This window comes from Thunnus albacares, chromosome 14, assembly GCF_914725855.1.
Source record: "Thunnus albacares chromosome 14, fThuAlb1.1, whole genome shotgun sequence".
In the NCBI taxonomy this organism is placed as follows: domain Eukaryota; kingdom Metazoa; phylum Chordata; class Actinopteri; order Scombriformes; family Scombridae; genus Thunnus; species Thunnus albacares.
The window spans coordinates 25,901,287-26,045,135 of record NC_058119.1 but is presented as its reverse complement, the minus strand read 5'-3'; the positions used below and the strand labels follow the sequence as shown (position 1 = coordinate 26,045,135).

General features: G+C 39.1%; 9 protein-coding genes and 1 long non-coding RNA gene across 13 annotated transcripts; 5 read left to right on the top strand and 5 right to left on the bottom strand.

Annotated features, from left to right (window-relative positions):
* Positions 1–46,469: 46,469 nt before the first annotated feature.
* zc3h15 (zinc finger CCCH-type containing 15) lies at positions 46,470–55,667 on the top strand. Its single transcript, XM_044372543.1, has 11 exons — positions 46,470–46,688; positions 49,491–49,592; positions 49,905–50,007; positions 50,110–50,262; positions 51,755–51,846; positions 52,480–52,662; positions 53,291–53,371; positions 53,486–53,551; positions 53,633–53,743; positions 54,163–54,298; positions 54,503–55,667. The coding sequence occupies exons 1-11, from the start codon at positions 46,614–46,616 to the stop codon at positions 54,688–54,690; spliced, it is 1,290 nt and encodes a 429-aa protein (XP_044228478.1). The 5' UTR covers positions 46,470–46,613; the 3' UTR covers positions 54,691–55,667.
* rbm45 (RNA binding motif protein 45) lies at positions 52,689–64,254 on the bottom strand. 4 transcript variants are annotated; one of them, XM_044372540.1, is made up of 11 exons: positions 63,927–64,252; positions 62,834–62,956; positions 62,477–62,603; positions 62,169–62,294; positions 60,912–61,082; positions 60,355–60,484; positions 59,809–59,902; positions 59,409–59,566; positions 58,948–59,023; positions 58,580–58,718; positions 52,689–53,342 (listed from the first exon to the last, which is right to left on the bottom strand). In XM_044372540.1, exons 1-10 carry the CDS (start codon positions 64,200–64,202, stop codon positions 58,602–58,604), a joined length of 1,398 nt encoding a protein of 465 aa, XP_044228475.1. In that variant the 5' UTR covers positions 64,203–64,252; the 3' UTR covers positions 52,689–53,342; positions 58,580–58,601. The 4 variants fall into 4 exon arrangements, with proteins under 4 accessions (XP_044228475.1, XP_044228477.1, XP_044228476.1 ...); XM_044372542.1 differs by lacking the exon at positions 52,689–53,342 and adding an exon at positions 56,763–57,113 and having other exon boundaries at positions 62,220–62,294; positions 63,927–64,254; XM_044372541.1 differs by lacking the exon at positions 52,689–53,342 and adding an exon at positions 56,763–57,383.
* A 3,681-nt stretch (positions 64,255–67,935) lies between these two features.
* LOC122996766 (cytochrome c) lies at positions 67,936–72,470 on the top strand. Its single transcript, XM_044372433.1, has 3 exons — positions 67,936–68,065; positions 69,796–69,970; positions 71,022–72,470. Exons 2-3 carry the CDS (start codon positions 69,802–69,804, stop codon positions 71,165–71,167), a joined length of 315 nt encoding a protein of 104 aa, XP_044228368.1. The 5' UTR covers positions 67,936–68,065; positions 69,796–69,801; the 3' UTR covers positions 71,168–72,470.
* On the top strand, positions 69,595–84,946 carry LOC122996767. The gene is made up of 3 exons (XR_006407080.1): positions 69,595–69,607; positions 75,747–75,749; positions 84,799–84,946. It is a non-coding gene; the product is annotated as an uncharacterized LOC122996767 (long non-coding RNA).
* Positions 77,094–90,437, bottom strand: LOC122996765 (gap junction alpha-5 protein-like). The gene is made up of 7 exons (XM_044372432.1): positions 90,024–90,437; positions 86,573–86,710; positions 85,947–86,111; positions 84,415–84,705; positions 83,118–83,183; positions 82,869–83,017; positions 77,094–80,202 (listed from the first exon to the last, which is right to left on the bottom strand). Exons 2-7 carry the CDS (start codon positions 86,639–86,641, stop codon positions 79,743–79,745), a joined length of 1,200 nt encoding a protein of 399 aa, XP_044228367.1. The 5' UTR covers positions 86,642–86,710; positions 90,024–90,437; the 3' UTR covers positions 77,094–79,742.
* A 10,655-nt stretch (positions 90,438–101,092) lies between these two features.
* On the top strand, positions 101,093–109,408 carry LOC122997368 (follistatin-related protein 1-like; the record flags this gene model as incomplete). The annotated part of the gene is made up of 10 exons (XM_044373454.1): positions 101,093–101,131; positions 105,215–105,304; positions 106,210–106,339; positions 106,433–106,465; positions 106,598–106,728; positions 106,887–107,005; positions 107,118–107,230; positions 108,281–108,391; positions 108,500–108,637; positions 109,163–109,408. Coding segments are annotated over 9 exons (885 nt in total), but the record flags the coding sequence as incomplete, so codon positions are not given.
* A 639-nt stretch (positions 109,409–110,047) lies between these two features.
* On the bottom strand, positions 110,048–113,353 carry runx2a (RUNX family transcription factor 2a). The gene is made up of 6 exons (XM_044373453.1): positions 113,266–113,353; positions 112,070–112,245; positions 111,736–111,895; positions 110,954–111,058; positions 110,794–110,859; positions 110,048–110,612 (listed from the first exon to the last, which is right to left on the bottom strand). Exons 1-6 carry the CDS (start codon positions 113,351–113,353, stop codon positions 110,275–110,277), a joined length of 933 nt encoding a protein of 310 aa, XP_044229388.1. The 3' UTR covers positions 110,048–110,274.
* Positions 113,153–121,651, top strand: supt3h (SPT3 homolog, SAGA and STAGA complex component). Its single transcript, XM_044373831.1, has 12 exons — positions 113,153–113,251; positions 114,327–114,430; positions 117,179–117,263; positions 117,787–117,873; positions 118,071–118,167; positions 118,259–118,410; positions 118,526–118,601; positions 119,480–119,592; positions 119,686–119,790; positions 119,934–120,062; positions 120,650–120,739; positions 121,351–121,651. Exons 2-12 carry the CDS (start codon positions 114,339–114,341, stop codon positions 121,390–121,392), a joined length of 1,068 nt encoding a protein of 355 aa, XP_044229766.1. The 5' UTR covers positions 113,153–113,251; positions 114,327–114,338; the 3' UTR covers positions 121,393–121,651.
* A 967-nt stretch (positions 121,652–122,618) lies between these two features.
* cdc5l (CDC5 cell division cycle 5-like (S. pombe)) lies at positions 122,619–131,315 on the bottom strand. Its single transcript, XM_044373330.1, has 19 exons — positions 131,095–131,315; positions 130,006–130,109; positions 129,581–129,742; positions 129,094–129,221; positions 128,720–128,819; positions 128,241–128,367; positions 128,034–128,125; positions 127,623–127,767; positions 127,110–127,301; positions 126,856–127,004; positions 126,595–126,766; positions 126,285–126,449; positions 126,019–126,099; positions 125,033–125,284; positions 124,514–124,621; positions 124,300–124,389; positions 123,975–124,106; positions 123,263–123,343; positions 122,619–123,033 (listed from the first exon to the last, which is right to left on the bottom strand). Exons 1-19 carry the CDS (start codon positions 131,137–131,139, stop codon positions 122,920–122,922), a joined length of 2,439 nt encoding a protein of 812 aa, XP_044229265.1. The 5' UTR covers positions 131,140–131,315; the 3' UTR covers positions 122,619–122,919.
* Positions 131,316–132,747: 1,432 nt separating this feature from the next.
* napba (N-ethylmaleimide-sensitive factor attachment protein, beta a) lies at positions 132,748–143,391 on the bottom strand. The gene is made up of 10 exons (XM_044371917.1): positions 143,130–143,391; positions 140,021–140,100; positions 139,352–139,468; positions 136,193–136,239; positions 136,022–136,099; positions 135,826–135,881; positions 135,084–135,168; positions 134,514–134,618; positions 134,296–134,364; positions 132,748–133,899 (listed from the first exon to the last, which is right to left on the bottom strand). Exons 1-10 carry the CDS (start codon positions 143,225–143,227, stop codon positions 133,747–133,749), a joined length of 888 nt encoding a protein of 295 aa, XP_044227852.1. The 5' UTR covers positions 143,228–143,391; the 3' UTR covers positions 132,748–133,746.
* Positions 143,392–143,849: the final 458 nt, after the last annotated feature.

Below are 143,849 nucleotides of genomic sequence, written 5' to 3'. Positions count from 1 at the left end.
ACATAAGAAATTCTAAAATCTCTTTGATGTGGTGTTGTGACACGGCTGAAGGTTTTTTTTTCGGTGGCAGCAGGTAGCTCTGAGTCTGCAGCAGCAGCGTGACCAGTCAAATCCGCATTAATTAAATGAGCTGCTGGCTCTGCTGCTGCTGCTGCTGCTGCCCGCTCTGCCAGCAACAGAACAGCTGATGAGCAGAACCTGATCACGGATCAATGCTCAGGCCTCTGTAGTGAGGCAGGAACGGGACCAAGACTCCGGACTAAGCCGTGACTGACTTAATTCCAGTTACACGACTGATCAGTTTGACAGCCTTGCAGTGACAAGAAAGAGAAAGCCAAGGACAAGGCCGAATATACCCACTGCACTTAAGTAACTCTTGTACGGAGGTAAAGCTTTGCTGAACTCACCGCTCGCTATGGGTTGAACTTCTGACCACACACATGATCACAGCTAGTTGTGATCTGCACAGACGTGACCACATCCAGCTGTGACGCAGCACTATATTATAGTGCATCGCTACATGCAGAGAGTGTGCTGAGAGAGAGGAGTCAACTGTAGTTGGCAGCACAAGAGAAGACATTTGCCTCTTTGCTTTGATGACTCAGAACACCATGATTTCTTCACCTGAAGCAGCTATACTCTATATTTTTTTTATAATAACAATGTGTGAAATGACAGTGTGTAATGTCAGAGGGCTTTATGGTGAGTTTCAACTCATTGTTTAGCTGTCCAGCTGCAGCTTTATTGTTTTGGTTCACTCTCATAATGTCGTTTTTGGCCGCAGAAGGCAGCTGTTTTCAGAGAAAAACCTCTTAAAAACTCACTGTACACTACCTGCTCAGTACCAAATGGCAAACAGACACAGTTAGTGACTAGCTGGTGACCATAGTGGAGCATTTAGAGGCTAAAGAGCCTGATATTTCCCTCAGGAGTTAGTAGAGAGTATAAACAGAGCTAAAAGAGGGTGAATATTAGACTTAACATTCACCAGGTGGACAGAAACACGACTCCAAATGAATGATAATGTTGCTCCGTAACTGCTGGATGAAGAAATAAGCAACTGTTTGCTAACAAGATCAATATATTAACTTAACAGGCGATGATATGTCAGTGCTGTGCTCACAACATGTCTCTGATTGGGATAAAAAGCTGAATTTTTTTGCACCTTTTTGCAAATGCACCTTGCCTGCTGAATCATGAATCTAAAAGCACAAACGTGTATATTTAGTCTGTCTTACATTTCATCAGTTATCATCAGTTCTTGTATTCCTGGCACTTAATGTTCCTGTGTGTTAATTCATGGAGTGATAAAAATAACAGAAAATAACAAAAATAAATGGTTTAAAAGTTTCTGGACAACGATTTCAAATTCAAAAGTGAGAAGCCTAAAACCAGCTCTGGGAGGTCTTTTGGGGATCGAAAATAACCTGCTGAAGAAAAACAACTTTACAAAACAGTTTCAGAGGTTTATCCATAATTGCGATGGGTTCTGATGAACTAAAGCATAGCGGTTTGTTGATTTGTCTGTTGTAATCTCCCGGAACATGTCATGACCATTAGTAATAAATGCACCCTGTAATGGAAACCATTACTAACCACTGCTAAAAGATGTAGTGGAAACCATTAGATTAAACCCACTGAAACCACTATGCAAACGGGCCTAATGGGTAATGAAGGTTTTTAATGGTTTGTAATGTTTCAGTAACCGTGGAAATCACAAAGGTTCATGTGAGGGTTTTCTGATGTTTTCTTTTTTCAGGTTAAGTCTTTAAAAAGTTAATTACAGAGCTACAAAATAACTCCGGGAACACAGCGAACATTACAGATTGACATTTAACAGTCTATGGGATGCAGAGGTTGACTTTTTCCTTTAATTTGCTGCTGAGATGACTGGAAATAGGCTTACGTTCACCCACTCATGTACCATACCTGTCAACATTAGGCTTTGAACATAAGGGAGATTTTCCGGGACCCCACCTGACTATAATTTTTACATTATAAAGGGTTTCCTCTCTCGGCTCCAGAAGATCTTAATCACCAGGTGCCTTTTCTGCCTGCCCCGCTGTAATCGAACTGACGGTTGATGTGTTCTTTGTGGTTTCTTGGGCGCGCTTATGTTTAACAGACCTAACATGCTGGTTATGACTTTTGTCAGGAAAGGGAAAATAGTCTCCCAAGTACTTAAATATTAACACAGTCTCACCTGTTTCTTTAAGGTAAAGTCACTGATGTCGACAACCTTTTAACAGCTTAAGAAAACATGTTAATAGAGCCAAGATCTGTAAATCCTTTTATAGCAGGTCTTTGACTTTTGTTAGTGTGGATGCCCTTTAGTGTACATTTGGATCTGCATTTGGATATTTTGCAGACAGATTGTGCCTTCAAAGATATTTACTAGAACAGTTATTCATCTATATACAGGTGTAAGTCCTTTACCAGTTTTCCTGCGTTGGATTTGTTCATGTCTCTCCACCTGTTCTGCTTCTATGTGTTTCTGTTTGCTCCTTAAACTTTTGTCTTTCAATCTTGAATCTTCTTCTTTACTTTCTCCTTGTTTTTCTTTCAACATCATTACATCCCGCAATTCTTCCTCGCTTCTGTCTCCTCTCTCCTTTCTTCACTCGCTCTAAAAATGTAAAAAAAACAACCTTCCTTTTAAAAGTCTTGACAGCATGATGCAAAACTTAAACTTGTATGATGTTAATTACAGTAATTGTGGACAAATAATAAACAGTGGGAGTGCATCAGCAGTCAAGTTATCCAAACTATAAAGCTACATTAAAGTCCATGTAAAGCAACAATAAATATGTATTCTGAGTTTGTCACATCACAGAAAAATAGTGTAATTAACCACCCAGCCAGATTTGAATGATTAAAAAAGTATATAAAGTTAGGTTTCAAAATTATGGGAAAATGAGCAATATTCTCTGCTCTGAAACATTGGGGGCGTTTGTAGGTTTAAGGAAAGCAACATGGATGATATTTTAAAAATTAAGTAACGTTAGGAGCCACTGTTTAATTCGGCGCATATTTTGTAGGTAAATGTGGGCTTGTTTCAGTAAAAAGTTGACTTAAATGAGTCGTTAACAAGCGATCCATCACCAACCATCATTATGTTAAATTGTTGGTTTTTTCCCCAAAGGAGTTCAGAGCACTTAACGTTACTCATAGCTCTGCTGAAACGTCCTTTGCGGCTTCATTGTGGCCGTCGCACTTAGAGCAAAAGCCTCTAACGCTGTGCTTTCTGGTGAAGTGCTGCCCAGCGAATGCTCTCCTTGTGGCCGGGGACCTCCCAGCCGCAGAGTTGATGCTAAAGCCGAAAATAAAATCAGAAGATTATCATCGAAAAACATTTCAGAATTCAAAAAATATCTCCGTGAAATAAAATAATAAGATTCCAAGTGTATTGTCAAACATTCATACATTCATATTTTATTATAAGCTTGCTTTTTTTTAATGACTTTTCTATTTTTCAGTTTCAAAGTTTTAAAATACAAGTGTTTCTTTTTTCAGTCCAGGTTTTGTTTTGATGCCAAAACTTAAAGTCACTGTTTCGGCTCGATAAACCTCCTCTGAATGCAGACTTTGTCGCTATATATTGACATTATCTGATTTCCTTGCTTCCTCTCAGTTATTACAACCGCCAGTCACTTGAATGGAAATATAAGTCGTTTTGGGCCGATGGAAATTATGACCTATTGTGTTGTTTTTCTTAGGAGGGAAGATAGTTTGAGCCATTGTTGCTTCACTATCGGTATGAAACCTGAAGAGAGTCTGCAACCCAAATAATATTTTAGCACATAAATTCGCTTGCCAGGTATATAAAATCACTATTTCACCACAGGTGTGTCTCTGCCGGAGACTTTAGAGATGATTTAGGTTCCATCGGGCGCTGAGTGAGGTGACCGGCGGGCCAAACTAAAGTTGGTGTAGTCGTTTACATCACCCGGAGTCACGGGAGGTGCAGGCGGTGACGCCAGCGTATATCCAAACGACTGCAGAGGAATGTCTGTTTAACACACACACACACACACACACACACGTACAGTATGAACACACACGTGGACACACACTAACATGCACACACAGCTAATCTCTACCCCTCACACACACACACACACACACATAAAACTCCTCATTCTCTATTCCAGTAGCTTGCCGTCTGGAACTTATCGATGCCCAATCAATATTTCCTGATCGATTGACCCTATCACCATGGCAACCACCATTTAGCCCACTATCTTGGGCCATTCATTATAAAAGCCATTAAGCCCTGTGTGCATGTGTGTGTGTGTGTGTGTGTGTGTGTGTGTGAGTTATTGCTACCATTAGAGAAAGAAAGAGGCTCCTGCTGTCTGTAAACTATGCTTACAGAATCACAACACTGAATTTTAGCAGCAGCTACTTCACGCTGAACGCACCACAGAGGCATGTTTTATAGTGAATACAGAAAATCGGAGGCCTTGAAACTCTCACCTCTCACTGAGGGCGACGGGGCCCGACGTGAATTCACTATTATTTGACAAAGTTAAATCCACACTGTCAACGGAGGTTTCAACATTTGTGTGTGTCTTCATTTTTTTTCTGTGCTCCTCTCGCTGGTTTGAGGTGTTAGGGAGCGTGTTCTTCCATCTTCCAATCAGATTTTAATCATTTAGGAACGTTAATTTTAACAACACTTATTGAATTGTTCTCTTATGTTGCCAGGGAGACGCCGTTGTCAATCATGTCTGATCAGACCACACACACACACACACACACACACACACACACAGTCCTAAAGAAGCACATTAGCTGCATTTTTAACTGTTGCATGATTATAACAATCCTGTCACCTTGAAATTATGTTTATATATGACTAAACTGTGGCAGCAAATATGTTTTGCTAGAAATGTAATGCATGTTTATTTCTCAACATAATGAGAAAATGTTGTCAATTAACATATTTGGCAAGTTGCAGAAATGTTGATACTGAACATAGAAGTAAAAGGTTCAGAGACAACAGTTCTTTTTTTCTACCAAAATGTATGATCTTGCAGTATTACAGTATCTTTTCACTAGTAGTATCTACAGTAACATTAAACTTTATTAGGATATGTTTGGACACCGGCAGGACTCGGTTATGGCACAGATTGTGGTCTTGGTTTAATACAATGCACTGACTTGAATTACAACATATTTATTAACAATCTTTCGCTAAACCTTAACTAACCTTTGTTGCCTAAACCAAACCACACACAGGCCTCAGGATGTGAACCTGGGTCTCTGGTGTCAGAGTCCTGCGTCTTGTACACCGAACACCTTCCTCTGACTACAGTGTGATGTATAAATGTAGCGTTAAGATGCTGCCTGTGAACATAATTCAGGCAGCGATTAACTTTGCTAACACAACATAAATTGGGGAAACAATTAAGCTGTAAATAAACATAATTTCCAGGCGACAGGGCTGCTTGAAGTTATAACTAAGGAGTTAGAACTTGCTCTTTTAGTAACAAATATTTTATGTTAAAAGAAAAACTCTTGATATACTGATTATGTCAACGGTGTCATACCGTTTCTCTGACATAGCGTCAGAGAAATACTGAATTTTTAACGTGAAACTGCTTCATACAGTGTTTTTATCGGTTTTAATCACTGAGTCTGTTTGTTTTAGAGAGGAGTCGTTGTAACAATGAAGACAACAACTCCCATGATCTCACACTACTTCACGACATCATCAAACTCCGTCCTTTAATATTGTTTTGATTGAGAAACCCCATAGCGGCAGAAAACATATTGTGCATTTTAAGACAAATTTCAGTCAGTTCATTGCTTCTATAAAGTTTTTTAACTAGTTTTAAGGTTAAATTGTGTTTTATAGTCACTATATTTTTATGCTAGAAAACTTATGACAAGCCAAAAAAGGCTGATACCGCTTTAAGACAACATGTAAACTGATCCTCTTCTGTCTTTTACCCTCATGTTCACTGTGTTGCTTCAGGTACAAAAAATAAAGAGCCAGAAACATCAAACTGAGCCGTATATATCAAGCTTACTGTACACGCACAGCGAGACAGGAGTAATGAGGTCCACATGCCCATACGCATTGATTATCACATTGTTAATGCATGTGATTGATTCATTTCACTGTCACTCATGTTTGGCTTGTGGTTTTAACCTACAGTTTTTGTCAGTGCTTGCAGACCTTCAAAACAGGAAGTCTATTAACATAATTGATACGGCACTCTGACATTTTCACTATACTTTGAGTGTGCAATGTGCAGCGCTAATTGGCCTGCTAAACCCTTGTCAAATTCTGCCTGCCACTACAGATCAGTGAGTATCACACCGTGGAGAATACAGGATGGTCAAATAACTCACTATGCAACAGAACACACACTAAAATGCAGTGTTAGAAACGCTTCTCTTCCTCACTTCTTTCTGCCTTCTCCTCTTCCTTCAGTCTTTCTTTTTTTTTTATTTGCCAGTTCCACATGTGTTTTTTTGCCGCCCTGCTAGCAAACGGGTCTACAGATGTCACTGTCAGTTGTTCTGTCTGTCTGTCACACTTCAGTCCAGAGTGAGATGTCCCCAAAAAAAAACAAAAAAAACAGATTGCCATTAAATTTGCTCTGAGTATTCAGTCTCCAGAGAATGATTCCTAATGATATCGGTGCCCTCCTGACCGACGGAGCATCGGGCCAAAATTTCCACTTGTACACAAAAAAAAAAAATTTAAATCGAATGGCCAGATTGCCTTGACATTTACTCAGCTCATTCATGACTTATTTTCACACTCAGTGAGCTGTCCTGTAGTACCGACCTCAGGGAAAAAAACTACTTTTCTTACTTCTGTTAAGGCTCAAATAATAGCGAACTCATCATGTTAATGTTCATTTCCATTTCTTTTGCTGGCAGGTGAGATATGTCCGTCTGAATTCCACCTGAATGTGAGCCTGATTCCTTCCTCACTGCAATGATGTAAGTTACCACAACATGAAATGCTACAATTGGTCCAAATCACAAGCGGTCTGTTGATTTGGTCATTTTAATCTGGAAAAGTTGAGGTAATTTAGCAAAATTGCGTGCTCAATTACTTATTGTGATTGCAAAATTTCCTGGAGGGACTGAATGAAATAGGATCTTTCGTTAGGATCTTTTGCACAGTATTCTTCTGTATTGTATGTATGGTGACAACATATAGAAAGCAAGAGATTTTCTTTATTTGTGGCATTCATAAGTCATACAACATGCAAGATGGGTCTGACAACTTGAAAGGCAAAAAAAAAAAAAAAAGCTTCAGTAACCATTTAGATGAAGCTTTGGCTCGTAACATGAATCAAGCCTTATGAGCAAACAGAAGCGACGGGTGTAATTTGGTCAGAGCATGACATCTCCCAAAAATAGATACCAACTGGTGACAAAATAGTCCTTCGACCCCAAAATGATCCTGTAAGAACAGATTTTTAAATATCACTTCAAGGCAGAAGTGTGTGATTCAGAGGGGAGAGGGGGAGGTGAAGAATAAAAAAAAAAAAAAAAGAAAAAGCCTGGATTGGCCTGTTTTTCTCTCTCTAACACACTCCTTTACTCCTCCTAATATGCTTACTGAATAGAGAGCCACAGTCAAACCAGAACTTCTGGATTCGGTTCCAGAAGTATGAAAACCTCGTTAAAAATCCCTTTGACTTTTGTAACTCTGCTAATAACTAAAAATCCAGGCTTGGAGCAGAGCTTTTCTCAACAGTACATCATGCGGCTTCCTTCATATGTTTAGATAAGGACGAGACTTTCTGAAATTTAATATCGTAGTTTATTCAATATTTATGTTTCTTTTTTTATCTGCCTTTAAAGATCACTGTTTCCCATAAGTCCTGGACGTTTGCAGGCTAAAGCTCATAGCACGACAGAGCAGACGAGTCCATTAGCGAGTGGAAGGGTCGCGGCGAGTTCAGTCTGTAGTATATAAAAGATGGACGTAGCGAGGTGTGATGTCACCCGTTGGTTTGCATTGGAGCCGGTTTCTAAGTTGCAGCATCATCTTTTCCGTTTGGAGCCAGGACCTTCAAAATAAAAGAGTGCGGGGTGTTGCCGTTCATGCTCTGGAAACACGCCCCGCTACCTCGGACTGGAGCGAACGCTAGCTAGTGGCGTACGCTTGGGCGAACGTTGGCTGCTACCAGGTTTCTTATCAAGTAGCATTAAACTCACTAAAATATCGTGACCATAGACTGTATATAAAGATGGACGTCAAAAAGTGAAGCCAAAACATCTTGAACGCCCCCTGGTGGCTGGCTGCAGTATAGGTCATAAGTTGAAAAAAATGATTGACTGAGTATTTCTAGAGAGAAGTTGATGCTTTTTGAATGAGAGTCAGTTGGAGCATCTAGTGGTCGTCGATGGCATTGCACTTCGCAACCTCAAGCCGTGGTAGTCGCTGCTTAGTTCAGACATGTCTGTAATAACAACAGAGGAGCTAACGCTGTCTTTACACAGCACAAATTACTACAAGAAAGCTGAGAAATTATTTTAAAAATTACTTCTTTAACGAAAGCTGTAGTTTTTTGATGAAAACATGAACTTTGTTAAAATGACAAAGTGAACTTTGTTAAAATGATGCTGACAGCAACTGCTGTAGTGAAGCCGAGCTGTCTGAGAATATGGAAATAAATATAGTTTCATTATAATGAAGACTTCATGATACAAGTATTGTGTGTTTATGAAACCCTTGACATGTGGGGTGGGAGTGGGGGTGGGGGGGGAATTGTGTGTGTGTGTGTGTGTGTGTGTGTGTGTGAGAGAGAAAGAGATGGCATTTAGTCTCACCAGCAGATAAGGCCAACTGGACAAGTTGGCAGAGACAGAGGAGAGAGAGAGAGTGTATATGTGTGTGTGTGTGTGTGTGTGTGTGTGTGTATGGCTCAGTGGGAGCTTGTCATGCCCAGTTGTCTATGTCCGGCAGATTTCTACTCCCCATGGGAGACACACAAACACACACTCACACAGTCACACACACACACACACACACACACAGTGCCCTTCTTGCTGACACTGCTTTTTAATATTTCACTACATGCAGGGCTAGCCATATGCTGCCCTGTCATTCACCTACACACACACACACACACACACACACACACAGAAATATGAGCACTTGCACGTACACATGCAGCAGAATTTTTTGCATTACTGTATCTGTGAAGACACTTAATGTCATTGAAAACTTCTCCCAAAACTGTCACCTCTGTTGTCCTCAACACTAACTTCAAATAAAATCCTAAAATGCTTCAATTTAACTGCGTTTCAGCATCATTGTGAGGACACTCGGCAGTGACGGGAAACTACTCACACTCACAAAAACACACACACACACACACACACACTCCTACATTTTTTTTTTTTGCTCTGCAGATTTGCTGTTGCATTTTTTCCAGTTTGGTTCGTTTATGTTCACTTTGCCCAATTACCAGTAAACCAGAGCTTGTAAACAAGTGTAAAAAAAAAAAAAGCTCCTGTGCTCGGCAAAAAAAGAAAAACTGCTCATTTTAAGATTTTGGCAGTGGGGAGGAGGAACCTCTTGCCATAATATCCTGAAGAGGAAACAGCTCAATACGAGCATCAGTCCAGACTCAAGTGTTTGGGTTCCTCAAGCTGCTGTCTGTCAGACGCCAACATCACTTTATTTACATTCATGAACTGTGCGTTAAAGCTGTTTTCTGTTGTCGGTTTGCATTTTATTTCCGTTTTGGCCTTAAATGCACACAAAGCCGTTATTTTTAACGCCCTAAAATGAAGCTTTTTGAAAGAACACTAGAGATAGTGTGGGTAAATCCAAAAAAGCACTCTGGTTTTAGCGTGGGCGGGGAAACTGATGACGTATGCCTGCTAGGACATGGTTGGAGGCAGTGTGACAGTAAAGACGGCATAGTAATCACACTACATAGTCGTAATTAGCCTTAATTTATGTTTATTTTATCAGATGACTTTGTGATTATAAAGAAGTGATTTGATAGCAACATACAAACCCTGAATCCAGGTTTACATGTATATCAGTGACAGATGATTAATGATGCACAGCTGGATCAATTTGGAGCTAGAAATGTAATCCTCTATATCATCACTGTTGTATTTGTATTTTGTCTTTTTTTTCCCACAGGCTACATTTAAAACAGACAATGTTGGTCCCTTTACTCACTTCACTCCTCTTATTAACAACATTACCGTCCACTCCTTCTTCATTTTACTCTTGTGATTTATCCTTTTTTGTTTGTTTTTCTTTTGACTGTCCATTTTTTTTTGATATTACTCAGCAAGACTTTCTAGTGTGCCAGAACTTAATCGTAATTGTTACCTTTAAATAAATACTACAACCCAGGCAACTCTGACTCTGACTCTTTGAAATTATATTTACATACTACTACGTTCTTTCCTCAATTACACTGGATGAGAAAAAGTCCTGTGTGTGGTTGAAGTGGCTGTAAACATGATGTTTCATAATAACAATGTATGAAAAGACAATTTATAATGTCAGAGGCGTTTCAGCTTGTTGTTTAGCTGTCCGGCTGCAGCTTTACTGTTTTGGTTCACTCAGCGCTCTCATGGTGTCGTTTTTGGCTGCAGCAGACTCTAAAAAGCCACCGTATGCTACCTAGCTAGCTAAAGAGCCAGACATTTCCCCGATAGAGAGCAAAAACAGAGCTGAAAGAGAGTGAATATTAGGCTTAAATTCACCAGGTGGACAGAAACACGACTCCAAATGATTGATAATGTTGCTCCGTAACTGCTGGATGTGGAAACAAGCAACTGTTTGCTAACAAGTTCAACATATCAACTTAATAAACATGTCAGGTCTCGTGTTTAAAGTCACTTTTTATGTATTAAACCAAAATCATGATCTTTCCTTAACCTTCACTAAGTGCTGCCAGTGCTTAAACATAACCAAACATAAGTTAAATAATGCTACCAGCGGATATTATACTGTAAGATTGGATATTTTGACAAAAAAAAAAAAAAAAAGAAAAAGCCATATATGTTCATTAACATTTTCTATTTATGTGACAGAAAAACTTCAGGCAGCATTATGTTCCCTTCAAAATGTTGCTGTTGCAGTTTAATAGTAAATCACCATAATTTCTTGGAGAAACGGTTGATCTGAGTCATTTCAAATAAACAACTTCAGCTCTTTAGACGCTTTCAAACCGCTACTTAAAGAGGGTTCATAGTATCTACTAATGGCTAATGTGTCCTTTATAAGCAGAATGTTCCAATATTTGTTTTGATCACCTCCATCATGATGATGGTTTTAAAGTAAAACTGAAAGCTTGAAAGAGCAGAACTCTTTATTTCATTATTTGTAGAAATCTCTTAATGTCTTAATGCTTTTTTTAATAGTAGCTGAACTCCTGGTTTCTGAAAGCTCATTTACTCAAGTACTGTACTTAAGTACAATTTTGAGGTACTTGTACTTTATTTGAGTATTTCCATCTCATGCAGTTTTATATTTCCACTCTACACTACTATACATTTCTGTGGGGAATATTTTACTTTCTACTCCACTACAATTAGTTTTCTTTTCTTTTTAAAGTGTGTTATGTACTTTAAGCTGCATTTGTGAGAAAAAGGTGCTTTATATATATATATAATATATATATATATATAATACTTTGAATTCAGGACTTTAAGTTATAATGGAGCATTTTTAGACTGCAGTATTTTTAAAAGATCTGAATACTTCTTCTACTACTGCATGAATATACAGATAAATGATAAAAAGGAGGCGCATATATGAGTAATACGACCAGAGGGAGGCAAAGAAAGACTGAAAGAAAAAAGCAATAAAACAAGACGAGAGAAGCTGAACGTCAGGAGGAAATACCACTCATCCAAAGTCAAAGTTTGGTCTCACCAGAAGTGCTAACGCTGGAAGTAAATGTTTTAAGTTCCTGAGTGACTTCTGAGCTTTTTTTTTTTTTTTTTCTGGGTTGAATGAATTATTGATATAAGGTCAAGTCAGTATGAGATTATACTAAGAGATGGTGGGGAATCTGTGAGCTTAAAACAGAATACCAAAGCTTCGGTGTGTATGTTTGCGCTGATGGCAGGGTGCACCTTTTCCTCTCTTTTCCCTTCACTCCTGTAAAACAAATTAAACTGTAATAACCTTTAAACATTTCCACTGTTTGTACTTATGTGTAACAAGATAAATATGATCACTGAGGGGATTAAACTGGGGAGGGATTCTCTGTATATATATATATATATATATATATATATGTATGAGTGTGTGTGTGTTTGTTAGAGTAGAATAACTTGGTTGACAAGGTCAGAGCAGTGTGTGGTGTCAGTGCGAGAGGCTGACAGGTGCTTTAGATGGAAGAATATAAGCCTTTAGATCTTTATGGAGCAGTCAGTTAGTCGTGCCTATAGAGTCAGAACCAAAGACGGCAAAGCTGCATTAAGCTGCTATTTATTCAGGACACAGGCACAACTCAGGCCCCACTTACACTTGACATTTCAAGTGTCTCGTTTCCAGATGTACTCCACAAATATGCATCTATTGGTCAGATCCCAAATTTGACTGCAATACGTCTTGGTTTTACTGAGCAACATTGCAAAAAAGGAATCGGCTCTCTGAAGCTGTAACTGACAAAAAATCCAGAAGAAGAATAACTTGTGCACTTCAGCAGTTTGCTGCAACAATTCGTTATTAATCAGCAACTAATTTGATGCCAACACGTTCTCATTCCCAACTCGTCACATATCGACGCTTTGTCAGGACCTCCTGGCGTCACGTTTTAACGCACGGGGTACCCCTTTAGCATCATTTTTCAACGCGCAGTGTCACGGCAGTCAAAAATAGTTATATTTTATGATGTGACAACGCTGTGGTTCAGGTCTGGTTAGGTTCAGGCACAAAAACCACCCGGTTGGGGTTAGGAAAAGATCATAGTTTGGGTTAAAATAAAAAAGGCGAGGTGGTCTCGAACCGTGCTCTGTGCTGACTCTGACACAACATTACAACATGACAAGCCATCCACCGACACCTCCACCTCCTAATCAGAAAGTAAGTCAGCTTATCCAGATGTCATGTGAAGTAACTTACGTCACATCAGAAATGTTTATATGATACGTATTGTTGAAATGTTAATATGCTCCGTATTACAGATGTTGAAATGCACATATTCACGTATCTGTGGTTTGCAGAAATGTACAACGTCAGCGTTTTATTCTGGCGAGCAGGCTGAAATTTGTCACCTTATACAGACGTCATTGGTCTCATAGCGTCTATTTCAGATGTTGTGGGAGTTCAACAGTAGTCTACCCAGTGTGTTAAAAAGTGACGCCACGGGGCCCTGACCAAGCATCGATATGTGACGAGGTGGGAGTGAGAACAGACTGTATGTGCTGGTTTTAGCTTCTCAGATGTGAAGATTTGAAGCTTTATTGTGTCACACATGATAGTATTTGAATTTTGGACTGTTGAGCAAGACATGTGAAGACATATATTTGAAATTATTACAGGCATTTTTCACTATTTTCTGACATTATATTAAAAATAATGCATGGTGAAAATAATTGTTACTTGCAGCCTTATAGTTACAATAACAGTTTAGCTTAGCTAGCTACAGATCATTTAGTGGTTGCACTGATCAGATAAACGTTAACAGCTCGGTGCACCTTCTGTATGATCATATGTACTGAGATCACTGGAGACACTTTTATCTGTCTCAAGTAACGAAGAATGACGAATTTCAGTGTAACTTCAACTGCCATTATCACAGAGAACAGACTGTGAGTGCGTATTTACACAGTAAACAGTAAAAATACAGCGTTCATGTTACAAAGTAATCAACCAGGAACATGTGACCCCCTCGCTGGATGATGATGATGTTCTGTGGTCCTGCAAAAAGGTTAAACTTTTAAAAAACTTTTCAACTTTTCAACTTTGCTTTTCTTCTCAGTGACCTTATTCAGATGAACCGGGGGGGCTTCGTTCTTTCATGTAGTGTTATTGTCTGTTTGAACAAAGCCAAAGACTAAATGGGATCAAACTTCCTTATAATCACCAGTGTGCACCATCTTCATCCACTTTCAAATCTAAATTAATAACCTTTTTCTCTTTCTCATCACCTCTCGTGACTCTTTCTTCTTCACTTTTATTTCCTTTACCACATTTTCACAAATTTGTCCACTTTAATCGGTTTTATTATCCTCTGCTGGAAAACGTTGTTCTAATGACTTTAATGATTAATCAATTATGCTGATAAATTTTAAGATTAAATGACAAATCGTTTCAGCTCTGTAATGCATTTCCTTATTCTGCTTAACTTTGAGTCATCTCTGTTTGAAGATGCTCCCGTTAATGTTTTAGTTGTGGAACTTTGAAAAAGATGAAAACCCCTAAAATACACATATCTGCTGCAGGTATTCAAACCCAAACGGCAACCATGACAACTGAGCGGTGATATAACTTCTGCTTGTGCCTGTGGGTTAAATAAATATAATATGAACTAATATCTTCCCAGAACCATAAAATAAACTGCTCACGATGCAGATATTAAATCTTTGAGGTGCAACAGAACGTCTAAAATCGTCTCCGTTGCGTCTGTATTTCCTCGTCTTCGGTTGAACCTGAGAGGAAGGAGAATCAGTCACAAATACTGTAGTTTATGTTTTAGTGGAAGGAAACTTGTTATTTCTTCACGTCCGCACCTCCCACACAGTTCTGTTCACCTGCTGGGAAGTCCTAACAGGTGAGGACAGCTGAGCAGCACACTAAATCCTCAGAGGGAGGATTTAGTGTGCTGCTCAGGTGTGATTTAACCTACAAGGTTAAGAGAGTTTATAAAAGGCTTTTAGTTTCACTCCTAGAAGTAGAACTAAATATGTTTCACTTGGAGGATTTTGAGACAGTCAGGACTGACAAAGCTTGATAAATATGGACCCAAAATACATATTTTATACACAATATGATCAGTAATGCAACCTGAGTGATGTTCAGGTCTCCAATCTGTGTTTATTCTTGCTTTCTATTAGTTATAAACTGTTGTTTTTCTAGCATACATAATGTCCCCTCCATTCATTTGGATTTGTTATAGATTATCCCGCATTTTATTCAATGTATTCACAAGATTTTCTATGTGCAAGGTTAGGAAATTCATTTTGTTTGGGTTCTTTTCCCCCCTTCAGTCTCGCCTGCTTTGCTTTTTGTGAGGGACACTGAATTTCATGACCTCTAAGTGAGCACTTAGAGACATTCTGCTCTAAATTAGGGCTAGCTGAACCAACATTACATCCGAATAAGTCAGTATGGACTTATTGAATATTGATTCTGATCATTAAAAACACCATCTTTGAATAGATTTTCAATAAATGCCCAATAACCACAGTTTGCAGGTTGTCAAGAAAGTTTGGATTATAAGTAAATTTCACAGTGTCTCTAAATGGACAATACAAATAAACCTGAATTTACACAACTTGGTGGCGCTACTGTTCCCATGTTTTTACTATGTTAAGCATTTCCACATGGGACATCTGTCTGTGTAGTATGAATACTTTAGCACTTTTAGTTTTTGAGATACCACCTTGCAAACATTCCTCCCATAGACTTTCTGTTTTTGGACTTTGTATTTTGGGGTTTTTGGTTTTGTTTGTTGCAGATGAGAGATTGTAATGTTGTTTGGGTTGTGTTGATTCATGTTTATCCTGTGGCGGTTCTATGCAGGTTGGTTTATTATGAAGAGTTTTGTGTTTTCTGGGTTTTTTGCTGTGTTCTCTTCTATGTTCCTGTGCTTGCTTCACCCATCTATACACCTGCCCTGTATTATAAATAAACCTTTGAACATTTGAGCCGTATATATTATGAAAACCACGCGGTTTTCATGGCGTGCTGACACTTGTTGTTGTTGACAGTATTTACAACAGTGAATAAACAACAGATGAGACAAATTATACAACTTCAAAGTATTTCTTTTAGAACCACGTATCACTTTATTAACATTTTAAATGAATGGTGATAAACATTTCTGCACAATTAGAAAGTAATAGAGAAAAAACCCCAAAGCATGGAGCTCATTCAGGCAATTAAACATTCACAAGTCATTTAAAAGGTAAATAAACAAGAAGTGCAGTCTGTCTGAACGTTGTGCACAAATAAAGACTTAAAACAAAATATATCAACATGCTCCTCTAACTGTTGCATGTGAAAAGATGTTGGGAAGCTTGAACTGGAAAAATGATATGGTTTAAGAACAATGGGACAGCTTTAGTGGGTGCATATCTGTAGGGAGCAGCCTGACAAGAATCTGATGGTTTGGTGTATTATTATATTTTATTATTATTAGTAGTATTATCATTATTATATAGCACATCCATTCTTCAGTGTTGCATCCATCCAGGGATTACACGCTGCTACACAGACAGCAGTGGGACATTATCTAAATAAAAACAAGTCGTTTGGAGACGTTGGCATATAAAACAATGTAAAAATGAATTCGGTAATTTGGAAATCAGGAAAACAATTTGAGCAAAAACTCCAAATCATCAAGATTGGTCAATAAGTCAGAAAGAATCTCAAAGAATCGATCACAGGCTTAACGAATAAATATATACTAATCGGATGGCATGGTACCAAATCATTATTATGACAAAAGTCAGGGCATGTAGCACAATTCAAATTGATTGGAAAAGTAATGTATTTTGCCAATGCGACCAAGCAAAGCAAAAAGGACTCACCTACTGATTAACTGGATGAAGATGAATGAAAAATCATCCTCCGCGGTCCAGACACACAATGTGCCAACTACTTGTAGAGAGCTGCTGCCAGCTGCCGCAACAATAGTGTGATTGCTTGCAGTCACCACACTAATTATCAGTCTTGACCTACAGTATTACATACATATATATATATATATATATATATATATATATATATATATATATATATATATATATATATATATATATATATATATGCTGACACTCACACAGTTTAGACATGGGGATGAAAGGATTGTTTTTAGTACAGTCACAAAAGTTAAGAGACATTACAGCACCGTAATGTAAAACTGCCTTTACTCAGCATCTACTGATCATCACTGTCTGTCTCTCACCCCTCCTCTCCCTCATTTGTTGACCCCCCAGTGTTCTGTTCATTTTTGTTATATGAATAGATAAATGGGCAAAAACATTCAATTAAATCAAATCCTAAAGGATTTGGGGTCGAAAAGATGTTTGACAAGATAGGAAACAAGAAAAATGAGACATTTCTGAAACCCTTTCTGGCTGTCCTTTCCCTTAGACCAACAACTGGTGTATGACAATGTCACTTGTACCAGTTAACATCGTTTACACACAAATCAACCACAGCATTGTTCCTTACCATAAACCAAAATAAGTGCAAATAACATAAATACAAAACCAAACAGTTAACTAAATAAAATAACTATTTTGACATTTTAAAATAACATTTTTGACATTTTTACTTGGCCTTAAACTAATGAAAAGTTCACATTCATGTGTTTGGTGCACATCTAGGACTAAAGCACTTGACTCACCAGAAAGCAGCCATTGTATTGATATGTCAGATAAATAGTTACATTTTGTATTTTAAAAAATCACTTAAACATTTCATTGTGAAGTCCTTGTTAACTCAGCTCACAATGTTCACAGTGTAGTAATTAATACCCTATTTTCAGGAGCTTGGGGACCCTCCCACAGACAAAGGGGTTAGAGGATGGTAGTGAGACTGCTGCAGCTTGGCAGTGGGACAGTCTAATGGATGCTGCACTCCAGGGGCAGACTAATCGAGCGCTGCCCCGTTGTTGCAGTAAACCTGACTGCCACTATAGGTGGCACAGTCTGCACGCCGGCCTCTGCCCCTTCTGCAGAAGAATCCAGGGTGAACCGGCCACGCAGGAAGAGGCCCTGGGAGAGTCTGGATTTCATGAGGGAACAAGCTGAGAAGGAGAGAGAGGCGATAGCAAGAGGAGAGGGAAAGGGCAGCAACAGAAAAAGTGCAGCGTTATTTGTCCCTGTTTGAGAAACTGGTTGATAAATTCCAAATAAATGAACATATACAACACATGTGCACACACACACACACACATATATATATGTATGTATTTCTGGTGAACATGACGATTTACTGTCTAGATGTAATCATGTTCACCCAGACATGCAGGCAGTTCTGCAGGAGCAGTAAGCCGGGCAGCAAGCCTTCCTCGGAGACCGTTCCTCAACAGCTCCCTCTCATTGGCTTCTGCGTTGTCTGTGTCATCCTCGCTGTCACCTGGGCCTTCCTCCTCCTCCTCCTCCTCCTCCTCCTCCTCCAGGATATCACCTGCTGCCACACAAATGTTGTAGAGGATGCAGCAGGCAGCAATTTCCTTCGGGGCAAACAGAGGCCGGATCTCCAGGGCCCTCAAGAGGATGGAGCGCCAGCGTGTTTTCAAGACCCCAAAGGTGTGCTCAATAATGTTTCTTGCTCTTGCCTGGTGCCTGTTACACCGGGCTTCAACTTAGCCTGTTAATCAAAGTTCATGTAGAAAATATATGGTGTATTTCAAAATGACCAAAGTAAGAATTTGCTGTGTGTGTGTTAATGTTCTTACTTGCCACAGGCTGGCGGTATGGTGTCATAATAGCAACAGGACGCTGCGGGCATGGGTATCCTCCATCTATTAGTGGAAAGTACCCAGCTGGTGCATACATGGGGGATCTGCATAGGACATGCGCATCATGTGCAGATCCTGGTTTTCCAATGTACACATCTATAAATGCGCCCTTGGCATCACAGATGCCCTGCAGTATCACAGAGGGAAAAAGTTTTCTGTTTCAGTAAAACTTCTTCTGTGGCTCTGCGGGAGGAAGAATCCTGATGTGGTACCCATCGATGGCACCGGCAGCACAGCAGAATACCTCATGGCCAGCAAGGCGCACAAAGCCGGCCCCCACCTCCTCTATCTCCTCTGGTTTGGGGGAAACGAATAGCCTTGTGGAGGATGGTCAACGTTTCCTCCACGACGTAGCGGACGGTCCTGCAAACTGCGGCTAGTGGCACGGCAAAGATGTCTGCAGTTACTCTGTACGAGGCTCCATAGGCAAGCTAGTAGACGGTGGCCAGCACCTTAATGTCATGGCTCCGTCCATGGGCTTTTTGCTGTGGGGTTTGTTGGAAAAAATAGGCAATAAATGAAAAGTGCAAAGCAAAAGAAACATCTTTCAAGTTCCGCCCTTCATGTTACACGCTGTGCTGTATAAATAGGAAAAGGTCTGTCTGCAATGAGGCGAGGAGTAAAGTTTTAGCTCAGTATTCAGCGCAGTCGTCTATGATCTGGGAGACTCTAGTCGAGACCCCGTGTGGGGACCTCCTTCATAAGGTAGTTTATTCATTAACGCTTATTGTAACAATTTAATTTTCTAAAATTAAAAACAGGATTTTTGAACCTCTTTCCACTTTTATTCAAATACAAACACAAATAATTTTGCTGCCTCAACAAATATAGATACAAATATAAATACTGGGCCCTCTACACATCCCTAATGTCTATGCTGTTCCTGGATAGCCTGAAGACTGGTTTCAGGATAGGGCTCATGGGTATTCATTGTGCATACCTTTGTTAGGGATTTTGGTCATGTTAAAAAGAGAGAAATCTCTTTTTAAAGATTGCTTATTAATTGTTATATTTATTATGCATTTATTGCTTATTTATGTGTTTTTACTATTTAATATTTATTCACCTGCATTCCTTATATGAATTGTCTGTGTGAAAGGTAGGCTTTCAACCTAATAATGCCACCATCTCAGTTTTCCCTTCCTCTGCCTCTCTCTGGCAGACACACACTAGCCTGGAGACTATTGTCTTTTTAAGAGCAGATATATAGAGGCAGCACACAGATCTCACTCTTGATGCATTTTGTCCCATGTGGTTAGGGGAACAGGCTAGTCTCCTGGAAGGTATGTTTTAAAGTTGACTTTGTTAAACCTTGATGGAACATTTTTTGAAGACTTTTACTGATCAGTTTTACCTCTTCCCTACAGGCACTTTAAACAACCTGTTGCCCAGGCCCTGCAGGCTGGATAACCTGCTTTGAAGGTATGACTAGCGGCTTGTCTTAACGCTAGATGACACATGGCAGTAGGTGATTTTAACACTTGTAACACATTTTTTTATATATAGGTAGCTGTTGTACCGGAGCTCATCACAGTGAAGGCATTGGAGGTTGATAATGCCACTGAGGTAAGAGTTACCTTGTAGTTTTAGTCATTCAGTGTGTATATATTGGCTGTGATGAATAATTTTGGTTTATATTATACTACAGTTGCCTGTAGTTGCTTGAGATAGCACTGACCCTGGATCCAGATCTGGGTTGCCAGATACTATGTAGTTTGTAGGTAGGTCTAGATAAAGCTAATTTAGTCTAATAAAATAACCTTGCAATAAATGTTAACCTCAGCAAGGTTAATAAGTTGTTATGTAATCTGTTTTTGAGAGGTGTTTGTCCATCTCATATATATATAAATGAGGACTTAATATTAGAAACACCTCATTAAAACCCAGTACAGTTCAACAGCACCACAAACTACAGCTGACACAAAAAAAAAATAAATGAACACCTCTCTAATAAAGACTTTATATAATATTAAACTGCATTAGTTTTTATCTAGATGTACCAAGTGAACTGTCACGTCTACATGTAAATGGGTAGACTGGTTAACAAAAAAGCATAATAATTAGACAAAGGTACAAAGTTATAGAGACATGCTAGATTGGCCTCTCCATCCTCCGCTGCATCCTCGCTCTCCTTTGATGGATTCACCTCCTCAGTCGAGCAGCCTCCTCTTCAGCGTCTTTGTAAAGTGTACCGATGAGAACGGCAAACCAGCCGCTGATCCATTTCGATATGATCTGTCTAATTTTCCACAAACTTTTTCCCGCCACTGGCTGCTTTTATATGTAGGCTACAGATCTTGGAACACAAAATATATACATATTCATATTTTTTAAAATGAAAACAATAAGAGGCAGGGTTGTGTTTTATATCATATTTCGTTTTATTATAACATACATTACAGTGAAAATAACCGGAGTAGACACGTACACCTATTGCCAAGACAAGCTGAGATGGTGACGTCCATCACCCACGAGTTTGTACTCCTGAGTCGGTACGAACGACTTCTAGTCACATTAAAATAATTTCTTCAGTTTGAGCGACCCGAGTCTTCAGTGGCGATACTCATGTAGGATATGTGTCTGTATGATTTAAGATAAAGGAGCTGTGATAATTTATATATGACCATCATCTCTGTTTTTGACAGAATTTCATGAGACTGTTAGATAGCACTCTCTGTGCTTTTGGGCAATTTATTCAAAAACCATGAGTCCTATGTTAATGGAAGTAACATTGGATGAGAGAGGAATGGTTTGTCTACATTTCTTTGTATAAATTGTCCTTGTTGAGTGTAAGATGTGGGAGTAAGATCATAATATGTTAAGCTTTTTGATAAAATCTGAAGTGCATGTCACTCATGACATCACGCACTCTGACTCTGAACATTCCGCGCAATACACACTAATGTAAAAAATCTGACAAGGGTGGAAAATTTCATGAAACTTGAACTGTGATTGTGTAAAAACCATAAAAGATATGAAAAAGCTGAACACAAGGTTAATAGCTGAAAGTCTTGTGACCAGTTTAAAGGTGAAATGAAGTCTCTAGCTGAAAGTATGTGGAGGTAGAATTAAAGTGGAGTGGGTTGAAGAGGATTTGAACTGTCCATTTATTTCAATGGTAGAAATTTTTTGAAAAAAAAGCTTAATATTTTAAAAAGTATAAAAGGTAAAAAAAAAAAAAAAAAAAGGTTTTTAAACTATTTATATAAAAACTGACATTCTTAATTTCCAATATTGAAAAAACCTTCACACTGACTGTCTATTCAAAAACTGTGCAATGTGTCAGTATATAAAAACTAAAACTCCACTGACCGTTGAAGTTCCTTCTTGACTTTGGACAGAGACGTTTGACCAAAAAAAAAAAAAAAAAAAAAAAAGGATTCAAGGTCCACTTGACCTTGTAGTTCGACGCTTTGGTCATATGACAGCTCCATCCACTGATGAAGACCTCGAGATGCACTTGAAAGCTTTGGAAAAGCTGGTGAGTGGACCTCGAGTTAAGATTTTTGTCCGATCACATACAGATCTTGTGGATGGTGAAGTGGATCATTGGTTAGCACTTTTCCTGGGTGTGCATGTGTGTTTTCTCTCCCAGCAGTTTCATCCCACAGCTTAAAGACATGCAGGTCAGGTGAACTGGGGAATCTCAATTGCCCTCCCAATTAAGCCCCTTTTCGACCAAAAATTCTAGGTACTTTGAACCAGAGGAACCAATCTCAAGAACTGAACTTGGAACTAAAAGTCCTGTTTGTGTTTCTACCGCATCTCAGGAACCAGGTAGATCATACAAATTAGACCCAAAAAATGAGCGGCACTTGAAAGGCAGCATTCACACATTAGAGAAAAAAAAACACAGATTGGCCCTGTTGTTCTTTGTATTTACTGCTGCATGAGTTGGATGTAACGAAAGAATGAAACACCAGCTAACGTCACACACCGACACGCCGACCCAGCTCTTCATTTTAATAATAGAAAACTATAAACAATACATTATTTTTGACTGCAGTAGGACTTTAAAGGTTAGAGAACACATGCTGCGCCCCACACAGGATCAACTGGGATGGATAGACGAATGTAGTTTTTGTTTCCTATTATTCCAACCATATTTACAGCAGTCTGAACCGCTAAATAACCTCTGGCACGACCCAGCGTGTGCTACTACAGAGTGGGAGAACTGCAAAACTCAAACAAGGCCTGAAATAAAGACTGGAAATGTAACGTGGCAGTTTCAACAGCTTATTTATTGAGCTTTCACTTTTAGCCTATTTACTGAGCCTTCACTTCTAGCCTCTGCTCTCTCTGCAGCTTTGACTGATGGCTGTAGAAATGATGGAGAAAGGAATTAGAAAACTCCCAGCTTGCCTCCTCCACTCCTAGTGAGGCCAAATAAATCAGGCAGTCACGGTAAATGACACAAGCTTGTCATAAAACTTGACTCCAGTTGGAGACTTTGCCTCCTGTCATGTGCATTTAATCTGATTTTATTTTTATGTTCTTCTCTAATAGCAATGCAACATTGCAAGCGAGTAACCACCAAGGGAGACAATAACAATAATGCCTCCCTCTGGCTCTTGCTGTCACAGTATTGCCTCCCGTCGGGTTGCGCTGTATTCACTCTGCTTAAAATTCAAACATTCTGTCTTGACATACCAGACTCTTTTATTGAAGTGTTAATAAAATTCTAATCAATTTTTTTGTTATTAGAGGAGACCTGCCAGAGAAAAAAAAAAACACACAGAGAATGTATACAGTTGTTTCAAAGAGAGAGAGAGAGCTGAAATATTTGGTCGACATTCAGAAATGGAAATATATTTTTGTTAGTTTGAAGGACTAGTTTGACATTTGGGGAAATATGCTTATTTGTTTTGTTGCAGAGTTCAGTTCAGAGGATCAATACCACCATCGTATCTGTCAGCGACTTAGCTTAGCTTAGCATAAATACTGAAAACACTGTCAAAAGTTAACAAAGTTCACATGCCAACAGCCTTAAAGTTGGGCTGCAACTGTTATTTTCATTATTGATTAATCTGCAGATTATTTTCACGATTAATCATTTTGTCTATAAAATGTCAGAAAATAGTAAAAATGTCTGTGATCAACAGTCCAAACTCCAAAGATATTCAGTTTACTATCTTGTTTGACACACAAAAGGTTCAAATTCTCACGTTGAAGAAGCTGCAACCACCAAATATTTGTCATTTTTTTTAAGGATAAATGGCTACAATGATTATTCAATTACCAAAATAGTTGCAGGTTAATTTTCTGTCGATTGATTAATAGACTGATCTTTGCTGCTCTACTCTAAAGCTCACTAATTAATTTTAAAAAAAAGAAAGGTTGACCATGAAAACGATGACCGGACTGTTAATGGAAGTGTTAATTTGGCCTGAGGGAAGTACGATACCTACAGTATGTGTTTGATTTACAATAAAATAGTTGTCATAGTGAAGAGTGGTGATGTTAAATGCTACTACAACACCAAAAATGCCCATTTTGAACAAAACTACCCCAAAAACACAGATGTAAGAACCACAAAACTAAACCAGTTGAAGTCGGCAGAATAATTGCAGATAAGAACTCATTAATGAACACTTGCACCAGTGTCTCCACCTGGACATCACACCTTTTAAGGACTTGGTTACACAATTCAGGTGTCACTTCTTACAATAATGCTGTTAATTTACACTGAAATATTATGTAATGCAGCCTTACTGGACCTTTGACATGAAGGGAATTTGGTAAGTGGCATTAGTATGTTTGTCTAAACTGTTGCATTGATGTGTAATAAAATCAGTTGTTGTATGTAAGGAGATGTAATTCTGTCACTTCATGACCACATTTTTAAAAATCTGCCTCTGAAAAAGCTTCTGTTTTCTCTTGACATCTCTCAGTTGTTTTAGGACCTTTGGGTCTGCCTTCACAAGACGTTTAGAAATTCCAGACGTGATACAGTTTCATGGTTCCCACTGGTATGTAAGTCAAAATTCACCACTGTCGTCACAAGATGTGTGTACTGTACCTCTGTGTGTGTGTGTGTGTGTGTGTGTGTGTGTGTGTGTGTGTATGTGTGCATGGGCACCTGGTTATGTTTTAAATGGGGCAGCAAACTTGGAAAGATACATATTTGGCAGCGAGGTCTGGGGGTCCTCCAGAAAAAAAAAATTGTAATTTAAAACAAATTTCCTGAATTTCCACACCACCTAACCTCTTGGATTAACCTAAAAACCTATTATTGGCAATCGAAAAAAGTTTCAGAGCGTTATAGCAATGGTCTGAATAACTCACTGCTGCTCTGTCTTGTCTGTCTGTGCGCTGTCGGTGTCCTCTTTTCACCCCATGACGTTATAAGTTATGTTTCAGTTTTCACGTGACATGTGGCATGAAAGCATGTGCCAATTGCTTGAGTCTCACGGTTAATGTGTGAGAGCTGATAGAGCTGTTTATAGCCAAGTTACGACTCTGATTCGGCTCCCTCGCGATCATCCCATCTGCACAGACGAATCCTGTCCAATCAGTGAGCTGACGGTAGATTGGCAGGCTGGCAAATGTTTTTTTTTTTTTTTTTGTAAACAGTCAGACTCCTGTTTGGACTGACAAATTGTGATTGACAGCCAAAGCATGCTGTGGCAACGATCGGTGATGGATTTGATTGAACCAACTCAAAGGGTGGTCCAAAAAAATGTTTTTATTACTTGTTTTTGTCAGTTGAGGAAAATAGTAAAATGATACAGGCTGTTTAAATATAATCACCTGATTGTGGGGATTATGTGATAAGCTTATTTTTAAAAAGACAAAGCAAAACCATAACTTTACTACTCCTAATTGAATAATGGGGATGCATTTGCTCCACTTGCTCCTTTGCTCAGTCACCTATGTATGTGTGTGTGTGTGTGTGTGTGTGTGTTTCCTGTGTCAGTGAGCCTGTCCTCCCTCTATATGAGCTGAATTTATGGTCCATATTTTATCATATTTATCACACTCATAACACTACAACTAACCTCGACTGACTTTGATAACTCCACATAGTACTTATGACTTGTGTGTGTGTGTGTGTGTGTGTGTCAGTGTGTCTGTGTGTGTGTGTGTGTGTGTGCATAAGACAGAGTTTGACTTTCAGAGCATCTGCTGGGTGCGGACATGGCAGGGGGGCACAGGTGGTATATTGTTTGTACCCACACACACTGATGAAGCTCACAGATGCTGACCTTGTAAGAGGCCAGACTCCTGGACTGTCAGCACTTGTCACACACACACACACACACACACACATGAAGACGAGGTGCCCATTTACTCAGGGCTTGTCAGAGGCTGCCATCTTTCCCAATGGGGGTATGTGTGCTGCCGGTGAGGGAGAAAGGGGGGGGGAGGGGGTCGAGGTGGGAGTATTGATGAATAATGCTGCAGGTAATGAGATGGGTGATGATGGGGACAGAAACCCGAGCAGCCAGGAACTTGTTTATATGTTCTTTGCTGTCTTATAACTTCTTGAATTATTTGTGAAATTGGTGCAGAGATAAAACCTCGCACACAGAGGCGGGAGTGAAAGCCACGATGCAGGAAGAGTATTCACACCAACCCAGCAGGGTTACGATCCTTAAGGTGCTCTCAAGATAAGCGCTGCATCACACTGTGCACTGCGAGAAAGCTGAGATCCCAGCATTTACCGTGATTTCTCACCAAAATCCTCTCCTGAAACAAATATCTCCTGATTATCAACTTCTCAGCCTGCAGGTGTTTGTTTAATTTATTTATTTATTTTGCTAAAATATCAGCTTACAGCTCTTCTGTGTAAAAAACAACAACTCAGTAATCATCAGTAATTCATCAGGTGGAGCATCCGGAGAAGACAGATGTAATGTCACAACGACATCCTCGTTTGATGCTATTGTGTGTCTGTAGCTGAAATAATCGTTTAAATTGTCCGTCCATCAACGGAAAACCAATGTTTTCTGTTTTGATAAAAGATTTCAAGTCATTTTACGAGCAAAAACATTCAGTGGTTCCTTTTGTGATAGTAAACTGAATATTTTGGGGGGTTTTGGACTGTTGTTCAGACAAAATCAATTTGAAGATGTCACATTGTGCTTTAAGGAAATTGCTCTTGAGAGAAATTTTGTCTGTTTTATGAAAGAAAAAACTAAAGAACACGTTAAATAAACACATCAGTTGTTAAATTTTAGCAAACTGATTTTGTGGCTGCTTGGGCAAGATGTGTTTTTTTTTTTCATGCTGTGTCTCGGGCCACACCAACAGTAGACGGGCAACATGGCAGTGAAGAATTGCAGCATTAACTTTTTTTTTTGCGTAAAAGTACGACAATAAAAAATGAGAATATGAACCATTTATAAACCATTTCTTGATGAATTGACCACAATGTCTCCTTTTTTAAAATTGAACTAGCAGGTTTCTCAGGAGAGAAATATGCAACAAGTCCTCCGAATTAAATGACCCAATACATCGTTTGACCACACGACTCCAGAATGAGACATTTTCTAATCTGGTGCCTCTATCGGCAGTAAACAGCAGGACGACGTAATTTATCTGTGCTTTCCGAAACCGTTACAAATCACTGTTAAAAACAAAGATGTTTTATGATGTGACAGCGCTGTGGTTAAAGTCTAAAGGTTGGTTAGGTTAAGGGAAAGGTCATGGTTTCAGATTAAAACAATCACTTTGTTAAGGTTAGAGAAACGTGGTGACCACTTCCTTAAAGTTCGGTGACCTTCGTCATCATGGCTACAAGGTTAGATGATGATTGTAGTTGCATTTTATAGTTGCAAACAGGAAACAAACAGTTAATGCTTCCATCCACCCTCCTTCCTCCTCCGAATGTGGTAATTTGTTGACATATACAGACAACTGCACCACTGCTCCAGGTCATAATTATGGCATCTGTCACTCAATTGTAACTATAGGTCGTTTTTTGGGAGAGTGACATTGCGACTTATTGTGTTGTTTTTCTTGGGGAGGACAGTCTCGAAAAGTAATATATACCCAGAAAGTAATCATTTAAAAACCACTAGAAAACAGTCAAATCTCGCATCCAACCAACCGGAATGGAAGGCGAGTGAATTACTGCTGTGTTACAAATGATGAAATATTCATTAGGTATTCAGTTGCACTTTGACTTTGGGAGAAAATCTCTCGTCTTAAGAAGTTTCCAACATATCAGGTGTACCTTGTGTGCATGGAGATCCTGTCATGTACCTGAACGTCTGTACTTCTCTTGCAGTGACAAGCTCAAAGACGGACCATGTACACTGCCTGTCATGAGCAGCAGAGTAGAAATTACACTGAATCCCAGTTGTGGATTGAGACTTTTAAATGTGTTTTTGTATATTTCCCTTAACTTTATTACAATTTCAAACTTATGTGCATAATGTGACTTCTGCCTGCCCTCTCTTTTGTACCCCGTAGCTACACGTCAATCTTACTGGGAACTGCCTCCTATCTGAAAGCACCTTTTATACCACAAGAGCAACTGAAATAATTTTTATTATGCTCGATATAAACCAGACATGTTAATTACACTCTTGGTTACAGTCGAGGTTCAAAATTACAGCCCATCAAGAGGAAAATGGCAGTAAAGTTTGTCTTTGGCAGATAAATCAGTCAGGGTCAGCCGGAGCACTGACTGACTGTAAAAGTCTCTGTTATATTCAGTCTTTGTCAAACGTTGCAGACTATTAGATATCTCTCAGTGTGTAATTAAAGTAAAACAACGACCCTGTATTAAACTTCTGTTTCCCTCCTGTATGGATGTTATCTAATGTTGGTAATGTTGATTCCCCTTAAAGTAATGTTTTGCAGAGTGCTTACATCAGTGGTGTGGGTTACAGTGGGTTAGCTGTTAAGTCCAGTTAAACCTGCATTTACTTATTTTTAGCCACTAGGGGGCAGCAGAAAGAAGCTGTGAACACAACACTGACATATCATCACCTTTTAAGTTGATATGTTGAACTTATTAGCAAACAGTTGCTCATTTCCACATCCAGCAGTTACCGAGCAACATTATCATTCATTTGGAGTCATGTTTTCTGTCCACCTGGTGAGTGTAAGTCCAATATTCACTCTCTTTTAGCTCTGTTTTTGCTCTCTAACATCTCCTGAGGGAAATATCTGGCTCTTTAGCTGAAGCGTTTGACAGCTGGGATACCCGGAGCGCAATGGGTTACAATAAACAAATGAGTGGAAATGGATTTGGCAAGCTTCCCTTAGCCAATAGCGATCATTAAAAAATGCAGAGATCGACTCTGATATAGATCCCACAGATCGGCTCTGGATGTAAAGCTCTGGGAGCTGCCCAGTCCAACCCCTGCTGGCTACTGAGCTGCTCTGATGGAGCAGCTGGAGGTTAAATATCTCAGTCAAAGCAATCTAAAACAATTGGTTTTATGAAGAACACATAAACAAGTGGAGATTAAAAAAAAAAACAACATAATGGATTTAATGTTCTGTCTACCTCTGGCTGGACATTTTAACGTTTCCCTGCAGGAGAGTAGGAATAATCAGCCACTGTATTAGCTCCTCTGGGGACCCACAGTTGCTTACATTTATTTTAAAAACATAGAAAAATAACATTTCTAGGACATACTGTATACAAACGCAGGAGAACCATGTAATATTATTTCTCTCGGTGCCCAGGGTCATACTTTTCAAAAGGCATGTTCCCCTGTCTGCACATATTGATACTGAGAGCTACAGAAAAAGCCACAGCACACCAACTTTGAGTTTCTGTAGGAAAAAAAAAACACACTCAGAATAGGCTGAAAGAGATAGAAATTGATTTTATGTACTATTATGACTGCTTGCCCCCTCACTGCGAAACTTCTGCTGCTGTCATAAGCTCAGCTGGTGACTGAGAATGAGAATGAAGCTCAGAAACAACAAAGGAAGAGTCAATGGCCAATTAGTTAACTGCAATTATGTGGCTCAGTGGTTCAGTGAAACCTGTTTCCTGAGAGTCAGTCTTCATGTCATAATCTAGACCAAGGAAAACCATTTTATATTCTATGATTCAGCATTTATGTCTTTCAGCTGTCATAATATAGGAATATTGATAATAAATTTGTATTTATTAACTCTAAGGCCTATAAACACTGCTATGCAAATGCTAACATGACTCAAGAGTATGTCTCTATATTTCCTTACAGTCAACAAATCTCATGTGCAGAGCCAAACCAACAATGAATTGATCTACTCACAAGTATTGTATGTCTATCCAAAGCCTGATATATCTTATTCCTCTGTGTCGTAGTCCTCCGTTGTTGTCTAAAAACTATTAAAAACACGTCAGTGAGCCACATCGCTGCTCTGGGTGACATGTTTCTCTGCACAAAAGATTATAGTCACACACGGCTCCAAAGACTAATAACAGCGATCATGTTTTCAGTCTCCCGAGAGTAGTTCTGTGTAAGGTGGACGTCAGTACACATGCGCAGGAACGCGGTTCCGTGCACAGAGCTCCACAAGCATGTTGTGCTACATTTCACAACTTCTGGGCTTTGATGTTGCTCTTTTGTTTTGTCCTCGCGGAGCTCCACAGAAGAAAAGCATTTCAAATGTCTTCAGATATCAGCATGAAATTTCGACAGTCTCTTTCTTTATATTGCTCCTCTGATTACCCGCGACAAGAGCGGCTGTCACACTGAGGTAGTCAGCGACTGTGATCACTCAGCAGTCATTAGCAGCTGCGGCAGGTACACTCGCGGAAGTGACTTCTTCTCTTTTTGTGGCAGTTCAATTTGCAGCATTTGCATATCGCACCTACACTACACTGGATAAATTTAATATCAAGATGCGTTCGCTATAAATTACATCATTTCAGTGCTCCTGTTTTTGTGTTGGCGTGTACGGTCATGTTTCATTATGTAACTGATTAATGTGTGTTCAGACAAATCAGACAGGTGATCTAAAAAAAAAAAAAAAAAAGTATAAAGTGAAACACTGTGTTGTTTTACCATCATGATCTTCTGTTGTTTTCATACTGTTATAATGTTGGGTGTCTGTGTTAAACATGGTCAAAGGTCCAAAACTTGAGTTGAATGTATATAAAAATGCTCCCTGAAAGTCAGCCTGCACTGAACATTTGCAAAGTTATCTCCACTGTACTTCCCCATCGAAACTGACATCAGATCATCACACATGCAAACAAACGGCCAACCGCTCTGTAGCCTTTGTTGCTATCTTGATTTGTTGTTAAGGTTGTTCTACGGGTTTTGGATCAGATTTTGACACAAACATGTACAGATACATTTGAGAAGTAAACATTTCGAGGAGGAACGAGAAAAAGAAGTGAAATCCTACTACTATTTTTTTGTTTATGTAGGCTCTTGAGCCGCTGGAAGTCTGCCGAGGGGCAGCTTCTGGAGACAAACTAATCTGAACAGAGTGGGTTCATCAGGAGGGGTCTTAAAGAGACAGGAGCTAAAACAGCCTGTTTCAGACAGAGGCTGAACTGAGAGGCTGCATAAAGCACCAGTATAAGATAAACAAGCAGGTTTTTTTAAACTATAAATCATGCAAAGATATTCCAGTAGAGCCCCAGAATATAAATATGGACCTGGAAATGTGCAGAATATGTCACCTTCAGCAAATTCAGTTCCAATCAAAGCATGTATCAAATACATGACTAGCAAACTCCTCCTATCTAGAATCTTAATACACTAAAAGACCTTCAATATTCCATTATTTATTATAACTAATCCCACATCATACAGCTCAGCATAACAACAAACCAGGGAGGACAGGATTCTCACAAGCAATTATCAGACATTTTGCACAGACAATCATTCACAAATCACACACAGTCAACAGGTGACTGAACAAGCAATAAAGGCAAAATTGGGGAAATTCCAAATTCATTCACAGCCCAGCAGTCTCTGTCACTGCTTACTGCGTGTGTGTGGACAGCAGCTAGAACACAACAGCTTCATTGTCCAGACAAACAAAGCACAGTGTGTAAATTAAACTCCATAAATTCAAGTTCAAGTTTAGTTTATTGTCATTCCTCTCCTTACAGGTTATGCAAAAAGCAGGAACAAAATATAATGCACCCGGGGACCATAATGCAATACATCAAAACAACATCTCATCAACACCCCGACCGATCAGCAACTACACAGCGAGGAGGTAAATGAACACAATGACGGCAGGACGTTTAAACATCAGTAAAGACACCAGCAAACAAAGACAGACAGACAGTGTATCTGACTTAAGTTATTTGAAGATGACGTCTGATATTTTTATTTCCTTCATGGAGGCCAAATGGTAAATATCCATTTACAATAATAGTTTCCTCCTGCATTTGTTGCTGCAATACTAAATTTGTGCACTTTGACAGAAGTCCGCATTTACATCATCGCTAGCAAACTCAGTAACTGATGTTAGCAAATGCTGTAAAACTAGCTAACTTAAACTGCCAACTGTCTATTTTCTTTCCCGACCAGTCATCTGACAGTGGACGCATCTGAATGTTTGATACTACTTTGTCTCGACTTTAGCGGCGTAATATCACTTTTCACCACACAGGCTGACTTACATTTACCAGCCATTACAACCAGAGGGGGGCGCTGTTTCACTACTTTAGAAAACTCAATAAAAACTAGAGAAGAATGGAGGCCCATTAGATGAAAATAAAAATACACGGAAAAAGAGTAACACCTGCACCTTTACTCCGAAGCCACTGTTTTAGTTTCACTTCACATGGACAACATTTCGATCCAAGTCGGATCAAAACGATCCATTTTTAAGTCAACTGTGGCTTTGGAGTAAGTCGACGGGCGTTACTCTTTTCCCATTGATGCTGTCTTTCAATAGTCCTGCACCTACATGATGTGAGTATAATTACACCCCTTGAGATACTAAATCAGAATTTCAGCTTTTTAAGTTCGTCCAAAAAAAAAAGTTTTGATAATGTCGAGGTCAGGGAATAATTATTTTGTAATCAGAAGAAAAGTGCACATAAAAAATTTATATATATTGGCCTCTGTGGCAGAGATCTTTGGGTCCACTCAGTTTCTAGTATTTTATATTAAATCTAATTGGCTCTGATAGGGTCTTGTTGCATTGATGTGGGCCTCAGATCTGCAGAATGTAACTCAGTACATTTACTCAGGTATTGAACTTATGTCCTATTTTGAGGTAGTTGTACTTTGCTTGAGTATTACCATTTTACGATACTTTCTACTTATAATAAATGCAGTAAAATAGACTTTAACCCCACACATACACCCCACACAGGGGTTTTCAATTACTCTTGCTGATTAGACCTCTAGTCAGGTATAAGTTGTGTGGAGCTTCACTGGGAATTTGTGTGTTTTCACTAAATCTATGTACTAATAAGAATGATAACAAGGTAAACTATCCCAACGGGTGCAACACAATCTGCAGGGGGTTGAAGGAGATGCCCACAGAGTCATGAGAAGAACTCTAATTTCACAAGTGAAAAACACCTGAGTCCGACGAATATATATGATCATCTTAAAGAATATGATGCATTATTATTGATTAAACTACCAAACCGTATAATAGGTTGTTAGAATTTGCTCTATCTCAACCAGCTACAACATCAAAATGCTGCAGTGATATATAAACACTGACAGGGTCTGCTCTGCATAATGAGTACTTTAACTTTTGATACTTAGAGAATATATATATTTTTTAATAATCATTCAAGTAATATTTGTAATGCAAGACTTTAACTTGTGATTGAGTATTTTTTAACACTGTGGTATTTCTATACTTTTACTGAAGTAATCATCTAAATATATCTTCCACCACTGCAGGTTTATGTGTCAATATGTCATATATAAATTATGCTATTTCCCTACTGGATCCAGGTTGACATTCTATCAGCATTGATCCTGCGGTGGATTGTAATCATCACGGGAGAAAAACATGTTTTTTTTGAGGTGAGAGAGAGAGAGAGTGCTTGAAGAGTGAAGTAAAATGACATGTATTGCTGCTTTTTCCGACTGCGGCTGCTAATTATTTTGGTGGCTCATCGTGCTGCTGTTGCTGCCAGCAGAGGTGAGACAAAGTAATTTTTTTTGTAAGTAACAAGTCTCGAGTCTTGGTTCAACACAGACAAGTCCAAGTTGTTGTTTCAAGTCCTGAACAAGTCATTATGTTCCCCTTAGAGTTGATTCTCTGCACATCATTTTTGGGGAGTTTGGGGAGGATATCAAGTCAAAAGGGTGAAGTCCAAGTGAAAGTCTATATTTTTATCATGTCAAACCTGCTCGTAGGCCATGACATGACATGGCAAATAAAAGAGCGAGACACTAAAACTGTGCTGAACTCATCTATTTACAAAAAATGTAAGTAAAATTTCAAAAGAGGTGAGATTTGGAAGTCAGTGAGGTCAGTTGTGTAATGTGGATGTTAGTGGGAGAGAGTCTCTCTGACAGGAGTGAGGTAATGGTTTTTATAGTGGCTGGGAGCGTTGGTGTGACCAGCTCTGCCCACCAGTTACCTGCAAGTCATTAGATGCATGACTCAAGGTCTGACATGAGTCCACACCCAGGCGGCAACTACCACGACTTGGGGCTGTAGCCAAATCGGAAGTACCTTAAAGTGCAATGCCACCGACAGCCACTAGATGCAACGGGTCCTCTAATGGGTGGTGGTTGTTTTGGGAATTATTGCTCCATTAATAAGATTTGAAGACTTGTAGTAGCTTTGATGTCTGCCCTGTGGTCGTTGATTGACAGCTTTGATTGACAGTCGGGTCACCTGCTGCTGTCCCTCGGCTCCAAGACTTACACACTGAGTCGTATTGTCACAATATTTCAGTAAGTTTAATGTTACCTGATTACGATCCTTGCCCTGTTAGCACAATTTAGCTAAAGTCGCTAACGTTAATCCAAGTGTGCAGCGCTCGGTGTTCCCAGTAAACTAGCGTTCAGTCAGCTTCAGTCCGAGGTAGCGGGACGTGTTTCCAGAGCGTGAAAGACAACACCCTGGACTCCTTATTTGGAAGGTCCTGGCTTCAAACCAGTGCAAACCAGTAGGTGACGTCACACCTCGCTACACCCATTTTTTTAATGTACAGTCTGTGGTCCACACCTCTGGCTGCCTGTGTTGGCGTTCTCTCTCTATAAAGGTCTGCTCAGGTCAACAACATTTAGAATCTTTGGTCTAATTATCAAAATTTGAAACATTAAAACTTCTACTCTGCTGGACTCCACAGTAAAAACATATAGGAAGAGCGAAGGTAGCAGTCGGTGATAACACACACGTCTGTATGCTGCGGTTAGATAGACGCTCAGCAGGTTTATCAGTCTGCGTTTAATCTCGACCTCATCGGGGAGCTCGGACAGAAAATGTCTTTTTATCACCTGTTGTGATGCAACACGTGACGTTCCACTAAAAGAAGAAGCATGTCATCCAATAACACACACACACACACACACACACACACACACACACACACACACATGAATGCTCACACAGATATAAATGCAAAGAGTGCCTCCCACACATCCATTACACACACACACACAATCAATGAAGAAGTACATTCACATCACACAAGGGAAGAGATGGGAGACACTGAACTGAAACACACACTTTCTCTCTCTCTCTCTCTCTCTCTCTTCCTCTCTCACTCTCTCACACACACACACACACACACACCATTGGGAGTTTGATCGCCTCTCTATGTCAAATCAGTGCATTCCTTATTAACGGCCTTTTTCTTCTCTTTCCTCCTGCTTTCTCTCCTCTCTTTTTTCCTCTCTTTTCTTCCTCCCTTTTTCCTCTTTCCTCGCCTCCCCTTCCTTCCCCGTTCCTCTCCTCTCCTCTCCTCTCCCTCCTCTCCCTCCCTCCCTCCCACTCCTCTGTCAGAGAGCAGATCTGCCTGAATAATTTCTTCCCCCTGGACCAGCTCTGCTCTTTAATTCATGAGCCAGAGTGCGAGAGAGAGAGAGAGAGAGAGAGAGAGAGAGAGAGAGAGAGAGAGTGTGTGTGTGAGGGAGTGGGATTGTGTCAGAGAATATGTGTGTGTGTGTGTGTGTGTGTGTATTTGTGTGTCAGCAAGTGAGAGAACAAAAAAGAGCTAGTGACAGAAAGTGTGACACTGTCTGTGTGTGTGTAAGCAGAGTTTTGTGTGTGTGTGTGTGTGTGTGTGTGTGTGTGTGTGTGTGTGGAAAATCTAGAAAATGTAATTGCGGTGTTTTGAGGTTCCTGCATCCGTGTGTGTGTGTGTTTGTACGTGCGTGTGCGTGCGTTGTGACACCATGTATACCGACATACATGCACAAAGCCTCTGCGTGTGTGTGTGTGTGTGTGTGTGTGTGTGTGTGTGTGTGATCTTCTTCAACCACAGAAAGTCTATTTTTAACTTCAGGATGAAACTGGCTCAGAGTCATTTAGAACTGACTCCCCTGAATGAATCACTTGCTTCCATTCAACATTAAGCTGCTTCCACTTCTGCTTAGATGAATCATTTACTTCTTTGCCACTTTCAAAATTAATCTTTTAGCGCTTTTTTTCTTTTTTTTTTTTTTGAACGCTTCCAAATTAATTATTTGGTTTATTTCAGTTGTTCTAAATTGGGCCATTTAGCTGATTGCAAATCTTAACTGAAACGCTCAGATCATTAAAGCAAGAGTTCATTTCAACTCTAATCAAAATAGTTTTAAGTTGAGCTGAGCGCCGTTCGCACGAGACGTGACTGGACTTCAGAAAAGGATGATTCCCTTTATTTATTCAAAGTTTCAGAAACAGTTTATGTATGTTAATTATCAACGCTTCCATGTTGCTTTAATAAAAAACAAAAGCATATTAAAATGCAGGCATGCCTGCGAGGCTCCGACAAGCTGTGAATGACAGCAGGTGAAATGTTCATCTGTATTGTTTTATTGGCAATAACAAGAGCCTCAGTCATGGATGTGAACCTGATTTACAGGTTTCATTTCAAGCCGCAATAAATTTGTCTCCACTGTCTGAAATTCCTCTGTTAATATTTCAGAAACACAGTTTATTAAGTCCTTAAATCGTAACAATTTGTCGAGCAAACGTGACATGACTCTTAACTCTAATAGTGCTGAGTTTTACTGCCAGCAATCATCTGCTGGTAGATGTAGAAATTTTTTTTTTTTTTTTTTTTCCTCTTTTTTCTCCAAGTGGTAGATGTCTAATTTTGGAATGAACATCTTCATTTCTTATTTAAGAGAAGAATTCTAATTATTTCTGGCATTTTATAATCTGCGAACACCCGACAATCATAATCTGGAGCAAGTGGACTGAGAATTGAATCAAACAAAAACATGATTTTCTTGTAGAGACTGTTACAATATTTATTCCATGTAATACTTTTTTTTCCCTCTTACTGTTGCATCTCATAAACATTTCCTCTCTCGAATCCATCCGCAAAGGTGCTGAGCGGTTTTTGGTGCATTATCCTCGACTGTGTCTTTTGGTATCAATAATGAAGGAGGGCTGAATTCAACAGTGAGACAACATATACATTTTTAATGTGAAGACATTTAGTTATCTGTCAAACATAATCTAATCTAGAGGAGATCTCTTACAGTCTTGACTTGTGGCTGATGTGGGGGGGATACCCCCCCTTTAATGAAATTAATCACAAATTAGTTGTTTAAACGTATGCATACTGTAATACTTTGTCGCCTGACGGTCAGAATGAATCGCCTTCTTTCGCTTCATTATTCAGTCTGACATCATGTTCGTTTTTAGCCGTACATGTCCAGTCATTTCTAATTAACACAAACACTGCTGGAGCTATTAGTGGGAGCAGTTAATATGTCGTTGTTCGTGTCAATAGCAGAATGATTGATAGATTTCACTATAGTTTAAGAATATTTTTTCTGAAATGTGTCCTGCATGCAAAGGTTTCACACAACTATCACTATAACTATCAAAACACAACATTTAACAAGCTCCTTTCGATAGCTGTTCTGGAGCTTTTGATCATATCACATGATCTTAATCAGCAGATGTTTTCCCAGTTGTCATAGAATTGTAGACTTTCAAATTGAATTTTTTGAGCACTTGACATGCGTTTTGTGATTTTATGTCATTTATTTAGTGATATAATGTTGGATGTCTGTGTTAAACATGGTCAAAGTTCCAAAACTTGAGGTGAATGTATGTAAAAATGTCACCTTCAAGTCAAAAGTCAGGGCTTCAGCCTGCTCTGAACGCTTCATTTGCAAAGTTACCTCTACTTCCCCGTCAAACTGACGTCTGGTTGTTCACACATGCCCACAAACGGCCGTCTGTTCTGTAGTCTTTGTTGCTAAGGTTGTTCCATGTGTCGTTCACATTGTCCACTTGCATATTTCAGATCGGATTTCAGCTCGAACATGTACGGATGTATTTGAGAAGTTTCCATTTCAAGTAAAGAACGAGAAAAAGAGGTGAAATCTGACTATTCTTGTTTGTTTACAGAGCTGGAGGAAGACTGTAAAGGGACAGCTTCCAAAAGCTAACCAAACAGAACTGAGTGGGCTCATGGGGGCCTTAGAGTAGACAGGAGCTAAAACGGCCTGTTTCAGACAGAGGCTGAACTGAGGGGCTGCATAAAGGATAAAGGATAAGATAAATAAGGAGTTTTTTAAACTCTAAATCATGTAAAGATATTCCAGTTGAGCCCCAGAATATAAATATAGACCTGCAAATGTACATGTTATGTCCTCTTTAAGGACTTCTTGTCCATGTTAGCTTAAAATTGACGTGCTAAATTCACCTCCATGACCTTGGGAAACCGCAGCTAAGAAAACATTTAAGTGGCTGTTTTGGGGTTTTTGATTATGTCACATGATCTTTCAGAGCTGTCATCTCAATTAGTCAACTTACAACAACCTGGAGGCTACAGCTGCATCTTATCCACACTTGATGCTATTTTCATGACAATCTGTAAGTCACTATTTTTCTGGCTCTGGTGCAGGAAGATGAAGTCCAAATTCTTAATCCCATCTACTGGGGTGTGCTCCAACACCCGACGGTGCTGCAGCACGGATGTGATTTCAAAACTCTATTTCAATTCAGCACACAAAAACGCTTATGCTGACTTCAATCAATGGCTTCTGCTGCAATTAAACAAAATACCACATGTACCGACAACACTGTGAGCGACACAAGGTAATTAACACTTCATCACATGGTTTGTGATAGCTGAATCCAAATAGAGAAAGGTAGCGTGCTGTCTGTGCAAACACTTAAAAGCTGTCAGAGGATGAAGTTAAAGTTTACCACAGCATCTCCACCACCTGCTGCTGTTTGAATATCAGCTGAGATGAGATTTAACATCATACCCGCCACCTCGCATGCTGCCCGCACTCCATTTAAGTGGGTTTTTCTTACACTTGCCAGTCGGTAATAATAAGAACACCAGACTTATTTGAATCAGGCAAAACATTTCGATTTTTTTCCCCAATGCAATATCACTAATTCAGCTTTTTGTAGCTTCTTATATAAAACCTTACACAAATATTCAGCATTAGAAGCATCTCTTATGCTATTACCCTCCACTTTAATGCTCTCATTGTCTCCAGTTATAAGCCAGTGTACCACCAATCCCCATTTTTCTGTGAGTGACTCAGTGCAGTTCTCTTCAATCTTTATTGTCCCCTGAGATGAATATGGTTAGCAGACGGAGTTAACAATAAAATGATGAAATAGAAAGGCACAATAAATTAAAAAAAAAAAAAAAAAAAAAAAAAAAAAAGCTTTGTAGGAATGCAACAAGTAAAAATCACAAAAACCCAACCAGCAGTTTTATACCACACAGACAAGCATGAGCTGATAAAACCCTGCAGGGAGTCAATAGCTGAATATACTGCAATAAAATAACTCAGTCATCAATGCTGCTGGTGCCTCCACCAAAATGAATTGGTGGTAGCACTTATGACTGACAGTAATAAGGTTTACAAACAGTTTTATTCAATTGTGAGAAGGCGTCTACACTTGTTTTTTTGTAGAGATTGAATAATTGGACAGCTAGTTAAAGAAAAAACATCATGCATTGCTGGGTCCGTCCTGTTGTTTGGTGCTTAGTTTTTCCTGTGATAACTGTAGATATTATGAGATAATTCCTTTGCAGCTACAATGGAATAAAAAAAAGAAAAAACTACAAATGCAGCAGCAAATGTTTTCACTTATCTGAAACATCAACAGTGGGCTAAACATCCCGTTTTTGGTGTCAGGATTATCGAGCAAAACGCTCCTTTCTAGACTCCTCGTTTTGCAAAGACTTTCAACCGTCACACAGGGAGAAAGAAATCCACCAAGAGATGAGGAATACACAACAATCTCTCCACCGACAGTAGCCTCAAGGGACCGGAGTACAATGCAGCCAGCAGACGAGTTGTGTTATCAGTAAAGGCATACGATTCTCCCTTTTTCTCGGATGAAAAAAACCTGTTCTCTTGCTGTCAGTATCACTCCTGCTGCTGCTATTGCTCATTACCTGAACATAAAACACAAAGCTAAATACAACAAGTTCACACCTGTTCTCTCGGGGTTATAGAAGTCATTGTGGGAAATGCAGGAAATCATCTAAAGTAAATGTAGAAAAGGCAGGCTGAGGGATTCTCTGAAAAGGAAGAAAAAAAAAAAAGGAAATTACAACAACTACAGCACAAAATAACTCCTGAATTGGAAGAAGCATCACAGACTGATGAGATCTCAGCGGTGTGCAGGTAAAAAGCCGGTGAGGTGACGGGAGGTCTGGGTCTTTATACAGCAATACACTCTGTTTCCATCCAGAGTGAAGTTTTATTATTTTCTTTTAGAGCAGGTAGTTACCTGGGTGGGCCTGGTTGGAGGCAATCTTTCCTGCCCTTTTTTGCGCCCCTGGTGTCGTGCAGCTCCTTGATGGGAAGCAGCTGACAGCCGATGACCTGCTCAGCAGTCAGCAGTGCAGACAAGGTGCTGCAGTTTGTCCTTGGAAGCAGGAGGAGGCCGAGCCAGACAGAATACCAGGATGCTTTTGATTATTGCCTCAGAAAAATTGGACTGGAGAAGGTTGTGTGGTGTCAAGTTTTCTCAGATGCCACGGGAAGATCGACTGTTGTGCTTTGCTAATTAGGCAGGAGATGTTTTCTTTCCATCTGCAGGCGTTAGTGGATTCAAGTGCATTCATGTGTGTGCTTGTGTTTCTCTCTCTGTGTGTGTGTGTACATGACATGCATGCCCTCTGCAGAAAAGATCGATGTTTCTATGAATATGAAGAAGGTGGTTATAGGGAAAAATGGTCTTGCAGCAGATATAGTGATTTATTAGACTGCTCTCACACAGACAAAGATCCTCTCAGAGAGGGAAAAAGAGGGAGTGGGAGCAAGAAAAAGAGAGAAACACTGAGAGAAAGTTTGCTCGAGGCAATATTACCCGCCTCTGTTGTCTTAAAATCTAGCCTTCAGCCATGCAGTCAGGAGTTGTGTCAATATAGGTTATTATATACGCACGCACGCATTCGCCGGCTAACTGAGCTGCACGGTGGAAGGTGCCATGCATGACAAACATGTCATAAATAAGTATCCTTCACATCAGATGAAATAAAACGAAGCAACATCAGAGAATGTGAGCAGAGAAGATGCGAACACAAGGCTTGATAACAGGTTTGCAGCCAAGGATCCGATTACTAGAGTAAATTCATTGTCTCACTCTGGGACTCATTAAAGCACACTACTAGTACTGTCATTATATGGGCACCCAAACTGAGTAAATGTTGTCCCTTACCCTCGAAAAACCAAGCCTCATTAAAACACATGAGAGCAAATGAGAGCCCAAAAGGAGCAGGCGTGTGTGACCCATTTTGGCTCGTAACGGCGCGGTAGTTTGCCGTACGACACACACACACACACACACACATCCCGAGCACTGAACTAGCTGACTAACTGAGACAGGATGTGGATGCAGGCCACACATGTCAAATGCGCCAGATGAAATCACATTAGTAACTTAAATGAAATCTAATTAAATCAAGTTGAATCAGCAGCCGAAGCGGTAAATCCCCTGCTGGTTGGCTCTACGCCCTGCTGCCATGACAGGATCTCACGACTCTGGTTATAAAAGGGGGGTTTTCTTCTTAGTAGGAGTTCAAACACAAAAGACTGCGGCCCTGCTGTTGTTCCTCTTCTTCCTCTTCTTCTCTTGCTTTTTCCTAATTTCTCCCCCAAAGCGTTTGGAGCTCAGAGACCAGTCAAACTACAGCAGTCAAGCTTTTCCAGCTGAAATCTCATCCAACAAGCAATAAAAGACATACCAGGAGTGTTTTGATGGACTGATGGTCTATTCTGTCAAACTATTAAATAGAGGCAAAATGCTATTAAAACAGTCTTATGTCCATTGGCCAGATGGTGGCTCTGTAACGACCTTTTTATGTTTGTAAACCATCAACAATAGAAACACAATTATTGTTCATGATTTCCTTGCGCATGCTGAATCACCAACATCAGCTTCTGCCATACTGTATTTTGCACAAATGTTACTTTTCCTAACGTTGTAATAGTGTTTAATTTACTAAATACATTCATCCAATCATCCTCAACTTCGGCATGCAGGCAGCATCTCTGGACTCCCATGATTCAAGCCACAATTTTTGACTTATTCGACAATTTGTTGATCCCTTTTTCGTTTTAAGCAACATTTCTTACCCTTGTTCTCACTCAGATATCAAGTCTGTGCTTTCTAAGGGTATATGTTGGAATTTTGGTCATACTTGACCACTTAACTGGTCAGTACCTCTCTCATCTGTTACGTCTCATCTCCACCGGCAGATATTACAACACTGACACCTGGTGGTTAAATACTGAAACTGCAGTGAAACACAGGAGGGCCACTTGCTGTGTGAGTTACCCAAACATTGGAAAAAGGTGCAGACAATATATATAAAGCATATTTTATTATGTTTCTGGCACATCAATCATATAGATGGATCTTCCTTCACATTCTGACATTTCACTATGAATGTACCCGATTTTAAATCTAGTAAATTCCTTTTAATTACATAATCTATATGCTCTTTTATCCTCTACGTGAAATTATTGCCTATCAGTGTTGTCTGTCTTGTTTTAATTGCTGCAAGGCTCTTTGGAGGCAATGTCAGTCTGCCGCTTTGGTCCAGACTTAAATATCTCATCAACTTATAGATGGTTTGCCAAGAACATTGGTTGACATTCATGGTCCCTGGAGGACTTCGGTGATCACTGAATTTTAATCCAGCACCACTAGCAGGTCCAGGTTTTCACTTATTCTGTGAAACATCTCAACATCCACTAGATATATTGGCACAAAAATGCCATTCAGACATTGATGGTACCCAGTCGATGAATCCTGATGGAGACTTTTCCTTTAGCGCCTCTATGAGGTTGACATCTCTGGTTCAGATAGTGAAATATCTCAACCACCGTTGGACGTATTGCCATGAAATTTCGTACAAACATTCACATCCTCAGAATTAATTGTAAACACTTAAGAATCAGAATCAACTTTATTGGCCGAGTGTGTTTATGCATACAAGGAATTTGTCTCCGGTTTCTAGCGGCTCACAATGTGCTTACACACAAAAATCTTCAGAAAGATACACGAGAGCAACAAGCCAAACAAAGATAATTAAACATATCACTATTATGTACAAGCAAGTGGGTGAAAAAAGTAGATACATACATATAGAAGCAACATGGACAACAACATACAATGTTTAATATAAAAGTAACCTGTTTTTGTAAACAGGATACAAATAGTCCAAAGGTGTGAAAGAGTGCTGAAATAAATATTGTATGGTAAAAAAGTTACTTTATACACAGTATTTACAGTAGGTGGTTATATACAGTACATACAGCCTGCTCAAATATATATTTAACAGTAATGAATGATATGTAGGCTTCGTGTTATCGCATATTTTGTTCTTTAAACTAAAACAAATATATATAATTTGTAGGTACAGTGGGTATTATAGTGTTAGAGAGTTATTGCACAGTGACTGAATTAACTGTTCATCAGAGTGACAGCGTGTGGGAAGAAACTGTTCTCGTGTCTGGTTGTTTTTGTGTATAGTGCTCTACCAGAAGGTGTAGCGCCTACCAGAAGGGAGAAGTTGGAACAGGTTACGTCCAGGGTTCTTTTTTAATTTAGTACCATCAACAAGTAAACATTTTAATTTGTCCAATACTTTGGTTTATGACTAAATACTTGCATAACTGATTACATTTATATCAGCCTCATCTGTAATTTGTCTTTTGGGCAATTTAGCAAATGTTAACATGCTTAGACGCTAACCTAAAATAATAACCATTGTAAACATTATATTATATCAATGCCTGTTAGCATCAGCACAATGCTCAAAGTACTGATGTTACGTACAGGGTCACAGCTTAGCATGGCTGGGTTGTAGTCTTGTTTTTATGCTGTCTTCTTAGGCAAGTCTCTCTTGAATAAGATATTTTAAATTCAGTTACAGTTTTACTTGGTTAAACAAAGGTTTAAGAGAATAAAAGTTGCAGATGCTACAAAACAAAATAGAAGAAAAAGTAGACAAGAAAAGGCAGAATTTGCAATACTGTCTTGATGGAGGTAAAATCAGTAGGGAAGAAACTGCACACTCAAAACAAAAAACAATTATTTTAAATTCTGACTTTAAATCAGTTCTATTGGTGTGTCCTGGGATGTTCAAATGATTTAATATTTCACCAAAAATAAAAGATTAGATAAAAAGTCCAAAAACTTAAAACAGACTTGTGTATCAGAACTTTGTTTTTTCTTATTTCCTCTCCCATTAATCATCTCACGGCCCCTCAGATTTATCTGGTGACCCTTTGGAGGGGACCGACCTGTAGGTTGGGAACCACGGGACTAAACTAGCTAACTGTATATAAAGTAGTTGAAACTAGCTCCACCTCCAGCAGCTACAACAGTAACATGCTGCTCTAACACTGATGCTTCACTATTAATAATCTAATGATGTCATATATAATAATATATCAGTCAGAGGGACCAAACCACTACTTTTACTACAATACTTTAACTACATCACGCTCATAATACTTATGTACTTTTGCCCAAGTAGGATTTTTCATGCAGGTCTTTTACTTGTAATGGAGTATTTTTACATTGCTGTTTTAGTACTTTTACTTAAAGGTATAATATGCATGATCTTCTAAAAAAAACAATGTTTAGACTCATACAAAAGTAATCTCACCCTCTCAATCACTAGAAGTGTGTGGCAGTGTATGAATATAAGAGACTCTGCCCTCTGCCTGTATTTTCTTATTTTCCTATTATTTTGCTGTGTTCAGGATGTTTCTAGGCGTCTATCTTTGGGCAGTGGGTGTGTAGCCCGCAGCCAATAACAGCCTGCAAGGTGTGAGGTCAGGACTTTTAGTGTAGCAAACAGATTACATCGTTGTCTCCGTCTCTCTCCTCTGCTCTGCTCGCTGTCTCTGTGTCATGGATGTATAAAGAGCTGCAGGTCTGTGTGTCTGCTTGACTGAGGGCCGGGCAGAGCAACACACACGCAGAGCAGAGAGGCCACAACAGGATGCATTCACACAAAATCTGGCAATGCGGCACCTTCCTGCAGGGTTGTACGGATGTGTGGGTGTGTTTATATGTGCTTTAGAATGTAACCGCCATGAAACAATCAGAAAATAACATTTATTTCTCTGATTCACAGCTTTGTTCTCACCAGCACTGCTTCCTCTCTTCATTCACTCTTTAGCTTGCTCAACCACTGCTGCTCTCTCTATCTCTCGCTGCTCATTGAGACAGGGAGGAGGGTCCAACTTTGAATGCTGTGTGTTTACAAACAGAAACTGACAAAATTGATATGAAAATGAATACTTCTTCCGTCACTGTAGGTTTTAGTTATCTGGATAACTCATTGTTATCATATGTATATACATTGTGTAGATTTGTTATCATATGTATACAGTCAGCAGCCATACCAACATGTACCCTGTTTCTGCTGAATGACTGAGGCTATGCAGGCACGGGCTTGGTTAGCTCTTGGATGGGAGACCTCTTGGGCAAAAACTAAGTTGCTGCTGGGAGTGGTGTTGGTGGGCCAGTGCACCCCAGTGCAGTGATGGGAACACTGCTGTAGGAGATGCTGTCCTTCAGATGAGACGTTAATCTGAGGTCCTGACTCACTGTGGTCATTAAAGATCCCATGGCACTCATCACAAAGAGTAGGGGGCTCCCCAGCATCCTGGCAAAGTTCCCAACCTGGCTCTCTCCATCTGGCCACCTAATCATCCCTCAGTGTAGCTGGCTCAATGATTCCCTCCCTCTCCACCTCAAGCTGATGTGTGGTGACCCTTTTGGAGCAAAATGGCTGCTGTGCGTCACTCACGTGGGCGCTACACATTGGTGGTGGTTGAGGTGAGTGTCCCCCCCCCCCCCCCCCCCCCCTTTCACTGTGAAGCACTTTGGGTATCAAGATAAAGCCCTATATAAATGTGATACATTATTATTATTATTATTATACACATTGTGTAGATCATTCAGGTATCAGTATTTAGTACACTCAATTCTGACATCCATGGACAATCATGCACCTTACTACCACAGCAATATCCACCTGACCATTATATTATTTTTGGTCAATTTATTTTTAATATTAGAGTTGTTCTGTTTAGTTATTATATATAATTTAGCCTTAGATTGCGTTTGTTTCTTTTAACTTTTTTACCTCATTGTTGGCTGCTGTAACATTTCAATTTCCCTTTGGGATTAATAAAGTATCTGTCTGTCCGTCTGTCTGTATACTAAGATAACTTTGATTCTCTGTAGACTACAGTACCCGTCATGCCTCTCGCCATGCGTGATGACGCCATAGCACATCAACAACTCACATGTGGCCTAAGCGCGCCGTTGCTGTGCCGCGTTAGCAACAACTGGGTTATGTGGAGCTGGCTTCCCAACTGAAACCTCACATCAAAATAAATATTACACCGCTACAAGCGCTTTGTACACGGCTAAACCTGAGCCAACATGCCTCCGAAGAAACCCGCCCCGGCCGCGGGAAGTAAAAAAACTCAAGAGAAGAAAAAGGAAAAGATAATTGAGGTAAAGAAAAACACGAGTTAGCACGTCGGCGTTTAGCTTTAGCTGAGGAGCTAACGTAACACACGTAGGCTGGCTAACACAGGAGCTGACAAGTTGACGTTTGCTAAAGTTACACTGGTATCTGGAAAAGTGTCAGCGTTTCTCAAATGTTCAGTATTCGTTTCGGTGTCCTTGCCTTATAAACTAAAGCGTTAATCACTATAATTCAATCTGTAGCCAGCCAGCTGTCAGGAGGCCCACTTAGTTCATCTTTGACATGCATGTAGCAGGCGGACAAGCTGCTAGCAGGGCCGTGCCGCCTCAATAAGTGACCACACTTGTACTAGTGAGGTTTATATATGTCCCTCAAAGTCAGTGGCTAAAGTCAGAAGCTTTAACATAACGTTTTTATAACGTATTGTATGATAAGCGTGGTTGTCCTTAAACATAAGCAGGCGATGGGCCTGTTTCTGACGGGCCCGACAGGACAGATGAAGGACCAAATATGAGCCAATACATACGTTTATATGTTATTCTTAACCTAATATGTGTTTTGTTAAAAGTAGGAGTGTCGTTAATGTCTACTTTACTCGTTAAAAACCAACAGTTGATCCCAGTAGCTATAAAAACATCCGTCACATCCTTCTCTCAAAACCGGCTCGTCAGTGTTGGCCGCTGTTGTGCACAGAGAGGCACAGATTGTACTGTTACTGTTTGTGAAGATACCAGATTGATTATCTGTGTAGTTAGATGTTTTGAACTTGTTACAAAGAACTTGTTATAACTTCAAATGATGCCTTGTGCAACAATTCATAAAGGAGCATGTTTGATGTCACCTCAATGACAGAGTTGGAAAATATCTTTCACTTGTCTGAGTTTACAACAGGTCTGTGGTAACACTGTATGTACATTTCATTGCCTGTTGCTTAAAGGATAGGTTCACAATTTCTCAAGTCTGTTTTAAAACAACAGTCAGGTGCCAAAGTGAACACTGAAAGAGGTTTTCCTCACTGTAATCATTCCTCCTGTTTATACTGGCTATAAAAAGATCCCCTTCAAATGTGCTTTAAATGTAAGTGATGGGGGCCAAAATCCACAGTGTGTCCACACAGTCATTTTGTGCAAAAACACGTTTAAAAGTTGATCTGAAGCTTCTATGAGGCCTCAGCAGTCTGAGTTAGTCACATCAAGTGGATATCTGCCACATTTGCAGTCTTTTTAGCATCAAATTCCCTCTTTGTTTCCTTGGACAGTGTTTCCCTGTTAAGCTGTAGTGGAAGTATAGTAACAAAAAGAGGGACTTGGGCACTAATAAGACTGTAAAGTTGAAAGATATCTACTTGATTTGACTCATTTGGACGGGCACCTGACCATTGTTTCAATATAGATTTGAAAAATTGTGACCCTGTCCTTAAATCTGATCTAAGTGGGAACCAGTGGCCTTGGTGCTTCGTACCACAGACAGTTAAGGGAGGTCAGAAAGTTTTGAGAGACAGACTAACACACATTGAAGGTTATAGTCTCAGCAGGGGTTTTGTTCACAATAAGAAAAACAAAGAATAACGCCAGTCATAACTTTCAATTTCAACAACTGTGTTAATCTGGAAGTGCAAGTAAATTTCATCACATAATTTGTGCAGTGTGTGTGAATATATTCTGAATTACAAAACAGCTCCTCTTGGATAATTGTCAGCGCCGTGTTTCCTGACAAGTCAAACAGGAAAACACTTGACTGATTATAGCTCTGCCTCCTCTTAAAGACTTAAACAATTGCTGGAACAGATTGTTGTTGACCCAGTATTTGTTGTTGTTGCCATCTTAAGAGTTGACAGATTATAGCAATGAGATGTAATGAATGCTACTTGCAGGGTTTTTTTTTTGCTCATATTACTCAGAAAAGTATTGGAGCTTTAAACAGATCAAATCAAATGCAGTTTTACCTGAAATCTCTTTGTAACCTCTAACGTGTCACCATGTTGGTGGTAAAATATCTGAGTCATCCTACCAGAGGCCCCGACACACTGTATGATAACAGCATGTCACGTTGTGCAAAATGGGTCTAATAAAACCATAATCTGTTTCTGACTGAACAATGTCAACTTTGAAGCACGTTACAGTTTGTTTTTTTTTTTAACTTCATTCAGTAATGACAATGTTGCACCAGCCTGTGTGCTTTGCCATTTTATTCTGTATTCAAGAGCTGCAACAAGCGCTCAACAAAGGGAAAATTAATCGCCAACTATTTTTATAATCAATCGTTTTGAGTCATTTGACAAAAAAAGCGTCTTAAATGTGAAAGTTTTCTGGTTTATTTAGTCTTCTATGACTAAATAAAATAAACTGAGTATCTTTGGGTTATGGACTGGTCAGTTATGGTCGGGGTGAAAAGAAGACATTTGAGGAAGTTTTCACCATTTTTGGACATTTTAAAGACCAAATGACTAATCGCTTAATCAAGACAATAACTGATGGATTAATAGACAATGAAAATAACCGTTAGTTGCAGCCCTACTGTCTTCCTGTATTTGTTTGTAGACTTGCAGTCACCTTGTGAGAACTTTGACGCCGTTTGTCTTCTGTCACTGACACTCTCGCGTGTCTCTCAGTGTAATGTAGAATCATTGTTCTGGATTAATAACAGCTAAAGATTTCCCCACGTTTCTGACACGATCGTCAGCTTTCATCTGGGACAAAATCACACTGTGTGTTAAGCTCTGCTGCTACAAGCCTCCCTGTCATCCCTTGTAGGGAAGTACTTGGACTGGATGTTAATTAGAAAATTGGTAATAGATTGACATGTTTTGTTTGTTTTTTTCTTCCCAGGACAAGACATTTGGCTTGAAGAACAAGAAAGGAGCCAAACAACAGAAGTTCATCAAGAACGTTACTCACCAAGTCAAATATGGACAACAAAGTGCCAGACAGGTGAGGAAGAAACTCTTCTTTCTCCATCTTCTCATACCTCTCACTATCTTATGCTTGAATTGTCTGAGAATTAACCGTTTCTCACTGTACTTATCTCCTCTTTTCCAAAGAATTTGAAATGTCAGCTGTTAAAAAGAAAAGAAAGAGACGATTGACTGTTAACTAGAGTTGAGCGTATTATCTGTCAGGTGTTTGTGGTTACCTGTCTGCACGGTGGAGATACCGCTAAGGATCGGAAACATTTGCCACTCATTGAAGATCAAATAGTCTTTAAATATATCTTCTATCTTTGTGTGTTTTTTAATTGCCCAGACTGAGGCAGACAAGACCAACAAGAAGTCTGATAAGAAGAAAGAGTTGGATGAACTGAATGAGCTGTTCAAACCTGTAGTTGCTGCCCAGAAAGTCAGCAAAGGTAAACAACACACAATCAAGAAAGATTAACTATTTTTGAATCTTGCTAATCTTTTATTTCAGTTGTTCATGTCTATAATTATTCACTCTTCTCTCTCCGTAGGTGTCGACCCGAAGTCAGTGCTGTGTGCGTTCTTCAAGCAGGGCCAGTGTACTAAAGGTGACAAGTGCAAGTTCAGCCATGACTTGTCTATGGAGCGGAAATGTGAGAAGAGGAGCGTCTACGTGGATGAAAGAGATGAAGACCTGGAGAAAGGTTAGTGCATTGTGACATTTATATTGTTATGTAATACAGCTGAGAGATTTCATCATGATTGTAACTTTAGAAAAATTGTAACAATTGATATAATGGCCCCTCGATGGTTGAAATAAATGAATAAGTAGGCTATCTTATAAAAATGTCAGCAGTTTTGGGAATGGCTCACCATTTAATATTACAATAGCATGAATCATAAGCATACTTAATGGTGGCTCTGTCATTATACAATGTTGTATTTCTGTTGATATTAATGAAAAGAAACTTGTTATTTGAAATGATAGTAAAGCCTTAGTTACATGAGACAGAGCTCATAACATCTCAAACTCAATAAACCACTTGAACAACAGTCGTTCCTGTAAACATCAAGGAAACTTTTGTTTATTAGGGTTCGAACCCCGAAGGAGTAGAACCCTTCTGTGTTTGTGCTGGTTTATTATTATTATTATTATTATTGTTGTTGTTTTATTCTGCGGCGGCTCAAATTGCTGTGAGCTGGAATGAGCGAAAACCTTGAAACTTGGCCCAATAACTGGAAATGATGTGCATGTGCTTCCCAAGAAATATGAGCCCAATCGGCCAGATGGTGACGCTGTAATTAAGGCCCAAAAATTCAATCTTGCAAAGACCACGCACAAGAAAGACTCTTGGACCATAAAAGTGTGCCATGATGGATTTTTTTGCTAATTTGCATAACGTGAAAAACAGTAATGTGACATTTACTTTTTGGATTTTGACTCCATCAACACCAAATGTGGTATACTTGGTCCAAAAACATGGCCGCCATCAAACACAATATCTTTGGGTGGGGCTTAGAGAATATTGGCCATAACTCATTTACCATTTGTCCAGTCATCATAAATCTTGTACATAACTTCAGTCCATGATTGGGAATAGGTCTGTTAAAGGATTTTGAGCCCAACCCATAGGGGGTGCCACAAACGTGTATCTGAAAACCTGGTGGACAAAACTTCACCAAAATTGGTATGCATGCTCTGGTATTAACCAAAATCTGAAGTGCCTTGTTGATTGGTGCACGTGGGCGTGGCCTATCACATATTACTAACTAACTAATATAACTCAATCCTGATTAAACTCACTGAAGACATTCTGCACGATCATCCTGAACACACACACACAGTTTCATTCACTTCCAATGAAGGGAGGACGGATGGTGGAACTGTGAGTGTGCAGTTATTGAAATGCTGCAGGCTTTGTGATGATGAAACAAGTGTGTGATTGGTCTCACTACTTCTTTAAACAGAATTAAACTAGCTGAAGTGACTTTGCTCACCTTTTGTGAAGCCTGAATCTGAAATGTAATTTTGGCCAGTTGCTTCCCTCTGTTGAGCACAAAAAGGTTTAAACCCGCAAATCGCCGCTTGCAGCTGTATTTTTATTGTCTTTTTGTAAAATTTGTTGAACAACACTGTCTGAACTACTCACTTCTGTGACCTGCGATTAACATGAGGTCTGTTGTGTTTCTGTTTAGACACTATGGAGAACTGGGATGAGAAGAAGCTGGAGGAAGTGGTCAACAAAAAACACGGAGAGGCCGAGAAGAAGAAAGCCAAAACACAGATCGTAAGTCTGTTCTGATCAATGAATGAAGTTGGGAGGTAGATGAATGGAGGGAAACAGCATTTGTCATTTTCATTCGATGGAAAAATTGTAATCTGACTGTCGTAATCGAAATTGTAAATGGAAAAATTAAATCATGTTATAGACATGAAGACAGAGAAGGAAATGAGATGAAAGATAAACATGGTGTTCAGGAAGTGTGGAGATGAGGCTTAAGATTAGAAAAAGGGGGAAAAAGGAAGCACAACAAATTCTATAAGAGCGACCGTGAAATAGGGTTGGGCGATGGCGGGGGGTACAAGATTAGATGAATCATTACACAAATCTCTGACCTGTGATGTCCTGTTATTGCTGGCGGCATCCACAGTCGGGCCAGAGTCCAGAGAATTAAAGCCTAACTGGCCATTAACTTGGTCACCTGCGAAGCCTCAGAAAACACTCAGATTAGGGTCATTTAAAGTGTCAGAGGCGGTTAGGAGTTTCCATCAGGGATGGATTCAGTTGAATTACCAACCATATGGACCCAGTCAGTTAAAGTTAAGATTCAGCCTGTTCAATAAAGTAGCAATAGAAGATGCTGTCTGTCTGTTTTCTCTTCCCCTTCTAAAGGTTAACTACTGTTTTTGTCGTCTGCAGGTGTGTAAGTACTTCCTGGAGGCCATAGAGAATAATAAATACGGCTGGTTCTGGGTGTGTCCAGGAGGGGGCGATAACTGCATGTACCGGCACGCTCTGCCGCCCGGCTTTGTACTGAAAAAAGACAAGAAGAAAGAGGAGAAAGAGGAGGAGATCTCGTTGGAGGAACTGATAGAGAGTGAGGTAAGGATGGACGCTTTAACGACGGGCAGTTCAGAGATACGGGTGACATCATGAAGGTCCGTGGAGAACTGGGGGTGTGCACAAATGATTACAGCAGGGGGGTTTGTGCACATTAATTCATTAACGCAAGTTAGCTGTAGCCTCAAAACTCTAGGTTTCTACTGGGCAGTGTAACAGTTACTGATAGTATTTGACTTTATTAAGGTTTTAGCTCACTAGAGACATCGGTACTAGTATTTATTAAGTAAGCGACTTTATTTCTAATGCACTTTTAAAAACACAAAACAAAGTGCTTTACAAATATACAGAAAAATATAATGTGATAAACTTCAGTAAAACAATTTTAAGATGAGTTGATAACAACGCTGTTCTATACAGACAGACCAGAAACACAAGAAAGATCATTGATCAGTCAAAAACAACAAATAAATCTAATCTGATAGGGACAAGTTAGATGTTACGAAATGTATCCAGATGTCAGATTTTGTCACCCAAAAGATGAGGAGCCTCCAACATGGCTGCCAGACGGCGTCTGACGTCTGTCTGACTCTCTAAGTACTCTGACTGACTTTACCCTGGAAGCTCTCTTGTCTCTCCATGTCCTGACATCTCTCTGGCTCTCTCCTAGCGTGCGGCTCTGGGTATCAACGTGACTCGGATCACCCTGGAGACTTTCCTGGCTTGGAAGAAGAGGAAAAGGCAGGAGAAGGTTGGAATATGTTCTATTAACATCTGCATCTGATGAAACAAGCTCTTCTGATGATTCAGGACATTGTCACATAAGTTTTTATCCATGACTAACTGGCTGCTGTTGATTTAACAGGTGGATAAAGCGAGAGAGGAGATGGAGAAGAAGAAGGCTGACTTTAAGGCTGGAAAATCGCTAGTGGTGAGTTTGGCTCCAACAGTGATGCTGAAGCAGGCGTTTCCAGAGTAAAACATGATTTAATGAAATCGCTCGTATCTGTAGGTGAGCGGCCGTGAGGTGTTTGAGTTCCGTCCAGAGCTGGTCAACGACGACGACGACGAGGCTGATGACACTCGATATGCCAACAAAGAAGATGAAGACGAAGAGGAAGAGGTAATTATCAACATTTTTCTAGTGTATTTGTGGCACACACTCGCTGAATTAGAGGGAAACCTCCTGCCTTCTGAGCCGACGCTTCTCCTCCTGCAGTCGATGGTTATTTAGTTTGGCTTTGTCTGACTTCCTATTGATTTGTGCTCGACAGTCCTCGCACTGGAAGTGAGATGTCTCAAAACAATATTTGTGCACCACTTCGGTTGGTGTCTAATATAGTTTGCACTATTGATATACAGTATCTGCAGAAAAGACACAGTGTAAATTAGAGCTGCAATGCAGGAGAAGACACTGGGGAACAGTGATCGACATTTTCTGATATTTCATAGACCAAACAACTAATTTTCTAATAAATAAAGAAAATTAGAGACGGATGATCAATCTTTTCTAAACCATGATGTGTACCATTTTTATTTCAGATTGATACTACAGAGATCCAGGACATAGACTTATCCCGCTTTGTTCCACAAGAGGTCGACAACACAGGCATTACCGTAGCGTCCACGGACCGTTTCACTTCAAGGAATAAGACTCAGCCGACGGGAGCGGACAACGGTAAGAAAAACTCACCGATTACAAAACGTCATTTCTGCCTCGTTACCTCCTCAGTGCCTGTCAGCTGGTTCTACAACTATCAGTAACCATCTAATTCATCACTTAAAAGATGAAAAAGAAAAAAAATAACCTCTTCCTGTCTGTCTCTGTATTTTTCTTCTTTCCTGCTTCTTCCATCTTCTTCTCTCTTCGCCCCATCTGCAGAGGAACAGTCGAACGGAGCTTGCGGCGGCGGCGGCGGCAGCGCCGAGGCCAACGGGCTGTCGGGCGCCGAGGGAGGCGGGGAGGACGGCGAAGAGGAAGAGGAGGTCCCGGTGGACGAAAACCTGTTCACGGGAGAAGATCTAGAGGAACTGGACGAGGAACTCAACACACTGGCGCTGGAAGACTGAGAGGGAGCGCGTGAGAAGGGAGGGAGCCGGAGATGGAAGCTAGGACGGACTAAAGTGACTAAAGGATGGACTGATGGATGCATGGAGCTAAACAACAAAGACACCCGATGTTTGAATGATTTTAAAATGACAGAGACTCCAGTAATAAAGCCTGACTATATAATGACATCACTGCCTGTCTCTGCCCCCTCTGTTTTCTGTATCGCTCCTCTCTCACACCCCCCCACCGTGTCTTCAGGTTGTCTCCATTGGGTGTCAGATTTCCTCAGCAGGGCCAAATAGGGTTTACCAGGGCCAACTCCACATGAATGTTGCTCGTCTGAATTTCCATTAAAAGAGACTTTGGCTGCTGTTGTGCACTTTCTGTTGCTCGACGAGCTCGCTGGCTTTACGTTGGAACAAATTTTACTTTGGAATAAATTAGGCTTAAAGTGCTTTTCTACCCAATCACAGTCAAATATTGAATATAGTGATTTGCAGAGTGACACGTTACAAGGGCTTGAAAATGAAAGTACTGTACTTAAAAAGATTGTACTGCGGGAAAAGGTTTCAATAAAGTGATTATTATTGGTGGATGTTTGAGGAAAATGTTGTAAACGGAGGTTTTTACAAAGCAGGAAATGAACAGGAGTGATTCTGTTGTAAGAAATTCAGTCTGTTCAGAGCTTCACCGGTTCTCACCAAAATCAAAGTCAAATTGTTTAATGGCCTTCGCACTTTTTTCTTGTCAAATTCTAGTGAAAAATTGTTGTATTCAGCTGAAGTTAAAGCCCTATTCTTGTGTTTAATGGTAAATTCATGGAACTTTCTAAAAAAGAAGAGTTAGCTTCTGAAATGTTGGCCCTATTTCTGAGACCAGATTAGCGCTATTATTAAGCCCCAGCAGGGAAACCAAATAATCCCATTGCCAGCCCAGTATTGTAAATAACATTCTCATGAGATGCCTCCAGGAGAAATAAAATATTACTGTGCATCCATTGTGTGTCTTCTTCTTGGATGATGCCGAGTGCCAGGTTATATTTGTAACTGTACACATTTTCTGCTCTTTATGTTTTAAAGGTTGTTTATCGTGATAGTCTATGCAGGCTAAACACATTATGCAGCTGATCCCAACAACACAAACTGAACCATTTAATAATAGTCCAGTATTCATTTTTTATATGCCCACAATCCATCCTCTCGTCCCTCAGAAGCTACCGGAGTGTGACATGAATTTTCTCTTCACTGATTCATTTGCATGTTTTAATGCGAACACACTCATGTTTCAACACTACTGTTGCTGTCAAAATGTCTGTTTGCACCATTAAAAGGCTGCAAACCAGTGTGCTCCAGTCTCTTCTATCTGTAGTTTGCTGTCACTGATCTGACTCAGCTGCACGTTGCTGCTTACTTGCTTAAAAATGGCATCGATGTAATTTAATAGGCAGCTTGTTACGCGTCTGATCAACTCTACATCTTACAGGCTTTTATCCCAGTAATACAAAATGAAAAGTGATTTGTTGTTCACCACTAAAAATAAGCGAAACACACATCATCAAGAGATGAAAGCAAAACAAGAAATGATAAATTTAGGTGCAGCAGGAAAATAATCAGAAATTCATTTTAAGTTGTTCGGGGAGCATTCAGGTGATCGAGCAGACCAGATGACGGTACAAGGAGCTCTAACAGTTATTATCTTTGACATTTCAAATCATAGATATGTGTGTTTGTGTTTTTTAAAATGGACAACAGTCCTGTCACTCATCAGGATGCTACAAAATACAAGACAATACAAGTTGAACGGTGTGTTGAATCCATTTTTATTTTTACTGAGACAAAAAAAAAAAAAAAAAAGCTCACAGTCAGTCTGATAAACACCTTTGATCTGAGCTCAACATTGGATTACAAGGCATACCATAGGAGAAAATAGAAAGAGCCAGATCAGAACTAAAAAAAAAAAAAATTTAAAAAGAAACCGTCTAGATCCAGCTTGAGGAATCTAAATGTTCAGCTTATCAACAGGCAGCAGCCTCCTGCCCACAATACGAAAACGCTGCCAACCACCCAAACTACATGTAACGTGGCTTTTTTTAAACTTAAAATACAGTAGTCTGTTAATCATGTGGTGCTACTGACAGGAACCAAAAGCAGTGTCAAAGTTGAAATTATGCACTTAAAAAAAAAAAAAAAGCATAAAAACATGACACTGACCACAACTATACATACATGGACTTAACTGTTCACAGACTGTATATAATGAGGTTCAACTTCAGTAGTGGATGCTACGGTACACATGTTTAAAATCAGTGGGTCACAGCAAGGTCTCTGACCAGAAGTAAGGTCAGACAGTTGTCAAAAGGTCGTGTCAGAGGTCGGGGAGAAGGTCTTGATGTCTGTCGGTCGGTCGGTCAGGTCAGGTGTCATTGTGTCATGACAACAGTCGCCTGGGGAACAAGAAGCTCAAGAGTTATTCACGAGAACAGAAAACAGAAACTTGTTGACATCTTTACGACAGACAAACAAGCCAGAGCTGTCATTAAAAAAAACAGTGAGTACACAGTCACAGGTGTATGAAGAGGGAAGAACTCCCACACACTGTCTACTGCAAATGCAAATAAAGCAATTTTCACTGAGGAATGACATTATTTTAGAAAGTTTATGACAGGCTTCATATTTTGTGTGCTGAAAGTGCATCATAATGTACGTCTTACACCCTGTAATGAAAGAGGAATAGTGGGGTTACGGTTGTAGAGTGTCAACAGTACTGTTCAGCTCTCAGACATGCTCGCGTCCGTCGTCCCTGAGCAGACATTGATACGGTGCATTTTTTACAAACGGAGGGTCACGAGTCTGCATGTTCTTTCAGCCAGGAGGAAGACTCCGATACGCTCAGCTGGAGGGTCCAGTGGATTTATGGATGTATATTTTACATAAACTTAGGGTCTCTGGAGTTGAGCAGAAGTTCATGTTACTATTTCACCATGCAGGATTAGAGAGTATTAGAAGATATGCATGTTCTCCACTCAGAGCTCCAGCTCTTACCTTCTAGTAGAGTCAAGGTTCCCAAGAGCAGGTTGAACATGTCATGTAGATGTTGTAACCGTGAGGGTTATGCAATATGACGCCGTTATCAGTAGGTGTGTATGTGTACAGGCAAACTGTGCATGCGTATGGAGGCCATGGACTGTTAAGACACCGATGCTATGCAGTATGTATGATTTTATTTTATCTTCTGTGGAACCACAGGACGGAGTCCAGAACTAAATTTCCCTACAGGGGCATTAAAGTATATCTTATCTTATCTAGAAGTAATATCTGTAATAATCTGGTGAGAGTCTCACTGGAACTGAAACTTGCAGACTCCTGGCCCTCCGCAGTGCACAGACTGTCTGCTTGTGCTCCAAAGCAATACCTGGCTTTATGTATTATTTATATGTGACACCAGCAGACGATGCAAAGCAGTACGTTATATGTTAGTCATAGTAAGTGCGTCCTTTAGATACAGTTGGATAGGGGGGTTTTTATTTTGGGTTAGATTTGGTTTTCTTTAACTGGAACTGGTTTAGATGGAATTATGCATATTCCACTGCGTTTCTATCATCACACAGTTGCAGTGAGGTGTCACTTTTTGCGGTTAAAGTGATTGTACAGCAGGATAAATTCAGTCTCCTTTGACTGTGTCACAGACAGCGAATTAGTTTGTACTAAAACATATCAAATGAACTGCAGACTTTTTGATGTTTGTTATTTACCGGTTCCTCAGTCAGCGCTTCTACCTGACACAAACTGGTGTTGCAGAAATGTGCCTTCTCTGCTCTCTGTGTGCTTGTGCGAAATGACAAATGCTTGAGAACGAAACGTCCGGTTAATTATTCAGATTATTCCCTGCGGGAGTAAACGCGGCACTTACCGGTCATCTCTGTCACACGCTCCTAGTAGGTACGAGGACGTTTGTGAGATTCCTCTCTGGGAGGATCGGCCAGCATCACCTTCATCTTTACCCCGTTGACGATCCGACCGTGGAGCGCCGCCATGGCCTCGTCTGCGCACTGAGAGACGAGAGACGAGCATACAGAGGGGTGAAGAGGCAGCTTTATTTTTTAGGGAGGAAGACTAGGTTTGACACTCGCTCAGCCTGCTCCACTGTCTCCCTCCAGACTGTATTTACTCAGACACACCAAATCACATCAAGCGTCACCCTTTTATCCTCCATTTCCTATGTCTTCAACTTCTTTTCCTTCAGTATTCAGGACGTTTCCCATCAGTTCAGAGTCTCACCTGTTTGTCTGCGTACTTCATGTATCCGACCTTCCTCCCTGGAACCAGATGGACTTCAATAAGGGAACCGAAGCGACTAAAGAGGCAGACAGAGAGGAGACACAGCAGGAAGAAAGAAACATTTAACGTGAAGCAGAAACATTTGTTAATGCTGATTCTCTGGAGCATTACTGTGATAGCAGCATTACATTCTCATTTAAGAGCACTTAGCTGGATGTTCTCATCCAGAACGAGTCGCAGTGACTGAGCTTAGAGTCGTGATCGAATGAACCCTTCACCCCCCGGCTAATGGACGATCAGTCTTACCATTTGGCCATTGTTTTATGTATTATGTGACATATATATTATACAGCGTGTATATTTAACTCATCAGCACATTTTCACTGTGTTATTATTATTATTATTATCATTATTATTATTATTATTAAGCACAATTATGAGTCACTGCATGGGTCATTTACCAGAACACATCCTCTAGCACATCCATAGGCAGCGGGGAGGGGCTGAACACGACGAACAAGCGCTCCTTTGCCTTGCTGTCGGGTGGCGCGAGCTTCTTCAGAGGAGGCAGGTTGACGTCTGTCTGAATCCGAGAAATTGAGGAGACAGTCGGGTAACCCTGGAAGATACAAACAAACATTTTTAATGTTTACACGGTACGGTGGTGATCAGTGTGCAAATAAGACTTTTTGCAGGTTTTTCTTAATCTTCACATCCAGTGTTTTGGGTCCCTTCGATACTGGTTCAATAAATGTCTTAAATGCAGGAGAAATGTGCAGGAAGTAGGCTAGTGTAATACAAGTTTGTAATTCAGGCATTGATTTAATGTGCTATATTTTATTATACCTGGTGAGAACTTACAGGAGGTTTCATTACTTGGCTGGTGGACGGTCCGTTCCACACTGCAGACATCATCTGGGCTGCTACAAACTGCATGGCCATTCGACCTACAGGACTACACACACAACAAAACAAACACACTGACTGTTTAAATGTGTTTATCGATGGTTCATAGTGAGACTAAAAGTGATACGGACAGAAATAGAGCCTCTCACTTACACATCTAATCTCTAGTGTCAGATACTGAGTGCAGTACTTCTGTGTACAACACTGAGCAGAAACTGTTTGTGTCCCTAGATTTTTATTTTAGCATATTTAAAACACTTTTACTCAACATTTGTACTGCATACTAGCAAATAAGAAGTCAATCTGTGTCACAAAGACTTTATAAAAGTGTACAGTCAGTGACATTTAGTTGACTCCAACTAGACCTGCTTTTGGTCCCAATTTCTTCATTAATGCATGTTTAAAAAGGACATGAAGCTTCATGAAGCTTTTTATCATACCGCAGACTAAGATGAATGTTGATGTGTATATACATGCATAAATGTGTGTGTGTGTGTGTACCTGCTGCGATCCTCTCCATCATCGACAAAATTGACTGCCAGTCTGTTGCCTGGTGGGTATTCAAACCCATTTAGCTTTTCCTTGGCGTAAACAGCGGATCCGAGGTTACTGTAGCGAATCAAAGCATGACCTGGAGGCACAAATACAACAATAAGCTGCTTTTCTCTGTTTACTATCATTAAAAACATTTTTAACTGTTGGACAGATTAGCAGAAAATGTGTAACAGTCATTTTCTGTTATTTTTAATCATATTATAGCTTTCACACCTGTAGTTTGATTCCTTCAGTCTGAACCTGTCTTTTAGTTTTGCTCCGATTCGTGTTCACACTCTTTGTTCATGTTGTGAAAAAGTAAATGACATAAACCAAGAGGCAACTCTTTCACTGAACATTTTGGTGATGTCATCATCAAAACTGGGTGATGCCAGTCTGCACCATCTTTCACACCCGCCTAAACAAACCGAACTAAACGGGCAAAAAGCACCAGTTTGTCTGAACTGTTTCAGTGTGAAAGCACCCTAAAGAGGTAATTATGTACTTTGTGTTTGACCGCTAACCTTTGCTCATCCCGTAAGCGTCTCTCTGCAGCTCACAGTACTCCATGCCAGGAATGATGTCAAACAGAGCAAAGATTTGCTCTTGGGTAAGCGCAGCCCGTGTTGACATCATCAGGCAGCGCGTGAAGTCACCGGAGCGATAGTCCATGACTGGATAGTTACCAGGATCAGCTGTACAGAAAGAGGAACAACAGGATCAATAAAAAGACACAGATAAATGATGTAAAGGACTCCTGAATGTGTTCCTTTCAAAGACCACAAAGTCTACAGTTTTTGCTACACAAGATTTGCATCATTTTATAATCATTTTTTCCTCTGAAGGTTAATGTTGCATGAAAGAAATACTGAAATAAAATAATCCTCTTAGCTGGTTAGACTTTGAACCTCCACATTCACATCTTGAATCTTATTTCTCCACAAGATTCAAAGACAAAGTTTGTTTCTCTTCACAAAAACCTACAACAACTGCAGCTATGAGTGCACCATCGATTTGAATGAGAAGTAACGTTTAAAAAAAAAAAGTTTTTCATCTTAGCTGGAAAACAACAATATTCCTTTTTCCTTCTTGTTGGTCTTCTTTTAAATGAGCGCACAAATTGCGATGTGATTGTTCTGTGTACCCATGCAAATGGTGAATACTTCATAACACACTTGAACTTGAACACTTAGCTGCTTGAATTTCTATTTTGGCTGTAAATTATTTCAATTATAGTTATTATTCTTTTAGGGTCACCAACAGACTGATTTATCCTGTGAAGTTCTTCTTCTTCTTCTTCTTCTTTTGAGGCCCAACAAACATGTTAAATGCTTTTCCTTCTTTGTAAAAAGTTTGCAAAGCCAATTTAAAAAAAAAAAAAAAATCTGAAACCTTCATTGTTTATATCTGTGTTTACTTGCTAGCTGTCTTCTTCCCTGCCTTTGATGCGCATTGCTGCACTTCTTTGTACGCTACCACCACCTGTAGATCAGTGAATAGTGTGAAACTACTCATAAAAACACCACTGGGTACCTTTTAATGATAGCGACTAATACTTATTTTGAGCAGTCCAACAATACATCCAAGTGTGACCTTTAATATACATGATAAAGTTATAATAATAATCCCAAATGAAGACAATGCCATCTGACAGCACACACAGTACAGTAACTGACTTCACTGCTGGTCAGGGATTCAAAAAAACCTGTAAAACTTCCACCTAGATATGACAGATTAAGTGTAAAGAAATACTAAATTACAATAATCAGGCGACTGCGTACCCATTGGGAAGGCATACTGGTTCATGGAGTCAGCACCGCTCATGTAATCACCTCTGGCTGTTCCCCCGGTGTACTCTTCTGTTGTTGAAGCCTTGGTGCGAGGTTCAGCCAGGATGGCCCTGTAAGCTAATGACAACAACGTCCACAGCGGTGAGCAGCCGTCATGGCTAGAAACATACCTCACATTCTGTTAACTGTATACCAGTTCAGTTATAAGTGTGAAGAAATTAGAGTCTCTCCTTTACATTTTCCCGTTGCTACCTCTACTATAAATAGCGAGTCATTAACACAGTTCAGCACAGTCTTACTTTTGTCACAGTTCTCTATGGCGACGGCGGCTTGGGAGGGTTTGTAGTATCTCACATAGCCCAGACCTTTACTTTCCCCTGTGAACTTATTCTTGATGATCACACAATATTCAATATCTCCATATTCCTGAAGGAGAGACAAAGAAGCAACAAACAGGGTTAAAAACATTTTTATTCTTCCTTCTAAACTGGTTATTTGAGATTATAAATCATTATTTAATGTCTCCAGTTAGGAAAAGATGGCAATAGTAGCCAGTTTGGTGTATTTTTAGGTACCTGCGAGGTTTAATCTGTCTCGCTCTATATGTTTAGATAAAGGAGAAAATATGAGACAAAGTGAGAAGTAGGTGTAGTTACCTTGAATGTGTTTTTGAGATCCTCCTCTGAGAACGTTTTGGGGATCATGACAAAGATCCTGGTCAGCTCTTCATCTTCTACGTCTCTGTGTCTCGTTGAAGACCGTGACTGGGCGATAAACACCTAAACAACCAATCGGACAAAGAAAGACAAATGTTAGAAATAATTGTCACAACAGCAGCGCAATAACACATTCAGAAATTCAATTCAAAAGGAGACTGTTGTTGGTGAAGAATGTGGATTATCCTGAGCAACAGAGACCTTGTTTCTGGAAAGTCGAGTTTCTGTTGAGTTTGTGTGTGTGTGTGTCACTTCAGCCTTAAACAATTCTGTTATATTGAAGTGGAAACAGATGGATATCTCAAAACCTCAAATAAACACAAAACTATCTGCCTGAACTGACCATTTTCAAAAGGATAGAACCCAATTTTTCATGTCTGTCTTAAAACAACAGTCAGGTGTCCATTTGAACAGTGAAAGAGGTTTTCTTTACGGCAAAAAAAACATTTAAAAAGGTTATCTTCAGCAGTCTGAGTTAGTCATATCAAGTGGATATCTGCCACATTTACGGTCTTTTTAGCATGTAATTCCCTCTTTGTGTTTCCTCCGACAGTGTTTCCATGTTGAGCTGCGTTGGAAGTACAGTAACAAAAAGAGAGACTTTGGCACTTAAAAGACTGTAACGCTGAAAGATATCTACTTGATTTGACTCATTTGGATGCTGAAGCTTCATATTAGCTTCGGATAAACTTTTAAATACATTTTTGCACAGGAGGAGGACTGCGGATTTTGTCCCCCATCACTTATATTTTAAGTGCATTATGAAGGGTTCTTCTAATAATCAGTATTAACACGAGCAGCAAGAAAAACATGATTCAATGTTCATTTGTGCTCCTGACTGTTGTTTGAAGACAAATTTGAAATACTGTGAACCTGTCCTTTAACACAGGACTCGCTCTCCAATGTAGCTAACACCACTTGTGTAGCATGTTAGTAAGCTATAAGCATATCTCCTGGTAAAATTGTCTCTTACAAAGTATAAACCACAAATTTACATCGTTTGTTTCAGCTAGCCCATCTCTCTAACCGTTACCTTGATAGGTTTAGTGCCGTCCATCAGCACTTTGCCGTGCATTTCCTCCATGGCCAGGCAGGCCTGCGAGGACTTGGAGAACTTCACATAGCAGATACCTTTGGACTCCTTTGTCTGCTTATCTTTAACCACCCAAACCCCCTGGATGTCCCCAAAGACGGAGAAACTATCCCTAAGTTCATCTTCGGTTATGGACCGACTGGTGACGACGAACAGCCGGCTGTTGGGAGGGTCATCCAGGTTTTCAGTGCCTTGTTTTGTTGGGTACTCCTCCATCTTTGCTGCCTGCTGCCTGTAGCCGTTAGTGCTACCTTTAAATGCTCCCCGGAACTTCCTGTTTCAGTCCGGAACTTTTTTGCTAATCAAAACATGCAGCACCGAAATCCAAAAAAACCCCCAAAACAGCTACTATTTTTTGTGTTTAATATTTTGTTATTTATTTATTTTCTAGTGTTTGACTATTTTTGACTCCATACGTTGTGTAAGAGGCCTCCATGCCATGTCGTTCACACATAAGCCTAGATATTTAACTTTTGACACACACTTTCCAGAGGTAATACAAAATAAGTTACAAGGAAAAGTTGCATTAGCAGTGGTGGGAAGTAACTAAGAACATTTACTCAAGTACTGCAAGTACAATTTTGAGGTACTTCCATTTGATGCTACTTTATACTTCCACTCCACTACATTTCAGAGGGAAATATTGTACTTTCTACTCCACTACATTTATTTGACAGCTTTAGGTACTTTTCAGATGAAGATTTGACACAATGGATAATATAACAAGCTTTTAAAATACAACACATTGTTAAAGATCAACCTTTTTGGCTTTTGACGTCTTACAAAAAACAGTGTGTTATTGGGGTCACATTTCAGATGTCTATGTGTTGTTAACAGCTCCACAAAATAGTGATTTTTACCTCTAAACTTCTTACATGGTTTCAATTCAATAAATATTCAAATGATCCAATGTTTCACCAAAAATCATTGGAGAAAAAGTTCAAAAACTGAAAACAGATTTGTGTATCAGAGCCTTGTTTTTCTTCTTTCCTTTCCCTTAAATCACGACCACTAAGATTTATCAGGTGACCCTTTGGATGGGCCCCACCCCTAGGTTGGGAACCACTGGGCTAAACTAGTTAACTGTACTATACTGCACTTTTACTTATGCAGGATTTGTCATGCAAGACTTTTACTTGTAATTACGTATTCTTACATTTCCGTATTGGTACTTTTACGTAGGTAAGGGATATGTGCACTTCTTCCACCACTGATGTTATTGAGTTTTGGCAATTATGTCACATGAACATTATAATTCCCACATCTCTGAAGGTATCAGTGGAGTAGATAGTGAGCGGTTACTGCCATCTACTGTACAGGAGATATAAAAGCTGAGGCACCACCCGGTGCTGCACAATCAATGTTACAAAAGGATGCTGCAGAGACGTTTTGTAAGAGTTGAGATTTTTTTTTTTTTTTTAAATCATTAAAAAAAAAAAAAAAAAAAAAATCCACCTGAATATCTGAACAGTGGGCTGTCTAGGCCTGTTGCATGGCATTTTACAGTAAGTTACCGCAGAAAAATTGTATTTAATATAATAGCCTAATAATATTTAAGTAATATAATGTAGGCTACGTCTGTGCCAACGATTAAATATATGAATGGAGTATGTATAAAATAACAAAATGTATTTTATTTATTAAAAGTAAATAAATATGTATCGTAGGGGCGGTGGGTAATGTAGCCTATTAGGGTCGGACAGCCTCACCCGCCGCCTGTGACGTATAGTAGGTTATATGTAAATTATAGGACGTCACAGACTCACGTAATACATCCATAAAACTGTCAGCTGATCATACGGCGTCACAGGCTTGTGACTGGTATGTCGAGTAGTGGTGGGGGGGGGGGGTCTCAGGAATTTTCTATATATATGCCACCATATGCCGTGTGTGTGTGTGTGTGTGTGTGTGTGTGTGTGTGTGTGTGTACACCAAACAGGTTATAGGCTTAACAGACAGATACATATGAACATAATGTAATTATAAACATAAAACGTTTGGTAACAAGTGTGACATGATTCTCCTCTGTACAGATGTGAAGTCTGACAGTCTAAATATTTGATAGATAAATGATGTAATGTCTATATCTGCTCCTGTTCTCTTGCATTTTGAGTATTGATTGGTGTTTTTACTTTATTCCTTTATTTGTTTGCACATTACAAAATACATTTTTAATAAAATATTTAAAGATTTGATATGTACCCAAAGTCATTCACATATATATTACAAAAACAAACCTGCACACATTGATTTAAAGTAAATACACATTTTTACAGGAGAGGCAGGAATCTAAAAGCTTAAACCAAGACATCTCCCAAAAACTCAAGACAAGATAAACAGAATTACATTGAATAAAAATCTCTGAAAAGAGATTTGAATGAGTTTTGACCAGTCATTTGATTTATGGTCAGCATGTTAAGCACCAGGTAGTGGTCCACCTGCTATCGGTTGAATTTCTATGTAAATTAATAATATTGGAGATTACAGAATAAACACTGCTTTGATTTTCACAAGGTCATTTTCATATGTCTATAACTATCATACAGAACACCGTGACTGAGTGGATACAAGCTTGAGTAGATTGATCTGAGAACATTTTATTAAGTCAGGATCATATCTAACAGGATGTAACTGTTTCTGTGACTTCCTGTATGTTCTTTGAAAGCTGCAGGAAACTGTCTGACTTGACTGCAGTTTTTTGTCACCGCCCCCTGCTGCTGCCGCCTGATCTTGTCCACTTTCCAGGAGAGGCGCAGTTCACCTCGAACTTGCCTGTTGAATGACCCTGTTAAGGACAAACTTCCTTCCCTTCCCTTCCCATTCACTGCCAGCATGTTAAATGTCTAGTTGATACAATTTTTTAAAATTTTGCCAACAATCTGCAACTGCATTAAGAAAATGACAGTGACAGGTTGTGAAGCAAAGTCTATTTATTACTCTACAGCACTAAACAGAATTATATGACAGAGTTATGGTAGTACAAAAAAAGTCTACCAAGTCACCCCAGCTGAACTTGAAAACTGAAGGTGCCTTTGAGTGTGTGTTGTCAACTTTAAGGAGCAGCTAAAGACGTTCCTGTGTAGACTTGCATTTGTTTATTTTTTATTGAATTCAATCTCTTATATTATGTCTTTATTTCAAGTCCTCCTAATGTATTTTTATGTTAGTACATTGAGACATCTACTCTAGGTGAAATGCTTTATGTACGAACTTTTACTTTACTATTACTAAAGTACTACTTCACATTTAGTATTATTGAACTACTATAAGATAGACTATAGTTAAAATATTCCATCTGCCTGTTTTTAAAGGCTAGTTACAGTTAGGCTTGAATGCTAGTTGTCTGAAGTTATTGTTTGTGAAATGTGGATGAATGTCTCTGCTGACTTGACCACCCCGTTCATATTAAGGATAATTTACCCACCCATTTAAAAAGTTTAAATGTTTTATGCCAACAGTTATATCCAAAACACAAAGACCCCAACCTAAAGGGGTATTTTGTTGGAACTGGAATATAATTGAAAGTTTCTGTACAACTAAAATGATGTTATCTACAATAATAGTAAAGAAATGTACATTTGATGTAGATATGTATCTCCTTATAAGGCTACTCCAGCAGGTGCTTTTTGTCCCAGTGTGGATGCTAGGGAATGCGACCAGATGCGGGGCAGTACCAAAACAGACTTTTCGCCTCACTTCCTTGGATCCTTGTCTCCTTCCCTACGTAGCAAACAAATAACCGGCGACCTTGTATGATAGATATTTGAGGTATGAAAGGTTGTCAGTGTGTATATGTGCCTTTCATCCGGGAAAACAAACACTTTAAGTTGAAACAAGTTAACAACCATAAGATTTGAATATCAGGAGAGGACACATCTCTTTGTGGAAATGAGACTGGATGGGACCACGTCACGATTAAGAGGAAATCGCCCGGCACGTGATTGGACGGTGACGTCAAAAGCCGGTGCCTCTAAAGTGAAGTGACCTTCTTTACGACCGACAGAAACTGTTCATCGGCCTGGAGAGGCGGTTTTAACCCACCCCTGAGTGATTTTAATCCGTCGCATTTTCATCAAAAGGTAAATTTTATTCTTCCTATTGAACTGTTAAAGGAAGTAGAGAGTGTGTTTGCGATTTTTATTGTTCAAAAATTATGCTTAAATTAGAACCGGAGAGATAAAAAGGGAGATGCTGATAACGTTAGCGCCCATTGTGGTGAATAGCGCGGTTGCTCTTTTTACGTAAACTGAAGGGCTTTATTAACCTAGCCTGTTATTCAGTGGTAATGCAGTAATTACGTTATAGATTGAATGGAGGTTGGTAAGTGTATATAAAATCGCCAGGTGTTGCTAGTAATCTGTAAAGGTGGCAGTTTAAGGTTGAAGGCGTTAATCTGACACCGACATTGAAGCATCCTTGACAGCCAACCCCACTAGCGGGGATATACAGGCCAAGATAACCGCGGGTTTTAGCTCACAGTACCCTATCAATTAAAAAAAACAAAAAACAAACGGGAGCGTAAATACAACAATAGCTGCTGTGCCTGCATATGAAAGCTGCTTTTATTTTTTTATGGTGGAAAGTACTGAATATCATTGATTTGCTTCATGAGAAGGAGAATAAAAAGGCCGTTAATAAAATGACCGTTAGTTGCGCGTTAGCTGTTTTGTAAATTAACGTTATTTATCTGTTTCAAATGCAACTGAAACTTGCGCTTGTATCAATTACTAACGCCACGTCTGTCAGTCTTGTCTGCACTGCAGTCACGTTAGGTCACGTTCGGTCAGTCTAACCGCTCGTCTTCCCGGGGTGTTGCACCGAAAATTGATACCCCTCTTAATCTATTCCCCCTAAGGACTTTAACAGTTTGATTACGACTTTATTTCAAGCAAAAATAAGCTTCTTAACAGTGAAAGTGTTCACTCTTCACAGATGGAAGTCAAGCTGACTTTGCAGTAATTGGCTTTAACACCGCTAACGCTTCCTCATCGGTAATTTGAGAGCAGAATCAGGAACGGAGACACATTTTTTCATAACACCCACCAGTCTTCTGCTCAGTCTAGTGCATGAAAGTTAACGTTAGCTCCTTTAAACTCTTGTATAGGCTTAACTGTAACAGCGATACATTAAATCTATTCTGTGATTAACTTAACGCAAACGGTATTTACTCTGAAAGATGGCCGCTTTTCTTGCGTTGTAACCCCGGGCTGCGAGACGTTATTAACGGTAATATAACGTTTAACCGCTAGGCTAACAGGTTCGATGAGCGCTGTTTTCTTGTCAGGTTACCTTCAAATGACCCCAGCAGGAGTGTGCTAGGACACAGAGGGGAAATGTCATAACTAGTCTGAAAGCAAAGTAAAGAAAGAAAGCGGTGCTACAGGCGCAGACAAAGTTATCACCTTAAACGACCTTCACAAGATGGCGCCGGTCAAACTTGTCATAACCAAGGTCTATGAATAGAAGCAGTTTTATTTATGGATCGAAATTCATACATGTATCTTTACTGTTGTCAGTAATTAATTTAGAATAACTACGTACTGTAAACTTCCTCTTTCCTCTCCCATTAATCATCTCATGACCCCTCAATGACCCCTTGGACTGTATATACTGTACATAAAGTAGTTGAAACTAGCTCCATCTCCAGCAGCTACAACAGTAACATGCTGCTCTAACACTGATGCTACACTATTAACAATCTAATGATGTCATATATAATAATATATCTGTCAGAGGGACTAAACCACTACTTTTACTGCAATACTTAAACTACATCAAACTTTTTCTCTCTGCCTGTGTGTTTCTCCAGCTGACTATGGGAGACGTTGCAAAGGGAAAGAAGACTTTTGTCCAGAAGTGTGCCCAGTGCCACACAGTAGAGAACGGGGGCAAGCACAAGGTGGGCCCCAACCTGTGGGGTCTGTTCGGACGTAAGACCGGGCAGGCGGAGGGTTACTCGTACACGGACGCCAACAAGAGCAAAGGTCAGTTCAGTGGTACTCAAATGTGACTCCTACTTGATATAAAATTAAGATGGGAGCAGGGCTACAAAATTAGCACCAGTCGAATTCACTCAGCAGCCAAAAAAAACAAAAGCTGGTAAAATGTGAGCTGACATAAAAATATTTGACATATTCTGAGTAGTAATAGTACACAACTACAAAGTGAGGAACGTCTCTAAAATAAAATGAAGCTAGAATGAAGCTAGTGCAAAGTAGAGATAGTTAAATTAAGATATAACTACCCCTTACAAAAATGCAGATATGAGTAGAGCTGCAACGATTAGTCAATTAATATGTTGGTTGCCATCTATTAGATTAATCACCAACTATTGTGATAATCGATTAATCATTCTGAGTCATTTTTACATGGAAAAAAGTCATAATTCTTTGATTCCAGCTCCTCAAATGTGAATATTTCTGGTTTCTTTAGTCTTCTATGACAGTAAACTGAATGTCTTTGGGTTGTGGACAAGACATTTTAGGATGTCATTGTAGACTTGGGGAAACCCTTTTTTTGACATTTTATAGACCAAACAACTACTCAGTTGAACAAGAAAATAATAGACAGATTCATCAATAATGAAAATAAGTTGCAGCCCTGTGAATGATACGTTTCATACATTTAATTATTTAAAATGTGTCAAATAGAGCTGAACTTTATGTTCAAGGCTGCAACTAATGATTATTGTCTTCAAATATTTTTCTAACCAACAGTTCAAAAACTCAAAGATCTTCTATTTACATAATAAGATAAGATACTGAAACAGAAAAGTCACATAATCCTCACATTTGAGATGCTGAACTTAGCAAATCTTTACAATTGTGGTTTCTATATGACTTAAATTATCAATCAGTTATAAAAATTAAAGTTGAATAGTTTTTTATCCATAAATTGAGCAACTAATCATCTCAGCACATTATCAGTTCTATACATAAAGCTTTGAAAGGTTGCGTACAGGTGGGACTTTGACCCCTATTATCTGACTGTGTAATCTATCTAATCTCTCATCGCTGATCACATGTCTTTTCTCAGGTATTGTGTGGAACGACAACACCTTGATGGAGTACCTGGAGAACCCCAAGAAGTACATTCCTGGAACCAAAATGATCTTCGCCGGCATCAAGAAGAAGGGAGAGCGCCAAGACCTCGTCGCATACCTTAAATCAGCAACATCATGAAGTTGACATAAATATCAGAATATTTAATGTCATTTTATTGTGTTTTTTTTTTGTTTATGTTTAGGCTTGCACTTGCTAATTATATGATTTTATGTTTAGACATTTGTACGAAGGTTAATTTATGTCGTCCGGAGGTTTGAAAAATGCTACTTCTTGTGAGCTGTTCACAGAAAGCTCCGCTTTCTTTTAAAGGTCAAGGTGCGAGCAAACGTACAAGTGGCCAAACATAAAACTACAGTCATCATCTTTTTTTTTTGTTTGTTTCTGTTTTTTGACTCAAATAAGGAAAAAAACAAAACAAAAAAAACTAATCACATTATTTAAAAATGCTAGCTTCGATAGGTTGCCTGACCTGTCACTCATTCTGTTTTCCATGACAACATGTGTCTGGCACTTTCTACTAGCCGGGCCATCCACCATCAACCTCATTTTTAACTATAACTAAAAAAAAAAAAGTGGTCTAATACCCATGAAATCAGTGAAACAGGGTGGAAATCTTGAGATTTTTTGGTGGTTAACTGGTACTGACACTGAATAAGCCCTCAGCTTTCATCCTAACTGGAGTTTCTGAGCTGTTTTTAGGAGTAGCACATGAGCACAGTGAATTTTCAGCACTGCTCTTCAAGATTACCACAGATCTTTTCTCTCCTGTCTATCCTTATATCTTATACCAGTCAGAAACTACAATTTTCCATGAATGCTTTGGGAATTTAGGTGCAGACTGAACATTTTGTCCTCTTAAACTTCTGGATAAAACCTCTTGTTGCGTTCCAGATCTCCTGACGGAGCCTTATCTGTCAGATTACTGAAGCAGCCCCTCTATGCTCCTCTTTTTACTCCCCTGCTAGTCATCAGACTCTATATTGAGTTTTTTAAAAAGTTGTGCTAAGAGTGAAACACTGTTATCTGCCTCCTTTTATAGCTACAGGGTATAAATATGTACCAATGCCTTGAAAAACACCACCATGCTGAGATCCCAGCTGGCATCCAATCGCCAATGCCGAACAATGTTCTAGAGGTATTGATCTTATAGAAAAAACTTATCAATCGCACCACCTGGGGTGAAGGAAGATTTTGTTATTTACCTGGTTTCACAGGCCTGAAAGAGTATGTTTTAACTTATTTTACTGTAATCCGACATAGTGAAGCTGTAAAATATTGTCACGGGGCTGCTTTGCTGTCAGTATAGGCGCAGCAATATACTGTATGCACATAAATTATAATATAATGTGGTAGCTATGTTGTGTGGTTGTGGACAGGATGGTTGAAGGATCAATAAAAAGAAAACGTCCAGAAATGTAAACATGGCTGGTGTGTCTTCATTTCAAAGTGTTGATTTTTGTTTTTTTGTTTTTTTTCATCTAACTTCTGGCAAGATCAGACAAATTCTCTCAGCGACAGCTTTAACAGAAGCTCATATTTTGGTATTTATTTATTACTAAGTGATTGTTCTTTAATGGTAAGAACACAGAAGCCAAAAAAAAAAAAAACTACATAAATAACTAGTAAAAGCTGAGCTACAAGTTTTATGTATTAGTGAGGAATAAGCAGACAACTTTGCTGCATTTATCTTATTAAACTTCTAGTTACATTTATTTGTAATTTAAACTGTAAAACATGCAGTTGGAAAAACTGGCAAAATGTCCAACAAATCATTAGAACATCAAGTAAAAAACATGAAATATGTAAAGTGGTGTGTTAAAACCTGAAGGCAATAATGGTTTAAATATGTTCAAAGTGCAAATCACTGACTGAAAGTGACTTTTATGGCTTTTTGTGTCTCAGTCAGTTTTGTTAAACTTCCTCATTTTGACCTGTAAATATAAGATTTGTGTCTGTGGTGAAGCAAATCTGATCTCGTGATTCTTTAAACAGAACAAATCTTAAAATGTTTACTGTCTAAATAATGTCTGAATAGTTGAGAGAAGATTAAATCTCTACTACTAACCAGTCAAAGTGGCTTTTTCTGCCCTCTGTCCTTTGTAAATACAATCAGCAAAAAACTGATTTCATCACTTCTGGCTGAGTTGGACTTTACTCCGAGAGCCACACTCAATCATATACTGACTATGTTATATAATCCTCCGCTGCTCATGAAGTCTTTCTAGGAACTGAGCCAGCTGAGGGCGCCCTGAGTCCTGCTGCATGTCGTGTTTCTTGTTGGTCAAAGGTCAGTTTGCATCAGAGACATGACTGGATCTGTCCTCAAACAACCTGCCTGCTTACAGAAGCAGGAGGACATTTAAACTCAGTAGGATATAATTAAGATTATTATTAAATTCCTTCCACTTATATCCTGATTTAATATATCTAAAGTTACTATACCCGTTTTTTTCCCATATTGAACATATTTTACACATGATCAGTATCTAAATGTAACTTTTAGAGCTTTATTGAAATTGATTGATGCCATAATGTGCATGGAAAAGGTTATTGTTTATTAGTTTATAACATTTTTAATGCAGCTAATGGTTATCACATTCATTTCTAAATGTTTGTTCCTTCTCTGGTATCTTTTCCACCTGTGTAATGTAAAGAAAGGTGAGGCACATAACTGCTCCAAGGACAGACTCATGAGTGTTTAGTGACATCTAGTGGTCATACTGGTGAGTTATACAATAAAAAAGCATTTTGTAACTCTGACACCTTTTGTAATGAAGGACAGAAGAATGCAGGTCTTATAACTGGCATATCAGGAAATAGGACCCAGAGGCAATTTAGTAATAGTAGTAATTAATTTCAGTCCTTGTTACACAACATGTTCTTTCTTTTCATATGAGAATAAACCATTTTTAAATAAGCCAAATAAAAACAGAGAATGAATATGTTCATGTAAATTATTTCAATTGTAACGAGCTCTAAACCTGTAAGCTTTTTACTGATTTCCTTACAGACAAAGGGGGTCATTAAGAGGAGCATCTTAGTAAGTAATTACATGTACAAGGAACAATGAAATGTTTTTAAAATAAATACATCTGAAAAGACGTTGATACAGATGAAATTGTTATCCTGTATAAAGAGGGAGTCATTTGAGTGAATTGAAAGTTTGCATAGAAGAAGAAAATCCTTAAAACCAATCTACAGACTGTCATAGATGACATCTAGAGGCTGCAGGAGGAGAAGACTGGCTGCAGGAGGTTGGAGACAGGAGGAGCAGAGGAAGAGGAAGATCTGGGTCAGAGGAAGGTGGAGACATTATCAGGTTTACAGCAGCAGTCAGGTGTCGGACCCCCCCAGTCAGGAATCCGGTGATCCCTGCTGGTCGAAGTGGGTGTTTCACAACAGTGAAATGCATGTAACCAAGGACAAAAGCAAAGTGATGTAATTGCACTAATTACCAAACAAAAACCTTTAAAGTTATACAACATATACAATAAGATGTGTTTTACATCGTGAGCTGTGGCAGTTTGGTTAGCAGGAGAGAAAACTACAACATGTAATTGGACATTATTGTACGTCTATTGACACAAAAATGGGATTTAATCTGATAAATTTCCAGGTGCATCACAGCAACCAAAGTGTTGTAACGTTGTATGACTCAGATTTGAAACAACATGTGCTTGTGGTGTCAGGCACGGTACTCGAGGGCCTCCCTTTAAAGATATAAATACAGCTGACATATGACCCAAATGCAGGATTATGGGTGGCAAACAGCTGTGTGTGTGTGTGTGTGTGTGTGTGTGTGTTCTCAGCGGCTCACAAGACTGATAGCACAGTTGGCAAAGACCATGCAGAGACCTCAGTGTACATCTGAGTTCACGTGAGGCGTTATGAAGCCAAAATATTATTGTCACAGGTTTGTTTCAGGGTTAAAATGGGAAAGGTCAGTGCTGCTTTGTTCCCCCAGGCAGTCTGACTACTGAATGAAGATAATTAAACCTCTGACTCTTTTTTTAATGACAATATTTGCACAAATTCATGCACCTTGTGTCCACAAGCCACTCCCATTACTCACTCCCATTAATTACAGGATGTATTTCATGTGTATGTGACAGATGAAAACCTTGAAACTTGAACCTGAATTAGCTGAATCAATGTGCTTCAATCCAAATACACACGTATGTATTCACAGTTTTCACTTTAAAGAAAGCAGCATCAGTGCAGTGAATAATTAATTCATTGAGTATGTCTGTACTTCTGTCAACCTGGTGTTGATGTTTCATTCATGATTCATTTACTACCTGAGGAGAAATGCAGGTTCATTATATTTTCCTTTGTGTTGGTTAAAATGTGTTAAGAGTATTCTGATGATTTAGAGGAACAGGATTTAATACCGCCAGACTTATATATATATATTTATATATATATATATATATATATATATAAAGCATGGTGTTGTGTGGTCATTTTAGCACTGCAGTTACATATTTCAGCCACCAGAGAGCTCTGTTGTCTACAGTTTTGGCCAAAATCTTTTTGCTGAACAGTGCTTTTCAGTGATGGCAGCACAGAAGACTCTTTGTTACTTTATTTAACTACTAAAATGAGGGATTTTTTTTTTTTTTATAAATACCTTTACCTTTTTAAGAATGAATCAAAGCCAGACTTTCATTAAAGGACGGGTTCACAGTTTTTCAAGTCTGTCTTCAAACAACAGTCACGAACCCAAATGAACATTGAAACAGGTTTTTCTTGCTGTAATCATTCCTCCTGTTCCTACTAGCTATTAAAAGATGTGTGTGTGTCTGTGCAAAAATGTATTTAAAAGTTATCCTGAAGCTAATATGCAGCTTCAAACATCCAAATGAGTCAAATCAAGTAGATATCTTTCAACGTTACAGTCTCTTTTTGTTACTATACTTCCACTGAACAGGGAAATCGATTTGTGTGCCATTTTCTATATGTAAAATGTTTTTGTTATTTTTTTTATCTTACCTTATTGTTGTGAGTAATTGCAGGTGAGCATTAGTCATCAAATGTAAAACACCTGCTGTGACATCACTGGATGAGGTGTGGCCAGAATCGCAGCACGCCTCAAAGTTTGAAACTACAGAGAGCAGGTTTGTTAGGTTATGTGATTCAGCACCAGTTTGCCTTTCAACATGACAGTCAGTGTTATTTATGAACTAATATAATGGTGCATAACTGTGATTTATCTGAAGTTGTTAAACTGGAGCGTCAGAGTCTTTCTGGCTGTGAAGCAGGACTGTGGTCTGACCATGGCTGCCATGCACCGACGGGTGAAGATAAAACCCCCTTCAGTGTTTCTGTTCCCAAACATTCCTGATATATTCGGATGACCCTCTTGGGAATTTTCCCATCAGTCCCTGTTCCAAACTGGACTTTTTCCATGGGAACCAGGCAGGATTTTTTTTTGTTTTGTTTGCCCCTTTCTCTAACTATACACTGTTTCTCAGAAGCCTGTCTGTCTACTGTCTGTCCATCTCTGAATGTCTCTTATGTGCATCTCTGTCAGTCAGAGATTAAATTCTAAGTATCTTCAGGTGATGTAAGGTATCACAGGCACGTTTTTTTCCATAATGTGTGTGCACTGATCATAAATTCATACCCTCAAACTTCACAAATCACTTAGTTTGTTACCTCAAACAAGTGTTGAATTGTTGTAGCAGTGAAGACTGAAGTTACAGGCTGTTGTAGTTTTCGAGCGTTATGTTTAAATATAGAGGTGCCTATGAAATACATAATGAATCCCAAGTAATCCATAAAGCACAGTTTTGATGCTGCAATGGTTAGTTTTAGCAATGTGAGCAAATGCTTTGTTTTTTCGCCGTCTATCTTTAGCTGTTGGCTGCACATGTGTCAATGCGTGATGCAAAATAAACAAAGTTTTCAGATTGTAGATAATCTTCTGGCTTGACCGCTGTCTTGTGTGGATTTTGGACCGAGATGCAGGGAAATACTTGAGGTTTTGATATTTTAAATACGATGTTGTGTTTCTGCTCCGTTAATCATGTCACACAAGTGATTGATTTGAGAAAATAATTTATTTGAAGTTACAAATTGCTAATTCATATCCATTTAGCCTCCTCACTGAACCTGCACCTTGAACAAACAAACACTGTGAATGAACTTGGTTTGAAGTGTTACTGAGCGAAAGCAAAAATATTAAATTGTGCTTTTAGAGACTTTTCCACATATATCACATAACATAATATCACAAAGAAAAAAAACCTGCAGGGACGATGCACCAGCAGTTCAAGCAGTGACAAAAGTACTTTATATTAAGGCAGCTGTTCGATTAAATACATATTAGCAATAGGTTTCAACTTTCAACAACAACAACCTGCAGAGGTACAACGAGTCCAGAGAGTTGCTGCATGTTGGAAATCAAACTGGTGAGTACTTCCAGGCTAATGTGTTTCTTTGTTCTGTTTCCACCCTATAAACAACACTGTGAATGTTATCTGTGTGTTGCAGCATTTAGAGAAAGAACAGACTAACAGTGCCAAGTTTTTGCAAAGTTTTTTTTTTTTAAACTTGTGTAACATTCACATTATTAAACTGGAATAATAAATACAAAACTAATGCATAAGAAATATTCAACAATTTTAAATCACACTGATCACTTAATTATATGTAGTCTGCTGTGCTGTTAAGCGTCTGTACAGTCTATATTTCAGATTATAGAGATTGTTGTCCACTGTGCTCATAGCCAGAATGAGATATTGCCACAATACAATAAAGTATAGAGACTCACCGCTGGTCATCCAAACTGACTACAGTGTCTCACACACAATGCAGTGTACGCATGGTGAAAATATTCCGGTGGCAAGACGCCATCTGATGCATTTAAGCTTCACATTCTCATCCACTGATGAAATGGTTTGGACTAACGTCTCTATCAAACAGACACTCCTGCAGTTAAAACTTAAACAAGCTCGAGACGGGTTAGACTCTTAGGATATACAGCAGCCTATAAGTGACAAATAAAAGTTTTCTTTGGTATCAGTTTCACAGAATTATGGCAGTTTTTGTTGCGGAACGTTGAAGTCGACGCTCTCAGACGAGTGAGCGGAGTTTCAACAGCTTCCGCAGGTATAACGCTGGTCGCTGGAGGCATCTAATGGCTCCGAACACCTTCAGTGTCGTAACTACCACAGATATAAGGCTCAGTTGTTAATTTCCTGGGTAGATTCAAGGGCTGTAAACCATCAGAACAACCACTAAATAACAGGCATTGCTACAGCTTGTCAACAGTAGAACAAAACTAGACGAAGGATAGAAGTTATCCAGTTAGTTTTTGACCACCTAATCCTTTATAATCTATTAATATAGAAGAAATGTTTGCTTAAAGTTGCAGCATCTGACTCATATTTGTCATTTCTGTCCCGGTATGCTATGATGTGAACCTCTGACATTAACTATGAGCTGCGATCAGAGGACTTTTGAGAAAGAGAAACGGATTATGCAGCCGTATAAAGTTGAAAGCTTCTCATAAAGTAAAAGTGAATCTTTGGCATTACTGTACATTTATCATCCGTTCGAGTGACGTATTTGGCAACAAGGCACTTAGGTTGAGTACACATAAAACATGATGGCAGATTCAGCTTGTTAGACTGCTGTACTTCCTTCAAACTTCAAATATTTAAAACAGTGGTTCTCAATTTGTTTTTATATCAAAGGACCCCTAAACTGAAACAAAAGTCTGAGAAATGCTTGTTCACTTGTGTTTAGTCTTTCTGCTCATACAGGTTTCCTGTAAGGGGACTTTAATTCCCTGACTTGCTTAACCCTTTAAGAGAAGAAGGAGTGTACTTCCCCTTTAAACTGTCTGTGTGTAATGTCAGTCAGTTCCAAAGAAGGGAATGTTTACTTGTCTATCAACCTCATTAACAATATGACTCTTGAGAGGATGAATTTGATTAATATCGTTGTAGAAACTGAGTAGAATTGAGAACCATTTGGCTCCGAATGAGGGGAGATCGATGCCAACTGGGTCAAAGTGGCACTAATTCCAGAGACTCTCCCTGTTTGGCTTCAGACAGCAGGTTAAAGGGTATAAAAGCTTTTGGAAGACAGTGAATGGGTTGGTCTGTTTTTCCCTCTCCAGGAAAATGGAGGCAGGCCAATGTTCTGGTTTTTCCTACTAATTACATGCAGAGGACCCCAAATGACAAACAATTATTGTGTGCGTATCCAGAGCCTGATATATCTCATTCCTCTGTGCCGTAGACCTCTGCTGCTGTCACCCAAAAACTATTAAAAACACGTCAATGAGCCAAAGCGCTGCGCTGCGTGACATGATCTTTGTCCCCGAAAAGCTGTAGTTTTTTTTAGAGATGACTCCAAAGACCAATAACAGTGTCAAGTTTTCACTCTTTGCACATTCAAAATGCATCAACACACTTTGCTGTATATCTGACGAGCTTCAGTCCGGTCGGTGTCTTCGTGTCAGCCGTCAGGAATTTAAAGTCATCTTCAAGTTCTCCATTTGTGTCTTTTTTTAAGGCCACCATATATCAGAAGAAGCGGTTTGTTTTAATGACAGTGAGAACAAAACAGATTAAATGGAGGTTCTGTGTGTAGTGATATGTATTATTTGCATGTGATATTGTGAATAAAAAGGTCATACATGTGTGTGAGTAGTTAAATCTGTCCGTTTCTGCCTTATTTTCTAAACGGCAAGGTCGTCAGCTCTCGTTCGGCTGCTCGTTCCGCTGGTTCTGCTTAATCTGCGTTTGTCTTTCTGATAGAGCCCTCCATTTTGGATCTGAGGGCAGCTGATCTCCCTGCTCCCAGGGTTGTAGCAGCCAATGTCGGCCCTCAGGTATTCGTCGTCTTGGATCTGACCGTTGCCGGTCTTCTGCCATGCGGGCGAATAGGAGTTCATCTGGAGGAAATTTTCGTCTTCCGCAGAGTTGGCCATTTTGTGCTTCTCGGTGGCCATGTTGTCTGAGTTTTGTTGGTCAGCTAAGCGGTGGTTGGGGAAAGGGAGTGACAGGAAGTGCGAGGAGCCAGTCACACATTGGTTGAAATCTGGAGGTGGCGTTGATGGTGGCGGAGGAGACAGAGAGAGCTGCCGAGCCGGCAAAGCATTGGCGGGAGTGACGGTCCTCCTGGAGAAGAGTAATCGCCTGCAACAAAGAGGTTCATACAATTTTTACCATAAAGAATTAGATTAATAGTGAATATGAACGGTGAAAGAGGTTTTCCTCGCTGTAATCATTCCTCCTGTTTATACCGGCGATTAAAAGATCCTCTTCAAATGTGCTTTCAATATAAATGATGGAGGCCAAAATCCACAGTGTGTCCACACAGTCATTTTGTGCAAAAATGTATTTAAAAGTTGATGTGAAGCTTATATGAGGCTTCAGCAGTCTGAGTTAGTCATATCAAGTGGATATCTGCCACATTTACAGTCTTTTTAGCATCAAATTCCCACTTTGTGTTTCCCTGTTAAGCTGTGGTGGAAGTATAGTAACAAAAAGAGTGACTTTGCCACTAAAAAGACTTTAACGTTGAAAGATATTTACTTGATTTGACTCATTTGGACGCTGAAGCTTCATATTAGCTTCAGATAAACGTTTAAATACATTTATGCACAGAAGGAGGACTGTGGATTGTGTCCCTCATCACTCACATTGTAAGTGCATTATGAAGGGATCTTTTAATAGCTAGTAGGAACAGGAGGAATGATTATGGCAAGAAAAACCTGTTTCAATGTTCATTTGGAGACTGTAGAACCCATATGTGAGGCTGATATTAAGTTATAAAAGTATTTGAAGTTGGCTAATCACACTCAGAAGACGTGGGCAGTCACGTCTCAGGTCAGCTGACAGTTTGGTCTTAAAGGTTATTGACAGGAAGTAAAAGCTGAATCACTGAAGGCTTAAAATAGTTACTTGTAACTGTAGGAAATGTACTTCTAAAGATGTTGCAAGAGCTTTGTTTTTTTATCCTATTTGAAAAAACTAATACAAAGAGCCTCTCTACCTAAATAAGCAATACAAATCCTTATATTTCTATAGCCTACACGTGAATACCTTTCACTGCTTACTAATAAGGTGAACCTAAAACACCATAACATAACCATATCCTCTTCCTTAAACTAGAAGCATGTGACAAAGTAATAATCAGAATTAACCCTTTATAAAAGTTCACTCACTCTGGTTTTGCATCTTTAAACTTTCATAAAATTGGGGGACACATTAAAGTCCACTTCCTCTCAAAAATGAGTTTAGCTTATTGTTACTTCACTTGGATGTTTGAGCTTCACTGTGCAGAGTCTCTTTTCACATTCATATGCTGAAGGTGCTCACGTCTCACCTTAAATGTGAATTAAAGACGTATGTACATACGAACAAGATTTGTGACATCACAACTAGTCTGGAGCCAATCATGGTCCAGTATTCAATTTAGACAAGTGTGATGTTGAAACTGACAATGTGCAGCCAGTGAGAATAGACCAACTTATGTAAATAAGAGACATCTTGTGTCCAGCTCAAAGATGATTTTTTTAGTGAGGGAGTAGTTATGCTTTTAATTTAACCAGTTATTATTCAAAACGTCATGCTCTGAGCTTGTAATACAGGTTTTACTGTGTCCAAGCTGCGATAACCCTGATGACTCCTCATGATGAGTAAATTTACCTTCATATGTAAAACCAGTGGAGTTCAACTTTGCTTAAAAATTGCACATTGTTTACGACTGACATCATAAATTTTAAGATTTATTTCCTCCCATTTAAATGTAGCCTCAGTTCTCATCTGTTTCAATCAAGTTTAAAAATCAACTCGAACATTTATATCACCTATTGTAAAAAAGGACTGATGACAGAGGTGTTGCACTGGTTTCCGGATAAGGTTAAACACTGCAGGTGAGCACGAGATGAATCAATGGATCCCATCCAATTAATAGTTTATTGTGAAGTTTGAATATTGACGATGACTGATAACTTATTTTCTATATTCACACAGTCATACAAAGGATTCACACCTGAACCTTGTCCTCTTTTATGGGCTGCTCACTTCCTCCTCCCTCCTGCACCGGTAGGTTAACCCTTTCAGTCTCGCTCTTCTCAACATCTATGTTTTCATTTTACGATTGAAATGAGATTATTCTTGCTTGTCTGGGAGAGGAAAAAGACCTGCTGGTGCTTTCAAATAAACAATTCAGCCACCAAGTTGAACAAAAGGCTGTTTTGTTGTAAAACTTTATAATTATAATAAACTTTATAATAATATATAATTTATAATTTTAGATTGCTGTTCAGCAGCAGATATTAGGTCTTGCATTTCAAAGCTTCATTTAACTAACAGACAACAAACAATGATGAATTTTGACTGATAAATATGTCACTAAATTGGATTATTTATGTCAGATTTGTATCAAAAGTACAAGTTGATTTCCATAAGGTAAAAGCACAATCTGAAACTAATGGATGTCTGGAAAATAGTAATAGTAGTAGTAGTAATAGTAATAGAATAGTCTATACTTGTGTTCTGTAAGTTGTGCTGACGATGGCTCTTTGACCGAAATGTTCACTTTTTGTCCCATTTTTCACTGTGTTGCTTTTTGCAGATAGATTCTTTTGCATCTTCTACTTTTTCATCAGCATGCAGGAAATCTTTTTTTATGAAATGTGTCTGGAAAATAGGAAATTACTCTAAAAATCCAGATGCCAATTGACGACATCCAGAAACAGCACCCCTGGTTGGTTTTATTAGTTTGACATATAATGACAGACGACACTCTTATTCTTAAACTAACTGCAGTCATGTTGGTAATATGCAGTTCCCACCTGCAGCAGTGTCTCCATGCCAGGTGATACAGTTCCAGGACACTGAGGACCAGAGAGACCCCCGACACAGCCAACATAAACACTATGAAGACATTTTTCTCTGTTGGTCTGGAGACATAACAGTTGACTGAATGTGGACACGGCGTGGCCTGAGAGAGAGAGAGCAGAGAGAAAACGACTGTAGGTCTGAATATGATGTTTTATAAATTCAATTTAAAATAATGTTTTGATATATATATTTATTTTTACCTTGCAGACATACAGAGGATTGAGGAAGATCCCATACAGGAAGTACTGGAGACAAAGAAACACCACCTGTATGGAGGCCACAGTAGTCAGCTACATTAATTTATAGTTTTATACACATGTTTACAGGTTTTTTTTCATTGCCTCTTTCTTTTACTTCCCTTCTCTATTTACCTCCATTTCTGTCAGTACACTTTGGTTCAAATATGACGTCATTATATTAAAATGTTATGTAATATCCTGTATTGTCATATATAATTGAATATTTGATTAGAAGATAAGATTCTTGCGTAAGGCAATACAAAGTCATAAAACTATGAAATTATATACATGCAGTACAGAGTACACAGCCATTTTCTTTTTCCAACTGAAACCAAACAGTATACATCATTTTACATCAAAAAATATTAATTAAAATCTATTTTATAGGACCAGTGGGCTGCACAACGCAGAAGCAAACCCCAAAGCTAGAAACTATCTTGGCTTATGCACCAAGTACTTGGTGTTTTTCATTTTTCATTCGACTGATTAGGCGCCATCTTTGAGTCCGGTATCCGGTTCTTATAATGCATTAATGGTCGAGAGTTTCCCATAAGGTTGATCATCTGGCTAACATGTTAGCAAATGTCTATTTACATCCAGCAGACACAGAGCAACATTAGCAATCATTTTTAGTTGTATATCTTGTACGGATGTGCAGAGATCCCAGTATTTGTATTTGTATTTGTTGAGGCAGCAAAATTATTTGTATCTGTATTTGTATTCGAATAAAAGTGGAAAGAGGCTTAAAAATCCTGTTTTTGTTTTTATTACACTTTTAATTTTAGAAAATTATTATGATTACTGAGCTAAAACTTTACTCATCACCTCATTGCAGCCAGACCTATCTATTTGTACACCCATAACACAGAGACAGCCTAACTTTGTGGAAAGGAGAAGGGGAACAACAGTTCATGGAGAGGCTTTAAGAGCACTTTGCTTGTGTCAGTAGCTCAACTTTATCTCTGGGAAACATCCCCAACAAATACTTTTTAAAATATTTGTATGAAACAAATATTCGTATAAAACCCACTATTTGTGCTTTGCTGAGTAATGTATTTGTATTTGGGCACACCCCTAATATCTTGTCACCTAATGAGTTTAAGTCCAATACTAGTTTTACTTTTAGCTCTGGTTTGGTCCTCACCAACTCTTTAGCTGCTAGATGTGCCCCTTGAACCAAACTGTAAATGAACCACAAAACCAAAACAATGAGCTAAAAGTGGCTAAAAGGTGCAGTGGAGTTAATATTAGTATTCACCTCCATGATGCTTCGTATCAGTATACTCAAAACGTAGGTCTGCAGCAGCGCTCCCCTCAGACGGAGTCGACCCGTTATTGGACTTTCTCTTTTTTCCTTTCCTTCGTCCTTCTCTCCTTTCCTTCCGTGATTCTCTCCTCCTCCTTCTCCCCCTCCCGGGTCCTCCTCTCCCCCTCCCCCGTCTCCCCCTTCCTCCTCTCTGCTCCTCTTCTTCTCCTCTCTGCGGACGATGTGCATGGCGTGGCCCATGTAGATCAGACTGGGAGTGGACACAAACACTATCTGGAGCACCTGGGAAGACATTGGTGAGATTTATAATTAAAAACATTTCAATTAAAAGGTTAGTGAAGTAAAATTAAACCTCATTTTTAGATGTTTTCTTAGGAGTTGTAGGAGTTTCTTTGAATGCATCAGTTTAGTTTAGATATTTCTGGTAGTGTTAATAGTATACACACACTGGCCACCCTATTAGGATGACCTGTGCGATCTAATGCAATCCAATACAACAGCTCTGCCATTAATTCTACTTTTACAAAGCTTATACATTTTCAGTTTTTGTTGACATTGTCAGAAAGGTGATTATTCTGCTTTGTGTTTATTATTGAGGTTGTAGTGGGTGGTGGTGGTGTACTGGAGTGTATTATATTGAAAACTGCTCCTAATATTTTGTCCATCACATTGACATAAAAATAGTAGGAACACTTTTTAAATGTGAAAAATGTGAACATGCTGGTGATACTAGAGGAAAAGTCACTCATTAAAGGGGACATATTATGCTTTTTCTGGTTTTATGTTATTTATATACTGTTATGATGTCAGATGTCGTTGCTAAACATGGTCAAAGTTCCAAAACTTGAGGTTAATGTATGTAAAAATGCTCCCTGCAAGTCAAAAAGTTCTCTGAATGCCTTGTTTTTCTTTTCTTGTTGGCACATCGTCCATGCCCATGTGCTGTTTTTTTGCCCACTCTCATATTTCGGATCGGATTCTGGCTCGAACATGTACAGATGTCCAGTATTAGAGAAGTTGACGAGTGAAGAACGAGTCTGTTGCATGGTTTGTTGACGTTGTCTCCTGAACAGCCTGAAGTTGGCCATTACGCAACTTCAGGAAGTAACAATCAGAACAGAGTGGGCTCACCAGGAGGCGGGCCTTAAAGGAGCTAAATCAGCCTGTTTTAGACAGAGGCTGAACTGAGGGGCTGCATAAAGGGTCAATATAAGATAAATAAGGAGTTTTTTTGAACTGTAAATCATGCAAAGATATTCCAGTAGAGCCCCTTTATTAAATATAGAGGCCTGAAAATTTGCATAATATGTCCCTTTAAAATTCATCCTCTGGGAATTGTTGAGTTCTGGATAAAAGCCATGCTGCTAGCCTGCCTAAAAATGGTCAGTAATACTATAAAGTGTGAGTGTTTACCACCACAACAGGTCTTTATTTAAGTTGATATTACACCCAAATAACAGCATCAACTATATGTCTCATTCATCTGTATGTTCTCCCTTGCTGCAGACATTAAGCTGTCTTACCCAGTATCGTATATGCGCTATAGGGAACGCTTGGTCATAACAGACGTTCTCGCAACCGGGCTGTTCAGTGTCACAGTCAAAATCTTCCTGTTCGTCACCCCACGATGACTCAGCAGCCGTCCCGAGTACCAGGATACGGAAGATAAACAGGATGGTCAGCCACACCTGTGGAGCAAAAAAACACAAAAAGGTACATCAAGCACACATGTCAAAGAATATGGGAATAAATATGGTATGCAAATAAGGATAATTTTCAACAATCTTGCTTCAAATATGAAATAACTTCTGTGAAAAAAACATTATTTAATGATTCTTATTTTGAGGGAGATTTTTTAGAATATAGTTTTAGACTTAAACAATATCTGAAGCATTTCTAAGATGTATTAAAATGTCGCACATGAACATAAACTTAATATCTGTTTATTATAAGAAGACTCAGACACCAGGGTCTGGAATACCCAAAATAAACAGGATGATGTGGAAATATATTGATGTTTAATTTATATTGAGCGTGTGTATATGTCTGAGGAAGTCTGGAAGACTGGTGCCTCGCTGCCCTGGCATGCAACTTGTGTATAAATGTTTGTGTGTGGTTATGTGTGTGTGTGTGTGTTTTTGTGTGATACCTTGCCAATGGAGGTAGAGTGTTCTTGCACTTCCTCAAGGAAGTTTCCCAGCAGGCTCCAGTCGGCCATAATCAATCACAGCTCAGCACAGATTTCTCAGTATCACTCAGCCGTCACTCAGCAGGTTTCAAGATTCACCTGAGGAACAGAGTGCACGGGTTTCATAGCTGCGACTGGGTCAGGTGGTGCATTGATTAGTTTATGAGATTAGGTCTTAGGAACTCATGCCTGCTTTATTTCAACAAAATAAGTTACATAAACACACAAATACTCTGTGTATGTGTATGATTTACATACCCGAAATGTGAAAGAAGCAGAGGGAAACTTAAGGAAAGCTCAAAAAGTAAACAACGTGTCTTTTTGCTTCATTTTGCAAGTTAATAACTTAGAATATATTTTTGAGAACAGACCAGTGTGACTGGGATTATCACACACAAAACTTAGAAATGTTCAAACTTACAGTCATTTGCATCCAAATTAGTTTAAATTGTCCAGATAGTTTGCAGTAGTGCTGATAAATGTGTTGGATTTGCAATTGTGATATGATATTAAAGACTCAGGTGCACAGTTTTAATTTGTCTCTGATTGACTGTACATGTTGCAAATGGAGACCCTGAAGTAAAAAGATTAAGTTGTTAAGTTTTTCATGGCAGCTCAAAAGAAGCAAGTAATCTTTCTAGAAAATAATCTGCTATTGAACAAACTATTGAAGGATACAGTTTGTGCCTATTGTTTAATGTAATGTCGGTTTTTTGCTATGAGTCCTTTTATCATCTTCACCCTGTGACCCCTCTCTCCACCCCGGCCCCCGACCCCATTAATAAAACGTCTATGCCCGTGTCTCAGTTTAGCTTCACTCTCGCTTTCCCACACTCCCCCCTCTGTCTGCCTCTGGGGAAGGAAAACTACGTCTACTGTAAACACTGCTGGTACCACACACACACACACACACACACACACACACAAACACACAAACAGCCTTTTATTAATGCATTGTATACTACTACTTCTATTTTTTTCTCTGTAAAATACAAACAAGACTAAAAGTTTCTGCTAAGCCGTAATTTCTCAGGGACAGATTTGATACTGGACCGTGATTGGCTCCGAATTGGTTGTGATGTCAGAAATCAGATTTAATGTGAGCACAGAGAAACTTTGCCCTCTTGAGCAACTCTGCACATACATCATTCTGCACAGAGAAGCTCGAACATCCGAATGAACAATGAGAGGAAACACATTATTGAGAGGAGGGGCACATTAAACGTCTAATTCACTGCAGCAGAATTAATCACATTGATTTGTTTCATTTTGTCTTTAACCAGAGCAAACATCACTGACCATTTCATCTCGCTATAGATGCTGTCTTTTCTCTGTCTATGTCATTTAACTTCAACATGTACTTTTAACCTTCTTAGCATTCAGTTTCTGAAGTTTATGTCAGGATCTGCGTCGTATAATAGATGAAGAACTACGATAAGATGAACTTTATGTGCCTGCAGAGAAAAAAGCCATTTAAACCACATCTTAAGAGAACTCAAGAGTCTCGAATCAAAGATACTTTTTAAGTTGTTCTTTTATTTCTTAAATGCCCCTAAGCCTTTAATGCCCCTCCCTTCCTGTTATTGAGAAACTGAAAAACTTTTAAATCACTGTGTGTTTGTGTGTGTGTGTGTGTGTGTGTATATATACGTATGTGTGTGTGTATTTATGTCTTTCACAAGTGCTCCCTGCATCATTAATAACAATATTACTTCCTTGTATAGACTTTCGCCTGACCTTTGTGTGCATATGTGTGTATGAGTTGGTGTGTATGTGTGTGTGTGTGTCTGTGCCCATTATCCAGCACTCAGTATTGTTCTGCATCCTGTCTTGATAACACGCACACACACACACACACACACACACACACACACACACACACAATAGGTATACAATAATTAAGGATGGACCGCTGACATCACTCAGACCTGAGGATGTTTTTAATCCGATAAAAAATATTTATAACTTACACTATTAATAATCAGCAATGATAAGTATTCATAGGTCAAGAAGATAAAAATGTGACACATTCATCAAAAACGGGGGAGTTTAGAAACAAAACCGACAAATAAATCAAGTAAGATTGTTTTAAACAAAATTTCTAATTTAATTTAGATGATTTTCATATTTTAAATGTCAACTTTGACATTAAATTACCTGAGCTGAGTGAATTTTCTTCACTTTAAAGCTTTTCAAACCCACCAAAATAAATCAGTTTTTTAAATGTAATTCCTGAAAGTTTATATTTTGGGTTTCAGAAGGTTTTCGGTTTGTTTTATTTATTGTCAGTTCATTTTAAAGTGTAATAAATTATAATACAGTGATGAGTTTTACTTTAGATATTATTTGCCAGAATCTTGTTGAAGGAGGGGTTCACAGTTTTTGAAGTCTGTCTTAAATCAACAACACATTTTTCTTGCCATAATCATTTCTCCTGTTCACACTGACCATTAGCAGATCTCATAACGCACTTACAATGTAAGCGATGCCGGCCAAAATCCACAGTCCTCCTTCCATGCAAACATTTATTTAAAAGATTATTCGACGCTAATGCGAAGCTTCAGCCGTCCAAATTAATCAAATCAAGTCAATATCTTTACGGTCGTTTAAGTGCTTAATTTCCTCTTTTTGTTATAATCATTCCATTACAGCTGAACAGGAAAACGCTGTCTGAGGAAACACAAAGAAGGAATTTGATGCTAAAGACTGTAAATGTGGCAGATATCCATTTTATTTGCCTGACTCAGACTGCTGAAACCTCATTTAAGCTTCAGATCAACGTTTAGTTTCATTTTAGCCCAAAACTGTGGATTCTGTCCCCCCCAACACTTATATTGTAAGTTCATTATGAAGGTCAGAATGAACAGGAAGAATAATTACAGCCAGCAAAACCTGTTTCAATGTTCATTACACCTGTCTGTCCCTGGCTTCCTGAAGGAAAACTGATTTGGTCTTTTATGCAATATCAGATATCAGAAAGGAACTTCTTTCATGATGACATCAGCTCCTTCCTGACCACAGCGTCACACAGTTTAACCTGTAATTGTTTGCTGTCTTTGCACATTTTATTACTGGGGGGGGTGGGGGTGGGGGGGGGGGGGGGGGGTGGGGGGGGGGGGAGTCTTTTATAGTTCCTCGACAGTTTCACAAATCTGACTCCAACAGAAGTCTGAAAATTCTGTTTCAGAGAAGTTTTCACCCAAACGTGAATGAAATTAATCTGATCAGGTGACAAATTGATTCAATGAAGATGCTTGAAATTGGTGAAAGTGAATCTGTAAGTGAATACATGGTGACTTTAGCCTAAAAAGAAAGCTGGAGACCAAGTTGAAGACCTCATGTTATGTTAAATAATCCACCTCACACACACACACACACACACACACACACACACACATGCACACTTTTTTACCTGATTTAGGATACGTAAGCGAGATGTGCAGATTACAGCCTTGAGCAAAGTGGGTTAACTGGCTGCTCTCCTCTTCCTCTTCCTCTCACCAGTTGTTGCTGAGCAAGGCACTTCTCAGTGACCGGCAACAGGAGACGTTTATATGTGATTTAGTTGCACAGGTCCAGATGTCTTCCAGTGGTCTTACAGTGTATAACAGCGAGTCTCCAGTCTGGAGTGGTGAAGTCCAAGTTTCTGTCTTAACTTGAGGAAGCTTCAGGATCTCAGCAGAGAGTCAGACAGCCGGAGAGATGGATAAATGCAAAGAGAAAGAAAGTTGAACTGAGTTAATTTGAGTTTACAGAGTGACGGTCCAGCAGCAGACAGATCAGAGCACAGTCTGTGTCCAGAGGTCTGAACTGAAAGGAGTGTGAGAGTGTCGTTTGTACCAACCTCCCACCCTGTCCCCCCCCCCCACCCCCCCCACCCCCACCCTCTCTCTCCCTCTCTCTCCCTCTGTGTCTCTCTCTCCATCGTCTACATCTCCAGAGGAAGTCGGCCCGGTGCCTCGCTGCCTGCTATTCAACTCTCATGTATGTGCTTGTGTGTGTTTGTGGTGTCTGGCATCTAAAGGAAGTCAGATATTGTATTAGGACACAATGGCTGCAGGTTCCAGTCCTGCCTTCCTCTTTGTTACTCTATTCTTCTCTATACGTCTCCCTTTGTCTCCCTCGGTCTCTAATCACTGAGCTAATTGCTGTGACTGTGTGAAAACTTAAAATATAAACGCAGTTCCCACTTTCAAACCACACTGTGCGGCTTGAAGACACTCTGTGCCTGAATGTGGTTCATAATTTTCATCTAAGTTCAGCTTGTATTTCAAACAGATTTACAAAAAGTCAGTAAAATAAATTCTTGTGTATTTCTGTCAGCTAGTTTTTATCTCAAGAGGTGATAAGAGCAAATTTTCTGTATCTCTCAGTAAATCATGACAAACATTTTTTTGGCATTTTTGTGGCTTTCTCATTCTTGTTCCTTAATTCCAAAAATCAGCTTCCATCACTCTTCATCACACTTGAGGTATTAAGTTGAATCAACAAGTGTTCAGTCACATTGACAACAACTCACAGTCAGATTTGCTTTACATTTACATTTTCTCAGTTTGTCACATTAACCGTAATTTCTGGAGCTGCTAGAACCACTTTGTACAATCACAAAGCTGCTGATAGTGACTTAATTAAGTTAAAAATGTACAGCGGTAACAAAAAGAAACATTCATGACTTATTTTAACATGTCTTAAAGACACACAGCAAGTTTCCATGATGTATGTTTTCTTAACTCTGGAGAGTTTGGAGAAGTCTTAAACAATGCATGCTGGGAAATCTGCCAATATGCTGATTGTGTTTCTTTAAAAACTTAATTTAACAAGTTTAGTGAAGTCTCAGCAGTTCGTTCATTAAACTCATTTCAAGTTGAAGGAATTCAAGTCAGAAGTCAGTTTAGAAATGGTCTGAAAATGAAAACTAGACATTTGAAGTTGGATTAACTTGAAATAATAACTTACGTATTTAATTTATGATGTTTTACAGACAGTGTTAATGGGTGGGAAGCCGGTGAGGGATTGCGTCCTAGTTTGATGCGTTGACTGCATGACTTTGGTAATTCCCTCGACTTTTCCTCAGGCATCATCACATTAGTGGTTTTGGTTGAAATGCCTCATGTGGTTCACACATTCATGCTCAGGGTGAAGTGATGATAGCAAAAAACTATCTGGCTCCAAAAAAACAAGATGGCGACGGTCAAAATGCAAACTCGAGTCTTCATAACGGGAGTCTACAAACCAACGGGTGACATCACAGTGGCTATGTCCGTTATATTTATACAGTCTATGGGCGCCAGATAAGAAAACGCTCCTATGTGTTGTTCTGGATTGTGTGGTCAAATGACATATTTGGTTGTTTAGTATGGAAGACTTGTTAAAATTTGAATTTGTCTGATACTTTATGTTTATGAACAAATACCTGCAGAAGTGACCTAAAGACATTCCCATCAACCTCAGCTGCACTTTGTGTTTAGTGCTAATTAGCATATGCTAACACCCTTAACTAAGAAGGTGAACATGGTCACAATTATACCTGCTAAATATCAGCATATTAGCATTCAGTAAGTCTCATTTCAGTTCAATGCAAATCTGACTCAGTTCAATTCAATTATGAACGTATTGAAATCCAAGTGCAGTTCAACTCAGGTCACTTAGATTTGAGTTCAGTTAAGAGTCCTTTGTTTGCCTTTAAATAAAGAAACAATATCACCAAAGTTGGTATGACACACACTTTAAGTGGACGTGCCAGATCACAGCCAGTTCATGACTCTGGGATGACACAGAGGTCAAATATTATGACAGAATAAAGCTCCAGGCTTCTTTAATCAGCATGGAAAGTTTTTAGAGGCTATGTGTTTTTTTTTTCCAGAGAACTTGTGATAGTGTCAAATGCGCCCTGGTTTCCTCCGGGGCTTTTATCAGTGTGTGCGTGTGTGTGTGTGTGTGTGTGTTGTTGTTGTGAAGGGTACAGTTCCCCTTGATTCATCTGAAACAGCGGTTTCACCATGTGACAGTAAAAAACCAGACAGGGAGCTAAACCACACAACCAGAAGCAGTTTAGTTTATTGTTGTATGCTGATCATTATGCTTGAACTGTGAAGTCGTCTGTCCAAATGAACTGTGACCTCCAATCTCATGAAAGTTATTTAATTAGTCATACAGTGATCGTAGCAACGCTCCTCGAGGTCAAACATGAGCAATAAAACACTGGAAAGCTTCACATGCTTTGAAAGCTCACTTCAGTTTTTAATCTTTGGCTATAAAAAAAAAAAGCCTTCCTCTTCAACACATGATCTTCATCAAAGCTGAGCTTTTCAACAGAGATTTTCACAAAGTCTGCACAACACTACAGGATCGACAAAAGGCTTTATCTTCTGTTCCAAACAGCTTCAGGTGATGGGTCGAACTCACAACCACTTCAATGAAACGTTTTGTGGAAGTTTCTGCCATCCTGACCTGAATTTGGGAGAATTTGATCCAACGAACTCGTTGACACTCGTTTCATTGAACAAGATTTTACAAGATATTTGATGGTGTGTAATTTAAAACAAACACCTCGGAGAAATTTGCCCGTTTTCTACTGGTTCAGCACAGTTTAGCAGTGACATTTCACAAAGAATTGTGTATAATTTTGTTCGATTCTGATAGTGACTCTGATTTCTGAGCCTCTTATCAAATTGTCTTTCCAATTCTTATGAAGAAAAGAAAATATACTGAAAGCATCAGATCGTCATAATCAATGAACGATCTGGAGTTGGATGCAAATCACCCGATTCAAAGGGAATCACATCTTAGTTACATTTTAATTTGAACTATTATAAGAAATATATCATGTTTACCATCAGATGTTGATGAGATTTCAAAGCTTTTACATCTCAGCATCTCAAACAAAAAAAAAATACTGTCTGTCATAGTTTTGTTTTGCTTCTTATCTTGTAAAACTGCGACAAGTACTTTTATATAACATTGATTTTTATGAGCAGTGCCATTATGAGCCTGGAATATGGCATGAAAAGAAATATTTGTATATGTTGTAAAACATGTCTGGAGGCGATCTTTAAACTGTCACAGTTCACAAGCTACAGTAAGTACAAACTCAACCTCAGGGAAGAGTGTCGTTGTTGTAGGGCTGCAACCAACAATTATTTTCTTCAGCGATTCATCTTTGGATTATCTTCCTGATTCATCTATTAGTTGTTTTCTCCCAACCAACAGTCCACAACCGGAAGATATTCAGTTTACTGTCAGAGAAGACTAAAGAAACCAGAAAATATTCACATTTAAGAAGCTGGAATGAGAGAATTTTAGCATTTTTTCTTTAAAAATGACTCAAAACAACTTGTTGATTATCAAAATTGAAACTAATTGACTCCTTGTTGCAGCTCTAGTTTGGAGCGCTGCTTTAAAACTCATTTCATACTTTCATTTGCATTTTTTAAGTAGTTTATGAAGCATACCATGACGCTTTGTGCTGTATAGCACTGAAACAATTGTCAATTATTATTATTTATTATTAGACAATTGACAGGCAATTAAATTACAACAAATGATACATTCAAGTCATGTATCTACCAAAAAAATCCAAACATTCCCTGGTTTAAACTTTTGGGATTTGAGGATTTCCTGCCTTTCTTGTAAAATGAATATCTTAATGGGCGGGTTCACTATTTTCCATGTTTGTCTTAAAACAACAGTCTGGTGCCCAAATTAACATTGAAATAGTTTTTTCTTGCTGTGATCATTCCTCCTGTTCCTACTAGCTATTAAAAGATCCCTTCATGATGCATTTACAATGTAAGTGATGGGGGACAAAATCCACAGTCTTCCCTCTGTGCAAAAATGTATTAAAAATTTATCTGAAGCTAATATGAAGCTTCAGTCGTCCAAATGAATCAAATCCAGTAGATATCTTTCAACGCTACAGTCTTTCTAGTGCCAAAGTCCCTCTTTTTTGTTACCTATCCTTTAAGAAATTTGAAGACATGACTTTGAACAAATATACTCATTATTTGCAGCTTTCGTGCTGCATAAATGATGTTAGAAAGGTTTATAAACAGCATGTTTATAACAGACTAATAATGGATCATCTCTTGTTCTGTTTTGAAATAAAGAGAGGCTGCATTATGTAGAGACACGAGGAAAGAGTGTGAGCAGACCTCTAGTTCTTGTCATCATCTCCTCTTCAGTTATCAGACCTCACATTCATGTTTGTGTGAATGTGTCTGTGCATGTATCACACCTCTGCTATCATTAAGAAAGATAAAATACCTTCCCTTAAAAGAGCACACACACACACACACACACACACACATGCAAATGTGCACACACTCTGGCTGACCTCCCTGCTTTATTTTTAGGAAGCGCTCCATTGGTGTTGCAGCACACACCAGCTGGGTGGGTTTATCTGAACCTCAGCACCTCCTCTGATACACAGCTGACCGTCACCACAGAGAGAGAGACAGGAAAAGAAGTACGAAGTTGAACTTGACTGAAATTAAAATACTTGATAGAGAGAGAGCAGACAAAAACATCCTGTCCACAATGAGCTAATGATTAGTTTGAATATGCAGAACATTAAGTACTGGCGCTCTAATCCTATTTATGTGGCAGGACTTTGGGAAATTTGCTCCTCAAATGACCTGTTTTTTTTATTATTTGTTTGTTTGAGGGGAAAACACATTGTTATACTTTTCTACATGCTCTCCTTCAACTCAAACTCTCAACTCTCAAATCCACTCTCCTCATCTAACCAACTTTTATGTCTTTTATGTTTCTTCCCTGTTTCTGTTGTTATCAGCAATATTGATGCTCTTGGAAATGTAAAGGTAAAGCTGCACTGTAAAAAAAAAAGTTATGTCACAGAAATTTACTGTATTATTTTAGTTTTTTAGTGTAAATGCCATAAAAACACAGTAAATTATTTTTATTGAAAATATTCACCATAAGGCTGTAATCTGTAAATTAATATAATGTAATATTATAGTTTTTTTAACAGGATTATTCAATTACTTAATGGTCTTGAATGTTAAATTACATTGAGTTCTATGTAAAAATACAAAAAATACACATCCTATTACTGAATGTAAAATTAAGGCAACTTTCTGTTTTTTTACAGCAAAACTTTAAATTTCATGTAAAAAAAAAAAAAAAAGTAAAAGAATGGTAAAAAAAAAGCCTTTTAGTTATTCTACAGAGAATTAAAAAAAGAAAAAAATACAGATATTAACTGTAGACATTATCTGCATTTTTACAGTCCAACTGTTGTAAAATTAAAAAAAAAAAACATTATAAAACGAGCAGAATAAGCTGAATGAAACTTAGTAAGTCTTATGTCCACTCTACTGCTGTGTTTTTTTTTAGATATATATTGTATGGTCTGAATATACGTTCATATTTCTATCAGTGGATTGGAAATGCGTTTTACTTCTTTAGGGCAGATGTCAATCAAGGACAGTCTATACAGGCCCACACACTCCTGAGTAGAGGTCTAATCAAGCAAAATAGGCAAGAACACCTCTGTGGGTCTATCATTAGGGGCCTTTAAACTGGGAGAAGCAGAGGAACAAGGGACAACAACAAGGGATTTTGCAGCCCTTTAAATGTTTATTTCATAGTTGTGGTTTCAGGATGAGTTAACAGCAAAATAACAAACAAAAGAAAACTAAAGCTAATCAACCTAAAATTACTAATTTAAACATAAAGAAACAAAAAAACAAATTACTGACATAACTCCTAACTTAACAGAAACAGGAGAAAAGATATTAAACAAAAATGCCATCCACCCTTACAGGAACTGGGCTGTTAAATATATTTGCAAAGTTATTTACAATACTGCACACAGAAACATGTTGGCTAGTTGGCAGAGTAGAGAGGAGAGCCTGCAGGAGCTGGGGAAAGCTGGCTGTTAAATCTCAAGCTATGAGGCCCAAACATTGATGAAACACGATGCCCTTCAGCCTTAAATAATTGATGATTATAATTGAATAATAATTTATTATTATGTTCTTACTGAGAGTTGTTTTATGACCTACAATGATAATAAAAATGTCTTCCATATCAAATGAACACGTCTTTCATTTTCAATTGCAGTGAAGCAACAGTGTTTTATTATATGACTGGATCATGTGCAGCTGATTGACCATAATGCATCATGTCTATTTTGAAAACGAAAGCACTTTAGTATGCTTTCTTCAGGAAACTCTGAAGAAAAAGTCTGTTATCAATAATTACAAAAGTAAATTATTGATAACAGACAGTTAAAGTCTGTTATCTATAATTACAGAGGTCAATGGCATAGAACCAACAGCAAGCATGCCAAAAGTAGTTACAAAAAATGACCAGCAGGTGTCGCACTGAGTGAACCTCCTCATCAATAGATTTGTACACTTAATGTCTCAAAAAATAAATAGAAATGTGGATATGTTGACAGCTAGACAAAGAACAGGCATCTATAGAAAGGCATTTATGCAGTGACTAATCTGCACAGACAGTGCACATCATATGAAGCGTCAACTATTGTGCAGTAAATCAGTTTGGGACATCTCATCCAGGTAGCATCAATTAGAATCAAGCTCTCACTGGACAGTGGCCTCCATCAGCTGTGATCATGTGGAGCCACTTGATAACTGGCAAAACACACTCAGTGTAATTCTGCAGACCGGTTAGAGATTCATCTGATTCATCACCTGACAGGAAGGGACTGCTTTATGGCTATTATGATAGGACAAATAATTTCCGCCCTCTAATAACATTTGACATTTGAATGTTGTATTGAGATAGACTTGAAAAAGTCCAAACCTATCCTTCAATCTTCTTAAATTTTAAGAATGCTATAGGAGGGATTCAAGTTTGTTTCCCATACAATATGTTATGTCAACACTGTACTGATAGATATTGACATTTCTGTAAGTGTACTGAGAAGTTACACTGCTTGTCTTGAAGAACTCAGAGACCCCTCGCGCTGATACACCAGAAGACTACGAAGGGCCAGAGTGCATCACATGTTCATGAACATTTTGTTCCTAGACTGAAAATGAAAAAATAATAATTATTACACAAATAATTATACATCACACAAACATCAAGCACAAAACAGTGTAACAGTTCTATCAATGCAATTTCCAAAAAACTACTGACTTGCAGTATTATAAAGTGCTATGCAGTGTTTTGGCAGCTGAATAGTCTCAAAACACATGGATCTATCCCTAAAAACTGGACTTCTTGTATCATATTTCGTCATCTCACTGCTACCTGAAGCAACATGCCAACACTAACACAGACCATTTCTGGTCTGAACAGGGTTCAGACAGATTTTCAGTCTGGTTGTTTTGTTTTTTCTTGTTTCACAGGAAAAAATGCCAAAAGTGTGTCAGTTCCAGCTTCACAAATATGCGGATTTGCTGCTTTTCTTTATGTTACATCACTGTGAATTGAATATCTTGGGGTTTGGGACTGTTGGTTGGACAAAACAAGACATCTGAAGAAGTTCCCTTGGGCTTCTGTAAATTACACTAAAATTGGTGTATTTTCCTACTTTGACGGTTTATAGACAACAGAATTAATTGATCAGTCAAGAAATAATCATAAGTTAAACCAGTTTAAATTAACGGTAAATTATATATTGCACTTTTCACAGGTGGCATACTTACAGATTTTTACTGTAAACTGCAAAATGTACAACATACTACTTGACACACTATTGTGTAACTGACCACTGACAGTGAGGACTACAGTGAGTTTCAATCAACAACAAAAATGCGGTTAAAGCATGTCTCAGGTTAAAAAATGAACATATTTCCAGACTAACTTCTAACCTTTGTATCCAGGCAGGCTTGTGGCATGTTTGCAACAAGGTGGTTGACTAACAAAACATATATACAACTAACTGCATCATTGTTTAATGTCCCCAGAGAGCCACATGCTAGAGGATGTGAATAAGTGTGTCATTGCTCTTCAGGAGAAAGATGTTGACGGTTTGGATTGCACCGCTGGGGCTATTCGAGGCCGTGCTGCCAGAGTTATCCACGTGGTCACTTCTACGTCCACGAGTCTACACAGAGAAGGTCTTGGAGGCCACCAAGCTCCTCACTAACACAGGTACCACACAGACATCATGTAATGAAACCAAGAACAGTAATGTGTTGGTTTCTGCCAATAGAAAGTACACTTACACATGTAAGTAACTATTATCACATGATCTTATTCTTTTGTGCAGTATAAAACCAACATTTACTAGGGATCTACTGTAAATAGATTGGATAATCACATAAAATAAAGATGTATCTCAATGGTATCTCAAGATACCATTAATGGGTGGTAAAGGAGGATAATTTGAATGTAATTTTACATAATTTTTCTGTGTTTTACATCCAGAAATCTGTACTTTGATGGGGAGTGTGGATGGATTGGATAATCCTATGAATTTACCAAAGATTACTGTATGAAAACAAGAGTCTTCATTTAAATGAGGTCATTTTAAGGTAGTTCTGCCATCTTTTTCATTTTTTATGTAGATGTATACATTTGTTTAACATTCTAGCGATGTTTTATAATAGATTATTATTATCGATAATAGATTTTTACAATGGTTGGACTGTAAAAATGCAGACAATGTCCATCGGAAATACCTGTATTTTTTAAAGCAAGCCCCCATAACGTAAGTGATTAAATTTTAGGGTTTGTATATGAATGAGACAGTGATTACAGTATTGATGAGAATAACTACCACCATGGAGACTCTGCTCTCTGCTGGTCACAGTGTGATACTACAACAGACAGACTTTGATTTACTGGAGGGTTTAAAGGATCAGGCTGACAATTTTCTATATTTTTCCTTATTGTCAACAAATTGCTCATGTGCAGAGACAAACCTACAATGAATCAAACCTACTTACACTATAGATAGATAGATAGATAGATATGTGTGTGTCCAAAGCCTGATATATCTTATTCCTTTGTGCCATAGACCTCCATTGTTGTCCAAAAACTATTAAAAATGAGCTACATCACTGCTCTGTGTGACATGCTCCTTGTCTCTGAAGAGTGTGGTTACTTTAGTTTGTTTAGAAATGGCTCCAAAGACTAATAAAAAGTCAAGTTTTTGCTCACTGGAAAGTGTTTCTGTGTCAGGAAGAGGCCCAAAGCCAAAAGTTTTGACATTGTACTCAAATTCTGTATAGTAAATGTCTGAGTCAGAATCTGATCAATATGATGAGTGTGAAAAAAAGGTGATTGTTTAATGTAAAGATGAGCAGTGGCCTGTTCCTGACATGGAAATACTTTCCAGAGAGTGAACAACAACATTTTTGTTTGTTATAAACTGGTGAAAAAAGGTTTACTTGCACCCAAATTGCTTTGTTTTGTGTAATTGTTAATATTTTATTATTTTTACAAATGCTTGGTTGTCAGGTGACTACCTACTGAATGAAACTCAAGCTTCTCTCTTTTATCATTCTTTAATGATCCTTTTCTTTTTAAAACAGTTGATCAAAAACATCCACTTTGGCAGTATTATATTATTGTGTGTGTGTGTGTTCACAACCTCAAGAAAAATGTGAGTAGAAAAATGTCACGAGGTTTTAAAACTGTACAGCTGGTCAGAGGATTTCATTTTGTTTTGTCAGTCAGGACTAATAACTTAACGCTGCTCTCTCCCCTCGGCTGTGTAACGCTGTCTGAACATGTCAGCCGGTCGCGTGCCTTTACCTTATCATTCTTCAAGAAGACAGCTCATGTGTGCTCATGGGGCTGGAGGAAGAGGGGGGGGGGCGGTGTGACTCTGGACAGCTGGTCTCTTTTCCAGCATCTCTCCTCCTCCTCCTCCTCCTCCTCTCTCCTCTTTCTTTTTGTTGCTCACTCAGACATTGTTTCACTGCAGAGCAAAGCAGACGCTGATCACAGGCTGGATATAAACTCTCTAAATGGATTCTTGTGTGATTTATTTTTCACTGCTCTTCTTTTCTTGACTGCTCAAAGAGGAACTGAACAAAAACACTGTGGAGTGACTGATTCCCTGGATTCTGACTGACAGGTTCTTACAGTTTTTCATGTGGACTGGTTGATTAAGGATTAACAGCAGAAACTTAAACTGGCACGGTATGGCTGCTTCATTATTATTATTGTTGTTGTTATTGTTGTTGTTGTTATTATAGCAGTAGTATGAGTATTTTTTGTAACTTTATTGTCATTACAATAGTGAAATATTCACGATTATACTATTAAAAACTCTCTCCTCTCCTCTCCTCTCCTCTCCTCTCCTCTCCTCTCTTCTCCTCTCCTCTCCTCTCCTCTCCTCTCCTCTCCTCTCCTCTCTTCTCCTCTCCTCTCTTCTCCTCTCCTCTCCTCTCCTCTCCTCTCCTGTCCTCTCCTCTACTCTCCTCTCCTCTCCTCTCCTCTCCTCTCCTCTCCTCTCCTCTCCTCTCTTCTCTTCTCCTCTCCTCTCCTCTCCAGATGTTGACCCTCTCTGTGCTCCTGCTGCTGCCGTTGCTCTTCGCCTCACCTCCTGTCTCCTCCTCTCCTCTGGTCAAGGTAAACTCAGAGTGTGAATGATTTATTTATTATTAACTTACAAACAAAAATGGCTCAGATAGAATTTCAGTATCTGCACCTCAAAGGCGAAGATGATGTGGATAAGGACGGCATTGATGGTGATGATGATGATGATGATGATCAAGTTGTTGATCAAAAGACGAGGTCAAGGTTGAACGTTCAAGCTCAACTTGAAAAAAAGGTTGTTTTTCTCAGATCCTGACAAGCTGAATTCATATAATATTACTTTAACTAATCATTCAAGCATCGCAATAGTCACTGCATTGTGTTTATATGGATTGTAGCTGAATTCCAGTAAACCTGCACAGATTAATGGGCAGGTTCCCATTAAATCCTCAATTTGGTGTACATACACTTACAAGATAACAGCAAGAGCATCTTCATATATCTTCTGTGGAAAAAAAAACAGATGGCTGACAGATATATTGATGATTCTAGGCAGCTGAAATGCTGCTGAAATGTTCCATCCTCCAAAACTGGTGTAAATCCATCACTGATAGTCATTCAGGAAAGACTGATGTTCACCTCTGACTACAGGAAAAGAATAAAGAATATCCCCTGGAGTGTGTGTGTGTGTGTGTTTTGGGGGTATAAATGATCTTTTTTTTGTTTTGGCTTAAAACCTGTCCGACAGTGAGCATGTTCTCAGGTATGTGTGTATCTGCTGATTAGGGCTGTCGGCAGCTCATCTCTAATCTCGGCCCTCCAGCTGTAATTCTAGTTTAAACACACTCTGTGTGTCGGTTTGTTCAGACAGTGTCCTCTGCAGCTGTTTTTATCACCTCTGAGTCAAAAATGCCTATTAAAGACAATCGTTAGTGTGGATTCATACAATGAAAAGTACATCAAAGTCGGCTAAAACTAAATATTAGATGACAAAGACGGCTGCTACATGTAAATCTAAAACTGAAAATAACTTCAGCAGCATTTTGCCGATTTAACGTTTTCTGCAGAGAAATTGTGGATAGTTTTACTGAACTGTAGTGAAAAATGCATTTAAATATGCATGTAAATAACAATTTTTCACACAAAATGTCATTGTCTGAAATATAAAATAGCTGGTCTCAACTTTCTTTAAAAAAAACCCTCTCAGGAAGGAACCAAAACTACCAGCATGCAGAAAACTCACTGAAAGTAAACATAATTTAATAAAAAATTGAAAACAAATATTCAAAATCCTGCATTTCAGCCCATGACTTTAAGAGATAAATCTTAACAATCCTGTGGGGAAAATCACGGGAAAAAAAATCACTCAAAAGAGAGAATAACGTGGAGGAAAAGATGAATGTAAAAGTGAGAGTGAGGGAGGAAAACAGAAGAGAGAAGACCGAGAGGAGGAAAGATTCAGAGCGAGGAAGACAAATTGCTCAACAACCAAACAGGGTCAGACATGAACTCATAATTGCACCCAAAACACAACCGTGCATGTGTGAGTGTGCATGTGTGTGTGTGTGTGTGTGTGCATGTGTGTGTGTGGTTTGCTCCAGTTGTCTGGTCGCTAACAGCAGGTTTGCAGTGCAGCAGATGTCAGCTGGAGAGCCACCGGGTGACAGATGTGCTATCTATTGTGTGTGCGCTCTTGTGCATCTTTGTGTGGAATAATTTGAGTTTTTCGGCCGTGGGACTGATCTGACATTTGGCTGATCTTCACTTCTTCAACATTTAGTCTCAGGTTCATGTTAGAGGAAGAGTTGGAGTCAGCCTTGAGGTTATAATAGTTGAGTTCAGAAACATGTGTTTGGTTTTCTGACCTGTAAATGGAGGAATGTGTGCAATGCATTTTTGGGAGGATTTACATCTCTAATCTGAAGCCTGTGTGCGTGTTTGTGTGAGTGTGTTGAAGTGTGTTTCTACGGAGAGCCAAAGTGTTCAAAATTCATCAAACTCATTTCATTTTCCTTTATTTAACCAGGTAAGAGTCTCGTTGAGATCAAAATCTCTTTTTCAAGAGAGACCTGGCCGAGAGGGTAATAAATATTATTAGACAACGAAAAACAAAACACATGAACAGACAAAGAAACTGTCACACTACAAGCAAATAAACTCAATATATGTTAAAATGCAGTAAAAAAAGGAGACAAAATCCAGTTAAAATGCATAAACAGGTATGAATTTTCAAAACTACCTAAAGTAAGAATGATACGTTTAAAAGCAACTACAATTAAATAAATAAATAAGACATTATGAAATAAATAATCATATGAATAAATACATAATACAGCCATGAAACTGTGAAAGTTATTTCAAAATGCCACTTTTCATCATGATAATGAGCTGAATTTTGAAAATGTGTTTGATTATTTTACAATTTCATGGTAATATTTTTGATTTGTCTGTGTTTATCCATATGATTATTTATTTATTTAATTTTGGACACTTTGGGGCTCCATATTATCATCACCTTGGTTATCATTCCTTCATTTCCTTCTGTATTACTTGCAAAACACACATGAGAAAGTGATGTTCCTTATGATGCTGAGAGCAAGAAGAGAGTTGCGATAGGAACATTTTCTATATTTTACGACCTACACCTGCAGGTCAGAAAACACTTTTATTTGAAATATGAAACCAAAATCAACATCGAAGTCCAAAGAGTCTGCTGAATTTTGTTGACCTACTACATCGTTTTTGTCAATGTCGCATTGTTTTTTAGTCCAGTAGATTGTTGTAACATCTTCATGTGCCTTTACATTTAATTTCGTTTTCACATGGTGAGTCAGGTGACTGGGTTTTAATTAAAACTTAATGGTCTGACCCTTCATGTTACTTTCCTTAATGGACTCTGCTGATGTCATCACATCCTCTGATCTCAGTGATGAAGTTACTGAGTGAAGTTTTTTATTATAATTGTCAGGAATGATGACCAAAGCACAAAAATAAGATGAAGATTTTTTTCAAAATGACCTCTACTGCTGGCCAGCTGCCTCAACAATGAGTGTGCGTGTGTGTCTCTGTGTGCTGATTCATTGTCATTCAAAACAGCATGTGTCTCTCCCAGTGGGAGGTTAAAGGTCACCATCTGGAGTCTGGAACACACACACACACACACATAGGCTGTGTCCGAAATCACTCCCTATTTACTATATAGTGCACTAAATTTACCCTCCACCATTTTATTTGAGTGTCTGAATGCTGAGTGTGTAAATATATCCACTATATAGTGCCCTCAAAAAAAGTAGTGTACATGTCATGGACAATACTTTCTGCTAACAATCCCACAATGCAATGCTCCTCATTTTAAAGATGTGAAAACTACCATCACGCGACTCTACAGCTAATGGTGTTGACACTAGGGGTGTGCCCGAATACAAATACATTATTCGGCAAAGCAGAAATAGTGTTTTTTTTTTTTTTTTTCCCGAATATTTGTTTCATACAAATATTTAAAAAATTATTTGTTTTCAGGAAGAAAAATAAACCATGTCAAATACCAGAGTGCAGGTCGGTTACATCGCTATCTCAGTGTCTCTCCTCTGCTCCGCTGCGACGTCTATCAGCAGGTCTCAGTGAGGGGAGTCACATCCACCTGCTACATGACGCATATTTCCTAATTTGGACATCACTCCCGGAGTTGGGGGTGTTCCCCAGAGATAAAGCTGAACTACTGACACACGCAAACTTATTGTAACACTTTAATTTTTTAAAATTAAAAGCATAAAAAAAACAAAAACAGGATTTTTAAGCCTCTTTCCACTTTTATTCGAATACAAATACAAATAATTTTGCTGCCTCAACAAATACAGATACAAATACAAATACTGGGCTCTCTGCAGATCCCTAGTTGACACAAAGTGATGATGATTAGTTAGTGTCCGAAATCTTGATTTACTGCTCACTATTGAGTAAACTATTTAGTGTCTATTATATAGGGAATAGGGAATTAGGGAGCGATTTCGGACACAGACATACTCGTATATGCCATTTCTTTGTTTCTATTAACTATATAAAATTGAAATACCATGAAAATGCAGTGACAATAAACTAAATAAATTCTCTCCTTCTATTTTGTGTGTGTGTGTGTGTGTGTGTGTGTGTGTGTGTGTGTGTGTGTGTGTGTGTCAGGAGCAGTCAGTGTGTGCCAGGACTTCCTGCGGTGCGGGTAGAGAGTGTGTTTCCACTGACAGAGGAGAACCAGTGTGTCGCTGTTTACAGGTAAAATTACTGATTGATTTCTACACTCATTGCACTTTTATTTAACTAATTATGTCTTGATTTCTGTTCTCTCAGGTCTAAAATCACATTGTAGTGACTAAAAATTTTGCCTTAATTACCTTTTACAGAAATTCATCTGTTTCTCTTTAAAATTTTTAAAAATTCTCTTTAAATTAAAATGATGATCTTTTTATAAATGTGTATAACATTTTTAAAGGGGACACATACAGCACATTTGCAGATCTATATATTTATTCTGGGGCTCTACTGGAATATCTGCATGATTTAAAAAAACTCCTTATTTATCTTATACTTGCCTTTATGAAACAGGCTGTTTTAGCTCCTGTCTCTTTAAGGCCCAACTCCTGTTCTGATTGGTTATCTCCCGCAAACTGCTGCTCAGCAGACATCAACCGGTGGTGGAGGCCACGTAAACAAACTATAGTGGGAGGATTTCACTACTTTTTCTCATTCTTTACTCTAAATGTAAACTTCTAAAATACATCCGTACATGTTCGAACCCAAGCTTGTCTGCAAGCGAACGCAGCGTCCAGAGCAGGCTGAAGCCCTGGATTTTGACTTGCAGGGAGCATTTCTACATACGTTGACCTCAAGTTTTGGAACCTTTACTACATACAGTAGATATCCAACATCTTAACAGTATATAAATAACAGAAAATCACAAAAAGCACAATATGTTTGAGAAATATGTTTCTCTTATAAATGTATATTTTGAGTAAATAAAGCTGCAACAACGTCCACTTCTTTTGAGTTTTGTGCTTTATGCTGTTTCCATATAATTCCACAATTTCATGTCTCTTTTCTAGTCATAGTAGAAGTGGATATTCCCTGTGTTGTGCTCTGCAGGCCATATGTGAGACGTTTCTGGTCTTTTTTCTCTGCAGCAGTGTGATGCGTCAGAGCACTGGGTGTGTGGCAGTAATGGCAGATCTTACAGAAACCACTGCGAGCTGCACAGAGACGCCTGCATCACCCAAACCAAGATACATGCGGAGCACAGAGGACATTGTCTGGGTCTGTACATAAACACACTCTTTTAAAAAAAACACACAGGAAGGTATGTGTTTATGTGAGTTGTGACTGTATTCTGTGTGTTTTTATTTGCAGAGAAACCAACAAAGAGAGGAGGTGTGAGTCCCAGTAAGTCTGCAAATGACACCACAAAAACATGAATTTTAATTAATTAATGAGTTTTTCAGAGTATTTTCAGAGTTTAAGGCATTCAGAGAGCTCATACTGCAGCCATGTTGTTTTGCCTGCTCATGCTTGCAGTCGTGTGTTTCCTGCCTGATCGTGATTGGCTGAGAGAGAGAGTGATCCAGTGGATTCAGGAGGAGGTGGAGTCTGATAACTTGGCCTCAAATGTGTCTTCAGCGCATGATCTGCTGCAAACATACTTTCAGGTCAGACCTCTTCTTCTTACAAATCACATGGAACAGATATTTGCACATTATGTCAAAACGAGCCGACCGTGATTTCTGTCATATATTCTATTGGAAAATAACTGAGAAATGTTTTTTTTAAATATTGTTTGTTGAACTCTGTGTTTTGTGTGTTACAGATGTACGATAACGGGGATTTACAGCTTGATTCAAAAGAGTTCCTGAGCTTCCTAAAACATAATGACACTGCCCTCAACCTCACATACTCTAATTCTGTGGAGACTAACCTGCTACTGAGGTTTGGACTGACAATTTAATTTGTTTTAATTTTCTACTAAAAAAAAAAAGTGCATATTTTGTGAATAAATCCTTGTAATCAACATCCATTAAGTTCTCTCTCTGTCTCTCAGGTCTCTGTGTGTCGATGCTTTGATTGAGCTGTCAGATGAAAATGCAGACTGGAAGCTGAGTTTAAATGAGTTTATCAACTGTCTGACTCCCAGCTACCATCCGCCTGAGAGAAGTAATCACACACACACACACACACACACACAGACACATGCACGCAAAAACACAAACACCCGTATCATCCCTGTTATCCCCGAAGATTCCATGTATGAGCAATAATCTTGATAGTTGAGAAATACTTTTCACTTGTATAAAAACTTTTTCTTGCTTCCAGAGCCTAGAATCATAGATAATGTTTGGTAAAATTCCAACATTATAATAAAAATAATAATAAAGTTGGTTTATAAAGCACTTATCAAAAAAGTGAGTTTCCAAAAGCAACTTAAAGGAAAAAAGTGTGAGATTCTCAGACAGGTTGTTCCCTAATAATTGTGCCCTGACAAAAAAAGCTCTGTCTCCTTTAAAGGTGCAGTGTGTAGAATTAAGTGGCATCTAGCAGAATGGACTTAGCAGAAATGGAATATAATATTCATATATATGTTTTCATTAGTGTATAATCACCTGAAAATAAGAATTTTTGTGTTTTTGTTACCTTAGAATGAGCCCTTTATATCTACATAGGAAGCGCCACCATGTTGCACCACCATGTTTCTACAGTGGCCCCGAGTGGACAAACCAAAGGCTCTAGTTTTTTGCAAGTTTTGTGGCCTTGGAAAAGGGGGGGGGGGGGGTGGCACTAAACCCTACACACTGATCCTTTAAGTCCTCAACCTTCCATTAGTGAACAACTAGGAGGTTCCTTCCTGTTGATAAGGGGAGGGTAACTCAGAGATGTAATCTGGGGTCATTAAGTGCATTGAATGCAATGAGCAGGATCTTAAAATCAGTTCTAAAATGAACTGGCAGCCAATGTACGAACATTAAAACAAGAGTAATATCTTTTCTTGGTCTGTCATTGAAGTCTGGCTGCTGCATTTTGTACAATTTGTGAACTGATTTCTGTTTTATGCCAGCTAAGAGGCCATTGCAGTAATCGAATTGTGAAGAAATGAAAGAAAACATTAAAAAAGATTTTTGTTTTTATTATATGTCTGTTTACCTTCTTGGTTTGTGTGTGCGTGTATGCGGTGTGTGTGTGTGTGTGTGTGTGTGTGTGTGTGTGTAGAGTGTGCTCTGGAGGATGAAGTGTTCGAGGACGGAGCTGAGACTCAGCTGGAGTGCAATAAGTGTGTGTGTGCCTGTGGGAACTGGGTCTGCACCGCTCTGACCTGCAACGGTGAGAATACACACGCCACAACACTCCGACATTCACAAATCAATCCACACGTAGACGCGCTCACACGCTATACTTTATATTTATCACATGATCTTCTGTATATTCCAGCAGAGCATCAGGTCGAGGAGGATGTGAAGGACGGAGGAGAAGAAGAGGAGATGACGGAGGAGGAGTGGAGCAGGAGAGTGGCTGAACTCAACGCGTTACAGGTGGACAGTCGACACTGAACTGTTGTGTTGGAGAAATGTAATAAAATACTTATTACTTTCCCTCAATTTACATTAGATTACTGTCCTCAATACTCACCACTTTACTTTTAGGTTGCTTTCAGAATGTCATTCAGATGCCCACAGACACAATTTGTGTTTGTAAAAAAATTGCCTGAAACATAATTTAACATAAAGTCATGACATTTGAATACAATAACAATGTTGGTCCGCCCTTGAATGCAACACCGAGAAGAATTTTATTCCATTTTCAAAGGATGATGACACAACTTTGAGAAAAAAGTAAAGCTGATGGATTCCCCATGGGTCAAATTTTAACCCAGTGATTTTTAGTGTGTTTTAACAATTTTAAAATGAACTTCTTTTATTGTCGAGCACAAAGAGAATGAGAGATACTTCCTTCTTATTTTGAAAATGTTGCTTATGTAAAATCTTGTGATGATGATTTCCTTTCCGCGAGTTCATTTTCATAGTGTGTGGAAATAAACAACAATCAAGCGGTGACTAGAAGTAAGCAAACGTCCTCTTTTACCTGTTCCTCCAGGAGACCTTCACCATGGAAACCTGAGGTCACACCCACTGCACCCCAACCGGCCAATCAGCAGCCAGATAAGAGGAACAGCTGATATAATCACAAACCTCTGCAGTATCAAGCTGAATCAGATTTGTATACAGAAAGATTTTTTATAGTGTTACCATGTCAATATGAAATGTCTACGTCTCAGCCTAACATACAGAAGGTTTTACTTTTTACTTTAACTTTGTTTGGTATGACTGTTTCTATTTTATCATTTTTAGGATATTTAAATCTGTTAAAACTTTGAACTTTTTGTATTTAAGAATAAATATTTAAAGCATAACTTTTACATATAATTCAAGCCCTTTAAACGAGTTCACACAATGCTGATTAAACCTGTCACCACCAGGTAAATCTCTCTGTATTTCACAGTTTACTGGAGTTTTTAAATCTGGCGTCTTGTGGCAGACTCAGTCCTCAGTGCGCTCTAACCACGTCGAGTCGCAGGGTCGCTTTGCGGTTTTAAACTTTTAAAATTTAAGTCACTTTAGAAAATGTTTGTTAAATTCCTGTCAGAGGCCGGTCAAAGACTAATTATTCAAGGTTCTGGGTTCATTGTGAGATTGTTAATGAGATGCTATATTTTGTATGTTCTGAATGCTATTTTTTAACTTGTTGCTCCAATAAACTCTTCTGGTTTGAAATGTTTACACTGTGTAACAAATTCATTGTAAAATCCCTCAAGACTTTAATAGAAAAGTAGAAACTCCCTTTATCACTTTATTAGATTATTTATTTATTGTTAATGACAAATTCTAATTAAATTGATTAAATAATCAAAAGTAATAAATAGATAGATAAATAAATTATAATAATGCAATAAATAAGAACAACTTTATCAGTGCAGTGTACACAGATAACTGAAAAATGTCAAAAAAGAACAAAAGTTTGAAGATTTTTCAGGATTTAAAAACAGACTGATAAAGAAAACAAAACATTATCTGTGTCCCAATTCAGAGGCCGCATCCTTCGAAGGCTGCATTTGGAAATTGAATGTGTCACACGAAGGGCATGCCTTTGTAGACCGCGTCCTTCGAAGGATGCGGCCCCTGAATTGGGACGCAGCTATTGGGCAGTGATCAATAAGGCCTCCAGACAGGCTCCTCCCCTCTGCTAGAAAGACACGCCCCTTCAATATAATTGGTTAGCGCAGCGGCAACATTTCGGTCCTCCCCCGCGGTTTGGACTGATTGGTTCGGTCCGTAATAGAAGCTGCCCGGCTGGAACGGACCACTGTGGCTGACTGGAGGAGGAGGCGGAGCAGACAGGTAGGAGCTGTATGGCGGAGGCTGGGTGGAGTAGGAGAGGGCAGGAGGTACGTGGTGCATTCTGGGACTTGGAGTGAAAGTCAGAGAGGTCACCTGACCCAAGAAGGATGGCTCATTGGTCCAGAGAGAGGAGGAAAAGGATCTACAATCTGGAGAGAAATAAAGACTTTTAAGTTGATTTAAATGTTTTTTTTTTTTATTAAGACAGTTTTATTAATTTTTTCCCCCATTTTTCCATAGTTCTAAAAGTAAATTTACTACCAAAATTTTTCAAATCCTACAGCTTTAAAATAAAAAAAAATATGGATTGAAGTGCCTCTCCTCTCATACCTGATGATGCTGTGCTGCTGCAGGATGATCTGAAAGCTCCCGTTTTCACCTCCTTCTGCCTCTGTCCTGAGAGACAGGAGGAAATGAAGAAAGTAAGAATGACTGAAAGCTCAGGGGAGAAAAAAAACAAAACATACGACTTTTTCTGTTGTGTACTAACGTCTCGGCAGCCGAGGTCCGTCCACAGTGACCTTGATGGCGTTGCGTAGTGTGGCGATCTGAGGGGGCGAGGTCAGTACGTTGATTGAAAGAGTGAAAGTCTTTCCTGGAAAAAATAACACAAAAAGACACATTTACAGGAGAATTAAAACAATTTAAAGAGATTTAGCATACAGTTTGATACAGATAGTTGGAGGGGCCCTTATTATTTCTGTTTATATTGTGCTCATAAGTTGCATATATGTAAATAAAGATGTCAAATTACCACAAACAAACTGACACACAGTAAACATGGGACCAGGTGAGAGTACTGGTTGGTCTTGTGTGATCTTAATGGGAACTTGGAGGTGACACGATTCATCCAGTACACAATGCAGAGGGTGGGAGGTGAGTAGTTGGGGTCCACAGGGGCCCAACAGCAAAGTTTTGCTCTTGGGTTCCCTAATAGCTTAATCTGGCCATGTAGATTACTCTAAATTTAAGATAAAACAGCAATCAGGATCCTGAATGCATAGTTTACTTTGAATTTCACAAAAATCTATCCCTTCTCCCATTTAATTTAATTTAATCATAATTTATATTTTCATGTATTTATGTATTTTAATGTCTGTTGATATTGTATCCCTAGCGCTTGTCAGTTATCCTGTATGGTTTTTAACTCTATTTGGTGAAGACCTTTTGATGTTGAACCTCCAATATGGTGTCTCTTTTCTCATAACATCCAAATACAGGCCTCTGTTCGCTGATGTTTATGTGAATCAAACATCGCTTCAGTCTCTCTACCTCTCCCGCTGCGACCTATGAAGCGGAGGTCATTAAAGTGGGCGTATCCTTGCTTCATGGTCGCTGTGGCGTTGCGTAGCTCGGCGCTGCTGTTGTTGTCGTTGCCAGCCATCAATGTGACAACCACGCCGTCTGGCACGTTGTTGCCCAGGGAAACCACCTGGAGGACGGAGAAAGGTTAGGACTGGTCCTTTAACTTTGTGAAAAGGGGGGTAGGGTTTGTGTAGTCAGCCTTGAAGGCAAAAACTGGAGGAAAAAAGTATCTCAGACTTTTTAAATGATCTTTAAATTTAATTAAAGCAAGTATTGATTAGATGGATAGATGATTGCTCACAGTGAAGGTTCTGGGCAGGGTCTTGTTACACCTCCAGTGATGCGGCAGGCTACTGCAGAGGAAGTTCGGGCTGTCGGTCTGCACCAGGCCTCTGGGTGGCGCTGTGCTGCGCTGGTGGAGGTTGTCCAGTTGGCGGTTAGTGGGCGATGGTGGTGGCCGACGCTTCACTACAGAATCTGAGAGGGAACAATTGACAGAGATATTGTTTTTTTTGTGCCTTATCCATCTTTAATATATATATTTTTGCTGAAATCTAAATTAATGTGGTAAACACTGTTTAAAGAGTTATAATACTAAGAAATAAATACAAAATACATCCAAGTTCACATTTACACTTTAAATGATTGTCAGATAGGCTAAATGACTGTAATCTACCAATAAAGAAACATAAAACAGCAGAAGAAGAGACAGCTAGTCTGCTCACATTTCCAAAGGGTTTTGGGTGGCATGATTTAAAACCTTTCATACTAACATTTAATCCAGATAAATATCAAACTTTCTTTTGCATAAGAGAGAGCATTTCTATAATATATAAGTATTTTCCTGTAGGATCCAATACTGAGCAAATCTGATTTTGTTGTGTAGGGAAACTACACAGTCCATGGATGTATCATAAGAACTTCTTAAAATACATTCATGCCTTGTCTACAGAGAAATGTAGAATAAGTGTGATAAAACTCACAAGTTCAAAAGTTGATAGACTGGATTATAAAATTATGTAATTTAGTAGAAATTATGACCTGAGATTTACAAAAGATATAAAGTAACAAATCACATAGATTAATACCTCGGGCTGAAACCCTGATTGTTATTTGTGTTACTGGTCATTAACAATCGTATCAAGCTAGTTTAAATGTTGAATTAATATAGTATTGATTTGGATATTGATACAATTATAGCTGCTAAACCTGGTGTATTTAACATATCACTTAGTTACTGGATGTTTTCTGCCTTCATCCCTCTTCCACTCGATATTTGTGCAAAAATACAGCGATAAATATATTATTAATCAAGAGTGAGAGGACGTTTTTGATACCAATCGGCAGAAAACTACAACTACCAGCGTTCCGTGGCGCTGCCGAGATCGATAAACGTCATCAAATCGCGCCGAAGAGCGAACCAAACGAAAAAGTATCAACAACAGCAGCAGCAGCAGCGGCAGCGTTTTCCTGAACGAGTCTGGTGAGTATTTATACTTATTTTGAGCTCAGTCTCTGGTTTTCTGTGGTTCTCCTCCTCTTCCTCCTCCTCCTCCTCCTCCTCCTGTCCGCCTTTTTGTTTCATGCATTGTGTTTTATTCACCGCAGTGTTTGAATAGGAGGGAACTGCGCTGTATTATCATTCAGATTTCACTGCCGGAGGGGAAGTTACTGCGGTCATACCACCTGTCCCGTGTGTGTGTGTGTGTGTGTGTGTGTGTGTGCATGCGCGTGCGCGTGCGCGTGTGTGTGTGTGTTGATTCGCCTCAAATCTATTCTGCTATCTTACTATTTTAGGCTCTATTATGCAGAGCGGAATAGTTTTGTTTTGGTTAAATTATCCCAAAAAATATCCAAAGTGTTATCAGCACGTTTATAACAGTGGTGGAAAGTAACTAAGTACATTTACTCAAGTACAACTTTGTAGTATTTCTAGTATTTCAATGTGATGCTACCTTATACTTCCACTCCACTAAGTTACATTTCAGAGGGAAATATTGTGCTTTCTACTCCACTACATTTATTTGACAGCTTTAGTTACTTTTCAGATGAAGATTTGACACAATGGATAATATAACAAGCTTTTAAAATACAACACACTGTTAAAGATGAAACCAGTGGTTTCCAACCTTTTTGGCTTCTGATGTCTTACAAAAAGCAGTGTGTAGTTGGGGTCACATTTCACATGTCTATGAGTTGTTAACAGCTCCACCAAACAGTGATTTTTTCCCTCTAAACTTCTCACATGCTTTCATTTCAATAAATGTTCAAATTATCCAACATTTCAGCAAAAATCAAAGATTACAGAAAAAAATCCCAAAACTGAAAACAGATTTGTGTATCAGAACTTTGTTTTTCTCTTCTTTCCTCTCCCATTAATCATACATTTCTGTTTATGTGTACAAAAATGAGTCTAGACATGCAAAATATTTTTTAGATAGAAGATTAGACACAGAATATGTACATGTGGTGTGATGGTAAGTTAAAAGGCTTCTTCAGTTCATTTCAATTTCTGGTTTAATGCAGCTTTATTTCATTGTTGTGTTTTATGTCTTAAGGTAGGTGAGGTTATGAGCAGTCCCATGGCTGGCTCCACCGCCTCCAGTTCTAAAGACCGTCCTGCTTCCAGGACCAGCTTCATCCCCGAGCTACAGAGCATGATGTAAGACACACACACACACACACACACACACACACACACACACACACACACACACACACACACACACCTGCTTTCTCTGTGAAATTGACAAATGAGAATAGACTCACCCCAGTACAGCATCGGGCTGGTGCTGCTGAACAGACTGTTGGAAGCCATGGCAGCCTGTTAAACCAGTAACAGAGCCACAATAATTACACTGGGAAGTGTTTTGGCTCATGATGCAAAAAACAAACAGCCTCAAGGAAATACAGGAAACACAGATGATGTAGAAACAGTCCACAACACTACAAATTATGTTACAAACCATATAATAAAAGGGAAATATTGTTATGCTCAGTGAAATAGAACTAGTTCACAAGTATGTTGAAGAAATCTTACAATAACATCATTCCTAATCAGTGCACATATAAGGTATCAGCAGTAGACTAAAGGTCACTAAAAATGACAAATAACTAACTGATAGAAGAGCTACAGCTGTGCAAACAAATGTTCACTAACATTCCTGAAATATGAAACAGTTTAGCAGCAGGCAGTGTGATGGTCAGTGGACAATAAAGGTGATTAACATGGAGTCTGAAGAAGAAGAAGAAGAAGAGGAAAGACCAAAAAAACTTAATTTCCTGAAATAAGAAAATGAATTTGCTGAGAGATTGTGAAATTGTAAATGAACTGAAAATCAAAATCTAAAATGAAAGAAAAAAGGTAGAAGAAGATAAAAGATGTTGGTATAACTTCTTACTTTTAGTTAATGTTTTAAATAAATGCAGCTTTTCCTTTTTTTTTAAATAACTTAAAATATTTCAGTTTGAGTTAAATATGTTGGTATGTAGTTTACAGATAATCTTAATACAAGACATTTTTGCAAAGTGCAAATGGAACATGGAAGTGTTTTTATCTCACGAATTCAACCTTTCTGTTAGTTTTTCTAAAGAAACCACACGCATGCGTGGCCTGCCACAGGTGTGTGTGTGTGTGTGTGTTTGTTTTTGGGGTACTCACCTTGCGTTGTGTGTTTGCTCTCGAGATGTGTTGTTGGTGGTCAGAGAGGTTGAAACCCAACTAAACCCCAAAACCTAAACCAACGCTCAGCCTGAAGCCAACCTCCGAACCTGAGGCCAACCTTCCCACAACCCCAAACCACTCACCTCTGTGACTGACAGCTGCAGCCAGCCAATCACAGCACATGGGTGGGGGGGGGGGGGCAGGGGCGGGTGGATAGGAGGGGGGTTGGGGGGGTGTTGTGGTGAATGTATGGAGAGAGACAATAGGAAGAGAGACAGAGAAGGAATGAGTGAAGGAATGAGCTTCAGGATGTGGGTTCAGGTGAGTCTGTCATCATGGAAGTGGCTTCTCTGGATGCAAATTGAGGTTTGACCAAACTGTGGTCAAACCGTGTGTGAGGCCCCCTGGACCTCACCTGTGTGTGTGTGTGTGTGTGTGTGTGTAAGGGCAGGAGAGAGCGAAAGATAGAAAAAAAGAATGAGATAGACGGAGAAAGACATGTACGTATACATTTGTAAGAACTGTATTTATTTGGACAGCAACAAAAATTGACGTTTTAAGATGTGAGGTGACTGTGAGGATGCAGCCTTGACTTCAATTTTTAATGTTATTTCTAATTTGAATGTGCATGTTCTCCTGTCTTGAGGTGCTTAGTTTTAGGCAGATAGAATAACTTAATCGATTACTCGTTTTATCTATAAAATGTCATAAAATCCCACGGTGACATCTTGTTTTGTCCAACAGTCAAAAATCCAAAGAAATTCAGTTCATCACGTGACACAGAAAAGCTTTAAATACTCAGCAAATATCTGGCATTTCTGCTTAATAAATGACTAAACTGATTATTTGAATATCAAAATAGTTGCCGCTTAATTTTCTGTCGCTTGACTTATCAATTAATCGCTTAATTGTTGTAGCTCTATTTTCGATACTTGTGGTGATACAATACTTTAGTCTCAGAAGTACAGATATCAATATCAGTTCTACTTTTTCTATACTATATATTCAAATCAGGCAGAAGTTGCACTCTTTATTCTTCAAGAATCTCCACACCACACTTCATTCTCCCAGTTTATTAAGTGCAACTTGGTTATTTCTATTGTATAGGTAATTAAATAACCCATATGTATATTTACATATAAATAAATGTCTACATTGCTTTTATTTAAGGACCTTAATGCTTGATGTTTGTTATATTGATTATTGATGCAGTTTTATAATCTGGCAGCAGTTTGACTGAAATAAATGGATGAGCAGTGAGAAGTGAGCATTAACATGAACATCCAAGTAAAAACATGACACAGCACTATTTGATTAGCAGGTGATCTCTTGGAGCTGTGGTGCAAAATCACCACATCAGTGAGCGTTTAGCACCTGCGATGCTGCACAAATAAATCCAAACAAAGAGCTTTGAAGGTTCTTAATGAGCAACAACTTTGTAACGATTAGCAGCTCATTAACACCTGCAGACTGACTGCGTCTCTCAGAGGATTCACTGGAAACACAGCTCGGCTCTGCAGTACTGTGTGTGTGTGTGTGTGTGTGTGTGTGTGTGTGTCAGTCAGGTATTCCTCATGTTGTGGGGACAAAAAGCAAGTCCCCTTATCGTAAATCATGAATTTTAAGGTGAAGTTAAGTTTAGGGTGATGTTAAGGTTCGGATACGTCTCCAGGAAATGAATGCAAGTCAATGTAATATCCTCTGTAGTGATGGAAACATGACTGTGTGTGTGTGTGTGTGTGTCAGGTTCGCTCTGGGAGATGCTCGCAGGCCACTGCACGAGACAGCAGCTCTGGTGGAGGACATTGTGCACACGCAGCTCATTACCATGGTAACCTACACTTGTCTTGACATAATAGTAGAAAAAACAATGAGTAAAGTCCGAGGGAAATATTTATTAAGGCCATAATCAACTGTAAATATAACGTTTTAATCAGATTTTACTACAGAATGATTTGTCATTTTCCTTTATGTCAAACTCCTCTTACAATCTGAACTCATCCTTTGAAAGTGTCTGACAGATTTTTGAGATTCATTTTATGCCAAATACCTTTTATTTGCATGATGCAACACTGATTAAAAACTTTACTATCTATACAGATGTCCATGTGGTATCAATTGAAAGACTAAAATCCACATTTATAACAGGATTTCTTTATACTTTTCTATATATGACTATATATGAATGAGAACAGGTTGTTTGTTAACATTGTTACTGTGACTTCAGGAGAACAGCAGCTGCCTGTAAACCATAGATGTCTTATTACATCTGATGCGGTTCTAACGGCCAGATGTTCCTCTTTCTGAACATTTGTGTAACTAACGCTGTGATGCTAACTGGGTTTATTTATTAGCTGCATCAGGCCTGCGAGGGGGCGTCTCTCCGCGGGTCGAGGGTCATCTCAGTAGAGGACATCTTGTTCCTGATGAGGAGAGACAAGGTGACTAAACACACAAAAAGCTCCTGAAAATATGCTTAAGACACAATTTAACGGAAAAATCGCTCTTGCTGCTGATAAACTCTAACTTAGAAATAATATTTTGTAGTTATTGACATGAATGACTTTTATTGATTTCCTCTCCTTTCTGTCTCTGGCTCTCTTTCTCTCCGTCTGTCTGTCTTCTGTCTCTCGACCAGAGGAAGGTGGCACGGTTATTAAAATACCTCCAGTTTAGAGACTATAAATCCAAACTACTCAAAACTCTCGAGGATGACGACATGCAACAGGACACGAGTGTGTACAAACTCACACATACACACATATGAGTCTGTTGCTACCTGACGTTTTCTGTGTTTACATATTGATCTACTGGACATTTTCTCAGGTGGTGCAGGTGCTGCTGGTGGTGTTGCCGGCGGTAACCAGCGGAGGCAACGACTGGCCCAGGATTTCCTGGTGTGGTTGGATCAGACGGGCGAGCTCCTGTCATTGGCCGATCGACAGGAAGTAGACCCCGTCAAACAGGAGCGGATGGAGGTCAGAGGTCATCATGATGTCTTCACAGTGATCGCACACGGTCGGTTTTTATTGAAGACAGTGATTATTATTATTTTATTAACTATGTATGTGTCGTGTGTCTCTGTATCCTCAGCGTTTAGAGCGTCAGACTCGAGCTATGGACCAGGCTCAGTACTCCGAGTTCAGTGAGAGTCGACAGCTGAGCTTCGGTAAGATTTTTAAAGTCCCCCTTCGCTCAAAAATGTGTTTCACTTGTTACTTCACCTGGATGTTTTAGCTTCACTGTGCAGAGTTGGACACTAGAAATTAGTTTTCACATTCATCTATTGAAGGAGGGAAAGTTTCTCTGTGGATTTGTGACATCACAGCTACTGTCCTATTCCTAAACGGAGTTACGCAAACGATATTTAGCGTTATTTTTGGCATTAAAAAATATTTTTTGGCCTGGCGGGGGTTCGTTGATATTATTACAGTAGAAACATTCAGTAACCGTTGAATACAGTTAGACCTAACGGTCCCCATTAGTTTGGGCGAGTTCAAAGTTGTGAAAACAGCGGGGGTGTTTTGAATACACCCCCTTTTTCACAGGTAATTTGTTAGTCTGTCCCTCCTACCGCAGGAAATAATGGATTAATCCTGGAAAGCTTCTGATGTAGCACTTTTCTCCTTATGAAAATAACACGGAGATTATTCGACCAATGAGAATTTAGTTGGACAAGAGCATATCGACCAACTAATCGACCAGGAGACTACAGCCCTAGGAGCTTTAAACAAGTGATTTCATCTCTTTCTAATAAAGGATAATGACAGAGGAAAAAACTAATACAGACACCAAAACATGTGGTCCTGCAAATTACAAAAAAAATCTTAATAGAACTGATAAAACAAGGACTCAATGGTTTTGACTTGTGTAGTTTCAAAGTTAGTATTCCTCCTCAATTGAATGGAGATTAATTTCATTGAAAATGTTTCAACATGTTGGGGATCAGTTGTGTAGTTTTAGCATTTTAAATGACACAGAGCTCATTTAATTTCTTGCTTTTATGTGTCTTGTTTTGTTTGTTTTTGTGTGTAAATGTGAGTCCAGCTAAGAAAGCGTCCAAGTTTCGAGACTGGTTGGACTGCAGCAGCCTGGAGCTGAAACCCAACAGCATCGCCATGGAGATACTGTCCTACTTGGCCTATGAGACGGTTGCCCAGGTAACGTGTTAACTAATGATCCTGTGACTGTCTCCTCTCTACTTTAAAACATTTGTGTCATTAAAACCATCTCCTGTCATTCTCTGTCTCCAGATTGTAGACTTGTCTCTGTTGGTGAAGCAGGAAATGGCCGCGAAGACCAATCCTATCAGTCATGTGATCTCTGCCAGCTACATCCATTACAGCACAAACACCGAGGTACACACACACACACACATACACACACACGTAATTCTCTTAAATGCTGTTTTTTTCAGTCACTTAAACCAGGGCTTTGGAGCCCACAGTTATGTTTTATGTTAGTACATCACATCTGTACTCTTTTTTTTCTTCTTTACCAGGTAAAGAAGGATCCAGACTCACCTGAGGCTACTCCTCCCTCCACTCCAGGCTCCTCCCACTCCGCTAAGCCCCTCCAACAAGGTAACGGCAGTCTGGACGGCCGAGCAAGACAGAGGAAACGCAAGAAGGTGTGTGTGTGCGCCTGCTGCAGTTCTATTTGTCAAATATTGGTTGTAGGGCTATTTATTTGTAGGAGTTATTTTCTCTATTAATCGTTTAGTCTATGAAATGTTAAAAATTGTACAAAAAAATATTGCATTTACAATTTCTCAGAGGCCACAGGTATCTTCAGTCTGCTTGTTTTGTCTGACTAACAATCTAATTTGTTCAAATATTTAATTTACTGTCATATATGGCGAGGAAAGACATTTTAGAAGCTGGAACCATCAAATGTTTTGCATTTATGCTTGAAAAATGACTGAAACAATTAATCAATTATCAAAACAGCTCTGTTAAATGACTAAATCAGCTTTAATTGGTTGTTCTTAGGTTTGATTGATGTCACACTGGCATATCAATATACTGACTTGGATGTCAGGAGACACTAAGTTCTGTTATATGATAAAAACAATAGATGCTTCTGCCACAGTAGTCAGTTTGTAACCTCAAAATATGTGTAATAGATGTAATAGTAGAGGGTCATTCCCAGAAACCGAGGACGTGACCTCAGTGTGTCCTGAATGGTGTCGTATTAAAACCGTGTCATGTGTTTCAGAGCTGTCCGGCTACAGTGGAACCTCCCAGTGGAGCCATCCAGCCCTGTCACATCAGAGAGGCTATTAGAAGATACAACTACAGACACACAGTATGTACAAACACACACACACACAGCTTGGGTTTGGGTGTTTTCAGGTCTGTCTTAATACAACACATCATATGTACATTGAGTATTATTGTCGCTGTAATTATTCCTCCTCTCCATACTGGCTGTGAATTGATCTCTTCAGTCCTCATTCTGTCCAAAGATGCATCCTGAAGCTAATATGAGGCTTCATCAGTCTGTGTTTGTCAAATCAAGTCTTCATCCTGTGTGTCGGTTTATTTCTACTGTTCCATACTGGCGACAAACCTGCATGTGATGGTTCAGCAAGGAAGCCAAAGATTTTGTACTGGAAAGATTAACTTTGAAAGATGCTAAATTTGCTGAAGTCTCATATGAGCTTCGGCTAAACCATGAAATGCTTTTCTGCACAGAATGTGGACTGTGGATTTTATCCCTCATCTTTTATAGTGTAGTTCAGTGTTAGTATGGACAGGATAGATGATTAGAGCACCAGTAACTCTCTGTGTACAACATGGCTAGTAACTCCTGCATTAGGACACTTAAAAAAATCTGGACTTGTCCTTTAAAACACACCTAATTTAACTTACAGTGGAACATGACTGATACATTGAATCCCTTTTTCTTTCTGTCAGAGTTCATACTGGAGGAGTGGGATGGCCTTCCTCGCCTGCTGAGGATGCAACACACACCTTTTCTTACACCTACCTGTACACACAATTGTTTTTTTTGTTTTTTTTTTGTCCAGTCATTTTAATAACTTTCAGTAAGCCTGTCCTGTTTTTTTCAACTAGCTTTGTATCTGTAGTTTATTTATTTTTATATTGTCTTCTGTTGTGAAGCACTTTGTGACGACTGATCCAGAAAGTTGCTTTATAAATAAATTTTCCTTGCCAACAGTATGACCTATCAGATTATAACTCTTTCAGTGCAGAGAATCCAGAAAAATCACAATATTTCTTCAAAACTAAATAATGTAAATTTTGAGTTCTTACACGGCAGGGAAAATCCAGCTACAGTCACACAAAGAATCTACCTCGCGATCTTGCGAAGGAATTTAATAAAAGGTATTAAGTTTATTTTCCTTGAATGTGTTTAGGTTTGGCCAATATAGCTGATTCTGAAAGTTGTTGCCATGACAGTAGACGATGCTTCAGCTACGGATGTTGCTACAAATACTAAAACGTGGAAGCTTCACACAGACATCTTCAATCCGGCAACACAAAAGATCTAAACAATAACTAGTTTCAAGGTGGGAAGATTAGTGTCACCAGTTCATTATCTGACCAAATGTGAAATACAGTCACAATCTTCCCTTCTGTTCCTCAGTTATGACGTGGAATAATAACTTCACTGTGGCATCATAATGTCACAGTGAAGTTGACCTTTTGGATATAAAATGTCATCACTTCACCATTTTATCCTATTAGACATTGTGTGAAACTTTGTTATAAATAGCGTATGAATTCTTGAATTATGGCCAAACGTGTTTTGTGAGGTCACAGTGATCTTGACCTTTTAACCACCAAAATCTAACAAGTTCATTCTCAAGTCCAAATTCTCTCAATTCCTGAGATAACACGTTCACAAGAATGGGACAGATGTATGGTCAATCTGTCGCCAGCACAGAGGCAGTATGAAGCCATGCAGATAGTTTCAACAGTTTTACATCAAAATAACTTCTAGGGATTTCCTTTACAACACGCTTGATGTTTTGGGTTCTCAAATGTAGTTCTTTTCAATGCTCTAACCATCAAATGAAATACAATTCATCACTTTGTTTAGATGTGATGTTTCAAATGTGAAACTATCTGCATGTCTGGATGAAAATGACTTTTCTGACCCTTAAAACTTTACTGCTACACAAACCAAAAACACCTCCAGACAAGATACTTACTGCAAAGTTGTTGTTGAAAAAAAAAACTTTAATGGTCACTATTACAGAAAACACAAGGGAATACTGAGCATGCTCAAAACTCAGCGTGTGACATCACAGCAACATGAAGGCGGGGCTTGTTTCTGGAATTGCCGCAATAATCAGAAAACGACAAAGTTTTGATTCGACGACTTAGAGGGCGGAAAAGAGGAAACTCGTGTTTCTCTGTATTTGTTTCTCAGAATGGCTGTGAGCTTGATATCAACGTCTCCATGGTGTGTGTGTGTGTGTGTGTGTAGCATGAACGTGTGATTAGATTGTGTGTCGCTCAGTATTTCTGAGCACTATTAATTAATGCCTCCCGCTCCATGAGCAGCTCTCCATATCTCTGCTGAAGTTCTCTCTCTCTCTCCATCTGCCTCTCCACGTCCTCCCGCAAAGCCTAAAAAAAAAAAAAAAAAAAAAAAAAAATCAGTGATCATTCATATTAGTTTCTATCATCGTTCTTAACCATCCATGACCAAAATATAACAGCTAAATCTAATAGAGATAATTAGCCCTTTCTCCATACCATCAGTTTTTTTTATATTATCAGAGTTCTGGATGTTCGACAGGAGCAAACAATCACTTAAATACACATTTATAATGTGAATATATCTTAAAAATATTACCGCTTGTCTCCGGGGAATTGCAGTATCTTCTTGTTTCTTCAGCTGAGTGAAGGTCTGAAGCTCTGTGGCTGCCTGCTCCACCTAGTGGACACAGCAAGTATAACACCATCATCATCTTCATCTTCACGGTACAATATTTCATTACAGTGTCTCAGATATGACTATTAAGCACAGCCTGCAGACAAACTGTTTACAACCTTGTCAAAGACCGATTATCAGTTCACTCCATATTCGGTCAATATCTACTAATTTTACATGGGTAAAAGAAAGTTCTGCAGCAGCACTTTCTAACCCGAACAGCTGATCTGTGGCATAATAAAGTGTGTGGCACACGTAGGAATAAGGAAGTTCTACAGTTGAGAAAATGTAATGCTGAAGGAAAATGAATATAGTGACCACTTAAACTGATACTGATTTTTTTTTTAGGTGGCTAAAATATGTTTTGCTGCTGCTCCGGTACTCCTGCCTGCTTCTCCAAATTGGGAGCGTGCCAACCCAAATATACTGCAGGTAATATGCTGACTATGGATAAGCATCTCATACAGCCTGCAGATAATTCATCACTATGAGCTGCACCTCTGACATTACTAATTAAATTTCATATATTGTTATATTGATTAAGGCCACCTTAAGCTACAATGTGCAGTAAATAACATGTCAACGGCTGTTGAACAAATAATTCTACAGGAAGTCCTGATAAAGACTTCAGTACCTGTTCCCAGAGTTCACCGTGCTGCTTCAGTAGCCCCAGCGCTCTGGACTGAAACCCTCCGAGCAGGATTTTGAGTTTCTTCTCCAGTTTAGCTGCTTTCCGAGCCTCTGCTGTCATGTGACCACGGTTCACCTGAGAAGTAGAGAGACACATACACACGACCTCAGTGACCTCAGAGCACGCAGTTTTTCGTTTTATAAACATCTTAGTCTGGATTTCTGACACATTTTGTCTCCGGATGCAAAGTTTTAACAGATGGAGCTGTTTCAAAAAGGACAAATCTGTGTCTGTTATCAGCCTTCATGTGTCTGTGTGTTTTCCTCACATCTAGTTTCTTCTCCAGGCTTTCGATTCGGTCTTTCTTTGATGCCAGGTTAGCTCTGGTGTATCTGTTCTGACTGGGCAGATAGAGCACCTGTAGGAAGAGAGAGAGGCAGAGCAGATGAAATAACATTTATTGACAAAAAGGTAGTTTTCATGTGAGGAGAAACGTAGCTAAAAGTGGTTTATCTGCTGGTACTCGACAGACTGATGCTCACCTGTCCGTAGCATTCCTCCCACACCTGGCTGTAGGCCTCCATGCTGAGATCACCGTGGCCCATTCCTGACTTCACCACCTCCATTTCTGCTGCCAGTATCAGCTTAGCCTGTTCATTCACATTGTTCATTCACATGTCACACAGGTTACACTGTTATTAGATACTGATCAATGTCAGTCATACTCGCTGTTCAGTTCACCTTACACGTTGTTATGATCAAACTAGAGCTGCAATGATTGGTAAATTAGTCAGTTGATATCAATCAAGTCATTTTTTCAGCAAATATGCCGAAAAATGTGATAATTTAATGCTTTTCTTTATCATATGTGATAGTAAACTGAATATTTGGGGTTTGGACGGTTAGATGGTCAAAACAAGACATTTAAAAGACGTCTCTTTGACTCTGGGAAAACAAACTTTTAACTAAATCGTAACATTTTACAGACAAAGCAATTCATCAAGAAAATAATCGATAATGAAGATAATCCTTAGTTGCAGTAAAACATCAGTGTGTGTTACCTGCTCCATCTCCTCTGTGCTGACGGGCTTGTAGGCGTGCGTTTCCAGGTACGCTATGTGTGAGGCGTTATTCGACGTGGAGGCGGGGCCTCTGGCCTTGCCGCGCTGCAGTTGGCTGCCTGCGTTAGCTGATGGGTGGTGCAGGCAGTCATGGTGTAGCATGGTGATCATTTCCTGTTTGATCAGCTCCTCTGCCAGCTGGAGGTCGGAGAGGGGCTCCATGGAGCCCGGACGCAGGACGGACTCGTTTACCTGGAGACACGAGCAGGAACAAACTGATCTCATCATGCTGATACAAACAAAAGCTTTAAAAAAAACAAATAAACAAACTGTGTCTTAAATGCCAAGACTTAGAATTTCTGCTTTTGCTAAACCTTTTTAATGCAAGTTTATTTATTTAGGTTTTATTTAGTTTATTCATTATACTTAACAGCTACCAAGACTGCATGCGAAGGCTCGACAGCTGTGTCGTGTTATGCTGGAGCTGAAATGTTTCCCCGATAGGCTTTAAACGCCGCTGCTTAAATTTCACAGTGTTCATAACAATCAAGACGAATGAAAACCATGCGCGTTTTCTCCACTTCAAGCAGCTGACTGGAGCTAGCGGTGAGCGAACAGGAACACGGCCCACCAGAGACCTCCAGAGCCCTTCTGCTGTCAAAAGCTCCTGGTAAAATGAATAAAACTATCTGGAACAATTCTATGGTAGTTTTAAGTTTATTCCACTGCAGGCGTGCCTGAATATACGAGTCCTGACGCTGTGGGCTCCGCGCACGCACAAAAAGCACAGCTGCTGAAAAATGTCCTCGAGGCTGTGGCAGCTAATTTTTAACAGCTTTTAGGAACTTGAGTTTATCACTGAAAAATGCAAACGCAGGTTTCCGCTGCCTGTGATTTGAACAAGACTGATTGGATACACTGATGAAATCTTAACATGATATAACTTGAACGTGAACTTGATCAAACCATCTATAAGTGTGTGTTACCTCAGTAGGTCTGGGGAGACTCCTTTGAACAGAAGTGTGTCGCAGCTTCAGCTCCTTCTCTCTCTCGGCATCCCGCTGAGCCTGTTACACACACACACACACACACACACACGCACACGCACACGCACACGCACACGCTCTATGTGAACTACAGGAGTACACGTTCTGAACTGGGGTTTTATGCATTTTACATGAAGTTCTGCACTCAAGAGGATCATCCTCTACATCACTACAGCCTCGCGTGTCTTTGTATGCAGCACACCCACCTGTTTGCGTGCCTGTATGTCGGCCGCATCCTCTATGAACCCGGTCTCTGTTTCGGTTTCTTCAAGTTCTTTCTCTGCGTTTTCGGGAAGAACGATCTCAAAGTCGTTTTTGGGAACAGGAAGCGACATCAGGCCTTGTCTCAGCTGCTGCAGGCTTTCCCTTTGCTGTGTTTGACGGGGGAGAGAAAGACAGCGGTAAGTTTGCAGGTATTTTACTTTCTTAATTTATTTTTTGATTTATTTAATTTTTAGTGTTTAAATCGATGTTTACATTTCATATATTCGGAATTGAGTGACAGTGTGTGTTTACCATGTGTTTAGCGAATGCAGGGTCAGCCAGTTGCTCCTCACTGTTAATATTCAGTTTGTCTCTCAGCGGTGTGCGGCCGGGGGTCAAACCTGGGGTCCCGGCCCCTCGTGGGGTCATCACTCCTCCGGCTTGAGGGGTCATGCCCTCTGACCCTTGACCTGGTCCAGGAGTTCTGATAGAGATGACCACAAATATTATTTACAGTTAAAACTGGTTAGTTTGTTGCACGTGGTTATATCAGAATAAATGTGACTGTGTTACCTGAACGGGGTGCTGAGTACAGTGTTGGGTGTTTGTATCTGCTGGCGCTGAGGTGTCACTCCACTGAAGTCGCTCTCGTGAAGCGGGGTGTTGAGTCCTCCCTTCAGCGGAGTGTCGATGTTGGTCAGAGCCATCAGGTTCTGTGCTTCCTGAAAATACAGAGAGAAGCACAGTTGGTATCTAATGATCTGAATTTAAACTATTTATGATAAAAAGGATTTTTTACTGATACCGATCATGTGTGCCCGCGTTACCTGCAGTATCCGGTCTTGCACAGCAGGGGTGCGGGGGGTACGTAGTCCTGTTGCCATGGTGTTGGTGACGCTGTACTCTGACAGGAGGGTGGAGGATGCGGAGTTGCCGCTTTCGCTCTCCTCCGCAGCTTGACGGGCGACCTCACTGGCAACACCCAGCTTGACGACTTCCTCCAGCTCAGCATCACTGATCTAAAAGAGAAGTTTAGTTAAATATAAATAAATAACAGGTAGCAGGGAACATTACTAGGAACATACAGGGGGGGTGTACCGCCTTTTCATGAATGTACAAAGACAAGAGTGAAAAAAAAAAAAAGAGACTGGAGGAAAACAACAAAGAACTGGAATTTCTGATGAGACCTGGGATCAAACTACAGCAAAGCTCCCTATGTAAGTGATAATTAAAGTAGAGTAGTAAAGGCTACTCCAGCTGGAAGGATGATTATCAGGATAGAAGTTAAAGATATTAAAGTTAAAGATGTACATGTGCAGCAGTCAGTGTGCGGTGGTTACCTGGGGTGCGGGTAAAACCAGTTTGGAGCGTTTCTTGGTGAACTCGGCCACTCCGCTGGTCTGCAGGATGGCAGACGGCAGATCGCTTTCTTTCTTCTTCTTAATCTTCTGTTTATCTTTCTTCCTGTCTCTTTCCTCACGTTCGCTACAGACAAACAGACAGAAAAGCAAAAATGTTTTACGAATGAAAACTGTGAGGTCAGATTGTATTTAGTGTCTGTATCCTCATGATGTGAAAAGTGCATTTCCGTCTCTTGTTGCTTAGTCATGCTCACTCTGTGTGTGTATTTAACTTTACCATCATGTTTGTGCACAAAGTGGAACCGCGTTTAAGTGAGGGTGTTATTTAATGCTAATTTATAAAGTGTTTGTGTGTTTTATACTGTAAATATAACATTTAATATTACTGACTTGCGTAGTTCTCCATCCAGGTGCTGCTGCCTGAGTCGTTTGAAGTTTGGCTCCAGAGCGTCATACTGCTCCATGCTGGTGTCATAGAAACCCTTAAAGTAAACAAAAGTAAACAATTAATAACTTACAACATGATGTCGAGCTAAAAGACTCTGTGCTGATGTTGTGGATTCTGTTAAAATGAGCAGAACAATGAATAATAATTACTGCTGCGGGTTTCTTTTCGAATGGGATTTCAGCATTGTAGTCCACTCCTCTCTTCTTCTTCCTCTTCTTCTGAACATCGATTCCTGCTGCTCTCAGCTCTCTGCGCTTCTGCAGAGCAGCCAACCGTCTGCAGCAGAAAGTGAGAAAAAACTCAATTATGCCGCCTTTTTTTGTACTTGTCAGCAACTTTGTAGGCTTTCTCATCCCTAGAGCTACAACTAAGAACGTCAGGCATGAGAAAATATTCCAATTAACATAAAAACTAACTTAATTATGTTATGGCTATCTAAATAATTATACAAAAAAAAACAGGGAATATCCCCAAATAATCAAAACAGTGGATCAACCAAAAACTTAATTGTTTAACTAACCTGCAAATTCATACAACAAGCCAACAAATGAATGGAAAATGAGTAACGAAGTACTGTGTAATTGTAAATAAAGCCTGTGTGTTTGTGTGTGTATGAACTTAGTTCAACCTGGCTTCCTCCAGCTGTTTCTCTCTGGCCTTCCTCTTGGCTTTCTTGCCCTGGGTGTTGGCCAGTCGAGCCCTGGCCTCTGACAGCATCTCCAGCTCATCTACAGATAGTGAGACAAACAAAAACACAAAACTCATTCATTTAGTTAGAAAACATACAAAACAATATTGTTAATATGAAGCTACCATCTCCCACAGCAACAAACTTAACAGAGAACTTAATTTATCGAAATACTATATAATCGACAGAAAATAAGACTAAATGAATCTGATTAAACGCTGAAGTACAGCAAAGTGCATGCTTGGATGGAATTAAAAAATAAATTGTTAAAGCACTCTTCCATTAAAAAGAAAAGTAACGGTCTATTATCGTACCTTCATCCATGTCCACAGGGTCAGGTCTGGCAGGTTTAGTTTCAGGATTAGGGTCGATCTCTCCTGGTTTTAACTTCCTGGGGTCCTCTCCCACCTCCTCCTCATTGTCTCTTTGCGCTGCTTTGTCTCTAAACACAAACAAAAACAAGAACCATGTGAACACAGAAATACACGCACAGGTAAATCAAATGATGAAGTTCAAGCTTGTGTTAAATACTTCTGTATTTGGCATCTAATAAATGATGTGTCTAGAAATTCTTAAGGGATTGTGCTTATGTGTGAGTGAGATGTCAGTTCTTTAGAAAGTTCCCGTGCTGAGCTGCAGCACATCTGTGGACGGGATTGAAGTATAAGTAAAATAAAGTCTACATGAGGTGTAAGTTTATGAATCATGCTGTTATGTATCCAGTATTTACTAATGTCTTAAAATTATAAGTGCTAAGCATATGTAGGGTACAAATGTGTGTCAGCTCATATTAAACCGTACAGCAGGTATTCATAGTGCTCCAGACACTGGGCAGCAGTGCGTCCTATGATGGGAGCGATGGTCCTCCACTGAGTCGGCATCAGTTTGGCCAAATGAAGCAGCTTCTCCTCCTCTTCTCTGGACCATTCTGTTTTCTTGATGCTGGGATCCAGCCACTCGTACCTGTAGGCAGACACAAAGCAAACTTGAGACAATATAGTTCAACAAACACACAGCAGATGATTGAGAAAGCTGTCTCTTTAAGCTGTTCTTTTATGAATGTCAGTTAATTACATCAACTGCAAGCTAAAAATTGTTACTACTGTTAAAAGCTACGTCCTCTGGGCTTCTTGCATTCACCTGAGTGAAGGTAATATTATAAGAAAATGACTGCAGGGTAACTACTGTTGTTACCATCGCATTTGTGTCCAAAGTATCAGACTCACCATCTTGCTTTACACTGTTTAGCAGACTTGCGGTGCAGTAGGGAGGCAATACGGGACCACTGGTTTTTCCCATATTTCATCACCGCTGCCTTGAGGATCTCATCCTAGATAAAGAAACAGACAGACATAAACTCTTAGCATCGTCTCACCAAGTATTTTATGCAAACCTATCGTACAATTAAGTCTAACTTCATGTTGTAAACGGTGATGTCTATAAAGAGATACCTTCTATGATCACGATCAGATAACACCATTGCTACTCTAACTTAAAGGATAGGTTCACAATTTTTCAAGTCTGCTTTAAAACAGGTGTGTATATGAACACAGAGGGAGGTTTTCCTCGCTGTAATCATTCCTCATGTTCATACTGGATATTAAAAGATGTGTTTTCAACTGCACTTTCAATGTAAGTGATGGGGACCAAATCCAAATTTTATCTGAAGCTTATATGAGGTTTCAGCGGTCTAACTTAGTCATATCAAGTGGATATCTGCCACATTTACAGTCTTTTTAGCATAAAATGCGGTGGAAGTATGGTAAGAAAAAGAGAGACTTCGGCACTAAAAAGACTAACGTTGAAAGATATGTACTAGATTTGACTCATTTGAACTTGACTCAGTTAAAACTTTTAAATACATTTGTGCATAGTAACTTACACCATAGCACACACTTATGAAGGGATCTTCTAATGGTCGGTATGAACAGGAGAAATAATTACATCAAGAAAAACCTATTTAAATGTTAATTTGGGCACCTGACTATTCTTTTAGGACAGATTTGAAAAACTGTGAATCCGTCCTTTGACGTCTTGCAGCCTGTCTGCAGCAATGTTTGCTAATGACATATCTAACAATTATTAAATTCGTAACATTGTACTTTAATTATGTTGTTTGTTGTTTTCGTGTACACAGCTTTACATAAGCGGTGGTAAAACTATTTGGACATAGCTGGCAGCAACAACAAAACCAAACTTGCTTAAGCGGGCTAAATCTCGTTAAGTTAGCAGCTAGCTTCATGCTAACGCAGACCCATAGGTTTACTACTGGTGGTTAGCATCATGCAAACGCAGCTAGCCATGTAAACACGTACCTCAGTGTTGCGCCAAACGCCTCCTTTTATCATGATTCGCGGCATCTTGGCGGCTTGTTTCTCTCTCCTCCTTCAGTAAAAAAATATAACAGATTCACAGCCAGTTATGAAGATAACTGGTGTTCACTATTTACACTTCACTACACAAAACCTCACAGCCAGCGCAGAACGAGCACGACCGTGGACCACACCGGAAACTCAACGTTCCACCGCAATGCGTTATGGGTAAGAAGGCAGCAGTTGGTGTTACATCGAAATCTGTATCTCCATCGCTTTCTCTATCCCCTTACCTCAACCTGAGCCCAAATTTGTACCTGTCCCCCAACAAGTTGTTTGTTTTCTGTGATACTTAATTTCAACTCAACCCCGTTTTATCTCTAAAAATTCTATAAACACTCTAAAAACTATAACTAAACTAAACACCAACAACATAGGCCAACGGTACGCGGGAGACTGTTTGAATGGGAAACAGATTTCGACGTAACACCTGCAGACAACGTGATTCAACGTGTGATTCGTTTTCAGGCTTTTTACACAAATATACAGATAAACACCTCTAAATGTACAGACAAGAGAGGAATTTCAATTATTTAATTAAATTATTAAAAATATACTAATAGACTTATATTTTGGTGTTTACACTATTCCAATAAACCACAACAGTATTTTAACTATATTGAAGGCACAATTTATTTGTTTATTTGGTTGACGATGCACTAGGAATTTTATACATGTTATAACACCGTTTATACAACTATGCTCATCAAGCTGCCGGTTACTGCCATTCAGCCTCATTTAGTTATTTAGCATCAGTTGCAATAGCACCGTCTGGTGGTTGTAGAATAAACCTGCTAATACATTTGCTTTAGACCTACGCAGTAATAAAAATACAGTTTACATAGAATATATGGACTAAGGATGGGCAATTGTGTGCTTTCGAGACTGCAGGGTTTCACTTCAATTAAAACCTCTACCTGCTGTCACCTCTCAAAGGCACTCCACTAGCAATCTCATAGGCCTATTATTTTACCATGATTTTACAGTTGAGCGCTGCTTTTAGCCTATTTGCCTATAGTTTCCCTGTGCAGAGGCTAAATGTTAACCAGCAGATACTAGAGGATCCTCTAAAATCCCCATCTGTATAACCTAAAAGCCCCTTAAACAGCATATGAACTGAATAAATACATTTAAAGGCTTAACTGAATGTGATCCTTTTATGTCCATTTTCAGATTGTTCTCAATCAAAAAATGATTTAGTGCAGATTTCAATTGTGCTCTTGGGATTACTGCCTGACATCATGGCCTGCTATGTTCATCACTGCATTAGGCAAAGTGGTTTCAGTGGTACAGTCATGATGTGACCTTGGCTTAAACTAGTCACTCCTATAAACTCTTCAGGCAAGGTCCATCCACCTCCAGCCAGACTGATCTTTTTGGCCTTTTTTAGTTTTACGCAGATATATGGTGTCAGTATTGGTATATGTCAGTAAATAAATACAAGCACAGTAGATCAGTAATGTCAAAATACTGTATGTTTGAGGTGATGTACAGTAGAAACAGTGTCTCCATTACAAATATTGGCCTCAAGAATCCAGTGTTGGGGTCTTGTCTGTAGATTCGATGCCTGAATAAACACTAAAGATCAGCCAGACATCTGGTGCAATGATGTTTTTATTTCAACTTGGTTTCTGAGGTACATATTTACTGATTTCACACAAATGATACCTGGCTACATGTATGTTCTTCACACGTTAGCACGACACAGAGAACACTTACATCAACATGACAACAGACATGCACAAACAAGGCAGGGACGGGAGTTAGCGCTGGTGGCTAACTGCACCGACCAACCATTGGCCAGAACACAAAGAACCAACCAATCACAATGGGTGATATCACTGACTTGACGGGGGGAGGGGGGGGGGCGTAGGGGTGAGGAGAGGACGAGGGGAGAGAGAGAGAGGAGGAGGACGATGGGGGGGATGACGAGGAAGAAAAGATGAGGAGAGGAACTAAAGGAGAATAAAAGGAGGGGAGGAGAGCAGAGGGGCTAATACCTAAAATATTAAGACGAATCGTAACACTGAGCACCATAATAAACAATAAATAATATTTTCAGTATTGACAATAAATAACAATCTCAGAAATAACATTATTATCCCTTTTCAATAACATATATCCTTAAATCTGATATAAGTTGCACACTTTCCCATCAAATAGTATGATTTACCTTACTGCAGTGGACACACACACACACGCTCTCTCACACACTCACACACACACACCGTCTCTGTTCTCTCTTTTACTTCAGTTCTGTCCAGTGTTACGAGAGCAATACTGTAGGACCATGGACACAGGGTCATCTAAAGATGGTTTAAAGGTGATGCTTAGCTCGCTGGGGGGTCACATGCAGACTGATATGTACAACTGTAAACTCCCGCAGTCCCACCCACCCTCCCTTAATCCCCCCATGACATCTTTCCGCTTCTCTTTTCTTTTTTTTAAACTTTTTTCCACCTTAACACATCTTTACCACCCCTGTCCTTCTCACTCCCCCCCATTTAATTACCAATCCCCTGAACCCTGATCTTTCTTCCCTCTTTCACCCCAGTCTCCCCTCCCTTTCTCCCCTCTTTTTTTTTTTGAATTTGTCTACTTCAGGTCCCCAGCGTCTCCCTGGATGGTCTTTTTGATGCGGAGCAGCATCGTGGTCAGCCACTGGTCCAGACGGGAAACCGAGTCGAACTCCTTGACGGCCTCTGTGAACGCCTCGCTGTTCTGCTCCTCGTGAGCTTCTAGGAGTTTCTGTCGTGACAAAACGTAAAGATGATCCAATACATAACCTTTAATAAAATACTCGTGCATACTCAGATTGTGCGTTAAAAGCAAACCTGATAATAAAAACTCTATGAATATTTTGTGGCTATTGTTAAGTGAACTAGATAGCCAGTGATGGTAGCTGAACAACTGAGAATGCAATGGCTATTTGTAAGACTGATGTGGACTGATATCCACTGCAGGGCCTGGTTATAGGTAAAACCGCATTTAACATTAATATTAGGCTTCTATATGTATGCTCACCAAACTTTAGGCACATTAAACTATGTGTATAAACAACGGTTAATTTGAGCTGAGCATGTGTTACGTTTACAAAATGTTAGAACAGAAATGGAGAGAAACTGAAAAAAAAAAGAGATTTACCTTTAACAGTTTGAGCTCTCTTGAGTCTGAGAAGGCTGGAAACATCTCCTCATACTTCTCTATGGCCAACTGAAACACAAACATGCACACAAAAATGTATTAATGTAGTATTCAGTCTTAGGAAAACCCTGTAATCCTATGATAACAGATCATCATGTATGTGACATATACTCACACTCATATTCAGCAGTGTGTGTGTGTGTGTGTGTGTGTGTTACCTTGGCATTCAGTTCGTCCACTATGAAATGACACAGTGAAGCCTTGAAGAAATACTCTTTAGCGTTGTACTTTAACAGAGGATTGTCCATGGTGCTCATAGCGACCTGAAACACACACAGTCATTGACTTTTAAAGCTGCATGTAATCACATATGATGTTCTTTATATTCATTCTGTATAGTCATCAGAATGAAAAAAAAAACTGTTCTTCATTAAAAAAGTCATCATTTTAATTTTCTTATGGGTGTTCATATTTTTTACAGTGTCATTGGTGTTTTAATTTGTGTTGTCGTTTTATTCGCTCGCTCTGCTTTTACATATCGTCTAACACTTTGTAAATGTGTTCAGAAAGGAGCTATATGAATTTCAAAAAATATATTGTAATTATAACCTTATCCATGCTATTACACTTCACAAAGCAACGCTACCTAATAAAACATCACGAATAACCATTAAAGATGAGTCAACAACAAGAAAACTGAACATTAAGAGTATTTAAATAACATTTTTTGAGGGGATATTGTCTTGGTTTGCACTACTTTGCACAGATGTTATAAACTCAGCTGTTACCTGTTCGTAGATTTCAATAGCTTTCTGGTACTGCTCCAGCTGAGCGCTGTAGTGTCCGACCTTCAGGAGACATTTGTTGGCTGAGCTGAAACACACGAACAAAGCACAAAGAAAAATGAGTTAACAGATAATTAACAGATGATGTTTGTACCGCTGTTGTTTCCATCAGGCTGAACTGTCATACAGAAGCCTAATTGAGACAACGGATAATATATTAGCCTAAAATAATGGTGATTTTAAAACATCCTCATAAATCCATAGGAGTGGCTGTCACCTCGTATTATTACAGGGTTAAACCTTTAAGTGTGACCCACCACACCAGTGTTTATAATATCTGTTGTCACCATTGCATTTAATAAATGCACAACAAATGTCAACACTACCGAAGTCTGACTGAATATGAGAACTGAATATATTTAAAGGGGACATATCATGCTTTTTTTGTGGTTTCTGTCAATTATATACTCTTATAATGTCAGATTTCTATGTTAAACATGGTCAAACATACAAAACTTGACAAATGCTCCCTGAAAGTCAAACGCCAGGGCTTCAGCCTTACCTGAGGGGCTGCATAAAAAGCTATTTTCAGATAAATAAGGAGTTCTTTTGAACTGTAAGTCATGCAAAGATATTCCAGTAGAGCCACAGAATAAAAATATAGATCTGGAAGTGTGCATGTTATGTCCTCTTTAACCATATATATGTTTATACTGTTCAGCTTTTACTGCAGGTCCAGATTTACCTGTTAGATTCTTCTCCTTTATAGTAATCGGCTGCCTGTTCATAGTGGGCAATGGCCTGAAAACAAATATATATATATATGACATATACATAACATATTTTTAAAAAAATCTGATGAATTTTATACCAACAAAACACACTAACAAACTCTGCAGGAATAAACACAGGAAGCAGAAATAAATGATTTTGTTTCTTACCTTCTCGATGTCAACCAGCTCAGACTCGTATATCTCCGCTATAGTGATGTGATGTTTGGCTGCGATGGTAAACCGACCCTGTAATCACAAACACACAAACACACACACACACTTGGAAATATATCATTCAAAGATAAGAATGATGGTCACAGGAAGACGTTCAGAGCTTACCATGTCAGTGTAGATGTCAATGGCCTGATTTAGACAGTTGATGGCCTCTGGAAGGAGACAGATAAGACGGTAAGGAGGGTTGTTATAAATACAAGGAAACTGTTCAACTAACAGGAAGGATTTATAGAAGAGAAAAAGAGTCCACTGAAGCCTTCTGAGTCTACTAAGTCAAATTAAAACTCTTCCATTTCCATTCCCTCCCCGTGTGACTACTAACCTGCTAACCCACAGTATTTTATTAAGCTCATCGCTGGGAGCCGGGAGAGCTGTTGCAACATAACCCAGATATCAATTTTCCTAGAGCAACCCAGGGACCCACTTTAATCTTCTAACAATACCACCTCAGGGTTCTGAATCCAAATGTGAAGTGCAGAGATACAGAGGCTTTCCCTCATTTTTACACTGACATGCCGGTCTTATAGTTATAAAAGAAGAAGGAGGCGGCGACTTACAGTAACACTTAATATAACAACGATTAATGATGTTACTACACTCGTTAGACTATATAGGAAAACATGACATCACATGATCATTTTCTGATCATGTTTAGAGGCTTAAAATGTGTCTCAGAATATAAGAGAAAATGCAGATTACTGTAAATAAACTACTTTCACGACCTGCGTTTCCTCTCTCTGCCCTCTTTCTGTGTCTGCTTTGCCCTTGTCTCAATGCATTTTGCTGTATTATTGGATAAAGTGAAATAAAAACTCATTCAACGAGCTATCTTCAACATCTCTACTGTGTTCTGGTGTTCATCATGTCATGTCAAAACAATAACAAAAGGCGGAGTTTGATGATGTCGTGAGGTAGCGTGGGATCATGGGAGTTGTTGTCTTCATTGTTAAACAACCAGCTTCTCCCAGCTTGGATTCCTTCAGTGTTCGTTGTTCAGGAGGTTTTTAGCAGGAGCCGAATTATCCGCAGAGGTCTCCTCATCTCCAGAACAAACAGACCCAGTGATTCAAACCGGTAAAAATACTGAATAAAGCAGTTTCATGTTAAAAATCAGTGTTTCTCTGACGGGGAGGGGCTGCGAGCCAAGCTGCCACTAACATTTGCTCAGCTTATTTCTCTGATAAGATCCAGATGTCTGACGACTAAAATCCTTCATCCGAGTAAAAGATATACTTAAAGATGACCGATATCTAAAAAGTGTATCATAAAAATGTGTCTTAAAACTGGATAAAAAGTCCATTTATGACAGCTTCTGGCAGACAACCATTATACTGACGCATGTGCAACAGGGATATGACGCCATTGACCGCCGACCCGATGAAACGGACCGTTACCTTGACTGAAATTTCTCTGGGTTTGAACATTGTTGGAAACATTTGGGATAATGTAAGTACACAACTCAACAAAACATATATAACACAGGTCCAGTCGTTTTTAGACATGTTAATGCGGAAAAGTCACATATCGGGCCTTTTAATGATAATTATGAAAGCTAGAGCTGCAACTAACATTATCGATTCATCTGCTTATTATTTTCTTGATTAATAGTTTTGCCAATAAATTGTCAACTCAAGTACATTTTTATTCATAAGCCCGATATCAAGAATCACAAATTTCCCTCACGGGGTTTTACAATCTGTCGGTATGAATAAGTTGAAACTCCTCTAAAAATCCAGTTAATGGGGAAAAAATGGAAGAAACCTGAAGAAGAGCAACAGAGGAGGACAGACAACAGTCTAACAGTCCGAAGTCCAAAGATATTTTGTTTCTATCATGTATGACACAGAAAAGCTTCAAATCTTCATATTTGAGAAGCTGCGATCAGGTAATGTTTAACATTTTACTAAAATACTGAAATGATTATTCAATTATCAGAATAGTTGCCAATTTATCTTGTCATTCAACCAATTGATTAATCGACTTGTTGTTGCAGCTCTAAAACTTCAAGTTTAGTGATGAAGAGTAGACAACTGAAGAAAATGAGAAGGAGACACTTATAGTGAGACAAAAACAGGAGTAATTGTTATATGTGTAATGAGAAATCACATGTTTAGACACGTTAGCTTGCACTTCAAAGTATTTTACATATCTGCGTTACTAAAGTTGGGAACAGACCTAAACACTGATGAAAGCTGCGAGGGACAAACAAAGACAGACACAAGGACATAAATACTGAACAACTGAGTAAATACAGAAGAAGAGGATTACAATTAAGAACTGTGTCACAATTTCACCAATAATCACATGCTGATTAAAACAAAGAGAAACTGAAAAAGGGTAAACTCTTTAAACACAACCGCACCACACAATTTACTCCTTTTGCTTTTTGCCTTTGCTATCTCGCCTGCTAACAGCTGTGATGCTGATTGTCCCGTTTCTACTCTTCAAAGTATCATAACAGGAACTTTTAGCAGTTGTTTTCTTAGCAACAACTAGATCAGGAATCCTTAAACAACACTAACTCTCTGATTTTATCTCCTAACTGTGAACAGCAGCTGGTCCAGACTGGAAGTCACTCTGTCCATCTTGAGTCTGATAAGGAGTGATGTCCAACTTTTTATAATCTTTATTTTACCAATAAAACCTCAATGAGATTAAAAATCTCTTTTGCAATAAGACAGGCAGCGATGTAAAGTTTCAGACGAACAACGTAAAAACAAGTAATACAGAGAAATCTATCACAACATCTTGTTAATCAATATAAATAATAAAATCTTGAATAAAAAGAAGGTAAAACAACCTTAACACAGACTAGAACTGGACTGAGAAACAGCAGCAATTTGAAGCATTAAAAACCTCCCAGCAAGCACCCCGACACTGGCAGATAAATGATGACGCAGAGTTCCTGCAGCAAAGCTTTAAATCTGCCCAGAGAAACCAGTGACTGTAATAGGGAGCAGCATACATAAAAGCTCTTTTTTACCAAACTCCCCTCGAACCTCCTTAAGCACAGTCAGCAAAAAGATGCTTTTACCTCTAATCAGCCCAATAATCTACTTTATCTGATTTAGAAACATGATGGAAGGAAACAACATGAGATAAGCTACACCCTGAGATGAAATATTTCTCTAGTGGTTGCATGAAACTAGTCCTCATCTTTAACATTGTAGACAGAAAGCTGCGTTTCTTTGGGTACCAGTACTGCGTGTGTGTGTGTGTGTGTGTGTGTGTGTTGGTGTGTGTGTGTGAGGCGGCGCCGCTCACCCTGTGGGTCGGCCTTCTTGTAGGCGTTGCCGGCGTCGACGAAGCTCGTGGCGGAGTCCAGTTTGTTCTGAAGCTGCATGTGGAGCCGAGCAGCCTGACAGAACGCGTTCCCCGCAGCTACACACACACACACACACACACACACATCGAGTTCGAGTGAGACAGTGTTAAATTCATGCAAATTAAATTCATTTTCTAGTTGCTCTAAACCTGCATGTGATAAATCATTCCTGTTAAGATTTTCAGGTGTTTTTTCTCACGAATCTATCGGTGATTTAGCGTGTCGACACACATCAGGCAGCGTGACCGAATTCAAAACACACATCAAAACAGCTAAATTCTGCTCAGCGTGAGCTATTATTGGCTCATCTGCCCTATCTAGATCACACATTGATTTCTGCAGCGATGAATATTCCACTTATTGGTCCACAAAGTGCTAAATGTTCATCTATGAATCAACTATATATGTGTGTGTGTAATTTAAAAGCTTTTATTGCTGTTCACGGTAATCTAAAACTTTCTGCAGGCTGTTGAATCATTTATATGCTGTGTGGGTGTTTTTATGCGGGAGTTTGTTTATTTGTGCTCAGATTTATGTGTGTAGTGGTGCAGTATGAGTCTGTGATATACGTGTGTGTGTGTGTGTGTGTGTGTGTGTGTGTCACCTACCACTCCAGTTCTTTGCCATTTTAAACATGTTGGCTGCTCTGGCGTACATTTCGCAGGCGTCCTCCACCTTATGGTTTCCCCTATAAAACACACACACACACACAAAGATACATAAAATCACAAAATTAATCATTTCCTTTGCATTTTTTTCTAATTTTATAACCTCTCCATGAGATCATATTTTAGGGATGTTGCAAACCGTCACACTCTGACATTTAAGTCCAGTTATTTTAAACCAGCATGCAGGGTTTTCCAGGCGGCTGAGACTGCTCACCTTGCAGCTGAAAGCCTCTAAATTCAGTATTTTCCTCCTCTACAGTATCTGATTTTGCATCCTGATGAAACTAAAATGAGTTCTGTTTCATATTTTGTTCATGCTCATCGGGGCGTCTGTATCTTATCTACTGTATATCTGATTAGCGGTCCTGTGAGAGCAGCTTGAACTAGTTCACACAGTGTTTACACTCACATGGGACACAACACCAGAAGAAACACACGGAGGACGACAAATCAAGCAGCCGGTGTCGACAGAGCCGGTTAAAAATTAATAATTTTGGTATAGAAATGCATTTTCAATTGCCATAAAAGATTTGATCTGTTTAATGTGACACTTCGTTAACATTTTATTATTAAAATAGATAAGGTTCATGTCTACTAGGGTGGCAACTAATGATTATTGTCATTGTTGATTAATCTGTTGGTCCATAAAATATGAAATGGTGAAAATGAGGTCTTCAAATGTCTTTTTTTTTGCCCACAACCCAAAGATGTTTAATTTACTGTCATACAAAACTAAAGAAATCAGAAAATATTCACATTTGAGAAACTGGAATCAGAGAATTTGAGATTTTTTTCTTATCAAAATAGCTGGTAATTAATTTCATAGTTGGCAACTAATTGATTAATCAACTAATAGATATACTGTAGTTAAAGGCAGCTGCTGTCACTTTGGGTGCAACAGTTTGCATCTCACAGGGAAATATTTAAGAATCCACTGCTGTAGAAAGACATCAAATATATTAAAAAGATACAAACACAGTCTGAGGCTTGTAAACTACAACAGACACGATTTCAATCCAATAAGGATCTTTAAGATGGAAACATTATCTGTTTGATAAATAAAGTTTGCGAGCCTCCTGTGTGGAGGATATCGTTTTCATTATTGACCTTTGGTGGCTTTTTTGCGTCTACCATCCCCCCCTCTAAGATTTCTACAAGAAAACAACACATCGTTTATAAAAGATGTCAGATAAGTGCTAAATAAATGTCACACGGTTTCTACATTTGTGTGAAACACCTACAGAGATTGCAGATGTTTAAAATGTTCATTAATAACACCTGTAGCTTCAGCAGGCATCAGAGCTAAATTGTTAGTTTTCACAGATGAAATAAAAGCATATCTCTTCTGATATCATAACGTCAGGTGAATATACACACATTTGTGGATGGTGACGCTGCAGATCTACAATCTGCCACAAAAACAAAACAAAACAAAACACTAAATGACCCCAATTGACTTTCCTTCATCTCTTAACTTGGGGCTGAGGCTCATTAAAAAAATACACGCTGGTGCTCATGAGGGGAAAACAGATGTGACCTGGTTCAGGTCTCACACTGCCTGACTACACAACATATAATCATGTTATTGAGCTGCATCATTGATTCCAATATGTGGACAAATATTAAAGGTAAAGGTGGTAAAAGTGACAGACAGTATGATGACGGAGGAATTTTAAGGGATAAAGGAACATTATGCAGCGCCAAGCTTAAAGCAATTACAGCTAAATAAAATGAGTTTGGGTTTAAAAATTCATACTGATCAATTTTGGACAGTTTGACAGTTTGCATCACCTGTTACTGATCCTGATGTTACATCTACGTTTAAGATCTGCAACAGTTGAAGATTGATTAATTGATTTTTTCAAGCAAACTTCTCACATGCAAAGATTTGTAGGTTTCTTTTTGTTTTGTAGTTGTAAATCAAATATCTTCGGGAGTTGACCTGCTGGTCGGACACAGCAGATGGTTTGAGGACGTCACCTTCTGTATTTTCTGATGTTTTATAGATTTAATAATTAATCTATTAATTGAAAACGTCATTGCTAGTTGCTAGTAATTTTTACTTTAATTCCACTACATTTATTTATAATTCATGTATATAAACATGGAAAAATAAGATTATAAAATGTGAGATATTCCATATAAGGTAGCCAACAATGGAATGATGAAGCAGTTAGACGATTAATCTCTCTCTTAAAAGGGACCACTTTAAAATCAGAACTCTATCGATCAATAATCCATCTATCTATCTATCTATCTATCTATCTATCTATCTATCTATCTATCTATCTATCTATCTATCAGGTTACATCACTACTTCCTTCATATTCCAGTGTTTCCATTTTACTTGTAAACATCACACACATGCAGGCCACCAGTCCACTCCCATCCCCTACCACACACACACACACACACACACACACACACACACCAAAAAGGACAGGCCCCCGCATCACCACATCACCACCGACTGCTTCCCTGCTAGGAGCCCCACAGACACACACCGCCCTGACTGCGCTGCTCTCCCCGCCTCACTGCATCTCTGGCCCGGCCACACGCTCCATCCGAGCCCCGCTCACATCCCGCAGCAGCAGAAACAGCAGCAGGATGAGGAGGAGGAGGAGGAGGAGGAGGAGGAGGCGATGTACCACGTTTACATTTCTCTTGCGTGACAGGCCACGGCACGCAGGCCACATTATCTGTGATGACAGCTCATATTTTCTTACTTACAGCTGTAGAAAAAGGCGCATCCTTGAATAAATCTATGAGAAGGACACAATGTCACTGCGAAAGTTACCAGCTGCTATAAGGATGTATAGAATAGATCATGAGGATATTATAGTGATGAAACACAAAGCTCATTATAGAGCATTGCAGACACGTTGTGTGGAATATTATGATGCAGGAATAAGTCTGTTATCATCGTGATTTCTCCGTGAGGAAAAGCTTTGGTGGGCCCTGCGTGCAGGAATCCCTCCCCCCATACCAAAATGACACACACAGAGAGAGTAAACAGAGGCAGGCAGAGAATAATGACAGCATCCTTTACCCGAACATCCCACCGAGGAAGGATCCGGACGCTTTGACCTTTTTGTCGGCTTCAGCCATCAGCTGCATGGCCTCCTTCTCTTTGCCGGAGTTGTCCATGGCGAGCTGGGTCTGCCGCTGGAGGAGGGATGGGAGGAAAACAGGCCGATGTTCCGCAGTGGACGGAGAGGAGGAGAGCAGAGGAGATGAAGAGGGAGTACGTCTCTGCTGGTGCTGATGCTGATGCTGAGAGGCTGCAGATCCTCCTCTACGGCGAGTGAGCAGGGTCATTTGTAGCTCACTGCCGCCATCTGCTGGAAAGGATGGGGGGGGGGGAAAAACCCTGGCCTGCCGGCTTGAACACAAATTAAAGGATAGATTCACATTTTTAAAAGTCTTTAAACAACAGTCAGGAGCCCAAATGAACACTGAGACAGATTTTGCTTTCTGTAATCATTCATCCTGTTCACACCGACCATTAGAGGATCCCTTAAAATACGATGAAAGTGATGGGGCAACATACTAAATGTATTTAAAGTTTATCTGAAGGTAAGGTAACGAGGCTTCTGCCGTCCAAATTAGTCAAATCATGTAGATATCTTCCACAGTTACAGTTTTTTTTAGTATAAATTTCCCTCTTTGTGTTTTGACATGCAGTGTTTTCCTGTCCGGCTGCAGTGGAAGGATCGTTAACTGGCACTAAAAGACAGTTATTTTTGGATTACTTTACTGTTTTCACTCT

Bases quoted from the DNA above. Each gene is read 5' to 3' on its own strand.
- zc3h15 (XM_044372543.1), top strand. From the start codon at position 46,614: ATGCCTCCGAAGAAACCCGCCCCGGCCGCGGGAAGTAAAAAAACTCAA. The intron at 46,689-49,490 runs GTAAAGAAAAAC...TTTTCTTCCCAG, and splicing joins AAAAGGAAAAGATAATTGAG to GACAAGACATTTGGCTTGAA. The intron at 53,552-53,632 runs GTGAGTTTGGCT...TCGTATCTGTAG, and splicing joins AGGCTGGAAAATCGCTAGTG to GTGAGCGGCCGTGAGGTGTT.
- rbm45 (XM_044372540.1), bottom strand. From the start codon at position 64,202: ATGGAGGAGTACCCAACAAAACAAGGCACTGAAAACCTGGATGACCCT. The intron at 61,083-62,168 runs GTACGCAGTCGC...CTTTCTGTACAG, and splicing joins CCAGTATGCCTTCCCAATGG to CTGATCCTGGTAACTATCCA. The intron at 59,024-59,408 runs GTAAATGACCCA...CTGCCTCTTTAG, and splicing joins GTGCTAGAGGATGTGTTCTG to TCGCTTCGGTTCCCTTATTG.
- LOC122996766 (XM_044372433.1), top strand. From the start codon at position 69,802: ATGGGAGACGTTGCAAAGGGAAAGAAGACTTTTGTCCAGAAGTGTGCC. The intron at 69,971-71,021 runs GTCAGTTCAGTG...GTCTTTTCTCAG, and splicing joins GGACGCCAACAAGAGCAAAG to GTATTGTGTGGAACGACAAC.
- LOC122996765 (XM_044372432.1), bottom strand. From the start codon at position 86,641: ATGGCCGACTGGAGCCTGCTGGGAAACTTCCTTGAGGAAGTGCAAGAA. The intron at 84,706-85,946 runs GTAAGACAGCTT...ATGTCTTCCCAG, and splicing joins TAGCGCATATACGATACTGG to GTGCTCCAGATAGTGTTTGT. The intron at 80,203-82,868 runs GTGGGAACTGCA...TCTTTGTTGCAG, and splicing joins GCATGGAGACACTGCTGCAG to GCGATTACTCTTCTCCAGGA.
- runx2a (XM_044373453.1), bottom strand. From the start codon at position 113,353: ATGAAACAAAAAGGCGGACAGGAGGAGGAGGAGGAGGAGGAGGAAGAG. The intron at 110,860-110,953 runs GTTAGTACACAA...CCTGTCTCTCAG, and splicing joins CGGACCTCGGCTGCCGAGAC to GACAGAGGCAGAAGGAGGTG. The intron at 110,613-110,793 runs GTATGAGAGGAG...ATTTCTCTCCAG, and splicing joins CAGCAGCACAGCATCATCAG to ATTGTAGATCCTTTTCCTCC.
- supt3h (XM_044373831.1), top strand. From the start codon at position 114,339: ATGAGCAGTCCCATGGCTGGCTCCACCGCCTCCAGTTCTAAAGACCGT. The intron at 117,874-118,070 runs GTGACTAAACAC...TCTCTCGACCAG, and splicing joins TCCTGATGAGGAGAGACAAG to AGGAAGGTGGCACGGTTATT. The intron at 119,593-119,685 runs GTAACGTGTTAA...CTCTGTCTCCAG, and splicing joins CCTATGAGACGGTTGCCCAG to ATTGTAGACTTGTCTCTGTT.
- cdc5l (XM_044373330.1), bottom strand. From the start codon at position 131,139: ATGCCGCGAATCATGATAAAAGGAGGCGTTTGGCGCAACACTGAG. The intron at 129,743-130,005 runs GTGAGTCTGATA...GTCTGCCTACAG, and splicing joins AAACAGTGTAAAGCAAGATG to GTACGAGTGGCTGGATCCCA. The intron at 128,820-129,093 runs GTACGATAATAG...CACTATCTGTAG, and splicing joins CCCTGTGGACATGGATGAAG to ATGAGCTGGAGATGCTGTCA.
- napba (XM_044371917.1), bottom strand. From the start codon at position 143,227: ATGGACAACTCCGGCAAAGAGAAGGAGGCCATGCAGCTGATGGCTGAA. The intron at 140,101-143,129 runs GTAAAGGATGCT...TGTGTTTTATAG, and splicing joins TTCCTCGGTGGGATGTTCGG to GGGAAACCATAAGGTGGAGG. The intron at 139,469-140,020 runs GTAGGTGACACA...GTGTGTGTGTAG, and splicing joins AATGGCAAAGAACTGGAGTG to CTGCGGGGAACGCGTTCTGT.